Raw genomic sequence first — 144,179 nt, 5'->3', positions numbered from 1 at the left:
ATGTCAGAAGTGTTTAGGGGCCCTGTCATCTTTTTCTGCCCTTTTACAGCTGCCTGGGAGCCAGTCCAGACACCTGGGATCTACAGGCATTAGGACTCCTTCTGGGGGGTCAACTGGAACCCCTCAGACCTCCACCTGCTAAGGTGGGCTCAGGCTACCGAAGCTTCGAAGCTGCGTAACCTACGGCCTGTGTCCCTGGTAACACTAGAAACATACACATAAGTTTGGGGATTTCTTGGGGCATAAATTAGCATATGAAATGTTAAAGCTGTCCAGATTTTTTTTCTGAGTTCCAGCTCTATGCCTGGGTAGAGAGCTGGTGATCTAAGCTGTCTAAAAGGAGCTGGGAGGAATAATTATCTCCTTAATGAGACAATGCAGTTGCTTCTCAGAAACCACTTTTTGGGGCGCTCCGGGAATCTCTGCCACAGGTGCCCAGTTATTCAGAAAGTCTTAATTGTGGGCCACTCGATGGATGCTGGGAATTGAACCCTGGGTCCCCTGCAGGGGCAACAATTGCTCTTAACTACTAAGCCAATTCTTCACTCCCCCAATTTTTTCTTTTTTTGTGTGTGTGTGTTTTTGTTTTTTTTGTTTTGTTTTGTGTTCTAGACAGGGTTTCTGATAGGTAATAAACAGTGCTGGTTGCGGTGCTGGTTACTGCGTGGAAAGGTCTCGGTCACGACAGAACCCAATGCTAGTTTTTAGAGCTTTATTAGGAGGGAAAAGGGGTGGGGGGAAGGGAACCAGGCCTGGTGAGAGAGAAAGATGGGGGAGGAGGAGGGAGCAGAGCAGGGAACAGAGAGAGAGAGAGAGAGGGTGGGGTCTTCATCTAGCTTCTTTTATTTATCTATCTATTTATTTATATTTTTGCAACTATTTATTTATTTATTTATTTTGAGTAGAACCAAAACTTATCCTAAGCCACAATCATCCTAGGGTCCCCCTCTGCTATGTATCCTCACTCAGGATGATATTTTCTAGTTCCATCCATTTGCCTGCAAATCCCATGCTGTCATTGTTTTTCTCTGCTGAGTAGTACTCCATTGTGTACATGTACCACATTTTCTTAATCCATTCTTCAGTTGACAGGGTGCAGATTGTGTGACCACACTGTGAGTACGTAATCTTCAACTCTCAATGATGACGTAAGATGCAAGTCCCGAGGAGTGAGGGCAGGATCCTAACAACTTCTCTGTGTAGTTTTGATGCCTGTCCTGGATCTTGCTCTGTAGAGCCTCGAATTCACAGAGATCCGCCTGGCTCTGCCTCCTGAGTGTTGAGATTAAAGGTGTGTGCCACCACCTCCCAGCCAATCCTTTTTCTTATTGAAGATTTCTAGGCTGCCAAAAGCCAATATCCCATAAACCCTGTAAAACTTGTATGAAATCTGTTAATTTCCCACACCCTTTGTTTTTGCAAAGGCTCCAGCTGCATGTCTGTAACTTGATGGCCTGAAGGGGATTGAGTTGGTCCCCTCCCACTCTCCTTCATGTTTTGTGCTGACTCCTTTAAAGCGAGCCAGTCCTGAAAGACTGTGATGTCAGACAATAGTTACTGGGGGAAAAGACACAGTGGCCACCGGCGGTAGAATAAAAACCAAGTGGACTTCCTGTCCAGGTGTGCAACGACCTTGCTAGCCTGTCTCTTGGAGTGACGTCGAGAATATTTGTAACAGCTGCAAATACTTATCCAATAGCAGCTCCCGAGATTCACAGCTTGCCTGCTTTGTTGTTTTTTTCTTAGACTCTAATAATATTGTCCTCAATATTTCCTCTGGAGTCCATTTCTAAATTCTTATATCAAGAACCCAAAATGAAACCCCAGTTTCTCTGTTAACCCAGAAAAGCCTTGGAAACCCCTAAACAATGACCCTGGTGGTCACTCATTTCTTGGAATCCGCTCCAGCCATACATAATAGGAAAAACATCCCTTGGTAGTAACTCTGCCTGCGCAGTAAATCAGATCAGGCCGAATTAATAAATCCGGGTTTAATCTGAGACTCCCAGGTGACTCTCGGGAAGGCAGGAAAGAGGAGAGCGAGGAGAGGGAGAGAACAGAGAGGGGAGAGAGAGGGAAAAAGAAAGGGGGAGGGGCTGGTGACCATGTCTTAAATAGCCTGTAGGCATGGTCTTGAGCAGCCCTGGGGGAAGGGCCGACCCTTGGTGGGCTTTCTGAGGGGCAGGGTCTGGAATGGAAGGAGTGAGCGCCCCCTCTCCCGAGCTAGAGATCCCCAACAATACAGGAGCTCTGTGTCATCATTCAAGGTCTCACCTATGAACACATAATAACCTCCTTTCTACAGACCCACTTTCTCTGTGGGCTACGAAAACCATTGAGTTTGAGAGACAAAGGGCCTAGAACCTTGGGTGCCTCTGGTGGTTGATTTTGCAGCCCCCAACTCTCCACACCACCCCACTTTGGCTACTGCTCACCTGAGTCAAGAAAGCCATGCCAGCTGCCCAGTGCCCCCAGCCTCTACCCTAAACCACTACAAATGCAAAAGCAAGGGAGAACAGTCCTACAGGTGGAACCCGCTTCTAATCTCAGCAGCCTGGCCTTGCGGGCTGGAGGATCAGAAGTTCCAGGTCATCCTGGGCTATTCTAGCAAGTTCTGGGCCAGTCTGGGCTACTGAAATTAAAAACAGCAACAAAAACAACAAAAAAACCTCCACCACAACACCCCTCCCCGCAAACAACAATAACAAACAGAGAAATTGTTTCTATCAGATACTATAAAACTTGTGTTTAGCACAGGAGTTTAAATCTTTCATTCCCCCCACCCCGCCACATACCACCTTGGATGCAAATGTTTTAAACCCACCAACAAACCTTTGTTCACACAAAGACCCCCTGCTGCGTTCCAGGTCTTGGATGGCCAGCAACAGTGACCACTTTCCATTCTCTCCTTCCTTTCCTGTGCACCCACTCTTTTCAGATAACCAACTGAACAAGACTCTCAGGTCAGACCCCAGCCACTGGGGAAAAGATCACAGCCACCACTTGAGCTAGAATAAAATCCAAGTGCACTTCCTGTCTGTGTGTCTGCTCTTTGGAGCACGCACTCTTTGTTTTGTTTTGTTTTTTCAAGACAGGGTTTCTCTGTGTAGTTTTGGTGCCTGTCCTGGAACTCACTCTGTAGCCCAGGCTGGCCTCGAACTCACAGAGACCCGCCTGGCTCTGCCTCCCGAGTGCTGGGATTAAAGGCGTGCGCCACCACTGCCTGGCGGAGCACACACTCTTGATGGAGAGTAAGTTTACCTTGTTCAGACACGTCAGTTAGAGTAATATAGCTCTTTGAGACCCCGAACTTACTTCTAACACACATGAAAACAGGAACAAAACAAAGCCTTAACCCTTTCAGGGGCTCTCCAGAAGATTCCTTAGAACTGTGTTCAAGGCTAACGCTTTGCAATCTGTCCAGAACTTCTTTTGTCCTGATCATACGCACAAATGTTTTAACCCAAATCTGCTGGCATGGGCTTTCTTGGTCCTGGTACATTTCCCCCACCTAGCCTGCACCCCAGCTTCTCCACCACTGAACCTCTGAGCCTAGACACTAACATCATTACTTAACTCCCTCAGAACACCAGTTATCTGGGTTGGTCTCTCCACTGTGCCAGTGGGCACGTGTGTACATGAGATGGAATCAAAACACTGACGCTTTGTTTTGTCATCATGGTCTTCTAAAGTTTCTTTCCCTTTCTTTTCTCTTTTCTTTCTTTCTTTCTTTTTTTTTTTTTTTTTTTTTTTTTTTTGAGACAGGGTTTCTCTGTGTAACAGCTCTGGTTGTCTTGGAACTCGCTCTGTAGACCAGGCTGGCCTCGAACTCACCAAGATCCGCCTGCCTCTGCCTCCCGAGTGCTGGGACTAAAGGCGTGCGCCACCACCTCTCAGCTAGCTGTTTCTTTCTTTTCCTCCTTCTCCTTCTTCTTTCCTTCCTTTTTCTTTTTATTTTTTCTTTTCTTTTGAGACAAGATGTCTCTGTGTATCTCTGGCTGGCTTGGAACTCACAGAGATTCACCTGCCTCTGCTTCCCTGGGAATTTTTCAGTTTTTTAAATTTCATTTTATGTGTAGGAGTATTTGTCTACATGTATGTATGTGTACCACGTGCATGCGTTGGTACCCTCTGAGGTCAGCAGATGGTGTCAGATCCCCTGGTGCTGGAGTTACAGGTGGTTCTCTGTGGGTGCTGGGAACTGAGCCCAGGACCTCTGTAATCTCTCCAGGCCTCTGTTGTCTCTTCTAAAATCTATTCATTTTTAATTTAAAGTCACGTATTCATTCATTCATTGGTGTGAGACAGGGTCTTGCTGTTGAATGAGACAAACGAAATAAAAGAATGAGGACATGGCTACTCCTGAAGTACAGAGATTTTTGTTGTAGATATAAGGGAGAAAGCAGGAAGAGGGAAGAGTCCGGGCTGAACAAGGCTGCCAGACTAAACCAGACGGTGAGAGGAGAGGGGAGGAGAGAGCAAAAGAGGAGCCTTTGACCAAGAGAGGCCAAGAGACCTGGGTAGCCAAAATGGCTAGATTATATAGGGATCAGACTGGGGGAAGGGAAGGGGAAGCCCTGCCCCTGGGAGGGAGGGGTTTAGGGTAGGGGTGGGGTGAGAAGTTCTGGGAGGAGTCACAGGTACTGAGTGAGGCTTGTGCTGCGTTTGAGACCTAATAGCTGTGTAGACTGCCTCTCCTCACCCTGTTGTGGAATATTAGTTGAAGATGTGCTACATTCATTTATGCTGTAGAATATTTGTTTAATGATGCAAAGATGTGTTGCATTCTTTCATGTTGCATTTGTTTAACTCTGTAAAGCTGTGTTAACTTTGCCTGTCTAAAATACCTGACTGGTCCAATAAAGAGCTGAGTGGCCAATAGCTAGGCAGGAGAGAGGGATAGGTGGGGCTGCCAGGCAGGGAGAATAAGTAAGAGAAATCTAGGCTCTAGAGAAGAGGGAGGAGTGAGAAAAGGAGAGGAGGACACCAGGATCCAGTCACCCAGCCACACAGCCAGCCATGGAGTAAGAAGGAAAGAAAGATATATAGAACAAGGGTAAAAAGTCCAGAGGCAAAACATAGTTAAAGAGAAATGCGATCATTTAAGTTAGAAAAGCTGGCTAGAAACAAGCCAAGCTAAGGCTGGACATTCCTAAGTAAAACTAAGTCTCTGTGTATTTACTTGGGGAGCTGAGTGGCTGGCCCCCAAAGAGTTAAACAAAAAACAAAAACAAAAAAAAAAAACCCAACAATTCGTCTTGTTTCTTTTTTCAGATGCTGACCAGAGCCTAAGCATGTTTTTTTTCTCTGATAATTCGGCTTTTCTTCCTCTCTAATTGCTCTTGAGCTTCTGTCTGAGTGCATTCTCAGTTCTTCTGTCACGGAGACTAAGATCACCAGGGGGGGACCCCGATTTCCCTTGTATCACCTCCCCCAGAAGATCCAGGATCAAACTCAAGTCACGAGGCCTGTGTGGCTAGTGAATTCACTCACTGGGCCATCTCAAAGGCCTGGTAACGTTTTTTACGGGTATGTAATAACGGCTTCATGATGACATTTTCATACACGTTTAAAGTACTTGGGTTATAGTCACCCCTATTACTCTCTCTTCCCATACAATCTCAAAGATCACCTTCCTCCCATTTCTACTTCCATGTTTTTGTTTTTATAAACCAACGAGTTTAATTAGGGTTACTAGGGGCTATTTACCCGATGGCTACATACATCACTGAAGAAAACATCTCTTCTTCCTCCAGCAACCATTAACCACCCACAGATCCTCAGGGAGGGGAGGAGACTTGAAAGCCCCTCTTTCTTACTTGAATCTTTTTTTTTTTCTTGTTTGAGGCAGGGTCTCGTGTATCCCAGGCAGGCCTCGAACTTACTATATATGACCTCCACACCTGGGCTATGCCATGCTGGGGTGGGTCAAATCCAGGTTTTTGCGCATGCTAGGCAAGCATTCTACCATTCTATATCCCCAGCCCCCAACTTCTTGTTTTTGTTTGTTTTGTTTTTGAGGCAAGGTGGTCTCATGTAGCCTAGGCTGGCTTCCATATGTAGGTGTAGATGGCCTTGAAAGTCTGGATCCTGCTGTTTCCGTGCCCTAGGTGACAGCCAGGGCCACAAGCACTTCCCCTTCCTTGTGATGCTAGTTCGAAGCACACTGATTTTCACTTCTAGAAATAAAGGAACTGGTTTTCCTGGATCCTTGCCCTCCTACATCCTTTTGGTCCCAGTCTTGGAGGACACAAGGGATGCCAGAGGATTACATGACTTTTTTTTTTTTTCCTTTTTCAAGACAGGGTTTCTTTGTGCAGCCCTGGCTGTCCTGGAACTCACTCTGTAGACCAAGCTGGCCTCGAACTCACAGAGATCCTCCTGCCTCTGCCTCCCAAGTCCTAGGATTAAAGGTGTGCGTCACCGCCACCCGGCATGCATTTTTAACTCACCGCTCTTAGATCAATCTGGGCCAATAAACAAACCAAACAAATAAATAAGATGACATTTTTAGACCCCCCTTCCTCTTTCCCCTCTACAATTATCCTCGTCTGTAAACTACAGTGACCTCCCTGGTCTCTGAAACTAGAGATCTTCCTTCCACAGATTTTTTTTTCTTGGCTTAAGCCTGTCCTGTTGCACAGTCTGCCTGTCCTCCTATCTGTCTGTCCTCTGGTTTTCCAGGGATGAAATGCCTGGCTTTTATTGCTTTTTCCTTGTTTGTTTTGTTAGGATCTCAGCCCCACCCGAGAGGCACAAAGGCCACTGCACTGAAGGAACTTCTCTCCTTCCTTCTCTTTTGGGAGGCTGCTGGGCTACAGAGGGCCTGGCCTGGAGGCTTTTCTTTTAAACTCTAATGAAATTGTCCTTGAGCTTCAGAATGAATCCATCCAATCCTTTTATTATGACTAAGGACCTCAAGAGGGACCCCAATATTTCTCATATGTGGAGATACCATCAGGGTCTGTCTTAGGGTTTCTATTGCTGTGAAGGGACACCATGACCACAGTACCTCTCATAAAGGAAAACATTTAATTGGGTGGCTTACATTCAGAGGTTTAGTCCATTATTGTCATGGAGGGGGCAAGGCACCATGCAGGCAGACACAGTGCTGGAGAGGAAGCTGAGAGTTCTTACATTTTGACTCACAGGCAACAGGAAGTGGTCCGACTCATTGGGCATGGCTTGAGCATATACGAGACCTCAAAGCCTGCCTCCACAGTGACACACTTCCTCCAACAAAACCACACCTCCTCCAACAAGGCCACACCTCCTAATAGTGCCACTCCCTTTGGGGGCCATTTTCTTTCACACCACCACAGGGTCCATCACAGATTCCATCCACTTGGTTGTTTGATGGAATTTGCAACAGTCTAAGGAATAAAACTAAGAGTGAAGGGCATGTGTAGCTAGAGTTTTCCTGCCTGGCCCACAGTCAGGACAAATCTCTCTCACCTGCCAGTCCCACAGCCGCTCAAACCTGACCAAGTAAACAGAGACTTATATTGGTTACAAACTGTATGGCCGTGGCAGGCTTCTTGCTAACTGTTCTTACAGCTTAAATTAATCCATTTCTATAAATCTATACCTTGCCACGTGGGTCGTGGCTTACTGGCATCTTCACATGCTGTTTGTCATCGTGGCGGCTGGCAGTGTCTCTCTGACTCAGCCTTCCACTTCCCAGCTTTATTCTCCTCCTTGTCCCGCCTACACTTCCTGCCTAGCCAATGTCCAATCAGTGTTTTATTTATTAACTAATCAGCAACACATTTGCCATACAGAACATCCCACAGCAGGCAAGCTTAGTTTTGTCTTGTTTTTGAAAACTGGGTCTTTGTTGCGGTAGCGCCCACGCAACCACTACCCGTTCACCATGTCCGAGCAAGGGGCTGTGGATTAAAAAATAAGGGACAAGAGACAGCGAGTCATTTGCCACAGCTGAATGCCAAATGTTTATTGAAAGAGGGAGGAAACTTTAAATACAGGCTTACAGCACAATGGTGGATCCCCGGAGGGCAGAAGTTTGCTACATTCTTGCATCTAAGCTGTTTACACCAAATGCAGGATACAGGAACAAAGAACCTCCGGTTGATCAGTTAGGTGAGAAGGAAACCAGCAGGGAATCTGAATAGGGAGGACATCTGGTCAAGGTCAGCAAGCAAGGCGGCAGCCACTCACAGTGGGGGGCCAGGGCCCCCAGGTCTGGTCTTATGTGGTGGCCCTGGATGGTCATGGAGTAGGATGGCCTTGAATTCACAAAGATCCACTTGCCTCTGCCTCCTGAGTATTAGAATTAAAGGTATGTTCCACTACAGCCAGCCCAATTGTTTTATTGGTTTTTTTTGTTTGTTTGTTTGTGAGATAGGTCTCCTGTAGCTGAGGCTGACCTGCTGAGGATGATTATGAACTTTTGATCCTCTTAATTCTGCCTCCTATGTACTGTGATCACAAATGTGCACCAGCATGATGGTTTATTCAATTTATTGGGTGCTGGAGGTAGGACTGAGGGCTTTGTGGATGCTAGGCCAGCATCTACTGTGGTGATTTTGTTTGTACTAGTTAACAAATAAAATTTGCCTGAAGAGCAGAGGACAGAGCCAGCCACTAGATTAAACATAGAGGCCAGACAGTGGTGGCACACAGCTTTAATCCTAGCAATCGGGAGGCAGAGAATCTCTGCGATTTCAAGACCATCCTGGACTATATGAGATTAATCCAGTCTAAAAGAGAAACAGAGTCAGGCAGTGGTGGCACACACCTTTAATCCTAGCAATCGGGAGGCAGAGAATCTCTGCGATTTCAAGACCATCCTGGACTATATGAGATTAATCCAGTCTAAAAGAGAAACAGAGTCAGGCAGTGGTGGCACACACCTTTAATTCCAGTACTTGGGAATCACACACACCTTTAATCCCAGCACTAGGAAGGTTGAGACAGGAAGTGATATGGTTGGGCAGAGAAAGGAATATAAGGCAGGAGGAGACAGGAGTTTGGGGCCCTTTTGGCTGAGGACTCAGGGGCATTCAATGTGAAGATTCGTGGGGGGAGGATCTCGCCTCCCCTTTCGGCCTAAGGTGAGAAGTTTCCCTAGTAACTTGTTCCTTTGTCTCTCTGATCTTTCAGCATTTACCACAATATCTGGCTCCAGGTTTTTATTATAAAACCAATTAGGATTTGTGCAACACTCTACCATTTGAGCTACATCACACCTCCAACCCGGTGCTGTTTGGTTTTACTGAGAAAGAAGCTAACTAATGTGGTCTGAATAAGAATGGCCCCCATTAGCTCATATATTTGAATGCCCAGTCACCAGAGAGTGGTACTATTTGAAAGGATTAGAAGGATTAGGAGGTGTGGCCTTGTTGGAGGAAGTGTGTCACTGGGGGTGGGCTTTGAGGTTTCAAAAGCCTATGCCAAGCCCAGTGTCTGTCTGTCTGTCTGTCTGTCTGTCTCTCTCTCTCTCTCTCTCTCTCTCTCTGCCTGAAGACAGGACATAACTACTTCTCTAGTACCATGCCTGCTCTACCTGCCACCTTGCCATGATGATAACGGACTGAGCCTCTGAAACTGTTAATCAAGCCCCCACTTAAAGGCTTTCTCTTTTAGAGTTGCCTTGGTCATGGTGTCTCTTCGCAGCAATGGAACGGTCACCAAGACAACCAACATCTGGTTTCAAGTGGGATGGCAGGGGACAGTCATCCCAGCTTTGCTTATAGACAGGTCCAGGGAAGAGCAGGGTTCCCAAGCCATGTAGGCCAGAGGATGGCATCCTAATTCTAGTCCCCAAACTGCCTGCACCCCCTAAGCGAGTTCTCACCCAGTGAGGGGCCTGGCTATCCCCTGGGCTAATTTCCCCTGTGACCTTCCTGTGACACAGCTACCCCATTAGCATGTGATAATGGAGAAATCCAAGGTGCCCTCCTTGTTTGCCACATACAGTTTAAGAGCCTGCATTCACGGGGTGCCTCTATTCTTGCTATTAGCGGCAGTTAATGGTTTCTATTAGAACTCCAAGGCCTCTTTTCCCTCCTGGCTACCAGGTTATCTATAGCGTGGATTCAGGAGTCGCTCGGGGACGCTTCTTTCAGTCTCATTGAGATTAGTGTGAGTGTGAACCCTGTAATTTCCTAGCATCTTTCTGAGAGGACAAATTCAAATACTGGTCTTAAAAAGGAATCCTAGAACCTGGGTTTAATGGTACCCATCTGAGAGGTGGAGGCCTTACATGATCACAAATGTGAAGCCAATCTGAGCTATCTTCAGGAGAGAGGGTGAAGAAGAGAACTCCTAGGTGGGAGTGGTGAAGCCTACCTGTAACTCTAGTGCTCAAGAGAAAACTGCAAGGTCAAGGGCAGCTTGGACTACAGTGGGAAATCCCATCTCCATTTTTTTTTTTTTTTTTTTTTTTTGGTTTTTCGAGACAGGGTTTCTCTGTGTAGCTTTGCGCCTTTCCTGGAACTCGCTTTGGAGACCAGGCTGGCCTCGAACTCACAGAGATCCGCCTGGCTCTGCCTCCCGAGTGCTGGGATTAAAGGCGTGCACCACCACCGCCCGGCCCCATCTCCATTTTTAAAATTTATTTTTATGTGCATTGGTGTTTTACCTGCATGCATCTCTGTGTGAGGCTGTTGGATCTCCTGGAACTGGAGTTACAAACAGTTGTGAGTGGCCATGGGTGCAGCAAGCTTTCTTGTTGGACTATCTTTGGATCGCCATCCCCTAGATATAGACATGGAGACTTCTTACTAATTATGAAAGCTTGGCCACTAGCTTAGGCTTGCCCCACTAGCTCTTATAACTTAACCTGTGTTTATTAATCTATGTTCTGCCACGTGGCCAGTTACCTCTACTCTGTACCAGATATCTGACCTCTTCAGTGTCTCCATGTGCCTAGATTTCTCTTCTTCTTCCTCTGTCTCTCCCCAGAAATCCCGCCTATCCTCTCCTGTCTAGCTACTGGCCATTCAGCTCTTTATTACACCAACCACAGCAATATATCCTCACACAGTGTACAAATCCCACAACACATGTGGGTGCTGGGAATTGAATGTGGGTCCTCTGGAAGAGCAGCCAGTGCTCTTAACTGCTGAGCCATCTCTCCAGCCCCTCAAAAAAAAAAATTTTTTTTTAAGTGGTGGTGAGGTGTAGCTGAGTGTCAGAGTGTTGCCTACTGTTAGAAATAAGTTTGGAGTCACAAAGAAAAAGACCACCACTCCTATTAAACTTGTGCCCTTGACTGGGCACAACTTTACTTCTGCTCAGCAGAGTACACTTCTCATAGAAGGGGAAGAGTCAGTACAGGGGGGGGCCGGAAGTGCACGTGGTTTTTATTTTAACTGTGTCTTCTCCCTATTGGCTGTGGTCCATCCTCACAGTCTTTTGTGATTAGATAGGTTTGAAAAAAAATATGCACAGAGGAAATGAAAGAAAGCTGAGATACCGGGGTTGGCCACTTGAGGCACTTAAGTTCAGGTGATGCAGCAGGGCCTTCGTGGAACCCGGAGTTTTACAGGGTCGGGGTGATTCAAGCCTTCACACAAAGGCTTTTTCCCAGCTGAGGGGTCGGGAATATAAGATTTGAATTCCTTGTCATAAACCAAAGTTTTACAGTGTTTGGCAGAGAAGACCAATATTTAATGTTTCTTACCCTGCCATGCACAGAACCAATTACAGCAATGTAAAAAGTAAGTAAGTTAAAAGATCAGAGGCAGCAAGGTCGCTCAGCAGATCGGGGTGCTTGACAGTGGCAACCTGAATTCACTCTCTAGAACTCATGTAAAGGTGGAAGGAGAGAACCAACTTTACACGGTTGTCCTCTGACCTCCACATGGATGCCACGACACGGGTGCTCACATGGATACACACACACACACACACACACACACACACACACACACACACACCCCTTTTTAAAAATAAATTCAAGGGCCTGGCATTGTAGTTCGATGGTAGAGCTCTTGTTTGCTCGCTCAGGGCATACAAGGACATGTTTCAGTTTTCAGTCCCTAAACAATAATTTGATTTATAATCAAATCTTGCCAAGGTCAAGATGTGCCCTAATCTATCAGGATGAATTGAGACTGTAGGGGCATATGTATTAAAATCGTATCGGACACACCAGACCAAAGAAGGTATATATATAACTCCCTTACCTGGCCCCCACAAAGTGTTAGACACGTAACACTTCAATGGCACGATTCCACCAACCTGTCATCTGATACCGAGTGTGTATGTGTATGCACGTGCATGGGCCTGCGTGTGTGTGTGTGTGTGTGTGTGTGTGTGTGTGTGTGTGTGTGTATGACCCATAGGCAGAGAACTCTTGATTGTCTTTGAGGCTTCAGCTCAGTTTAGTTCCCTGCTTTTTTTTTTTATTTTAAAGATTTATTTATTTATTTATTGTGTATACAGTGTTCTGCCTGCCAGAAGAGGGTGCCAGATCTTATTACAAATGGTTGTGAGTCACTGTGTGGTTGCTGGGAATTGAACTCAGGACCTTAACCGCTGAGCCATCTCTCCAGCCCTAGTTCCCTGCTTCTGATGCAGCCTACCAGATTGCCATCTACCCACATTGGACCTGGATCTGCCATTCCTTTTCCAAGCTTCTCACCTTGCAGCTGGAACTCAACTCCGAAGCTTAGTTCTCAGCCCTGACTCTCCTGCGACCCCAGCAGCTGGTTCCCTGTGGCTGGCCCTGGGTTCCTGACTCCACTCACACCTTTATCAGCCTACTTTGGAACCTCTCGAACGCTGATGTAACTTGTATTCATTCTGTAAACAACAAATAAACACATAAAGTGATACATGTGCTCTGATATGAGTTAATATATGAGACTAAAATTTGAATAACAGAACTCACATCTGCCTCAGCCAGATTACCAAGGTAGGTGAGATGATCTGGCAAATTGGTCGTCAAAACTAATGACAGTCAATGTTGGAGAGGATGTGGAGCAAAGGGAACACTCCTCCACTGTTGGTGGGAGTACAAACTTGTACAATCACTGTGGAGATCAGTATGGCAGTTTCTCAGAAAATTGGGAATCGATCTATCTCAAGACCCAGCCATACCACTCTTGGGCATATACCTAAGGAATGCTCAATCATAGCACAAAGATACACACTCAACTATGTTCATAGCAGCACTATTCATAATAGCCAGAACCTGGAAGCAACCTAGAGGCCCGTCAACTGAAGAATGGATTAAGAAAATGTGGTACATGTACACAATGGAGTACTACTCAGCAGAGAAAAACAATGACAGCATGAAATTTGCAGGCAAATGGATGGAACTAGAAAATATCATGTTGAGTGAGGTAACCAAACCCAGAAAGACAAACACGGTATGTACTCACTCATAAATGGATTCTAGATATAAAGCAAAGAACAAATCAGACTGCAACCCACAGAACCAGGGAGGCTACATAGCAGGGGGGACCCTAGGATGACTATGGCTTATAATGTTTTGGTTTTACTCAATTACTGGGCAAGCCTCAATGAAACATTTCACAATTAGGATAAGAATTTATACTGTATCAAGCTGATAATAGAAAAATAAATAAATAAATAAATAAATAAATAAATAAAATGGGGAAAAAAAAAAAACAACCTGCCACACCTGCTGAGTGGTGGTGGCGCACGCCTTTAATCCCAGCACTCGGGAGGCAGAGCCAGGTGGATCTCTGTGAATTCCAGGCTAGCCTGGTCTACAGAGAGTTCCAGGACAGCCAGGATTGTTATATAGAGAAACCTTGTCTCAGAAAACCAAACAACAACAAAAAACAAACAAACAAAAAACCAGCTATACCTTATAGATTTATTGTTATTCAATAAATTCTGACAGTGTGGAAAGACATGACCTTGTTCATCTATGTTTCTGGCATAGCACACTCAAAACAATTACTCAACTGCCAGGGACGAGGGGCAGTAATAATTGGAATAGAGCACATGTTTGGCATATCCAAGGCCTGGGTTCACCTGCCAGCAAATCCTATCCCCCACTGCTAGCCTGAAGCGCCCCCCCCTCCCCCGCCATCAGTAAATTCAAGAACCAGAACATGTAGCTGACGTTTCTTCAGCATGGTGCTTTGGAAGGATAAAGGTCTCAGGTGAGAAGGTGTGGTTGGACTTTCAACCCAAATCTCGGTCTAAGGCACCTTGGCCTCCATGGTCATGTGTGTAAGCTATCTGCTACCTTTCCCCTCTGCTTCCTTGAATCTTGCCATGATTGCCCAGCCTGCAGCCTGGCCTTGAACTCCCAGGCACAATTCTCCCAAATAGCTGGAACCCCTGTGAGCTGTCTGTCCTTCCAGTCCCAATAGCTTAGCAATAGGTCATGCAATCTGTTGGAAATGATGTGCCAACTTTAAATCCGCCATGTACTACACACTGGAGGGAAACTCCTTGTTATAACCCAGACCAGATGGCTGGGCCATTCACACCCCTCTGCAGCAGCTGTGTCTTTCCACATCTTCATACCTGATTCTGCACACAAGCTCCAAGCTATCGGGGCTATGAGCCGCATACGGCTCATGATGAATACACATTAACTAAGTGGGTTCCCCCAACTTCTCCTATGACCTCAAGGTCATACATTTCTTCCCTACTTCCCCCCAACATACTTTGGACTACTCACCAACCACATGACATGGAACCTCCTCCTTCCTCTGAAACCTGTAAGAATGAATGCTCTACCCTACCATGTGGGCCAGGATTCTCCTCTGAGCCCCTACCATGCTAGTTTTTTTTATTAATAATTATTCTGGGACTGGAGAAGCGGTTTGCTGCTCTTGCAGAGAACCAGAGTTAGGTTCCTAGTACCCGTGTTGAATGTGATAGAGCACCTCAGTCGTAAAACAGGATTCCTGTGAGATTCCTGATGACCTTGCTCGGTCAGGATTTATTATCCAGTTATTGGTCAGCCCAGAAAGGAATGTCTATTGGGACAGCCCGTCTCCCAAGATCGTCTGTGTCACCTTGGGTAAACCATCTCATGAAGGAGACACTGCAGAAGAGATCCACAGGTCCCTTTGGCCACAACAATTTTTTTCTTTCCCAAGCCGCTCACCTCACCCTATAAAAGATCGCAGCCAGCTTTCTCCCTTGGTGGACCCCTCAATCTCCCAAGGGAGAGAGGAGGCCCTTCAGTGGGTGTGCTAACAAACACAATCCTGTCCGTCGAAAGTCAGCTTTGGTCTCTTTTTGCTGGCTCAGAAATCTAACGGAATGGCTCACTATCACCAATGATTCCATTTACCGAGGATCTGATTCCTTCTCACCTCGGAGAGTCTCTCTCTCTCTCTGCCAGTCAGTGGCGGTACACGCCTTTAATCCCAGCATTCAGGAGGCAGAGGCAGATGGAACTCAGAGTTCAAGGCCAGCTTGGTCTGAAGAGAGAGTTCCAGGACAGTCAGGACTATACAGTGAAACTCTGTCTCGAAACCTGCCCCACCTCTAAAAAAAATGAAATTTTTGTTTTGTTTTGTTTTTGTTTTTCAAGACAGGGTTTCTCTGTGTAGCTTTGCGCCTTTCCTGGAACTCGCTTTGGAGACCAGGCTGGCCTCGAACTCACAGAGATCCACCTGCCTCTGCCTCCTGAGTGCTGGGATTAAAGGCGTGCGCCACCACCGCCCGGCATGAAAATATTTTTAAAAGAGGCAATTCTAATAAATCTCTTACCCTACAAGACCTTCCACCTCAGTGTCCTTGAACCTCAAATTTGAGATCTTTCACTACCCATTTAATTTAACAACGTAGGCATTTACATGGAAGAAACAGGGCTCTTCATCAATACACCTTCACTCTGGCATGTGCATGCACACACACACACACACACACACACACACACACACACACACGTGCTCGACTTTTTACTAACTGTAACTCTCTGGTTCTGTCCAGGAACCTCCGCCTTCACCTTTCATCCTGGCATGGCTCCAGCTCTGACTCAGTCTTTCTCTCCCAAGCCCTCCATCTCCTTGGTTCTTGACGCACACCTAAGGGATCTCAACATCCCGCCATCCTTTAAGGCCACTCATCTAGTTGACATTGTTTTGCTTTGTCTCCATAGCTGAGGGCTGAGCCAAGGGCCTTGTACTTGTGAGGTAACAGCTCTACCACCGAGCTAAATCTCTCTGATTTGCTCTGCTGCCTCTATAGTTCCTCTAGGTGGAAGGGCTGCTTGCCCCCAGCCTCCTTCACCTCCCTCATCATGCCATGCTCAGCTAAACTTCACTACAGTGTCAAACACACTGAAAGCTGCACTAGAGCTTCCTCAGTTTCCCCAAACGGTACCCGCCACTCTTCTCCCTATACCCCACCTGGCAATTTCTAGTTTGAGATTAGAGGCACTGCTACCTAAGAGTTCAAGCCAAAGGTACCCCTCCTCTGGGCTCCACAGCACTTCTACAGACCTTCATTAAGGCATCTTCCATGGAACACAAATTCTGGCATCTAAGTAGGAGCATACTTAAGAAGTTGACATTAATAGGGTGTAAGGAAAAGGTGAGGTGCACACCACAGGAGACAAAGCCAGACAAGCAAACACTGAAAATCTGAAGAGCCTTAATTGCTGCAAGGCTTTCGGTTTTACTCTGTAGGTGACAAGGTGAATTTTAAACAGGGCCAGTACTGAACTTCTTTTTGTTCATTTTGCCTGAGATGGGGGTAGGGAACTGGGTTGGGTCTTATTATGCAGCCCACACTGGCCTCAAACTCTCATCTTCTTGCCTCAGCATCTCAAGTTCTGGGATGACAGATATATGTAGCCGGAGGTTTCTCCGGTCCTGCCCAGCCCGAGGTCAGGACAAATCTCTCCCACCCGGATCCCGCAGCTGCTTGGTCCCAAGTAAACACACAGAGGCTTATATTATTTACAAACTGTATGGCCTATGGATCAGCTTATATTAGCTGGCTCTTTCCACTCAATTCAATCCATTCCTATTAATCTATATGTTTACCGGTCTGCTGGCATCTTGTTGTTCCTTCGGTGGAGGGCTGCTGGTGTCTCCCCTGACTCCACCCTTCATCAGCTCATCTTCAGTTTGAATGAACCGCCTAACCTTATCCTGCCCTGCCATAGGCCAATGCAGCTTTATTTATCAACCAATCAGAGCAACACATATTTACAGTGTACAGAAAGACATCCCACAGCAGGTGTGTGCCACCCTGTCTGGTTTAACCTCCCAGCTTCTGTTGTTTTGGTTTTGTTTTGAGATAGTATTTCTGACTCTGGAGCCCAGGCTGGTCTCAAACTGTTGGCAAACCTCTTGCCTCATCCTCCCAAATGCTGGGATTATATTTATAAGGCACCATATCTTGTCTTCTGCTTTTACTTTTTTAAGAAATTAAGTTTAGGGACTGGAGAGATGTGTCAGTGGTTAAGAGCACTGGCTGCTCTCGCAGAGGTCATGAGTTCAATTCCCAGCAACCACATGGTGGCTCACAACCATCTCTTGTGGGATCTGTTGCCCTCTTCTGGCATAAAGGCGCACATGCCGACAGAACACTCATATACATAAAGTAAATAAGTAAGTCTTAAAATGAAAAAAAGAAATTGTTTACTTATTCAAGTGTGTGTGTGTGTGTGTGTGTGTGTGTGTGTGGCAGGAGGGAGGGTGGGGGTGGGGAGAGAGAGCACTATGGTGCACATGTAGAAGTTAGAGAAAAACTTTCAGGAGTTGGTTCTCTTCTTTTACCAATGTGGGTTCTGGGAATTGAACTCAGGTCATCAGCCTTGGTGACAAGCCCCTTTTCCCCAGTGAGCCATCTCATTAGTTCCATATTTTTAATTTTTTTAGAAAATACTTTATTTGTGTGTTTCTGTGCAAGTATATTCAAATGTGTGCAAGGGCCCATGTCCCTGTGAGGAGGCGCTGACTCCTTGGAGCCAGGAGTCACAGGTGTTTGCTGGATGTCTGGCTTGTCACATGGGAGCTGGAATCTTTTTTTTTTTTTTTTTTTTTTTGGTTTTTCGAGATAGGGTTTCTCTGTGTAGCTTTGCGCCTTTCCTGGAACTCACTTGGTAGCCCAGGCTGGCCTCGAACTCACAGAGATCCGCCTGGCTCTGCCTCCCGAGTGCTGGGGTTAAAGGCATGCGCCACCACCGCCCGGCGGGAGCTGGAATCTTAACTCTGGCCCTCGTGATTCCTCAGCAAGTGTCATCCACAGCTACACAGTAAGTTTAAGGCCATACTGGGCTAGAGACCCTATCTCAAAAAAAAAAAAAAAAAAAATACTAATAACAGGCAATATTTTTTCTAAGTATGTCTTGATCACACCTCTAAGGCATCCATTTGGGCTGTAATGCACATTATTTTATCCATCCCAATGAGGCCTCTTCTCCCCTTCTCAGTCCCTGGTATTTTGACTAAGCATGTGATGACTGATCAGAGCCATTTCCTGGTATTTTAAGCTTTCCAGTGGAGGTGGGTGAAAGGCTCAGCAATGGTCTGATCTGGCAGAGGAGCTTGCAGCAGAGCAAGAAAGAACAGACACTCAGCCAGAAGGAGACAGATCTCTGTGTGTTCAATGCCAGCCTGGTCTACAGAGTGAGTTCTAGAACAGCCAGAGCTACATAATAGAGAAAGTCTGTCTCCAAAGAAAGAGAGAAAGAAAGAAAATAAGAAAGTAAGTCTAATCAAGAGGCTGAGGCAGGAGAATAGTCAGGTATGTTGGAGAACTCCTGAAATCCCAGTACTGGGAGGTAGGTACAGAGGGTCAGGAGTAAAAGATTATCCTTGGCCATATAGTGAGGCCAGCCTGGGCTATATGAGGCCAACCTGGGCTATATGAGGCCCCATTTCAATTTCATCTCCCCTATCCCCTCCAACTTTATCCCTCCTCCCACTGCTCCCCAAAAGACTGGGGAGGTGAGTAGAGCCGCTGCCTAAAATGTGAGGCCTTGGGTTTAACTCCCAGCATTGAAAAAAAAAGAAGAAAAGAAAGAAAGTACGATGAAATGGTGAGCGAGGTGCATTGTTTTGAGGAAAGAACTTGGCCCAGCAATTCATTCATAAACAGCTATGCCCACGACGTCAGCCCCTGAGGTGTGTTCTGGAAAACGTCAGGATGCTTCCTCCTGGCATTCAGAGTCTGGTTTATGAAGGGCTTGATTTATTTTTAATGTCTGGTGCTAGGAATCTAATCCAGGACCTCTCTACGACGGATCTCAGGCCCATCTCTTTCTCCCTTTCTTTCTGAGACAGGTTGTCACTCTAACGTCTAGGCTGTCCTAGAACTCACTCGGTAGTGCAGGCTCACCTCAAAACCATCGTGATCCTCCTGCATCAGCCTCTCAAGTGGCATTGCTGGTGTGAATAGCCACACTCGGCTAGCCCCAGCTCCCTATCAGGGACTTTCAAAATGTTGCTTTTCCTCTGTAGGTTGCTGTATTGCTGTCGAGACATGCCCCAACCCCCCTCCCCCCCGGAGACACACACACACACACACAAACAAGATGTCTTCTAGTTCAGAACACATCTCACTTACTCTCACACAAACCTTCCAGATGTTCAGACCACCAAGGAAATACTTCCCCACTTCCTGTGACTTTAATTACCTTGTTCCACACAGAGCATTACCAGGTTGCCAAAGTGCGTGCCCGGGCCCTTCCCTGAGTCGCTCAGAACCTTTCTATACTAGGATCTCTACCCAACTAAGTGATGACGATGATCTGAGACCCTGGAGTATACCTCAACAGGGCTGTGGGATGCATCTTCCCAAGGGAGGGGATCTGAATGCTTCTCCAGATGGATCTCAAATCTAGGATGATCCTCAAATTAGTGGCAAAGAATATTCCAGCTGTCTCACCAAGAGATATAAGAACAAAGTGAAAGTACCTCAGCAAAGCAATTTACTTCAGCAAAAGGGCACTCAACACCCCACACCGACCAGCAAGCCCACTGAGGTGAGAGTTCATTTAGTTTTTGTTTTAACATACCAAAATGTCTGCATGTCTGCCCACATCTGCTTCTGTCCCTATGGGTGTGCATGTGAGTGTGTGGAGGCCAAAGCTCAATAAAAGGCATCTTACTCTACCACTCTTTATCATTTATTTATTTATTTATTTTTGAGTGTTTTGAGACAGGGTTTCTCTGTATAGCCCTGGCTATCCCAGAACTCACTCTGTAGACGAGGCTGGCCTCAAACTCAGAGATCCACCTGCCTCTGCCTCCTGAGTTCTGGGATTAAAGGTGTGCACCACCACCATTGTGGCTTTATATTTTTAAATTTATACTTTGAAAACATTCGTTTTATTTATTTTGTGTATGTGGAGGTCTGTCTTAGTCACTGTTTCTATTGCTGTGAAAAGACACCATGGCAAATGCAACTTTTTTTTTTTTTTTTTAAAGACAGGATCTTATTATGTAGCTCACTATGTAGGTTCAGTTCTGAGCTTGCTTTGTAGACCAGGCTGGCCTCAGACTCACAGAGATCCACCTGTCTCTGCCTCCCAAGTGCTGGAAATAAAGGTGTAAGCCACTATGTCCAGCATCAAGGAAACTGTTATAAAGAAAAGCTTTTAATTTACTTACAGTTTCAGAGGGTTAGTCCATGATCATCATGGTGAGAAGCAGACAGGCATGGTGCTGGAGCAGTAGCTTTATATCCTGGTCTTTTTTTGTTTTGTTTTGTTTTTTTGAGACAGGGTTTCTCTGTGTAGCTTTGCATCTTTCCTGGAACTCACTCTGTAGACCAGGCTGGCCTTGAACTCCCAGAGATCTGCCTGCCTTTGCCTTAAAAATTTCAAGTTATATTTTAATTAATTTATTTGTGTGTATTAGGGGTGCATGCGTCATGGCATGGACACAGAGATTAGAGGACACTTTTCAGGAGTTAGTTCTCTTATTCCACCATTGGGGTCCAGGGATTGAACTTGGGTCCTTAGATTTGACAGCAAGAATATCAGAGACATCTTAATGACCCTGGAATTATCATTATTTTGATTATGTGTCTGTGTGTACATATGCTGTGTGTGCATGCTACCTCTGTGAAGGTGCCCATGAAGGCCAGAAAAATGGCATCAGATCCCCTGAAGCCGGAGTTACACACAGCTGTGAGCTGCCAGACATGGAAAATGTATACCACCTCAGCAATAAGTTTTATATTGATTATGTTTCATCTTATATAATTATAACTTCATATAGTGATTAGATCAAATTGAAATGATAGTATTTAATATATGCTGGGGAAAAAAGTCCAGGTCAGGGAGCTGAGGGAGTAACTCAGTGATAGGACACATGCAGAGTCTGCAAAGGCTCTTGGGGGTCAAAGCTGTACTACCCAAATCCCGAACGAAGCACAGCTCACCTCACCAGTTCCTTTTTACTGTTTGCACAGTGGCTCCTGGAAATGTTATCATTTCATTGTTTCCGGAAAATTCATCTAACTGATTTAAAATTTGTCTTTCTCTTCGGTGCCATGACTCTGCTAGGGTGGGAAGTTTCAAATTGCATATGTGATACTGGGCATGGTGGCCTAGGCTGTCGGTCGGTCCTCTTGTCTCCTGCAGCAGAAAAACAAGGGGAGACCTGGTGTATGGATCCTGTCACCTTGCCGCCAAAGGGAGCTGGCTTCAATGCACTCCCCTCAGCTTTCAGTCTCTCAGAAATGGCTTAGCCGTCTGCACATGGAGCCCGTCCATGTGCTAGGAAACTCCTGAAGGTCATGGCAGACCACCATGGGTCCTTCAGTAGCGTCCTTCAGCACAGAGCAATTCTTTCTGTGTGGCCAAGGAGCATTTGCCACCAGAGTGCTGAAATAACGTGGTGGTGGTGGGGGCAGCACTGTGGCATGGCCGGTGCTATGGCCTGTGCTGTCAACCTTCAGTCCCTTCGATGCCACTGGTCACCTTCCCTGCTTGCTGAGATCCCTGGGAAGAGTCTCTGGCCCTTTTGGAGTGTCTGTCTTCGGATAGAGAAGGGAGCTTCAGAGGGGAAACGAGGCCAAGCCACGGAGGTTAGAGAAACCTCAAGTCAAAGCAGTGTCACATTTTGGGGTATCATTTCCCAAGACACAAGGCTTAGGAAGTAAAGGAGAATGGGCTGGGGAGACACCTAGTTCTCCAACCTCACTATGACGCTAAAGTCAACCCACAGTCAGAACTTGGAGCCAAGTTCAAGGAATACAGACTGAACTGCAAGCCCCTTTAGGATACAAGTTTATTTAAAATTCATCCTTGGGCTGGAGAGATGGCTCAGAGGTTAAGAGCACTGGCTGCTGTTCCAGAGGTCCTGAGTTCAATTCCCAGCAACCACATGGTGGCTCACAACCATCTACAATAAGATCTGGTGCCCTCTTCTGGCATACATGCACACAGAACACTATATGTAAATAAATAAATAAATTTTTAAAAAAATTTCATCCTTGACTCTGTAGCACACACCTGTTGCCTCACCACTTAAAAGATAGAAGCAGGAGGGTCAGGGGTTCAAGGCCAGCCTCTGCTACATAAAAAGTTTGAGGTCAGCCTGGGCTATTTGAGATTCTGCCTCAAAGCAAACAAATAAGCAAACGAACACATAAATAAATTAAAGGACACTCTGATCGATTTATTAGTGAGCTCTGTTTCAAATTAAAGCAAAAAGGGATGGGGATATTAGCCTAGTCATTCTTACCCAGCATCCACAACATTCCTGAGTCCCTATTTCTACCATCCCACAACCAAAATAACTCCAACACCAAAATCCTACACCCTATAAATCATCGGTGCATTCTCAAATCCCCAAAACCTAGCACAATATACATAGAAAAGGTGGCCAATAAATATACCATGAAGTTTATGTTAATTTTCTTTTGGCTGCAAAAAAAAAAAAATATTGTGAGTTTAAGAGAAAGAGGACCCAGGTTCAATTCCCAGTACCCACACAGGGGCTCACAGCTCCCTGGTAACTCCTGCACCAGGGGATCTGATACCCTCTTCTGATCTCCACAGAGACCAGGCATGCATGTGGCAAGCAAACATACATGCAAGACAAAATATTCATACAATAAAAGTAAATAATAGAAAAATAAAAACTATATTTACAAAATAAAAGAATTGAACAAAGTCATCAATCTAGGAAAAAACAGGAGCTGTACAGTTTCAGGCCCTCAGCTGTGGGAGTTCCTGGACACAGTCTCCGGGGCAACGCTCCGGCTTCTGCTACCCAAGTTCTCCTGCTCTTTATTGATTCATTGAATGCTCCTGATTTATAGGCAGGAGAGATACCTACACTGGGCCAGCCGCCAGCCCCCAGCAGTCAGCCCGAGCCAGGATTGAGGACCCCAGGTGCTACCCTCGAGTATGGAGCCTGTTTCCAAAGCAGGGAAGGGGGGTCCTGTAAATTATCACCAAACCTCAGATCACACCCTGGGGCTGGGAACCTTACAAGCTTGAGTTTGTTGGCTGAAGGCCAAGATAGGAACAGGGTACTAGGAATAATTGTTTTACCTGGTGGAACAGCACACACACATAATCCCAGCACCAGGAGTTCGAGGCCAGCCTGGGCTACACAGTGAGATTGTTTTAAATCATCCTACACACACCTTTCTACACTGGATTCTTTGGGAGGAAGTCACTGTGAGCGGCCTCAACTCGAGAGGACTAGGGAGTTATTATCCACCTCACTGAGGTCAGAGTATCTATATACATAAACTGTTATTATCTTTTGAGATAAGGCCTCTCTATGTAGACCAGACTGGCTTCAAACTTGCCACGTAGCCCAATCTGGCTTTGAACTTGCCACAGCTTCTAGAATGCTGAGATTGTAGATATAAATTACCATGCCCAGCTACATAAATTATTATAATTATCTTACAGCAGAGATGTATCTTTTCTCTAGATGTATTTAATCATTTCTTTATATAAGTATAGATTTATGGATTATTTTTCTTATACTTTAGTCCAATGCAATATTGCTTTGTTATTCAAACTGTCTAGCTTTGGCCATTAGAAGAGACTTTTCAGTTGACTCATCTATGGCACAGTTATATTTCAATCAAATTACTTACTTTTTAAGCACTTTTTTTTTTGAGACAGGGTCTCATACAGCCTAGGCTGGCCTTGAATTTGCCACATAACCAAGGATGACCTTGAATCTCTGATCTTCCTGCCTCTACCTACCCAGTGCTGGAATTACAGACATTTACCGCTGTTATCCAGGGCTGTGGATTGAGCCCAGGACTTGGTGGGTTCCAGGCAAGAGCTACAGCCTCAGCCCTCAAGCATTTCTTTACCTCCTGCCATTGTAAACCACTCCGGGTTCAGCCTGTATATTTGCTACTCCAGTCCCAGGATTAGTTATTTTCTTAAAGAGCCCTGGCTCTTTTTATTGGAGAATAGTATTAAAATCAAGATCTAAAACAATTGCAGAAAAGGGATCAGAAAGACTGTAAAAGCTAGAGGACCCAAAAGTCAGCTGTGAGATTGTGTCTCCTAAAAATGATAGGGACTTGCTGGGCCGTGGTGCGCGCCTTTAATCCCAGCACTCGGGAGGCAGAGCCAGGCGGATCTCTGTGAGTTTGAGGCCAGCCTGGGCTACAGAGTGAGTTCCAGGACAGCCAGGGCTACACAGAGAAACCCTGTCCTGAAAAAGAAAGAGAGAGAGAGAGAGAGAGAGAGAGAGAGAGAGAGAGAGAGAGAGAGAGAGAGAAAGAAAGAAAAAGAAAGAAAGGAAGGAAGGAAGGAAGGAAGGAAGGAAGGAAGGAAGGAAGGAAGGAAGGAAGGAAGGAAAGAAATGATAGGGACACTTCACCCGTGATACCACAACAATATGGCTGCCTAAACAAGACTTGAACAAGCATAACACCAGTAGTTTAGACATGCTAAGTGGAAGTGGGGGGAATCATCTGGGGCCCCACTCCTAGACAAAAGTAAACCAGGGCATGGCCCCTGCCTTTAATCCCAGCAACTGAGAGACAGAGGCAGACAGATCTCTAGAAGTCTATCCTAGCTTACATAGCAAGTTCCAGGCTAGCCAGAGCTACGTAGTGAGACCCTGTCTCAAAGCAAAGCAAAACAAAACAAACACCCCACATCCCCCCAAGATCTAGACACTAGGTATCATCTACTCAACTGTGTTTCCATGTCATTTCCTGGCCTAGGGTAAGCTAGTTCAATCTTGCATGGGTGTATTTTCCTTTCTATCTAGTCTTCCTGGTGTCTTCCCCTACGTTAATAATCATTCTCCTCTTTGCTTTTGCTCTGTATTTAAAACTACTTGCTGGGTGTGGTAGCTCACATCTGTAATCCTAAAGTTTGGAAGGCTGGGGCAGGAGGATTGCTACAAGTTCAGTGTCAGCCTGGGCAGCACAGCGAGTCTCTGGCCCTCTTGGCTTCATGAGCTTGCTCTATGTCAGAAACACGGTGGGGGGGGGGGGGGGCTGTTCGTGTCTTTCCATGTCAGAATTGATCGTGTGATAACTATTTCACAAGCTATGACAATTTCATTGGCTGTAACTTATCACATAGTGCCAAGCCAATTTGTTTTACAGCTGACTGCTGGCAATTCCAGCTTCTTTTTTTCCAACCTGGTGTGTGTGTGTGTGTGTGTGTGTGTGTGTGTGTGTGTGTGTGTGTGTGTGTGTGTGGTAAATGTATGCATATGTATGAGTGATACATGCACATGAGTGTACAGTACTTAGGTAGAAGCCAGAGTGGGGTGTCATGTCACGTGTCTTATGTTGCCTTGGCCTGATTGCCTTGAAACAGGGTCTCTCAGTGGTCTTTTGGCTTCCTGGCTGGCCAGTGAGCTCCCAGGATCCATCCCCAAGGCTGAGGCTACACCCATCTTCCAGGCTGTAGTGGTTCCTTGTAAATGCAGTATGCAAAGGAAAGTCACTCACAGGAGATGCTGGATATGGCCACACCCCTGCAATCTCAGCACTTGGGAAGTGGAGGCAATATGAGTTCCAGGCTTACCTGGGCCACATGAGACCCTGTGTCAAAGAAGAAAGCAGGGACAGCAAGATGGCTTTAGTAAGTCACAGTGCTTCTTGCCAAACCTGATGACCCGAGTTCAATCCCCAGACCGATTCATATGATAATAGGAGAGAACCAACTCCTGAACATTGTTCTCTTAGGTCTGTCCATGCATCATGCCACTTGTGTGGCTATGCACACACACACACACACACACACACACACACACACACACACACGTGCAAGCACACACAAAACAATGGGCTGTAGTTTAGTTTGTAGAGCGTTTGTCTAGGCATGCATCTCTCCCTAGGTTCAACTGTCCAGTACCACATAAAGCCAGCCTGGTTAAACATGCCTGTAATGCTAGCACTGAAGAGGTAGAGGCAGGAAGATGAGTAGGTCTAGGTCATCTTCAACTACTTATCAGAACCAAGGCCAGCTTGGGCTACAGGAGACCCTTGTCTCAAACGAACTACAACAGCAAAAAAATCACACACTATGGAGTAACTTGCGCCACGGCACAGCCTAGTCTTTACACTTGGGCTGTGGAGTGAGACTCTCTCAAACATAGAACAAATGAAATAAAGCTGCTCAAGCAGGCTGTGGGGGAACTGGCTGAGACCAGGAAATGGTGCAACTGTCCTTACTGTCTCCAGACTCAGCCTCTGCAGCCAGTTCCCGTCCCCTCATACAAGAAGGGCAAGGGCATTTCCAAAAATGAAGCCTGACATTTACTTTGAGTTTACATGCCTGTAAACATCTTAATTCTACAAAAACCATTGTCGAGGAAGGAGAGAGTGTCGCTTGGGGACACCTCGGTGACAGAGTTGGGCTGGAATCCCAAACCAGAAAAAACTCTGAGTTCCAAAAAAAGCATGTCCATCTTCTACACTTTTGAAAACATTGGGATCCTAAGAAGGAGTCGGATTTCTGGTGTGTTTATGACTCCCTCCTCCGGCTCCCATCCCGAAGCCCAGGTGTGGCCCCCCAGTCCCTCCCCCGATAGTGTAACAAGTGCACACTGAGTTTTCGCAGGAGTTTTAAAAGGGAACACGGGGGTTCTGGGATGCCGCGCCATGGGAGAGCACTGGCCTAGCCTGTGCAAGCCTAGGTTGGCCTCATAGCATTGGCAAAAAGAAGCGAAACCACCACACACAGGCAGGCAGGCATATACAAAGCAAAATGTGAAAGTGGAGCTGTTTAAAAGAACACAGGGACTTGAATCTGCGTAACTGTCTCGGCTGCTCAGCCTACCCTTGTAGTGTGCGCCACAGATGAGAAGCAGGAGGCCAGGCACAACTTCCATGTGCAAAGAGAACCGTGGTTGGCCTGTTTCAGGTTGCAAACCTGGGTCTTAGCGCTCTCAGTTCTGATGTGGAAGCGTGGCGGCATTGGTGGGTGTCACCGGGATCTGGGGCCCTTCAAGGCCCTTCCCAGGGCCCCTGGCCGACCTGGAATGGAGGTGCTGGCAGGCCCTGTTAGGACTTTCTTGATCTTTCTCAGAGACTCCAGCCCTCGCCTCTGGGCTTCCTGTCACCTGGGCCTCATTTCCCGAAGGCGCTCCCTGATGTCCCTGGTGTTCTGCCCTGCGGTTCGACCTTGGTTTTTGTCCTGTTCAGAGATGATTTCTGAGCGCCCTGATGAGCCTGGTTGCACTCTTCCTCAGGGCGATGTATCTTGCTAGGACCGTTTCTACCAGGGGCCAGGAGAGCGCTGGGGGCCATCTCTTAACTTCCTGTTATGACTACTGTTCTTCTCATGCCTCCTAGTGGCCCTTCCGGGAAGGTTTTCTTTTTTCATGACGTGCAGTGTGGGTGCGTGCGTGCGTGCGTGCGTGCGTGCGGTGTTCCCTCATTTTCTTCTGGAGATGGGATTGATAGAGAGCTGTTTGTACAAAGGGCAGAGAGTAGGTGCTTTAGGCCTTGAAGACTGTATAGTCAACTATTCAGGTCCTACCCTTGGAGTATGCATCATTATAAACACTTCTAAAAGAATGAGTGACAGGTGTAGTCACGTGTCAAATAAACTTTATTTAGAGAGACAGGTCATTTAGGAGCTGACAGGATGGTTCAGTGTATAAAAGGCACTTGCTCTCCGAGTCTAGTAACCTGAGTTTGATCCTCAGAACCCACAAAGGTAAGAAAAAAACTGACTCAAAAACTCTGCTCCCTAATCCCACACATGTGCCACACACATCATCTCTTTCACCTCCCTTTACACACACATATATACACACAAACACACTACTACTAATAATAATAATAAAACGAGCCCTAAAAATTATGCCTTTGGAAACAGGCCTGTAATCCCAGGTTGAAGCAAGAGTATTGCTTTGAGTTCAAGGCTAATAATGGATGCATAGTGAAGAAAAAAAACCACCAACCAAGCTAACTAAAGAACTAAGTATAGCTGCAATTAACAAGGCAATTCCACGCAGTTTATTGGGTAATTAAAAGAGGTTTATTTCAGGGGTAACTTACAGCCAATAGGGGGTTTGGTTACAGGATCTGAGAGAGATGAGGTACAGTCCAGCGTGATTCTCTGGAGAACTCTAACTTGGTCTGCAATCCAGCATCCAGGATCACGAGGAACCAAGAGAGTGAACACATCTCGGGTCTTAAGGGGTCTCGTCTTAGCCACGCCCCAGGGGCAGGTCATAGGCAGGTGTGGCAGTTACCTGCTGCCACACTAGGGGCAGTGCTTCAAGGTCAAAGCTGGAGCAGCTACCCACTACAACTAAGCAACTAAACAAAATAACAGAGGGAACGTGGCTGAACTTAGTATATGTGAGGCCCCGGGTTTTACCTCTACCATTGCCAAAGAAACAAACAAAAAAAAGCAGGCCCTAGTTTACCAATCTCCGTTCTAGGGTATCTGCTGTTCTCTGTCACCCCTGCTGAGCGTTCAGAGCATTCATCTGTTTAGAACGGTGTATTCACAGGAAAGGCTTGTGTCTGACTGAAGAGAGAGCCAGTATCAAGTGATGTCCAGCTCTCAGGACATTTGTTTAGCCCAGCTTGGTGGTGCAAATATGTCATCCCAGTTTCTCAGGAGGTTGAGGCAGGAGGATCAAGAATTTCAGGTCAGCCTGGGCTACAGGCTAATAAGACACCATCTCAACCTCAGTCCTGTACTGAAAGAGAGGTGGGGGGGGAGAGAAAGAAAGAAAGAGGGAGGGAGGGAGGGAGGGAAGGAGGAAGAAAGGAAGAGAGAAAGAAAGAAAGAAAGAAAGAAAGAAAGAAAGAAAGAAAGAAAGAAAGAAAGAAAGAAAGAAAGAAAAGAAAAGAAAAGAAGGACAGATGGATATTTGTTCAACTGAGATTGACTGACTGACCCACACTCAGTGCCTGCCTACCTCTTTATGAAATTCTGAACAAAGGTCAGGTATTCTAAATCACTTTCAATATGTAACAAGGGCCTCTCCAGGGCCAAGATGAGCTGAGACGTTCCCTGGAGGAGCAGCTGGAAATGGCAGCCTCTCCGATGCTTTAGCAAGTCAGTAAAGTTGAGGGCAGCCTGGAACATTCCTCTATGGGCGCCCAAAAGGCCCGATTCGAATGCCATGGCAATATTCCTGTACACTTCGCATTTTCACAGCCTGAGAAAATTCAGTTTTCCTGGCACCATGAAAACTGGAGTTTCCTTCGGGGTATTGTAAGTCAGGATGTCTCGGTAATGTCTAATCTATACAGAAAATAAATCTCACTCCTGAGCTGGAGACTGGGGTGAAAGTACAGTGAACTGTAAATTCCAAGTCTTGAGTAAGCACTGACTCAACAGACGTCACACACAATTTGTCTTTCTACAAGGATCCACTGCTATTGGAACAGACCCCTGGAACAGCTATCGAGCGCTCACTAATCCCTCTACAACTGTCCAAGTTAAACACACTCTGTACCTGGAGGCGGGGATGCCTGGGCATCCTCGGAGGACTTGGCAAGCCGATTCCCTTCTCTTTCCTGAGATTTACGCTGACATCTGCTCTGATTGTTCCTGCAGTTTCATCCATCACAAGAGAAGCCTGTGAAAGGGTACAAAAAGCTCCTCGGCTACAGAGATTCCTGTTTGTGATTACTTCTCTCTGGAAAGGAAAAATCCTACTGGGAAGACAAGAAGTCCTAGCAAACATTAAGCAGCGGGCATGGCTCCTTCGGCCAGCAAAGACGCCTTTTCCAGACTGCCTCTTAAGTCACCCAGGAGGCTGCCTGGGAGAATCCTGCAAAGCAGACTGAGCTACAGCAGGTCCTTGTCTCGCCTTTTGCTGGGGCACAGACTCTGCTCCCTGACTCAGGCCCGATTCAGGCTTATCCTAACCAAAATACATCTTCTCAAAACCACCTTTAAAATCTAACCTGCAAGTTAGATGGGCACAGTGGCTCACATCATTTTTTGTTTTGTTTTATCTTTTTCTCGACACAGGGTTTCTCTGTGTAGCTTTGGTTGTCCTGGAACTCACTCAGTAGACCAGGCTGGCCTCGAACTCAGAGATCTGCCTGCCTCTGCCTTTGAGTGCTGGGATTAAAGGTGTGCGCTACCACCATCCAGCCTCATTATTGTTTGGTTGGTTCTTTTGTGGCTCACATCTTTAATCCCAGCATTCAGAAGGCAGAGGCAGTAGGATTTCTGTGAGTTTGAAGCTAGTCTGTTCTACATAGGGAGCTCCAGGCTAGCCAGGGCTGCATAGTGAGAATTCATCTCAATAAAGGAGTGAAAAAATAAAATAAAGACTGCAAGTTAGGGATGGGGAGATGGCTTAGGTGGTAAAGGTACCCACTGGAAGCCTGGTGACCTGATTTCCATCCCCAGAACCCACATACTGGGAGAAAATGGCTCCTACCAATTATCCTCTGGCCTATACACAAATGCCCTGTCCTCACACAAGCGTAACAGTAACAACACATGTGCAAACCTGTCTAGAGCAGTATCTGCTCCTGGTTAGTCCCAGATGCTGACACACCCATTATTCAGCAGGTTGGGAATCCACTGAATCTATACCTTTGAGGCTAGTCTGAGAAACAGTGTGAGACCCCACCCCACCCCCATCCCTGCCTTCTCAAAACCAAACAGAAACCATCTTGCAAACCTTCTAGATTTGCAGGCACTTTTCCACTGAGCTATTTTTTTTTTTCTCCTAATCTGTCAGAATGTCGCCTTGAACTGAGGCAAATCCTTGTGGTTTCTTTTCACAGAAAGGCAATGGGATCACACACATCAGAACTGAACGATCTTTATCTCCCACAAAACTCTGAAATCTCAACACTCAGGAAGTGAAAGCTGGAAGATTAGGAGTTCAAGGTCATTCTCAACTAAATAGGGAACTCAAGGCCAGCCTGAGACCCTACTGGTAAGCACTTTTTAAAAATATATCCCCCCCAAGAAGTGGGTAACTCGGCCGACGAAATAGCCCAATCAAAATGAATTAACAGTCCAGGTTTAATGAGCAAAGCATCCCTGGATGGTCTCTGGGGAAAAGGAGAAACCACATGGAAGGTCTATGACTGAACCTTAAAAACCCTGTAGGCGTGGTCTTGAGGAGCTCAGGGCAGGAGCAGTTGCTTGGCTGTGGTTTCTTTAGGCGGGGTTTGGAATGGGAGGAGTCCGGCCACATTCCCAGCTGAACGTCTGGGCGGGGTTTGGAATGGGGCTGGAGCTGGAGATTCCCAACACCTACCTCAACAAACAGAGAAGTCTGAAACCAGGAACCATAGAATTTGAGGCCAGCTAGAACTACAGAGTGAGATCTTGTCTCAAAAAACAAAGAACAAGCAAACAAACAACTCCCCTCCCCCCAAGCAAACCAAACAAAAACAAAACAAAAAATCCTCTTTCTGGAGCCAGACAAACCGGAACTGAAATTCTGAAATCGAACACAATCAAAACTTCATTTTAAATCCGGTACTTGGAAGGGGAAATGTAGTTGCTGTTGAAAAGTGTATCCATTGTTACTCGAGGGGCTGATGCTAATTTGGTTGCGTCTACAATGGGAAGATCTTTTCTGGAAACGCCACAAGCTTGGCTACAGCCAAGCCCTGGCTCAGTCATTCCTGAGGCAGAACTGATAGCTCTGGGCTCGGGGGAGGAGGACTGGGATTGTGGGCTGGAAGTAGCCGGCTAGGAGGACAGAAGGTAAGAACAGCAGGGGTTTTGAAAGCTACCTCCTAAACGAGTTAATCTTGGTTCATCAGTGTTGAGAAAGGCGCTTGTACTTTTCACAGAATGAATAGAACACAGTGGGAAACTCCATTCATTGTGAAAACGTCTCTGATTTTCTTCTGCATGGAATCCTCCCTTGGGCTGTCTGAATGTGGCATCGTGTGGAAAAGGGCAGGATGAGGGATTCCCATTTCCTGCCAGGGTTTCCCACTTCCTTCCTGTCTGGGCTCAAGGTTGCCTTTGCTGGAAGCTGTCTCCCCTTGAAGACCCAGTCAAGTGGTTGAGTTGGGTCTCTTGAGATGTCAGTCTACCACGCAGGAACACTTGCTTAGTTCCTAAGCCAAGACACAGAACCTCCAGAATCCAGCCCAATTCTCTTCAGTTTATTTTTTAAAAAATATTCATTTTTGGCTTATGTTCATTTCTGTTTTAGCTGTATGCACGCGTGTGCACTGCATGCCTAAGGAGCCAGAAGAGGGCATCAGCTCATCTGCATCAGGTGACTGTGAGCTGCCAGATGAGTGCTGGAACCAAGCCAGATCCTCTGCAAGAGCATCAAGTGCTCCTAGCTTCGGGAGCCATCTCCCTTTTTTACTTTTTTGAGACTGAATATTGGCATGTAGCTCGTGTTGGCTTTGAACTCTAGATCCTCCTGCCTCAGTCTCTCAAGTGTTGAGATTGTAGGAATAATACCATCACACCCAGCTCATTCATATATATCACACACACACACACACACACACACACACACACACACACACACACACACACACACACCCCTATATTAGTGTAATGGCTTTGAGCTGTACTCTATAACGTGCCTATTTGAATCGGTGAACTCCACAGTGGATGGCTCTTCTTTCCTTGCACTGGTCGACTCCCACATCAGTTCCTCTCCAGGAGCAGCACTGGAGGTGAGGGGACCCAGAACTGACTGGAACTGAGTCCAGGAACTTTTCTGATTGGAACATTTGCTGGGTAGGGAGTGAAACCAGGACTAGGTGACACAGGGTGGGAGCCTGTCAAACCTGTGTGTGCTTAAAGCTGCAGCCACCACAGGCTCAGGGGAAAAGCAGCGCCACCATCTCCACCCATACGCCAAAACTGAATTGGCTTTCAGAAAAAGCCCAGGTTTTCCCAGATGTCTAATTCCAGCCTCGTTTCCTGTACTAGGGCAGCACTCAGAGAGCAGTATTTAAGCAAACAGCCATCGTCATGTATGCCTTCACTCGGCAGTTACTGCACTTTGGAAAGAAGAAAGGCACTAGCCTAGAAGCCGCTATGGACGAGAACTGGTCCCCGAGTCCCTGCTTTCAAAGGAAGAGAGAGAAGTCTGTTGGGAAGGCAGATGCTCAGCAAGGAACAGGTGAATGAGCAAGATGATTTTTCAAAGTTTACATTTTGAATAGTTTTAGATTTGCTACAAAATTGAGGATGTACAGACATGTCACCCCCCCCCATCCCCACAAAACAGCCTCCCCCCCCATAACCAACATCTCACACCGGGGTTTTTCACAGTTGAGGGCTCTGCATGGACACACCGTAATCGTTAGCTTATACTAAAGTTTATTCTTGATGTCGGACCTTCTACAGGTTTAGACAAATTAAATTGTTTTGGTATGTGGTGTGTGTAGGCTTGTATGCATATTCTCATGTGTGAGTGTACATGTGTGCATGCACAGAGGCCAGAAGTTGATGCCCAGTGTCTCCCTCGATTACTTTCCATCTTATTTACTGAGGCAGGGTCTCTCCCTGAACCTGGAGCCTGCCAATTCCCCTGGTCTAGCCAATCAGAGCTTGCCTCAAGGATCCCTTGTCTCCACCCACCTCTTGGGGGATAGGATCGTGAGCCACTGTTCCTGCCCGGTTTTCATGTGGATCCTGGGGATCTTAATTCTAACCCTCTTGCTTTTATAACAAGCAATGTATCCACTAAGCTAGCTCCCTAGCCCTAGGGGTGTGTGTGTGTGTGTGTGTGTGTGTGTGTGTGTGTGTGTTTTAAATAAGGTTAAGGAAATGAAAAAACAGATGACTATCTAATGGCCAGGGAATGGCTAAGGAAGTGACATCTGCATCCAAACTTCAATGAGGAGCCAATAACAGATGCTCTGGGACAGTATGCTAAGCAAAGGGAGCCGCAGGTGTCAAGGATTACTGACATGGAGGACACAACAAGAATGGGCTTGTCTTGGGGTTTCCATAGCTGTGAAGAGACACCATGACCACGGCAACTCTTATAAAATATTGAATTGAGGTGGCTCACTTACAGTTCAGAGGTTTAGTCCAGTATTGTTACGGCACCACACAGGCAGACATGGTGCTGGAGAGGTAGCTGAGAGTCCTTGTATCTTGACTCACAAGCAACAGGAAGTGGTCTGACTCACTGGAAGTGGCTTGAGCATGTATCAGACCTCAAAGCCCGCCTCCACAGCGACACACTTCCTCCAATAAGACCACACCTACTCCAACAAGGCCACTACCTTTGGGGGCCATGTTCTTTTAAACTACCACAGGGCTGGAGGAGTCTGGGGGTGCAGATTGGTGGCCCAGCACTTGCCTAGCATATGCGAGACCCCTGGTTCAATGCCCAGGACTGAAATGCAACAAGGAAGCCCTAAACAGAAGGTAACCTTGTAGGAAGATGTGTCCTGACATTTTTCAACTAGCTTTTTACTTTGTTGTATTTACTATTACTCTGTGTGTGTGTGTGTACATATGCACACGTGCATACACAAGCACCACGGGCACACTTTCAGGAGCTGGTATTTTCCTTCTACCATGGGTACCAGAGATCAAACTCAGGCTGTCGGGCTTGTGTGACAAGTGATTTTCATCTGCTGAGTCATGTCACCAGCTCCAGTTTTTAATCTCTTAAAATTAAAAACGTAACCACTGCACAGTTAGAAAAGGCAAGTGCTCACAATGATCAATTAAGTACACTTGATGTTTTCTCCTTCTCCCGTTTCTTGGCTGAGAAACAACTGCCTGTACATCCACCTTACAAATCTTTTAAGAAATACCATCCATCAATGTCTTCTTCACTTGTGAGAGAGGGTCCTTGGATACTGCTCATGCTGGCCTCAAACTTCCGATCCTCCTGCCTCAGCCTCCAGAGTAGTTGAGATTGTTAATGTTCTGCATCTTGTCCAGCTGTTTTTCTTTTTTAAATGAAACAATCAAATGATTACCCAGTGTGTGATACTGATATATATGTATACATACAAATACATATATATACACATATATGTATATATATTTGATTTGTTTTTATGTGTATGGGTGTTTTGCCTGAATATTACATCTGTACCACATTTGCAGTGCCCTGGGAGGACAGAAGGCGGCACTGGATCTTCTGGAACTGGAGTAACACTGTCAGCTGCCATGTGGGTGCTGGGAATCAAACTTTTTTTTTTTTAAAGATTTATTTATTATGTATACAGTGTTCTGCCTGCATGCATGCCTACACGCTAGAAGAGGGCACCAGATCTCATTACAGATGGTTGTGAGCCACATGTGGTTGCTGGGAATTGAACTCGGGACCTCTGGAAGAGCAGCCAGTACTCTTCACCACTGAACCATCTCTTTAGTCCCCAAGCCTAGAATTCTTTAGAGGAGGGTACTGTGTGGAGTCTAGCATAAACCACTGTTGCCAAAAGTTACAGCATTTATTTATACAGGGGCAACTGTGTATATTGGGTAAGCCATTAGTCTTTCATTACATAAAAACAGGGAAGTTAGAAGGCTCTGTCTTCATTTAAAGAAGTGCTTTTTAACTTTTGTTTTTTATTTTATAGTACAGTACCCAGGAATAGGAATTAACAGCAGAGCAGGGGCCTTTAAAAGCGAACAGAATTGCTATCCACGCCACATAGAATAGTAGCGTCCAGGGCTTTTTCCCTTTTCTAAGCTCTGGGCGAGCAGGGCGTTCAGAGTGCTTGAGTACAGTCGGTCACACCGGGCCCGGTCGTCATGAGCACACTATGTCAGAAATACAAAGGAGCACACTCCTATCTTTCCACAGTATCAAAGCTCACTGAAAAACAATAAAATCACAAGGTGCATCTGTTTTACTGGTAGCAATTTTGCCAGGGACTCCCAAGTCCCTCCACTGCCGGCTGAAACGAACACGGGTTCTTTTGTTCAAATTTTTTTTTTTTTTTTTTTTTTTTTTTTTTTTTGGTTTTTCGAGACAGGGTTTCTCTGTGTAGCTTTGCGCCTTTCCTGGAACTCACTTGGTAGTCCAGGCTGGCCTCGAACTCACAGAGATCCGCCTGCCTCTGCCTCCCGAGTGCTGGGATTAAAGGCGTGCGCCACCACCACCCGGCCTTTTGTTCAAATTTTAATTACAGATATTAAGTCTCAGACCACATATTCCATAGCCTGTTGTGCCCAGTAAGTCCTTGGACCCGTTTTCATCTTTTGGTGTGTATGTATGTAAGAGGTGTGTGTGTGTATGTAAATATGCTCATTCATGTGTGTGAGTACAGGTGTGTGCCTGCCACAGTAAATTCATTGAGGTCAGAGAACTTCCGGTATGGGTCCTCACCTCCACCTTGTTTGAGACAACTTTCTCATTTGCTGCTGTATATCCCAGGCTAGCTGGCCTGTGAGCTTCCAACGATTCCGGTCTTGCCTCCCATCTTACCATAGGAACATTGGGAGACCACGCAAACGCTCCTGTGTCTGGCTTTATGTGGGCTCTAGGGATCCTGACTCTGCCTCCCACGTTCCCACACGAAGCACGTTAACCAGCGAGCTACCTTCCCCGTCCCCGGTATGATCTGACTACGGTCATAGGTCCCTGCAGCTCCAGGTTCGTAGATAAATTTGGAGGGTGGCACCTGTTCTGTGTTTAGGAACAAGTTGTTCCTCAGGAGATGCCTCATAGTGATGCAGGACTGGACAGATGGTGCTGATGTGTCTACCAAGATACAGAATCTGCCTGCTTTTGTATCTACACCCAAGATGGACTCAACAGCTACTTGTAAAATGGAGTCTCTCAGGGCAAGGCACAGCATGAAAAACCTCTGTTTTGCATAACACGGAGTAATTTAGGGCAGGGCACAGCCCCTCTCCACACCAGTGGTGTAAGAATTCACATTGAACCCAGAGCTAGCAGTATAAAGAACAGAACTTTTCAATGAATGTTTGATGTTTCATGTTACTTTACTTGTGGAGGGGTCTGTCTTTATATGAATCATTCACTTTACAATGACATGGCTTATTTGGATTAGTGGAAACATACATGAAATGTAATTTCTCCAGTACCATGCACTGAGCTATCTAATGTCCTGACATTATCTATCTCATATAACACTCATATCGCCCTTTTAATATAAGTATCCTTATCTTCATTTTATGCATGAAAAACTGAGGTTCAAAGGTTAAGGGACTTGTTACATATCACTTGGCAAATAAACTGTGCCGCCAGCTTCGCATGGAGGATGATGATCCCAACAGCCATTTTGGACAATCTGAACTTCTTTTTTTTTTTCGAGACAGGGTTTCTCCCTGTAGCTTTGGTGCCTGTCCTGGAACTTGCGCTGTAGACCAGGCTGGCCTCAAACTCATAGAGATCCACCTGGCTCTGCCTCCCGAGTGCTGGGATTAAAGGCATGCGCCACCCCCCCCCCCCAACCAATCTGAACTTCTGAATGCTGGGATTACAGGAATGTACCACTAAGCCCACTTTATGTGATTTGGGCTTCGTGCATGCAAACATGTTAGCAACTAAGCTGTATTTCCAGGGAGATGGTGTGTGTGTGTGCACATGCTCTCAAAGAATGGCTTCCTGTAGCCCAGGCTGGCCCCAAACCCTAACTCAGCATGTAGCTGAGGCTATCCTCGAACTTCCAATCCTTCTGCCTATACCTCTGAGTGCTGGGATCAGAGGCACATGCCACCACTCCCTGGTTTCCTTTTACAGGGATGCCCTGGGGGAAATGGACAGAATGTCTGGTGGCATCGGACGGGATAACCATGACAGGGAAGAATGGTAGAGATGGGTAGAAGGCTGTGATGACAGTCTCGATGCTGGAGATGGCAGTGGCTTAAGCCTTCTTCCTGTCCTGCTTCTGTGGCTAGAGGATCGCCAGCAAGTTCCAGCCACATCTGCCTGGGTTGGTAAACTGAGAGTGAAAAACCTCTAGATTCTTTCAAACTCAAACCCTGCCTGATGCTTTTAAATTTGAATGCATGCCAGGGATTTACATATGAGGGCCCTAGATCCCATCCTGAACCCCGACAAGAGCTCAGGTGTAATAATTCTCAGCATAATCCTCTTCTCAGAGTATAATGAAAGAGGAATGTTCTCAAGAATGTTTTTTAAACCAGATTATACTGAGACAAACCCATCATTTCTGCATCTTTCTGTGCATGTTGTTTAAGAAAAGGATTTGGGTATAGCTGTTGCCATAGTGGCTAATGATATTACAATCAACTAAGAATATTGCATTCAAAACAAATGAAATGATTTAAACCTATCCTCGCCAAGAGGTGTTGTGAAAAACGTACTAATGAAACATAAACTGCATTGTCACCAAATTAATTTGTTTCCTAGGCTCAAATTTAATTTAAAAAGAGGTATTTCTCTGACTGCTTCCAACAGCAGACTGCAAAGGGACTCGGAATAGAGAGCACAGGAAATAAATTTAGTAATGTTCAAGCAAGTAACCAACACAATAGCTATTCTGTTGCTTAGGATGCTTTTAGAAAGTATTTTTTAACAACTTCCTGATGAATTTGCTCTTTCTGGTGTGAAGCCAGGCTCTTGGCTGGCTCTCACCTGCTAATTTTTGGTTTCTCTCTCTCATCGCTGTCCTGTGATATATCTATCCATTACTAAGACCTGCTAGATACTGGCCTGGGTTTCTCCTATCTGGCCTTCATTTTTACCGACAGGAGGTTGGGGTTTCTATTCCTGGCTCGCTGAAAGGGTCTTTTCCTTAGTAGAACTCACAGAGCGGGGCATCTTCCTGAACTAAGGCTTTCATGTGGCCACATTTTCGGTCATTAAAGCTTCAGGGATCCCACTGCTGATAGCCCAGGCGTGGGCACAGGTCTCGGAACTCCCATTGTTTCGGCCAGACAAATGCACCAGCTTCCTTTACAGTCGCTCCTGGGAATCCTTCGCCCTTTCTGCCAACTCACCGCCAACACCTCCTTTCCATTCTGTATTGAATTCACTTCCTTCAGGATGTTTTCCTCGCTTAGTAGCTACTTAGCAGATAAACAACTCTGGCTTCTGAGCTTTTAATCACATTAAGTGCTTTAAAAAAAAAAAAAAAAAAAAACTCGTCCGAGTCTAGGGATAAACAGCTTACAGAGATTTTCATTCTCTTAAGAACCACCGAGGCTGACTTTGTCAAGAGGCAGAACTCAAATTTGCAAAAGCGGCTGTGTTTTCCTAAGTATCTACCCGAGAACCAGAGCAAATGGCTCTTTATGGTGACCTCTAGCGGGCGCGGGGCAGTCCTACAAAATTACGAAAAGTGGAGAGGAAAGTAAAACCCTTCCTTCCTCAGGTACTCCGTGGTCGCAGGACTGCATCCCACCCCTCCACCCTCCTTATTTATTTTCTTCTTCCAAGTGTTTGTTTTGCATCCGAATATCGTCTCCCTTACATACAACTCACCTGTCTCTTGCCTTTGACGGGCTGGGCTGCGGGTGTCGGATGTGTGAACTGCTGTTTAAAATAATGCCTGCCAAGTCGAACCCCCGCTCCCCGTGGCTTTGCACAGTGCAGTTGGCTTCACCAAGCTTTAAGACGGTCTCCGCCTTTGGGGGGGCCGGTGCCGCAGCCGCATGGGGGTGCAACGGGGGAGGGGAGGAGTGGACATCGGAGAGAGCATGAAAAGGAGAACGCAAGACCGAGGAGGCAATGAGACATTCTGGTTTTGCCAGTGAAAAGATTCTCTCCAGACTGCCACCCCACTCCACGGGAGGCATCGTGAGAGCGGTGTCGGCGCCCTCTCTGGACCCGAGGCTGGGAAAGAGGGGGAGCGGGTGGGGCGGGTCGGCAGGCCCAGGGAATCGCGCGCGGAGCGGGTGGGGGGGGGGTTGCGGGGTGCGCGGCCGCCTTCGGAGCGCACCGCACGTGGGGCGCCCCACGCGCGGAGAGGGAAGCGCAAAGTCGGCAGGCCAAGCCGCGACTCGGTTGCTTGCTTTAAGAAATCCTTTGGGGCGGCCTTAGGAGCCGACCCCGCTTCCGAACAGTCTCTGGCAATGGCTCATCCAGACGCCGTCTGCTCCCTACTTCAAACCCCGCACCTTGGTCCTCACCTCTGCCCCCCTCCCTCCCGCCCCTCCCTTCGGGGACGGTTTAAAGGAGCCGGGGTGGAGGGAGGAAGTGTGCGGGTCATCCCGATGGCCCCGGGGGCTTCCCGCAGCTAGCATCAACGCCCCGCGCAGCCCTCCCGGCCACTGCGGGCGGGGGCGCACGGCGTCACGAGGCGGGGAGCCCGAGGTCCGGGGCGGGGCGCCGGGGAATCCCAGCCCGAGCGAGCCGGGAGGTGCGGGCGGGCGCGGGCGGGCAGGAGGTGCGCGCGGAGGGAGCGGAGCGCGCCGAGCCGGCGGGCGAGGAGGAGGACGGCGAGGGAGGACGGCGAGGGAGGCCCCGCCCCCGCCTCCCGGAGCCCGCTCCCCGCCGCTGCCGCCGAGCCCGCTCACTTTGCCTCTGGCTTCTGGACGGCGGCCGGGCTGCGTGCACCGGGGACCGGTGGAGCCCTGCCCACGGCGCCTCGGCTAACGCGCGCCCTCCGGGAGGCCGGCACCACCTGGAGCCGCGGACACCCACCCGGACTCCGAAGGGCGAACCCGGGAGCGCGGGGCGGCAGCGGCACTGACACCGCGGAGGGGAACCCAGGCGGCGCGGGGCGCGAGCCCCCGGGGGAGCGCGGGCCCCGACGGCGCGGCCACCCCGTGCGCGCGGTGGCCAGGCCCCCCCGGGGCGGCCAGCCATGACCTTCGTGCGCGGCGGGGCGGCCTCGGTGGTGCTGAACGTGGGCGGCGCCCGGTACTCGCTGTCCCGGGAGCTGCTCAAGGACTTCCCGCTGCGCCGCGTGAGCCGGCTGCACGGCTGCCGCTCGGAGCGCGACGTGCTCGAGGTGTGCGACGACTACGACCGGGAGCGCAACGAGTACTTCTTCGACCGGCACTCGGAGGCCTTCGGCTTCATCCTGCTGTACGTGCGCGGCCACGGCAAGCTGCGCTTCGCGCCGCGGATGTGCGAGCTCTCCTTTTACAACGAGATGATCTACTGGGGCCTGGAGGGCGCGCACCTGGAGTACTGCTGCCAGCGCCGCCTAGACGACCGCATGTCCGACACCCACACCTTCCACGCGGCAGACGAGCTGGGCCGCGAGCAGGCTCGCCCTGCCGGGCCCGAGGCGGCTCCCTCCCGGCGCTGGCTGGAGCGCATGAGGCGGACCTTCGAGGAGCCCACGTCGTCGCTGGCCGCGCAGATCCTGGCCAGCGTGTCCGTGGTGTTCGTGATCGTGTCCATGGTGGTGCTGTGCGCCAGCACGCTGCCCGACTGGCGCGCGGCGGCCGCCGACAATCGCAGCCTGGATGACCGGAGCAGGTACTCCGCCGTCCCTGGGAGGGAGCCCTCCGGGTAGGACGCACTGCTTCTCTGCCCGTCCAGTCCGTCCGTCCCGTCCCGTTCCGTCCGTCCGTCCATCCGTCCATCCGTGGCGTCCGTCCGTCCAGTCTCCGTCCTGTCTGCCTGGTGGCCCTGCCAGGCTTGTTCCTGTCCCACGAGGCCCCTGGCGCGCCAACCCAGGGATGTGTGGGTCCCCAACCCCGCCCCTCTTTCCCAGGCACAGCCAGCCAGTGTGCGTGGGCCTCACCTTTTAGGATAAAACCCCCAGGCTTTGTAGTTTAATTCTAAGCAAATAGCAATCTTCTAACTAGATTTCTCTAAACTTTTATTGCTAATATACAATAATTTACACGACAATTCAATTTGAGCTAAGAGCACTTTGAAATGTGTGCCAATACGGGTGGTGTTTGAAAAGATGATGATGTCTCGTTCCGTAGAAATGTGGTCTGCTGCACACTGCCCACACATTCTGCACACCCTGCCCCTGGCATAATGTGTGCTGGGATGGAATTGCCGTATTATAAAGGAGGCTAATTTAGCGTTAGACTCTGAATAATGGATGTCGGTGCCCTTTTCTTCTCTCTTTTCCGACCAAGTACGGGCCTAGCACATTCCTGTCCACTGTGTGGTATTAAAGATTTACGGTTTCGTGCAGAGGGTCTTCAGTGTGGGGAAGAAAACACCAACAACTATTACCATGGGAGAGAAGAAAAATTGAAACTTCTCCAAACCCAGGAACAAGATTCGGTAGTTAAAGTGTTCCCCCCCCACCCCCTCCCCCACCCCCACCCTCCTTTACTAGGATGAAAGGAAAACACTTGAATCTTTCCTGGGTTCCTACTTACCTCTTAATGGCGATAACACTTTTCTGTTTTTAGAACAAGTGAGTTTATTTTGCATATTTGGTGGGAGGAATAAGCAGAACTAAAGTTGGACTTTGAGAGGAGACAGCCATTTTGGGCATAAAACCCAAACTGTGTAATCTCTTTTACCCTTTGTTGGGTAGCTCTTTGGAGAGTTCCCTCTCTCCAGTCACTTTCTGTTTTAATTCTTCTTCTCGCCATTCACTTTCAAGTCAAGATTGCACCCTGTAATCTTTTCCTGATGGGCTTGGGTACGCTTCGGGATGGCGGTGTTTGTTGGTACGACAGTGGATTGCTCCCACAGAATATTTATTCTTCCTCTAGGGAGTAAAGATTTCTGTATCAATCTTAGGAGTAAATACAGTGGACTAGTAGCAGCCCCCATGACCAGTATGCCACCTTGGTGTGAAATCCAAGATCTGTGCTTGGAAAAGAAATACATCAGGGAACTCATTGTAATGTTTTGGTGTGTTCGGTTATGGTGCTCTCGTGAGGCAACACGGTTTTACGTTTTCACTTCACAGATGGGAACTACTTCCCTGGTGCCCCAATCATGCAATGAAATTAACTTCTATATATAAATAAAGGGACCTTGATTTTTCTTGGGGCGGGGGAGAGAGGATCACAGAAAAATGAGCCACGAGTGGACCGGCTTTGAAATGGTTCATCAGTAGATGTCGAATTCGAAGGCTAGTGATGGACCGAGCTCATTAGCAAAGGAAACGGGAGGGTTTGTCTGAGAAGTACAGATTCTGAGGAAGATGACCACAGGGAGAGGAGTCAGCAAGAACAGGGAACTGAGTGAGTGATACTTTTGTTTTGAAGGACGGAAGGCGTTTGGGGAGAAAGATCATTCATGTAAAGCATTAGGATGAATACTGATTTTAGATAAAAAGAGAAACCAGAAAGAGAAGAGGCAGAGATGAGAGAGAGAGAGAGAGAGAGAGAGAGAGAGAGAGAGAGAGAGAGAGGAGCTGCCAAGGAGGGGAAGAAAATGGAGTAAGGCTTCGTTTGTGTATACGTATCTTAAAAGTATGTATGTAATTATTCAAGTCAAACTGTTTCCTAGATACACAGATATTTCAGGCAAATGCATGTTTTTCTTGGCTTAATGGCCCAGTTTGAAGCTTCTCTCTCTGAGTGTAGGTATAAGAAAGCCAGTGTCTGTAATCCCAGACATGCTGGAGGACAGCCAAATGAGGATGTTGTCCATTGCCCAGGAAGCCCCTCACTGACGTCTCCTCAGCTGGCATGTTAGAGTCCCTCGGTCCCTGCCAGCCTGTGGCAGCTAAAATGAGTCCTTTGACCAGGAATCCGCTGAATAAAGCCAAAGTCCCCTCCGTCTATCCTCTCGGACACTTGACACTAACTGTCACCTGCTAAGCAAGTGTCCAGCCACTTAGTTATGTCCCAGCCTCACAACTCACCAGTCTTGTTTCATCTCAACACACATTTGTGTCCTTCCTGAGTGTGCCCTTCTTCTACTCACTGAAGCTGTTCCAAATGCTGTTAACTTTTCTTGTAAAGAGAAGTTGATGTAGGACTCAGAGGCACAGTGGGTTTCTAAGAGTCGAGGTCTTCCGAGAAAGCCTTCAAGGTCACGGAGGGTGGAAACAGACTATCCTCGAAAGGTTGTGCACTGTCCAACACTGGCAGGGGGGGGGGGGGCGTCACTTACATAAACTGGTTTATGCAACCTGCACCATCCTGGGTCTTGCTTAAGAACAAAATAGAGTTTTCCAGCAAAAGGAACAGCGTGGGCATAGGCATGAAACTTGTATGTTATGTTTAGGGAGTGCGAATCCGGTGATAGAGTGTGAGGTGGCTGGAGAGCATATACGAATAATGGGAAGAACCCTTTAGTTTGCAGCCATGGCTACCTATTGGCTGGTTTGTATCATTTGTGCTGAGGAACTTGTTCATAGAAAGCAGAGAATGTGTTAGGTGCGGACCATGCTCGGAGAGGGAGGAGATTGGACACAGGAAAGATGACTGGGCACGGAGGCACACAGCTCTTACTGTCCCACTCATGTTCAGTGCAGGAGGGTCAAGAGTTGGAGCCTGTGCCCCAACGAAGCGAGACCCTGTCCCCCAAAAGAAGCAAGGGCTGGGGATGTTAGCTCAGTACTAAACTACCTGCGCAAAAGCCCCTGGGTTTGAGTCCCAGCCCTGCAAAAAACAGAGAAGAGTTGGGAGGTCTTTGCGTGGGGTCTGAGAGCTCATATTGCTTTGGGCTTGTGAGAATAGAGTCTACATGACAACTCTGGTCTGTGCTAGGAAGAGCTGAAATTCCTCCAGAGCCTTGCGAAGATGAGAGCTGTAGGGTCTGACCAGGCCGACTTCCAGGAGCTGGGAACACTCAGTACCACTCACAGGCTCCGTCGGTCTGGCCAGCCCTGCCTATTTGTCCCCAGGCCACCTCTGTGCCCCCTCACCGTGCAGCTCCTAACCTAGTGAAACGATCATTCAAGCCCAGCTCAGGTTCTCCTCGAAGCCTTCATGGGCCGCCCTCGTAAATGCGGTATTTCCTCCCCACCTTGAGGGGTTGCTGGTTTGTGCTCTTCCTGTGTCATTTGTCATGGCCTTCCTAGATGGCGTTTCCTCATAAACACACCGTAGCTCCTGTACTGGGTTTGAAGAAAAGCCCTTAAAGGCAGATCAACTCATTCACACCCCGCCTCACATACATGCCGCCATTTTATTTTTTGAGTCCATCTTATGGGACTCGACCTGACGGTTTTCCTGCCTCGGCCTTCTTAGTACTGAGATCACAGGTGTGTACTACTACATGTCAGCTTGAAACATACTTCCCCTCCCTTTGGGCGCTTGGGGGTAGGTGGGTGTTGAGACAGCATCTCATACGGCCCAGGGTGGCTTGAGATTCAGTTGTGTCCAAGGATAACCTTGAGTGGTGCATTCTCCTGCTTAACGTTACCTCCCACATGCTAGGATTACAGGAGCGGGGTGTGTGGAATGTGCACACACACAGAGGTGTGTGTGTGTGTGTGTGTGTGTGTGTGTGTACAGGTACATGCACATACAGAGACCATAAGTTGGTATCAGATGCCTTCTTAGGTCACTTTCTACCTTATTATTTGAGACGGGGTCTCTCTCACTGAACCTAGAGCTGATGGATTCCACTAGGCTGCCTGACTGGCCAGCAAGCTTCAGGGACCTCCCTGTCCAGTGTTGGGATTACAGACGTGGCCTGCCATGTCCTGCTTTTATGTGGATGCTGGGGATCTGAAGTCAGGTACCTTAACTGAGCCATCTCTCCAGATTGGCATACATCTTTTGTTACAGTCTGTCTGAGTTAGGGTTTCTGTTGCTGCGAAAAGACACCGTGACCACGGCAACTCTTATAACATTTAGTTGGGGTGACTTACATTTTCAGAGGTTCAGTCCATTATCATCATGGTGCAACGTGGTGGTGTGCAGACAGACCTGGTGCTGGAGCTGAGAGTCCCACATCTTGATATGCAGGCAACAGGAAGTGGTCTGAGACACTGGGCGTGGCTTGAGCATATACAAGACCTTAAAACCCACCTTCATAGTGAAACACTTCTTCCAACAAGGCCATACCTACCCCAACAAAGCCACACCTCCTAAGAGTGCCACTCCCCTTGGGGGCCATTTTCTTTCAAACCACCACACAGTTTAAAGAGCCGTTAGGGGTAAAGTTCTGGATTTTGCTCTTTAGGAATTGAAATACTTTATTCTCTAAGACCCTCGTTAAAAGACAACCACCATTGCCTAATGTTCTAACAGAACACTGCCTGGTGTTCTAGCAGATTTTTGCTGCTTATTGAGGAAAAAATAGATCATAGTTGAAAAATTATCATGAGGCCGGGTGTGGACCAGCCTGAGCTACATAGTGCAACCTCTTCTGAGGGTGTGTGTGTGGGGGGATTCTGAACATTCATCACCTGGTAAGTTTCTGTGACTGTGGTAGTCTGTGTGGGTGCACAAGCTTATCAGGTGGGGTTCCTGCTCTTTTGGAGTGTTCTAACTTGATGATAGTGGGGTGGGGAGACAGAAAACACAGTCAACAAATACATAAGAATTTCAGATTGCGCTGGGTCGTGGTGGCACACGCCTTTAATCCCAGCACTCGGGAAGCAGAGGCAGGCAGATCTCTGTGAGTTCGAGGCCAGCCTGGTCTACAGAGCAAGATCCAGGACAGGCTCCAAAGCTATACAGAGAAACCCTGTCTCAAAAAGCCCAAAAAAAAAAAAAAAAGAATTTCAGATTGCAAAGGGGACATTGGATATGAGAGAGCTAGCTGTGGGAAACTCAAGGGAAGGGTGTTCAGGGGAGGAAGAACAGTAAATGCAGAAGTTTTGAGAAGGCAGTGGGTCCAGCTTAAGAAGCCCATCTGGTGGGCTAGAATTTATTCCCAAGACAATTATGTGGAAGACGTTGACAAGAGAGCTGAGGAACCCACCCCCCCATGGGAGGAGTTTGCATTTTCTTTCAAGCATGACACAAGCTTTGGAAGGTTTTTTTTTTTAATGATTTATTTATTTTTATTTTATGTACATTGATGTTTTACCTGCACGTATGTCTGTGTGAGGGTGTCAGATCCCCTGGAACTGGAATTACAGACAGATGTGAGCCGCCATGTGGGTGCTGGGAATTGAACCCAGATCCTCTGGAAGAGCAGCCAGTGCTCTTAATTGCTAAGCCATATCTCCAGACACAATTCTGTGTTTTGCTGTTGTTTAGATTTATTTTTATTTTTATTTATTTTTTTATATATGTTTTGCCTTCATATATATCTGTGTACCACATGCATGCCTGGTGTCTGTGGAAGTCAGAAGAGGACCTGAGATCCCCTAGAACTGGAACTATGGATGGTTGTGAACTACCAGGTGGGTTCTGGGAATCGAAGCCAGGTCCTCTTTTAAGACCAAGTGTTCTTAACCACTAAGTCATCTCTCCAGCCCCCTGGAGGTTTTTAAAGAAATTATATATATTCTGATGTCACACACACACACACACACACACACACACACACACACACACACACACACTGTGATTAAGCCAAGGCCTCGTGCATGTTGGCAGGCACCTGCTAAGCCATGTTCCCAGCCCCTTGGGGATCAGTGACAGTCAGGTAGGAAGGTGAGCCTCGGCCTAGGGGCACAGCTGTGGAGAAGGGGAAAAGAGATTGGACTTAGGCCAGTGATGGGTTCCATTTTACAGCATCTCCTAGAACAGGTGTGTTGGCTTCCCATCACTGAGAAAATCCCCGAGAGCAGTAACTTGAAAGGAAGCATGGTTTAGCTTGACTTATGGCTTCCAGGATTCAAGCCGTGGACTTTTGGTCCTGTGGCTTTGGGACTGTTGTGCAGCCCTCATGGCTGAAGCCCAAGGCATGGGACAGTGCTCATCTCACGTCCGGGAAGCAAAGGGAATCGGAAGCTGTAGGTTTTTGTTTTTTGGTTTTTTTAAATTTTCGTTTTGTTTTGTTTTTAACTCCTTACTCTTTGGGGGCCCGCCACCCAGCTCCCAGATAAATACACGGAGACTTATTCTTTCTTTGAATGCCTGGCCTTAGCTTGGCTTGTTTCTTGCCAGCTTTTCTAACTTAAATTATTCAGTTTCTCTTTAACTGTGTTTTACCTCTGGGCTTCTTACCTTTCTTTATTCTATATATCTTTCTTTCCTTCTTACTCCATGACTGGTTGTGTGGCTGGTCCCTGGCGTCCTCTCTTTCTCCTTTTCTAGCTCCTCTCTTCTCGAGATTTCCCCTCCTACTGATTCTCTCTGCCTGCCAGCCCCTCCTGTTTCTTCTGCCTGGCTGTCGGCCATTCCATCTCTTTATTTGAACCATCAGGTGTTTTAGACAGGCACAGTAACACAGCTTCACAGAGTTAAACAAATGCAGCATAAAAAGAATGCAACACATCTTTGCATCACTAAACAAATATCCCAAGAGCATAAACAAATGTAGCACATCTTCAACTAATATTCCACAACAGGGAGGGGTCAGGGTCCCAATATCCCATCTAGGATACCATCCCAGTGGCCTGATTCCTTTCTACTGTTAGGCCCCCACCTCCTAACAGTTACCAAGAGTCCTTCAGGACCTGGCCTGGGGGACCTTCATTATGTAAGGGTTCACTGGACTAGGAGGGTGTGAGACATAACCGAGTGAGTTGTCCTCAGACCTGCAGGCATCACGATGCCCCTGGCTCGACCACTTCAGCCCACACATACTGAGCACTGAATACAGTTCTTTTCTATGGGGCCTGCTTCCTCTTTGGGGGTGTTGTGAGGAGGACCCCAGAGGGTTGATGAGAAAGGAGTCAGAGAACATTCCCCATGCCGTATGACTGAAGCCATCTCGGTGAGAGGACTGTGACGTCATCTTAGTTAAAATCTGTAGTGAATGTACTTACAGACCCCCAGATAAACAAATGTGACTAATTAATCTTTGGGCGAGCGTGTTCTTGCTTTATCTGAGTGATGAGATAAAGTAGATTCTCCAGGCAGTTTTGCCTTTTAGCTATGGTTGAGTCTCATCCTGCCAGAAGAGATTCCTGGTTCTTTTTGGCACTGTAGCATATAGACAAGTTACCTCGTAAGATTACTAAGCATCAGCCTGGTGTGGCGGCACATGTCCACAATCCCAACACTTAAGTGAGCTGAAGTCTGGAGACTGCAAATTTGAGACCACCCTGAGCTACGTAGTGAGACCCTGTGCTGGAGAGATGGCTCGGTGGTTAAGAGCACTTGGTACTCTTGAAGAGGACCTGGTTCTGTTCCCAGCACCCACATGGCAGCTTGCAGACATCTGCAACTCCAGTTCCGGGGGGGTGGGGGTGGGGCCTCTGATGCCCTCTTTTGGCCCCTGAGGGTACTGCATGTATGTAGAACACAGGCATACATGTAGGCAAAAACACTCATAGACATAAAAGTAAATAAATCGCTGGGCGGTGGTGGCACAGGCCTTTAATCCCAGCACTCGGGAGGCAGAGGCAGGCGGATCTCTGTGAGTTCGAGGCCAGCCTGGTCTACAGAGTCAGTTCCAGGACAGGCACCAAAACTACACAGAGAAACCCTGTCTCGAAAGAAAAAAAAAAAAAGTAAATAAATCCCTTTTAAGAAATAAAAAAAAAAAAACTAAACATGGGAGCCTGTTTTATAAAAATGTACCCTCTGATAGCTGCCTGTGTGAAGGTCTGACTTCTGGCAGGCAGGTCCGGTATAATAGCTCTGTCTGATCGTTTTATCTGTGGACTTGGGTCCTCTCTCTCCATCAGTCTCCCTCCGTAGACGAGTTCTGAGTTTTTAATCAGTCCGGCATGCAAAGCCTTTTGGTAATTTTGATCTGTTCTTCCTTTGCTTCTTTGTTACGGTTGGTTCATGTGGGGATTTTGATCTTTAATTTGTATCACTTTGTCGTGGGGCTAAGAATTTGAGGAGATTGTAAAATGTTTTAACTTTTCTTGTGTTACTTTAAGCCCCTGTTAAGAGAATTTCGGAAGTCAGAACGCAGCACCAAGGTGATGGAAATTTAAAAATCAATTGTGTTATTTCCACTGCCTTTGTGTTCGATATTACATAAACCCAATGGGCTTTGGAGTGTGTTAAAAATAAGAGCACTGTTTGAAATTGCAGAGGAAAGGTCCACGGGCTTTCACTCGGTAGATAAGGTGGTGATTTGCACAAGTTGGTAATTAATAGATCGCTGATAAGATTGGACGTAACCCAGGACCTCAGTTAAACCCTGTTCTTTCACCCTGAACTTTTAAGTGTGGGGAGGGTTTTTATGTCTGCTACCAGTTTTCTGGTTCTGTGAAAGGTTTATTTTGTCAATGCCTTTTTTTTTTTCTAATATAGGGCTTTTTTTTCTCATTTTGATGAGCAAGTCATTTTAAATGCTCTTCTTATTTATCTATTCTTAATGAAAACCTCACCGAGTGTCTTTGCGGGGGTGGGGGGGGGTTGCTGGGGGGGGGGTAGAGTGTCAAGCACTAGCATGCCCCGCTCTCCTCACGCCCTGTGCAGTTCCTGGGTCCCTTTCTTGGCCTTTCATGTAGGCCAGGCTGGCTTTCAGCTTGCTCTGTAGCTGAGGATGACCTTGAACTCCTGATCCTCCTGCTCCATTTCCAGTAGCTGCGTATTCTTTCAGGAATGTTCCGTGCACTATCCACGTAGACATGCACACATACATGCAAACACATGTGTAGATAAGAGTGTACATTATACAATATGTTAAAAATATGTATAACTGGGGTTACTCTATAAGCTTGTTCAGTAGTTTACCTTAAAGTTTTTTTTTAAGTGTGTGTGTGTGTGTGTGTGTGTGTGTGTGTGTGTGTCTGTGTGTGTGTGTGTCTGTGTATAGGTATGGGTATGCACATGCATCTGCAGAGGCCAGAAACACCAGATCCCCGGAACTAGAGTTACAGGTGGTTGTGAGCTGACTAACATGGGTTTAGGGAATAAGCACGGGGCCTTTGCAGGAGCAGTACACACCCGTAATTGCTGAGCCATCTCTTTGCCTCCCAGGAATTTGCTCTTGTCACTTAACAGTGCATCTTGGGACTCTTTCCATGTCAGTTCATTTTTGCCTCTTCTTCCCTTTCTTTCTTAAGAGAATCTGGCAGTCAAGCCTAGATTTCAGTTGGCCCTGAAATCCTGATCACCTGCCTGTCTAGTACTGGGGTTATAGGTGTACAACACCGTGCCTGGTACTCTTGTTCTTTTTGATACCTGTCTAGTATTCCAGTGTATGAGTAAGCCATGATTCATTTAGCGAGCATATGTCTGGGACTGTTTTCGACACGATGATTTCAGTCACATGGTGTGGAAAATGGCCTCTGACTCTCCACTCACCAACCGCTGCCTGGGGTTCACCCTGCTAGACACTTCTCATGACACCTTAACATGGGAGGCAGTGGTCGTAGGAGAGAATTGTATTCACTGTTCGATGAGTGCACAAGTCAGAAGGACCCCTGATACTCATGGGCCTGAAGACAACTTCACCAGGTAATGGGAAGTAATAGCTATAATAGCGTGTGTGTGTGTGTGTGTGTGTGTGTGTGTGTGTGTGTGTGTGTACCAAAGCCTTAAGTAGATTTTAAACTTTCTTGACTTTATTATTCCAATTCTTTTGGTTTTTTGTTTGTTTGTTTGTTTGTGTTTTGTTTTCCAAGACAGGGTTTCTCTGTGTAGTCCTGGAAGTGCTGGAGCTAGCTCGGTAGATCAGGCTGGCCTCAAACTCACTATTTTTCCAATTCTTAGGCCATGTCTTATTGTCTTACCTCTCTCTGTCTCTCTCTGACACACAGGAATGGATGACTGAATGATCATTGTTTTCTACTGTATGGATTGAACCCATGCATAGGCAAGTGGCAGTCCATACTATTTTAATCCTATGGTTTGGTTGTGAGCTTATAGAAGTAAAAAATATGCTGGAATTTTCTGTGCATCCCACCACTCACTGGTTGGATTTTTAAATAGCAAAAGATAAAGAAAAACTAGGTCTCTTGATATATAGACTTGTAAGGCTCAGGCAGGAGTACTGCCTCAAATAAAAGCCTCAAACATTTTTTTTTTTTTTGGTTTTTCGAGACAGGGTTTCTCTGTGTAGCTTTGCGCCTTTCCTGGAACTCACTTGGTAGCCCAGGCTGGCCTCGAACTCACAGAGATCCGCTTGGCTCTGCCTCCCGAGTGCTGGGATTAAAGGCGTGCGCCACCACCGCCCGGCAACCTCAAACATTTTTAAAAACCAAAACCCTGAAGGATTTTGTGACTCGACATTCTGTCTTAGTTCAGGTTTCTATTGCTGTGAAGAGACATGATGACCACGACAACTCTTTTTTTTTTTTTTTTTTTTTTTTGGACAGGGTTTTTTTTTGTGTGTGTAGCTTTGGAGCCTGTCTTGGAACTTGCTCTGTAGACCAGGCTGACCTCGAACTCACAGAGATCCACCTGCCTCTGCCTCCCAAGTGCTGGGATTAAAGGTGTGCACCACCATCACCCGGCAACTCTTACAAGGAAAACATTTAGTTGGGGTGGGTCGCTTATGGTTTCAGAGGTTCAGTCCATTATCATCATTATGGGGAGCATGGCAGATGTGATGCTGGAGTAGTAGCAGAGAGTCCTACATCTTGCAGGCAACAGGAAGTTGACTGAGACAATGAGCAGTATTTTGAGCATAGGAAACCTCAAAACCCACCCACCCCCACAGTGCCACACTTCCTCCAACAAGGCCATGCCCACTCCAACAAAGCCACACCTCCTAATAGCACTTCCTATGAGATTATAGGGACCAATTACATTCAAACTACCACATATTGTATGGTATTCAGATTTCAGTGTCTGTGTCTAAGGTTTTATTGAAAAGCAGCTGTGATGATTCTTTTACTCATTGTCTGGCAGAATCGAGCAGTTGTGGTCATATGGCCTTCAGCAAGGACATGATGGTGCATGCCTATAATAAGCCCAGCACTTGGAGACAAAGGCAAGAGGATCAAGAGTTCAAGTTCGAGGCTAACCTGGGCTCCATGCAACTCTGTCTCAGAAAGCAAGCCCCCAAAGAGGCATTATGTACCTCAAAGCCTGGCTGCCTACAGAGGAAGTTTGCCAGCCCCGGGCCTTCTGAAATGATGGCCTCACTCAGATCTGATGAGTTCACACATTTTGGTAGTTCAGCAGTCTTGACCCCAGGGGCTCACACATGTTAGGCACGGGTTCTACCTTTGAGTTGTATGCCTAAATCTTTTATTTAATTTTTTTTTTTTTTTTAAATTTTGACACAAAATCTTAGTAGGTTACGTCAGCTGGTCTTGGGCTCTGTAAGCCCGCTCAGGACTTGTGAGCATCCAGCCAGCCTCAGCTGGGATGACAGACTTTTGTGACCAGGCCTGACTCAAGCTTGTGTTTTGTCCTCTGTGTCCATCTGAGACTCCTCTGGCTCACTGCTTCCCTGGGCCTGAGTTTCCTAGTTCATAGAAATCCGCATAGCAATGGTACTACCTTTTCGGGTGTCTGAGAGGATGAATGACTTACGGTTGTTTCTAGAGATTCTGGTGTCAGATGTTGCCCTCGGATCCTGCTGAGGCATCCTGACCCACAGATGGTTCTGCTTTCTCCTTACCGGAACTTTTTATACAGTCACAGTTGGGGTGGACTGAGGACTGAGTCTGCGACACACACGTAAATAAGTAGATAAAATTTAAGTTTATGATTTTTTTTTTTGTTTTTTTTGTTTGTTTGTTTGTTTTTGAGACAGGGTTTCTCTGTGTAGCTTTGCGCCTTTCCTGGGACTCACTCTGTAGCCCAGGCTGGCCTCGAACTCACAGAGATCCGCCTGGCTCTGCCTCCCGAGTGCTGGGATTAAAGGCGTGCGCCACCACCGCCCGTAAGTTTATGATTTTTATATGAATGTTAAGTACATATAAGAACAGGAAATTGGGGGCTGGATGGATGGCTCAGAGGTTAAGAGCACCAACTGCTCTTCCAGAGGTCCTGAGTTCAATTCCCAGCACCCACATGGTGGCTCACAACTATCTGTAATGAGATCTGGCACCCGCTTCTGTATACATAATAAATAAATAAATCTTAAAAAAAAAAAAAAGAACAGGAAATTGAACCTGCTGTGGTGATCCACTCCTATACTCTCAAAACTCGGGAGGCTGAGGCAGGAGGATCATGAGTTTGTGGCCAGCCTGGGTAAATAGCAAGACCCTGTTTCAGAAAACAATAAAAGGGGCAGTGGTTTGTATGTATGGTACTCCAGCACTTCCAGAACTACAGTGTTTACTATCTCTGCTTGGTAAGGGAAATCAAGTTCTCATATGCTAACAACCATCCTGTTTATTTTAGGTTTGCCTAATTCATGTGTATGTATTTATTAGTTTGTTTTTTTGTTTTTTGTTTGAGACAGGGTCCCTCTCAGTATGTAGCTCTGGTTGTCCTAGAACTCGCTGTATAAACCAGGCTGATACTGAACTCACAGAGATCCACCTGCCTCCACCTCCCAAGTACTGGGATTAAAGGGTGCACCACTGTGCTTAGCTTCATGCGAGTTGTTTTGTTTTGTTTTTATTTTGAGACAAGGTCTTGCTAAGTTGCCTAGGCTGGCGTGGGAGTTTCTGTGTAGCCCAGGCAGACCATAAAACTTCTCTCTCTCTCCTCTCTGTCTCAAAAATTTTTATTCAGATGTTGAGAATTTCATACACATATACAAGGCATTTTGATCACATTCATCCACCCCTCCCCTCTCCTCATTTATCACATTCCTCTGTCAGGATATTCATGTCTGGGTTCCGTCTCAGAAACCTCAGAGGTTCACCGCGTGGGAGTTGATTGTGAGACGGCAGGGTACAGTACGTGCAGTGAGAGGCTTCACCCTGACTTCAGCTGTCACGTGCCCTGTGCTGGCAAATGGAGAGGGGATGGGGGACCAGAACCTGGATTCATGAACTAGGTCCTGTTAAAACAGGGACAGGCACTTCAGCAACATCTTAGAAGTTGATTTTAGGGCCGTTAAGATGGCTTAGAGCAGTGGTTCTCAACCTTCATAAATGCGATCCTTTAATACAGTTCCTCAGGTGGTGGTGACCCCCGACCATAAAATTATTTTCGTTGCTACCTCATGACTGTAATTTTGCTACTGCTACGAATCATAATGCAAATCTCTGTGTTTTCTGATGGTCTTAGGTGACCCCTGTCAAAGGGCCCTTCATCCCCAAAGGGGATGTCCCGGGCTCTGCCGCTGTGCAATGACACCAGCCCTGGTGTATGTCTTTAAATAATCTGTGCGATGATCCGGGAGGTTGCAGAAGGCACCTCTGTGTGGGGTGACACATTGTGACTGTCTCAAAAGGAGAGTACTTTGCAGGGGGCTGAAGTGGGAGCTGAACTAGCAGCCCCCCCCCCCCCCCACGCTGCTGATATTCTGATATTTTCCATCGATTCAGAGTTGAAGGCATCTCTGAAATGAATCCGGTAAGTCTTGGAGGAGATCAGTGGGCAGTATTTGTTGCTGTTGATAAAATTCAGTCTTGAAGGTCCAGATTAGTAGCTGTAAACTTCCTGGGTGTGGTGATGTGAACCTGTGGTCGGAGGGTTGAGGATTCCAGGCCAGCCTTGGCTACATGGTGTGAGCACATACAGCTCTGTCAGCTTTTTGTAGTCTGCATCACTCAAGCACGTCGGTCCATCCTAAATGACCGATCCCAGATGTCACAAAATTGTGCTGCAAGAGAACCCATCGGGGGTGTCAGAGACACTGGTGCGCTCTCACAACCTCGTCTCAGACAGTTCAGAGGTCGGTGCTGTCTAACCTATGAGAAGACGTCCCCTTTGGAGTTTTGGTATAGTGGCGCCGAAGCCAATGTCTGCAGTTATGTATATGAGAGGGCTAGTAAAATTTCTTCTCCTAAAAAAAAAAAAATTATTAAAGATTTTTTTAAAAATTGGGACCTGGAAAGATGGCTCATTGGTTAAGAGCCCACACTGCTCTTTTAAAGGACCAGAGTTGACTCACGACCACCTGTAACTACAGTTCTGGGGGGCGGGGCGGGGAATGTTCCTAACCTCCATGGGCACCTGCACGCACAGACGTACAAATATACATACAGTTAAAAATAAAATTCAAAAGATGATGTGCGTGTGGATGTGTGTGTATGGGTATGTGCATGTGAGTGCAGGTGCCCATGGGGGCCAGGAGAGGGCGCCAGATGCCCTGGAAACTGGAATTACAGGTAATTGTGAGCTGACGCGTGTGGGTTCTAGGAACTGAACTTGGGTCCCCTGGGAAAGCAGTAAACATGTTAACTGGTGAGCCATCTCTCTATCCCTGTTTTTGTTTACTTCTTGAGGCAAGATCTTCTGGGGTAGCCATGGCTGGTCTGGAACTCAGAGATATTCCTGCCTCTGCCACCTCAGCTCTGGCAAGCACCCCCCTGTCCAGTTGATGTCATGCAGTGTTAGGCAAGTGCTCTACCAACTAAACTACGCTCTCAGACCCTACTTATTACCATTTTAAATGAGCCAACAAATAACTCAAAAATCCCTAACTTATGTCTAACGCAAGTATTGATAGATCAAACCTGTGTGAAACAAAAATGTCCCAAACCCAGCTAAGTCAGTCTCAGTTTTAGTGTGGACATCCAATCCCCTCTTCTGGAAGCTTCGGGAAGTTCCTGCTGTTGCGCTTTTCCTAACAAGCTCTCTGTTCACCCTTCCCAAGATAAAACTATTCGTTCATGGGACCGGAGAGATGGCTCAGAAGCTAAGAGCACTGGCTGCTCTTGCAGAGGACCCAGGTTCGATGCCCAGCACTCACGTGGAGGCTCACAATCATCTGTAACTGTCTTCTGACCTCTGCAGGAAGCAGGCGTGCACAGGGTACACATACATTCATGTAGGCGAAACAACGCATACACGTAAAATAAAATAAACATATTAGAAAAATTAAAAATTAATTTGTGCTAGATGTCGTGATGAGCGCCTTTAGTCCTGTCACTCCAGGCAGGGGCAGTCAGATCTCTGTGAGTTCAAGACCAGCCTACTCTGCATAGGTGAATTCCAGGCCAACCAGGGCCATTCATACAGTGAGACTGTTCGTCAAAAGTCTGTGTGTGTATGTGTTGTGTGTGTGTGTGTGTGTGTGTGTAGGTTAGAGATCAATGTCTCTCTCCACATTATTATTATTACTACTACTATTTATTATTATTATTATTATTATTATTATTATTATTATTATTATTATTAGAGACAGAGCTTCTCACTAATCCTGGAGCTTACCAACTGCCTGGCCTGGCTTCTTCTGTGGGTGTTGGAGACCCAAACTCAGTCCCTCCTTCTTGGGTAGTAAGTTCTTTACCTAATGAACCTTCTCAGTATCTGCTGCCTGGGACTTGGAATGTAGACCAGGCTGGCCTTGAAGTCATAGTGATCCCCCTGCCTCTGCCTCCCAAGGACTGAGATTACAGACGTGTGCCACCATGTCCCCTCCAAACTGGTGCCTTTAAGTAGAAAAGCAAAGTGTGTATATAGCTGAGTAATTTCCTACGTAGTAATTCCTACAGAATGAGAAAATGCATGGTTCTAAAGATGGGCAATAAATCCTCCTGCGAATTAGTTGATTCTCAATCCTTTCTTTGATTTCAACACAAAGAATGGAATAGATTTGACAGAAGATATCATTAGAGTCCATTGTTTTCTTTTCTTTCTTTTTTTTTTTTTTTTCAAATGTAACACCAGGGCAGATGCTCAGTGAGAACATTTGCCTGGCCCCCGGCTTGATTCTCAGCCCTGCAAAACGTGTGCTAAAGTACAAATAATAATTGTGTTTAGAAGGTACCATTGACCTTGTATGTGTTCACCTTATGGAATCATTCTGTTTTTGAGGCAGGGTCTCCCTGTGTACCCCTGGCTGGCCTAGAACTCTTGTGTAGACCAGGCTGCCTTCCAGCTTGCAGAGATCCGCCAGCCCCTTCCTCTAGAGTGCCGGAGACCCCGGCTACCTTGTGGAATCATTCTATCAGGCTAACTAACGTGTCTGTCACCCCATACGCTGGATGTACTTGTCCTTGGTGGTGGGTGAGAACTTTGATGCTCCATTCAATCTCTGTCCGCTAATAAGCAAGCATTTTATTATCTTACTTTTTGAAGTTCGGTTTTAATTTGTCTCACACTGGCCTTGAACTTGCTATGTAACCTGTGATGTCCTTGAACTCCTGATCCTCCTTCCTTAGTCTCTTGGGTGCCTGGGGATGGCAGGCCCTGCTTCGAGCACGCAAGGCGGGCACCCGGCCAATTGAGCTACACCCCCTGCTTTCATTTATCAGTTTAGATAGAAAGGTTTTGTGTTTACAATATGCTATAATTTACATACTTTGTAATTATTTTAACTAAAAAAAAAGTGTCAGGCTAGGGAGATGGCTGAATCTGTAATGCATTTGCTATGTAAGTATGAGGATCTGAGTTTGGATCCCCTGCACCCAGGTAAAACCAGGGTGGGTGGCTGTGAACACCAGTAACTCTAGTGTGCTGGGGTGGGGGGGGCAGAGACAGGAGACTCTGCTGGCTGGTTAGCCCAGTGAAAGACCCTGTCTTAAGGGTGTAAAGCAGGGAGAAATAGAACATGACCTCAGCATCCTCCTGGCCGACACACATGTGTGTACACACACACACACACACACACACACACACACACACACACACACACACTTGTATCAAAATAAAAATTCTAAGTTCTTTCAAGGATGCCCCCATCTTGAGAGCACCATGCCTTAGCTCACTTAGCCAGGCAAGAACTGCGGGATGGTTTAGGGACCATGTTGTTACAGGTCAGGAAGTTGCCATAATATCACGAGGGTCAGGGGATGCGGTTGGCCAGCGAGGGCATCAGGTCAGACAGAATTCAGCAAGGGCATTAAGTAACTGTAGCGTTACAGGTAGGGATACTGTGTCAAGGAAGAAGGGACCCCTAGATAGTACTGAGAAGTCCAGGGACTTCAGGCATTTGCCTTTCATCGACATCCCGTCCTTTGTCCACGTGGTTACAGTGTGTGGCCATAGGTGATTGCTAGGGACCCGGTTGTGACTTTGTATGGGATTCACTGGAGTCAAACGTTTCTGTTTTTGACTCGTCACCATGTGAACACCTCTGCTCCGTGCACACTGTGTGTGTGTGTGACCTAGAACAGGTGAAGGAGATATGGTACACCTTACTCTACATACCCAGCGATGGCATGACATGAACTGTCTTAGGGCTTTTTGTTTGTTTGTTTCAAAATATGCTGAGGTAGCCAGCATCTTCAGTTCAGGGGAGATGATGGGGAATCAGTGGTGTTGGTGACGTGATGGGGGAGGGTTGGGGATAGCAGCCCCTGGTCCCAGAGGGTGCTCAGCTGAGCTCCAGTTCTTCCTGCTCAGCACATTCTCTCTTTGGGTGTATAAATGATGCATGGGGAATTTCGACTCACATTACAAAAGCCAAATTAAAGACCAAATTAAACCTAATTGATAGTTATTGTTATATATGTCACTTAAGAACTAAGTTCAATGAAAAAGATTTTTTTTTCAGTCCCTAGAAAGATACAAATTAAATCTCACCAGTTAACAGCATAGTATACAATGAGTTTTTAAAACAAATTGTTCCAATGTCTCAATTAACCTGTATAATTTATTTAAATGTTCGTAGTAAGGTATTCCGGTAAATCTTCTGAAGGATTTTTCTTAAATATGACAGGCTTGAAAGCAAAACAAAATTCAGGCATTTTTTAAAAAATAACTTTCTTGTGCCAATCAAAATGTGTTTTCTTTGAATAACGTTTACCAAAACTTAAGCAGAATAAATCGGGCGTGTGAAATAAAAAGAAACGTGCTTTATGAAGGGTAGGTCAGTGCTGGTCTGTAATGCTAGTACTCTGAAGGTGGAGACCAGAGGATTGGGAGTTCAAGGTCATCCTTGACCATCTGTCCACATGGAGTCTGAGGCTAGCTTGTGCCGCCTGGTTACTTTCTCAAATGGAGTGGAGTTGGGGGAGGAAGGGATACGATTTTTTAAAAAGTTGGAGGAGGAAATTATGCATAAGAGAGTCTCTGGGGCATATAAAAACATACAGATTACAGAGCTGGTGTGGCTGCGCAAGCATGTTGTCCTAGCATGTCCGAGGCTGAGGCAGGAGAATTGCCTCAAGTTCAAAGCTAGCCTGACCTACTTACTGAGTTCCAGGACAGCCTGGAATGCGTAGAAAGATTCCCTGGCTCACACAAAAGTGTCCCACCGGCATCTCCCTCTCCCCGGAAGTCCCGTCTGCCCTCTCCTGCCTAGCTATTGGCCATTCAGCTCTTTAGTAAACCAATCACAACAACACGTCTTCACACAGTGTAAACAAATATCCTGAAACAACGCTGTCTTCTCGCTTGTATACATTAAAAATACAGTTAAGGACTGGGGAGGTGGCTCGGTTGGGCAAAGGCACTTGTGCTGAGTCCCATCCCTGGAACCCACATGGTGGAAAGAGAGAACTGACTCCCACAAGTGGGCTTCTGACCTCCACACCGGGTTCAGGACATGTGCGTGTCCCTTCATACATACAGATAAGTAAATTATATGTATATATGTGCTTATAAGCTGAGTGTGATGATACATGCCTGTCATTCCAGCACTTGGTAGGCTGAGGCAGGAGGATTGCCATAAATTCAAGCATTGTCTGGGTTACACAGCATGACTGAGGCAAGCCTGGTCTACCATAGGGAGACCAGAATAATTGTATGTATGCACAGACGTGTATGTTCCTGCCTGTTAGCTTTTCATGACTATGATAAATACCTGAGACAATCAGCTTACAGAGAGAAAAGACTCATAGTTTGGGAGGTTTTGGGGGGCCATGCCTGGTTGGCCCTGTCGTTCCTTCTGTGTCTGTGATGAGACAGTAAACCACAGTAGACGCTTACGATGGAGCGGAATCGCTCACCTCAAAGCTAGGAAACACAAAGGAAGAGGAAGAGACTAGTCCTGCTTTTCACTTCTATGTCATGCCCTCAATGACCTAAAGACCTCCCACTGGACTCCACCTTGTAAAATTCCCACTACCTCCCAGTAACAGTACCAGGTGGGAAGCCAAGCCTTGAACATGGGTGTCTGGGAGACATCCTGCACTCGGACCGTAGTGGCGTTTCTAGAGCTGTTAGGAATGGCATCACAGCCCAGCCTGCCGCGTGCCCTTTCTGTTTGTGATGCAGATTTCCATAGCCACAGTCCTTGCACATTAACTTCAGTAGGCAGAGATATAGCTGTACTTCTGCCTGTAGAAACCTTCCATTACTGCGGTGCAGCCGTGAGGAGCTCTGTTCACGTCTCAGCGCGCAGATAGGAAAATGTCTTTAATTTATCTACCTAGGACTGATTTGTAGGTGGGAAGGTATGTGCATCTCTCCCAGCAGCTGCTGGAGTTGGCGCATGGATTTATGCTCTTTCCATCCAGGAATAATAGCCTCGGTGCTCAGTGTCCTAGCTGGCTCCTGTTATCAGATTCACGCTGCTGATTTGGTATACAGGAAATACCTTTTAAAGTCAAATTTATTGAGATATCATTCATGTAATATACAACATTCTCAAGTATTCAGTTTGTTGACATCAGACAAATGGATGTATCTGCTTGGAGATTCCCCCGGAGGCAGAGGGGATACCTAGATAGAACTCAGCTCACACAGTGCCTCTGTCATCAGAGGGCATGTCTCCCACCCTTACGCTGGAGATCCCAGCACTCAGAGGCGGAGGCAGGAGGATCAGTAGTTTAAGGTTATTCACTATTCGGTGAGTTGCACTCCAGCCTGGCAGACGTGAAATCCTGTCTCAGAAAACCAAATGAGATACTTTTTGTTTTCTGCTGTGCCCGCCAGTAAATGCGGCAAGCTCTGCCCGCACACACCTTCCCTGCTTCTCTCCCTCAGGGTGTGCAGTTTCCTGCCTCCACCCTCCGTATGCATGCTGGGATTACAGATGTGCCCAACTGTGTTGATCACTCACTATATGTGGTGATATTGTGTTCCCCAAAATATTGTGCACCCTAATAAACTTATCTGGAGTCAGAGACAGAACAGCCACTAGATACAAAGGCTAGAAAATGGTGACACTCACACCTTTAATGCTAGCATTCCAGAGGCCGAAATCCATCTGTTCAAGGATACAGCCAAGCATGGTGACTCACGCCTTTAATCCCAGAAAGCGAGCCTTTAATCCCAGGGAGGGGTGGTAGAAAGCAGAAAGGTATATAAGGCGTGAAGACCAGAAACTAAAAGCATTTGACTGGTTAAGCTTTTAGGTTTTGAGCAGTACAGTTCAAAGCTGAGAGCCATTTGAATATGAGGACACAGAGGCTTCCAGTCTGAGGAAACAAGATCAGCTGAGAAGTTGGCCAGGTGAGGTTAGCTGTGGCTTGTTCTGTCTCTCTGATCTTCCAGCATTTCACCCCAATAACTGGCCTCAGGTTTGATTTTATTAATAGGACTCTTTAAGATTCCTGCTACAACTGTATATTTATTACTTTATTTCTTCCTCTGTCCTGTCTTCCCTTCAGTGTTTTTGGCTTCTAAGTTGTGCACAGTGCCCTTGAACAGAGACACACTTCCAGGACTGAGATTTTGGAATGTGTTTTTCCTTTCCTACGCTCTGGCACAGCAGAAGCCCCTAGAGGCATCAGTTGGCAGAACATTAGTTTGAGTTTGATCTTTGGTCCTGTAAAAAACAATGCCATATTGGACATTGAGGCCACGGCCTATATGTTGCTGGCAGAGTGAGAGCCTGGTGAACACCACAGAGTGGTTGTACACTTAGAGTCTGGGGAGTTTCAGTGGCTTCCCATCCTTGTCAGTACTGGCTTGGATAGTTTTAGGTTTTCTGTTGGGTAGGTGGTAGTATCTCACAGTGCTTTTCATTTCTCTTTTCCTTTTCCTTCCTTTTTAGATTTTTATTTATTTGATTTAGTTTTTTTTTGTTGTTGTTTTTGTTTTTGTTTTGAGATAGGGTTTCTCTGTATAGCCCTGGCTGTCCTGGAACTCCTTCTGTAGACCAGGCTGGCCTCGAACTCAGCAATCCATCTGCCTCTGCTTCCTGAGTGCTGGGATTAATGGTGTGCCCACCACATTTAGCTCGTTCCTTCCTTCCTCCTCCCCTCCCTCCTTCTCTCTCTCCTTTTTGCAGACAGGGTCTTACTCAATAGCCCAGGTTTGCCTGGAACACGTGATGTAACCTAGGCTGTTCTCAAATTGAAGACCATCCTCCTGCCTCAGCTTCCTGAGTGCTGACATTTCAGATGACCACCATACTGAAGTCATTTTAATTTTCTTGATAATAAAGAGTGCTGATCATTTTTTTTTTTTTTTTTTTTTTTTTTTTTTTGGTTTTTCGAGACAGGGTCTCTCTGTGTAGCTTTGCGCCTTTCCTGGAACTCACTTGGTAGTCCAGGCTGGCCTCGAACTCACAGAGATCCGCCTGTGCTGTGGGATGGTCTGTATGTCAAATGTGGTGCTGATTGGTCAATAAATAAATCACTGATTGGCCCGTGGCCAGGCAGGAAGTATAGGCGGGACAAGGAGGAGAATAGAGCTGGAAGTGGAAGGCTGAGTCAGAGAGACACTGCCAGCCGCCATGATGAGAAACAGCATGTAAAGATGCTGGTAAGCCACGAGCCATGTGGCAAGGTATAGATTAATAGAAATGGATTAATTTAAGCTGTAAGAACAGTTAGCAAGAAGCCTGCCACGGCCATACAGTTTGTAACCAATATAAGTCTCTGTGTTTACTTGGTCGGGTTTGAGTGGCTGTGGGACTGGCGGGTGTCAGAGATTTGTCCTGACTGTGGGCCAGTCAGGAAAACTAAAGCTACACGCCTGGCTCTGCCTGTTGATCATTTTTTAATGTGCATGTTGGCATTTTACATATCTCACTATGTGGAATGTTTATCCAAATATGTACCCTGCTTTTTAAAAAAAATATTTATTTAGCTGGGTATGGTGGCACACACCTTTAATCCCAGCACTCAGCAGGCAGAGACAAGCAGATCTCTGTAAATTCGAGGCCAGCCTGGTCTACATTTCTAGTTTCTGGCCATCCAGAGCTGTTTTACACAGAGAAACCCTATCTCGAAAACCAAACAAACAAAAAATGTATTTATTTCTGTTTTATGTGTATGGTTATTTGGCTATGTATGTCTCTATACTAATGTGTGCAGTTCCTGCAGGTGCCAGAAGAGGGCAGCAGCTCTCCTGGAACTGGAGGTACAGACAGTTGTGAGCTGCCATGTGGGTGCTGGGAATTGAACCCGGGTCCTCAAGATGAGCAGCCAGTGCTCTTAACCACTGAGCCATCTCTGCAGCCCCTGTAACCTATTTTAAAATTGGTATATTTGCATTTATTATTGAGTCTTAGGAGTTTTTCATACATTCTGGATGCTAATACTTGGCCAAATGTCTTGTAAATTTCTTTTCTCCAATCTCTGCAGGAGACTTAGCTAGTCATTCTCATGGGTGCACATGTGCACACAAATACGTACGAGCCTGTTTACACACGTGCAGGTGGATGTGTATGCAAGTGTGTGGAGGTAAAAGGCTAACCTTGGGTGTCTTCTGGAGCGGTCCACCTTGCTTTGTTTTGAGGGGAAGAGTTGAAACCGTCTTGCTCTTTGGAGACAGAGTCTGTCACTGGCTCACTGACAAGGCTAGGATGGCCATTGAGCGAGCTCCTGGGACCCTCTCGGTCCCCCAGTGCCTGGCTTTGTAGTGAGAACTGAGGGTCAAACTCAGGTCCTTGTGTGTGTACAGCAGGTACCGTCCTCACCAATTTCCTTAGCCATATGGTTTACTCATTTCCTAAAATGGTTCTTGTTTTGAGACAGTCTTGCTACGGAGCCCTGCATAGCCTGTGACTTGCTGTGTAGCTCAGGCTAGCCTCCAACTCAATATACTTCTGCTTCTTGTGTATGCATAGCTTTTCTTTCTTTTTAAAGATTTACTTATCTATTTTATATGTATGTTTTCCCTGCATGTATGGACGTGTACTACATGCATGCCTGGTGTTCATGGAGTTTAGAAAAGGGCACCAGATCCCAGGAATTGGAGCTGTGGGTGAGCCACCATTGTGAGCTCCCATGTGGGCTCTGGGAGTAGAGCCTGGGTCCTGTGCAGAGGAAGCACATGCGCTAACTGCTGAGCCATCTCTCCAGCCCCCCCATTGTCTTCTTAATTAACACCCAAACCCGTTTTATTTTGTCCGAAGTGTTTCACTAGACTGATAAAACAACTAGATTCGCAAGTGGTAAAATTTATTACAGCATTAATGCACTAAACATGTCACCTAATGCCATTATAAGAAAATGTAGTGCTGGATGTGATGGTACACTTTTTTTTTTTCTCGAGACAGGGTTTCTCTGTGTAGCCCTCCCTGGCTGCTCTGGAGACCAGGCTGGCCTCGAACTCAGAGATCTACCTGCCTCTGCCTTCTGAGTGCTGGGATTAAAGGCATGTGCCACCACTGCCCACCAATTTTTTTTCTTTTTTTTTGGTGGTGGTGATGGTACATACTTTTTAATCCCAGCACTTGGGAGACAGAGACAGGCAGATCTCTGTGAGTTCAACTCAAGACTAACCTGGTCTATGGAGCAAGTTTTAGGACAGCCAGGGCTACACGGAGAACCCTTGCCTTAAAAACAAACACCCCAAAAAGGAGAGTGAATTTCTTTCAAAAAGAGGCAGTTGGGGTATTAGTGGCTAAGGACACATGCTGCTCTTGCCGAGCTCCTGGGTTTGCTTCCCGACATCTGCACCATTGGGCACCCACGCCATCAGGCAGCTCACATCTGTCTACCTTTCAACCCCAGCTCCGTGGGATCTCAAACTCTTCTGGCCTCCTCCGGTACCTGCATTCCCAAACACATGCCCACAGACAGACAGACAGACACACACACACACTCTAAAGGAAGCAGTTGCTGTCTACAACTGGGACAAAACAATCACAGACCGCCATGACACACACGAAACACGCTTCGGGTCAACCGTAAGACTTTCAAGGGTGTGTGGGTCGGTCATGTTTAAGACCAGACCCGAAAACCTTATGGATACCAAGGAAGGTATGTGTGTGAAGACAGGGGCCTTGCGGTGACGAAGACTGCCCTGTTTCCTGTTTGCTGGGAGAATCAGAGAGTGACCCAGGTGTTTTGTGACATAATGGTCATGTTATACATAATGTCATCTGGTGATGGTTGGGCGTCTTCCTCAGTCCTCAGAGCAGATCTGGCTCCTCCTGAGTGCTGTGGTTTTGTCTGGTGGTTTTGAAAGACCCATCCTTGGTTGCTTTAGTCTCGCTGCTCAGGGCCTGTGGTGGGGCAGAACCTCGGGTAGGGAGCACATCCCTGTTCCTGTCTGAAATGACCCCTCCGAGGGAGGCTCGTGTGTTTGCATATTTGGTCCCCAGGTGATGGTGCTCATTTTGATGGAGCCTCTCTGGAGGAAGTGGATCACTGGGGGTGGGCCCTTGGGGGAGTGTTAGCCCTGCTCCTGTCTCTCATGAGCTCCGATTCCTGGTCCGCCAAATGACTGAGGACCCACCTGCTTCTGACCCTGCTGCCATGAGCTGCGTGTGGCTTCCGCACACGGAGTATGACTTTCCTCCGAAACTGAGCCAGCGTGAGCTCTCTCCCCTGTTTCTGTCTCCGTGTCCTGTTTCATCTCAGTGGTGAAAAAAAAAATAACCAGTGCAGAGCTTGATGGATAGAATGTTTTTTTAAGGGCCTCACTTCCTAGCCCAGGCTATACCGGAACTCACTACATAGACCAGGCTAGCCTGAAGCTTACAATCTTCTGTCTCTACCTCTGAAGTGCTGGAAGGGTCACCGCCTGTAATTATCCTGCCCTACTTAAACTCTGTTTTTATATGTATGTTGGAAACTGCGTTTGCAGAAGTATTTCCCCCACCCCTGATTATTGATGTCTTAATGTTTGCAGTGAGTACCTAGTATACAGAAATTAAATGGAAAAATCTCGATTTATAATAATTCAATTATATATAATTGAATAATTACAATTATTCAAAATAATCCTGAACCTGGATGTATTATTTATCTGTAGTTAGAAAATGGCAAGTAATACCAGCCCAGTGACTTCACTTAAAAAATTACTCACAAGAGTAATTTTTAAAAAATGAACTTTTGAAGTTTTCTCCATTTATACATACAGTATTTATATCTACATATACATTCTATAGTTGATCGGTAGATACAAAGCTATAGTTGAAGTCAAAATGCTAGAGCCTTATTAAGGAAAAGAATTGGTATCAGTTTTTGCAAGGTCTTGTTTGAAGAGGGGACTGGTTTGATGTCCCTTTGTCTTAGGATTCTTTTAGGAGCGAATTGCCATTTGAATGCGAAGGGCAGAGAACCACACGGCTCAGTACTGTGTGGAAGGGGGGGCAGGCTCACGTTGAAGGGGGTCCTTATAGCATCCTTTCGGTTAATGCCTGTACATGGAGCAGTGTGGAAGGAGCCTTGAAGTTGCTCTATGGAGCTGAGAGAGGAGCGGGATGGAATGGGGAATGGGGCCTGGTGGGTGGGTGGGGGCCGGTGCTGGTGTGGGGTTTTGTGGGCCTCTAGCAATTCTTTTAGAGCCATAGACTTTGGGTTGTGTTCTCTGAGTGCTTTCCTGGAACATGATAGTTTTCTGAAACTCGGGCTATGGCTTTGGTGAAAGATCGCCCCCTGATTCCTGGTCCGTCGAGAGACTCCTTGTTTCTGATTCTCAGGCGCCACTTCAGAGCTAAGGACAGGACAGCCCACCAAAGGACGGGGTTGATGACATTCCTAAGTTAGTTCAGCTCCTGAAAGATGATGACTGCTTTTCCAGCTCTTAAGAAAGCCAAGGGAGGGCTGGTAAGATGACTTAACAGCAGAAGGTGTGCTTTATGAGCCAGACAGCCTGGGTTTGATTCCCGGGACCCACATGAAGGTCGAAGGAGGGAAACAACTCCAAAGTCTAGAGAATGATCAAAGTGACCGTGTCGTGAGGTAAGATTCTAAGTGGTTTTTCTTTTCCTCACTTGCCTTTTGGTTTAGAGAAAGGCTCAGGGGCTCTGCCCGGCTCCTTTTCACCCTCACCACTCACAGGCCTTCCATGGAAGACAGCAAACAAATGTCCATTTTGTGCCTGTGGGTGCGATGCTAGCTGGCCCACATCCTTGCTGCCATGACAACTCTGTGCATGGCCAGCCAGGGGCAGGGTCTTCTTGTCAAAGGCTCCTGGATGCGTCCCTTTTGTTTTATTTAGTTCTGTGTCTGGCATCTGCCAGTTTGGCCTTGCGCTTCCCCGGTGAGCATTGGTGCCTCCTGACAGACCATACCTCCAGCCCTGAGTATTCCCACACCCACTGGCATCCCACCTCACAGGCCTGGCACCGGAGGAGCCGGCACATAGTAACACCGAAGAAACAAGAATGAATGAATGAGCCGGGCGGTGGGGGCGCACTCCTTTAATCCCAGCACTCGGGAGGCAGAGCCAGGTGGATTTCGCTGAGTTCGAGGCCAGCCTGATCTACAAAGTGAGTTCCAGGACAGGCTCTAAAGCTACACAGAGAAACCCTGTCTCAAAAAACCAAAAAAAAAAAAAAAAAAAAAGAATGAATGAATGAATGGCCCCACCTACTGTCATCTTCAATGAATTTCTTGTGCCTTTAAGGCTACAACTTACTTTTAGATCCCTTTGCCTGTCAGTGTCTCCCACCTAACTTGGCCACCAAGGACTCTAGGGTACCTTGAGATATGTTTTTCTCTTCCTAGCCCACCCCTTCTCATTTTCCCACACATGCTTTGGAGTCTTTTTCTTTTCTTTTTTAATTTTGTGCTGGTCCCCAACTAGCTTCTCCCCAAGCAGAAGTGTCCGTGACCCAGCACCCCAGCTATGCCTGGGGGCCGTGTCCTCATCTGGAAAATAGGTATGATACCATGGTAACATGAAACCAATGGACCCTGAAGGGTGCTAATAATTTATACCTAAAGGAGGCGTGGTTTGTTTGCTTTTTTTAAAAATTTAGTGTGTGGTGGTGTGGTGGGTGGTGTGTGTGTGTGTGTTCATGCATGCACATGCTCACAGGTGCACATATGTAGAGGTCAGAGAACTGTTTGTTGTTGGTTCTCTCCTTCCGTGATGTGGTTCTAGGGAATAAACTCAGGTTATCATTCTTGGCAGCAAATGCCTTTACCTAATGAGCCCTCTTGCCAGCCCTAAACATTCTTTTAAAAAATGAAATAGTCCTGGCTGGCCCAGTAGGTAAAAATACTTGCTGTGCATTCCTCATGGCTGACTCTGAACTCAACCATGGAAGGAGAGAACTGACTCCCAGAAATTGCCTTCTGACCTCCATACACACACACACACACACACACACACACACACACACACACACACACACGCAATAAAATTTAAAATTACAGTTAATACTGTATGTTCCAATTATGAAAACTCACAAATACAGTCCTTTACTTTACAATCCTTCTACCAGCCCCATATCTGGTAACCCCGCTGTCTTAGTCTTCTGTTGCTGTGAAAAGACACCCATGACCAAGATAGGTCTTATAAAGGAAAGCATTTAACAGGGGCTGGCTTACAGCTTCAGAGGGTCAGTCCATTGTCATCAAGACAGTAAGCATGGCAGCATGCAGGCAGACATGGTGCTGGAGAAGGAGCTGAGATTTCTACATCCGGATCTGCAGGCAGCAGCAAGAGAACCACTGGGCCTGGCTTGGGCTTCTGAAACCTCAAAGCCCACCCCCAGTGACACACTTCCTCCAGCAGGGCCACACCTCCTAATCCTTTCAAGTAGTGCCACTCCCTAGTGACCAAGTCTTCAAATCAGTGAGCCTCTGGGAGCCATTTTTATTCAAACTGCCACACCCTGTTAGCCACTTGATAATCTAGCTAGGTACTTACCTGTAGCTACGACATGATGTTCTTCAGGGACCAATTCAGCTGCCATTTCAGAGTGGTCCCCTTTATTGCCACTAGGTAAGCGTCAGCTTTCCCTTTCCATCTTTATTACCCGTTACCTCCCCGAGGGATTTTGTTATTGTTCTTTTATTTTCTTGCTTTAAAAGTGTTATCGCTTACCCAGCTCTTCCCTGATTTCCCTTGTGCTGGTCTCTCCATGCCAGATTAAATCACATCGTTTTCAAAGACGCGTCTGTGACTGCCCAAGTGAAGGAAAACTGAACTTTTTTTTCTGAACTTAAGTATAATGATGACTACGTTTATCACTTTCATATCTGTTATATACCTTTTTTTTATTTTATTGGCATTTTTATCTCTTAGCGTGATACATAGTTAAAGAATTCTAAGAGGGGACTGGAGAGATGGCTCAGTAGTTAGAGCACTGGCTGCTCTTCCAGAGAACCCAGGTTCATTTTCCCAGCACCCACATGGCAGCTCACGACTGACTTCTGTTCCAGGGGATCTGACACCTTCACTCAGACATACATGCAGGCAAAATACCAATAAAATAGAACTAAGAAGAATTCTAAGGGAATGAAGTTAACCAGGTGAGAACGTGTTTGGTTTGGATCCTGAGTCTGCTGCCCCCACTGTGACAGCCAAATCCATCCCCAATGGCCTTACCTTGGCACCCCTGGACACGTGTCCAGAAGTCACCAGGCTCTCTTGGAGCAAGCACAGTTCGTATTTAGACCACGAGTAGAGGATCCAAGACAGAGGAGAGTCTCCAGATGGCCAACTACCAAACTACTACACCCCTGAACCCTTTTGATGTGTTCTTCAGGAAGAGCCTGGGTCGCTCAGTACAGACTTCGTGCTGTCTGTTTTTTCTTGAGTTCATGTACCTGGACTTGCTCACTGTTCTGCAGATTCTCTCTCTCTCTTTTTTTTTTTTTTTTTTGGTTTTTCGAGACAGGGTTTCTCTGTGTAGCTTTGCGCCTTTCCTGGAACTCACTTGGTAGTCCAGGCTGACCTTGAACTCACAGAGATCTGCCTGGCTCTGCCTCCCGAGTGCTGGGATTAAAGGCGTGCGCCACCACACTCGGTTTATTTAGCAGATTTCTTTCAGGCTGAGTTTTCTCTTTATTTTTAAGGATGTGTTTGTTTTTTATCTTATGTATATGCGTGTTTGCCTACATGTATCTGTATGCACCGAGTGCATGCCTGGTGCTGCCAACCCCACATTAAGGTGTTGGATTTCCTGAAACTGTGAGCTGCCACGTGAGTCCGGGAACTGAACCCCGGTCCTCTACAAGAGCAGCTAGTGCTCATGAATACTGAGCCATTTCTCCAGCCCCTCTTCTTTGTTTTTAAAAAAATCCTTTTAGGGCAAGTGAGCTAGGTAGAGGCACTCATCAAGCCTGACCTTCTGGGTTCATTCCCGGGCACCTACATGATAGAAAGAGAGAATTGACTCCTGCAAGATGTCCTCTGACTTCATTAATGTGTGCACACACCTACACTCCAATTAATAAATAAATGTAATAAACATTAAAATACCAGGCTAGAGAGATGGTTCAGTGGTGAAGAGCACTTGTTGTTCTTCCTGAGGACCTGAGTTCCATTCCCAACACCCATATCCAGTGACACACAGCTACCTGTGATTCCACTGCCAGAGGATCCAGCGCCCTCTTCTGGCATCATCGGGCACCTGCACACATGTGCAATACACATACACACATAAATAAAGCTAAAATAAATCTTTTTTAATGTTAAATAAAACTTTTATTTAGGGATAATTTTATACTCACAAGAAGTTGCAAAAATAGTGCGGAGTTCTGGGGTGTCCTTCCCCCAACTCCCCGCTTCCGTGTTTGCATTTTATGTGACTATAATTCTATCTCTAGTGAATTCCCGCCACCTCTCTGCTGCTCTGTAGAGCTTAGCACACAGTAGATACTCATTAAACTTACTGCATGATGACAGAATTAATGTGTCCTGTGGGGTTGAAACCACATCCAGGTTAAGAGATTTCCATCCCAGCCTTACTCTTGGACATTACATCATCCCGAATGCACCTGGAGACTAAACCAATAAACATTTCCTTCATGAATGCTTGGTTAACCTGCCGGGGCAGGAGAGTGAGAAGAGATGCCTGGGTGATTGCCCACTGTTGGAGTTTGAGTCTTGACTGCCCATCCTCCAAAGACTTGCATGCTGAAGGTGTGGCTGTTTAGCCTCCGATGCTATTAGAAGTTAGTAGAAGCGAGTCATTGGCCTGGTGGGAGGAGGGAGATCCTTGGACCATGATCTTGAAGCAAATGCTAAACTCTGGCCTCTTCCTTTTGTGTGTGTGTGTGTGTGTGTGTGTGTGTGTGTGTGTGTGCGCGCGCGCGCGCTTTCCACCTGTGGTGAGGTAGAAAGGCTTCCACATCTTCACGTCACACTCCATGGAATAATATTCTCACAGGCTTAGGTGATCTCAAAATAATAATATGAAAAGAAAAATGGATGGAGATGTATGGGGCACAATTGGATATCAGCTGGGACTTGGTATTTGGAGGGTCACGATACCATTCTTCCTATTTGTTGTATGTTGAGCGATTCATTTCTCCACTTCAGAAGCCTGAGAAAGACCTGTTACATGGGAGAACCAAAAAACACTTCTTTCTGAAGCGTTGGGAGTCCATCGCTTTAGCAGGATAGCGTTCCTAGCAGGAGACTACCTCGGGTACCCTCGCTGTGCACCCCAGTCATATCCTTGGGTTGACCATGGAGTCAGAGGAGGTGAGGGTTGTTTGTAGCAATCTCCTGAAGTTTTTCCACAGAAACACTCTTCTTGGATGGAACGTGGTGTTGGGTGTGTGGCCCCACTCTGGCGGGGCTAGAATTGGAGTCTTTGGATATGCAGGCGGGAGCTCGGTTGTTCATTTGCAGAGGGCCGTCAGTCCCTGTTTGCCCGCAGAGAGTGTGAGTTCAGTGTCCATATTGTCAAAGCAGGAGACAGAGGAACCATAGGGGAGGTGGAGCCAGTGGCACATTTCCAAGGAAATAAGGCAGGGGTTGGTGGTGGATATGGACAGAAGAGTGCACCTGATTAGTATCAGCTCCTTCCTTCACTCTGCACAAGGAGCCCCGTCTCCACAGGCAGTCCCCCTGGCTTTGGAAATGTAGCTTTAAATTCACTGCTACCCTAACCCTGCCAAGTATTTCCAGCAGCAGCAGGTGCTATAGTGTAGTGTTAGAGTTTTGGTCCCCAGCTGGGGAGGTGGGTGGAACTTTAAGAGATTGGCCCTAGCTGGGGAGGTCTTCAGGGCCTTTGAAGGCATAGCCTTGAATGGGATGGCAGGGTCTCTTTTTAAATCCCCAGCCATGAAGTGAGCAGCTTTGCTCTCCCGTAAGCTCCTTTGCCATGAGGATGTACTGTCACATCTCAGGTTCAGAAACAGTACAGCTGTACAACCAGGAACCAAAGCCTCCAAATGCTGAGACAAAGATGAGCCTTTTCTCTTTGTAGATTGATTGGAATTTGTTATAGTAGCCAGTGGCTGACTAACAGAAGTCATAGTAAGCAAATAATCTCAAGCAGTGACCATAAAGTGACAAGTATCCATGAACTATAACTATAAGAAAATGCACAGGGGTTGGAGAGATGGCTCCGTAGTTCACTGGCTGCTTAACAGAGGACCTGGGTTGGCTTTTCAGCACTCACACGGCAGCTTAGAAGCAGTTACTAGGGATCCAGCATCCTCTTCTGAACTCAGAGGGTACGAGTGGCACAGACAAACAGGCAAAGGAAACACTCATCCACATATAATAAATAGATATATCTAAAAATTAACAACAATAACAACACCCCACAAATCCCCGATAGGGTGTAGTGTATGACAGACTTGACGTCATGGTGATCTCTTCTGTGGCAGGAATCAATGGTTTCCCTGTGCTTTAGTTTTCTCATTTCCGGGGGGGATAAGAACAAAACCTGCCATGTACATTTGCTGTCAGAATTAAATGAACCAATATAGATGCATTTAGAGAAAAGTAGTTTGCCTTTGGGAAAGTGCTCAACATCTATTTATCCATATTCCCATCAGTGTGGATCCAAAGATAAATGACACAGTATTTGATGTGATTTTCTTTTCCTTTAAGGTAAAGTTGAGTGTGAAAAAAGAGCCCACCTTTCCCCCATTTAACTGATTGTAACAGAGAAAACATGTACAAGGACATAAGAAAGACCCTAGGTAATATGGTGGGTACCGGTGAGATGCTGTGCTGGTGGCCATATCGGAGGAGCAGCAGGTGGCAGTTGACTTCAGGGTGTCCGCCCACCAGGAGGAAACTCCCTGATGGGTGACTCTTGGACAGGCAAGACCCCGAGACCACAGACTCCAGAATGTCTTTTGCTTCTGCTGTACCTTCACATGTTTGCCGCTGCCATCTCCCTCTGGTATCTGGCATAGTGTGAATGAGTGTGGGGAGATCCCCACTGCCTGTAATGTAGTGTGTTTATCTCATGGAAACATCCCTTGTCCTACTGTGCATTTTTACCTGTGGATTAATCTGAAGATAATTCCTTCCTAGGTTCTACTCTCTAAATGATAATAATGTTAGTTTAAATAAGTGTTGATTAAAAATATAAACAAGGAGCCAGGCGGTGGTAGTGCACACCTTTAATCCCAGCACTCGGGAGGCAGAGGCAGGCGGATCTCTGTGAGTTCAAGGCCAGCCTGGTCTCCAAAGCGAGTTCCAGGAAAGGCACAAAGCTACACAGAGACACCCTGTCTTGAAAAAACCATATATATATATATATATATATATATATATATATATATATATATATATATATATACACAAACAAGGAACTATCACACTGCTACAACACATGAGTTTCTATTGAGGAGCCATACAGACTGTGGCTTAGGTTAATGATTAAGAAAAACAACTGAGTCCCAATTAGCCCAGGTAGCTTAAATTCTTTTAACCTTAATGTTGGGAGATGTCTTCACAGGTTTCGGGGTGCATTACCGCTGAAACTAAGCTTTGAAAATAAATTAAAGTTAGACTAAGATGTTTTTGTCAAATAGCTTTGAGGTGAAAAAAAAAAACCCCAACAAGATCTAAAGTGTTAGAAAGGCACATAGTTGAATGAGGAACTCGATAAGGTCAAGGAACAAGAACAAAGCAGCCCAATTATCATTAGCTGATGTACTTTCCTTGCTAGGGTTGGTTGGTGATCAAAGGTGATGATTAATTCCTTGTGCCCATTTTTGCCCTCGATCTCCTGACATAAGAAACTATTGATGGGTGGGTATGCACCCTAAAGATTTATATATGGTTTTTCCATATATAAAAGGTTAGGTTAGTGATTCCTTTAAGATTCCTTATAAGATTACCTTTCAAGATAAGTAATAAAATAATTGGCCCTTTCTTTGTAACTGCGAAACTGCAGCTTGCCAGTAAAAGATCTGCCTGAGAAGAATACCTTGCTTGCCCACATGGTTAATCTATAACAAGTTGCTTGGGGTATGAATGTACATGGGTTCTTGGGATAATTTGTTTTTCACCTGTAATTCGTAAAATATTTAATCACATAAGGGATATGGAAAACATTCTGTTTTTTACTTGTATTCATTCACTAGAAAAACAGAATGCAGCCACAATGTGATTTTTATATTGCCTGAAAGATTTTGCTGGGGTATATCAGCAGTAAGAGAAAGAACAGAGGGAGTTAAAATGGTCTAAAAGGAAAACTTCAAAAATGAGAGTTAGAAGGAACACATCAAGAGTAAGAGAGTTAAAATGAGTTAGAAGGAAAACATCAGGAATGAGAGAAGGAAATCACCAGAAAAATAAAGACTAGAGAATGCAAAAGAAAGATAAAGAAAAGGTCTGAAGGAAGCCATCAGAGTGTGTGAGTGTCTTTTTCCCCTAACCCCCTCAGATAGGAAAGTCTAGTACATGCCGACTCTATGGATTCCCTTTGAGCAGCCCTGTGGTCCTTGGAGGCTGGTCCCCAAGGCAGCGATCCTGTTGGTTGGAAATTTTTATTACACAACATCTGCCTGTTAAAAATGGGAGACAGGGGCAGATGAACCTCCGAGTTCAAGGCCAGTCTGGTCTACAGAGCAAGTTTCAGGACAGCCAGGGCTACACAGAGAAACACTGTCTCGAAAAACCAAAACAAACCAAGTGGTTGGAAATTGGAACTGCCTCGCGCATTATTCAAGTCTGAAAGCTTGGGATGGTGGGTCTAACTTCTCCTTTTGTGGCTTCTCCTAGGGTTGTCTGGGTTGATTCAACCCGCTGACAACCCGATCATGATGATTGCCTTTCTGTTTGGCCATGCCTTTTACTTTTAAAAGTGTTTTTAAATTGGAAAAATAATGTGTGCACCTGGTAAGGCATTTAGTAATACAAAGGGGAATAGAGTGAAAAGTGAGTTTCCATCCTGCATCAGGTCTGAGGGGTGCCCTGCGGGGGAGGGAGGGGGGACACTTCTCCCGCCCTCTCCCCTTCCCCTGTCCCCTCCCTCTCTCCCTTTGTTGTGGAAGCTGGGTTTCACTATATAGTCTAGGCTGCTCTCAAACTCACTACCATTGCCTTGCTTCAGCCTTCCAGAGTGCTTGGATTACACAGGGATGTGCCACCACTCCTGGCTGGAGTCTCAAGTATATTTCCAGTGCACACATATGCACACTATCCCCACACAACTGTAGTGTGTTATTTGTGCACTTCCGTCCCTCGCGTAACTCTGTGTCTTGAGGAATATCCTACATCAGCTTACAGTGATACATCTTTCTCTTTCTTGTGACCACATGGCACAAGGCACAGTGCCTTCTTACGGCTGCATGATATAAAACTGGGTATTTGTTTGATAATTTCACACAGTTTGAACCAATAATAACTTTTAGAAACATACTTACATAATCCATCTCCTGCGGGTAGACATTTATATATTCTTTATCCTTGGGTATTGTAAGTAATGGCTCTCATCATACATGTTCTTGGAAGTGTGTGGGTGCCTGTGTGGGATAAATCCCTGCGTGGGTGGCTGGTACTCCTGTGCAGTGCTCAGCTTGATAGATCTTGCCAATTGCTCTGGTGAGGCATTTGAACACTTTATATGCTGCAACTGTCAGTGTGTCAGAATATATGCAAAAGCCTTCAAAGAATTCTGTCTTCATCCGCCTTGCGCTGCTGTTGCAGGAGACCACGGACTCGGTAATTAATAATCAGCCAAAAAAAAAAAAAAAAGCATTAGCTTTCACCTCTGGAGCCGGGGAAGTCGAGACTGAGGGGTCCGAGTGTGGTCAGAGCATTTGCTCACGCGGCCTCCTCCCACCAGACATTGCGAGCAAAAGAGAAAAAGAGAGGGTGTGCTTCCAACGAGCTGAACCCACTCTCGTGATGGGCGCTGTTGAGCTTTGGGTGTGCATGTGAGTGCGCGCGTTTGTGTGGGTGTGGGTGTGTGTAGGGGGGGTGGGGGGGGGTGTACACCCTCTGCATGCATGTGGAGACCGGAAGCTAACATCCGGTTTTCCTCCATCATTCTCCACCTTCTCCTGCTACTGTTGACATTAGTCCATTTACAAAGGACCCATCTCCTGAGACTGTTGGAGTGGCAGCTCAATTTCAGATGAGTTTCGGGCAGTGAAGCCATGGCTCCTTCTCTTTGCACTCGGTAAAACATTAAAACAATCTTGTGTGTGTGAAGAGAAGACTGTGGCCAAGGGACGGCAATAGTAGGAGTCATAAGTCTGTGATAGTCACAGTTTATTGAGCATTTGTTGTGTACCAAAGCATGTTCTAGCTCTTATTTTATTTCATTTATTTATTTTTGGTTTTTCAAGACAGGGTTGCTCTGTGTAGCTTTGCGCCTTTCCTGGAACTCACTTGGTAGCCCAGGCTGGCCTCGAACTCACAGAGATCCGTCTGGCTCTGCCTCCCGAGTGCTGGGATTAAAGGCGTGCGCCACCACCGCCCGGCTTATTATTTTATTTTGCAGGCTTATTGTCTTGGGTGTTTTAGGAGGTACCACTGAGCCACGTCATCAGAATATGAACTAACTACTGGCAAGCTGGACACCCTTTTTTTTTTTGTCATTGCCTGCGGGGTGATGTGGCTCTGCAGTAAGACATGCCAGGTTGAGGCTCCAGGTTAAGTGTTGAGGGTGTGGCGTTGAATACCATCACTGCCCATATATTTTTTTTTAATTGTGGCTTTTAAAAGCCCACATATCAAATGTTACTTTTTAAAAGACATTTTAAGTGTACAGTTCAGTGGTGCTAAGGAGTCTCGTGGTTGTAAAACAGACTTTCGACGCTTTATCAACCTATAAATCTGAAACTGTGTACCTCTCAAACAGTTCCCAGCCCCTGCTACCCACAATTCCACCTTCTGTTCCAGATTAACTATTGGGATTCCTCACATCGACAGAGTGCCGTAGCATTTGTCTCTGTGGGGTCGGCTTGTTTTCACTTAGCTTAACGTGCCAAAGGTTTGGGCGTGGTATAGCTTCCACGCAATGATTTTCTTTCCCTTTAAACGTTGGGCAAGGCTGGAGAGAGGGCTCAGCAGGGGAGACGCTTGCCCTGTGAGCCTGAGAATTTGAATTCAGATCTCCAGCACTGTGTTAGAGCTGAGCCTGGTGGAGTGATCTCTAACCCCGGCACAGGCTGTGGGCCTGGGACAGGCAGATCCCGGGCTTTCTGGTCAGTTGGAGTAGATGAAATGGCAAGCTCTAGGTTCAGTGAGAGACCCTGCCTCAAAAAACAAAAAAAGATGGAGAGTGATGTAGGGACACCCGATATTGGTCCCTGGCGTCTACATGCGTGTGTACAGGGCTGAGTACACCTGCGTACATAAAGCTGAACAATATTCCTGTGCATCTCTGCACGTCACCCTTTCTTTATCCTTTTAAAGATGTGAACCTGATGATACTTTTTTGTGTTTGTTTGTTTGTTTTGTTTTTCGAGACAGGGTTTCTCTGTGTAGCTTTGTGCCTTTCCTGGATCTCGCTCTGTAGACCAGGCTGGCCTCGAACTCACAGAGACCCGCCTGCCTCCTCTGCTTCCCCAATGCTGGGATTAAAGGCGCGCGCCACCACCGCCTGGCCTGATGATACTTCTCTCTCTCAGGGAGGAAGCGCTGTTTCACCTGGTAGACGCCCCTTTTAACAATCCCACCGACGGCTGTGGAGTAGCCATGGCAGGCCTTCCATGTCCGTAAAAGTCACTTACCTTGTGCTGGACAAGCACCTGCCTGTCATATGCTCACTCTGTGACTGAGGGGTGGGGGGGTGGGGGGGGGCTGAGGGCGGGAGACAGAAGGAAGAGTCAAGCAGAGAGCTCTGGGCGATGGGAGAGCTTTGACTTGGTAGTGGTTTAGGTTCAATGTGTTGTCCACACGCAGTGAATGGGACTGGGGAGATGGCTCAGCGGTTAAGAGCACTGGCTGCTCTTCCGAAGGATCCGGGTTCAATTCCCAGCACCCACATGGCAACTCACAACTGTCTGTAAACTCCTGTTCCAGGGGATCTGACACCTTCACACATGACATGCATGCAGGCAATACACCTCTGTACCTAAAATAGGAATAAATTATTTAAAAAACAAAACTACAATGAATGTAGCTTAAGGTTTGAACATTTCATCACATAAAGTTTGTATCAAAAGAAAAACATTAAATAAATACTAACTGCAGTACACTCCAGGTTTTTTAGGGGGAAGTGAGTTGATGTCTGTAATTGAGCTGCATTAGAAGCAAGATTAAAGGATAGTTAAAGAGAAGAATTGGCGATAAGCAACCACAACATACTTAAGGTAGTGACTGAACCTTGAACTTAGCATTAGAAGTCTTGCCTAGCATGTGCCAGGCCTAACACCGCCAAAAAAAAAAAAATACACAAACGTGTAAGGAAAACATTGATGCATCTGCTTGAATTTTGTATGCTTAAAAGTTTGGGTAATAAAATGTCATGGGGAACAAAGAGACCACCCATTGGCCTTGACCTTCCTGCTCACCAGCATAGTCTTTGTGCCCTGTCCCATGGGATGGAGGCAGATGCTAGTTAATGCTATGAAGCATTTTCTGCCCTTAAGAGAGCCTCAGAGTCATTCCCAGAAGTGCCCTTCTGTCGTGACGGATCGGCCAGCAACTAGTACTGGCTGATGTTTGCAGGCCGTGGTTAAGGTCCTCCAGGACCAGAGAGAGGAGGCCTTTGTGCGGTGTAACTTTTCCCGAGTTTCACGCAGACCTTCACTTGGCTCATGGTTTTTCTGCAGGGAAGTCCGAAACACATAGCACGGGTGCGTCAAAGGTCTTCAAGCTTCCTCGGTACGTGGCAGAAGCCAAGACAGAAAAATGAACCATTCTTATCCTCCGGGGCCCCACTCCTGAGGTAATAAACTACAAATGAGTTTAGAAGCTGTGGACATGAAGATACGGAGACGAACCATTTCGTATGAACAGTGGACACTCATGGGAATCATCAGTGTTACTAGATGTTCACACAGCTCTAAAGGCCTGTAGGTCTGGGCTTTGTTCCCTGTACCTCTGTGGTCCCTGTTAGTGTGACCTTGGAAAAGATGGTAAACCACCAGCGTCGGGCTTTGTCATCTATAACAGAGATGTCAGGGCACATACACACTTCCTAGAATTCTGGGAAGAGTACTCGAGATGTTGTCTGTATGGTACTTAGCACAGTACCCAACTGAAGGGCCTCAGTAACTTGGAAATGGTTAGTTTGTTTTTGTTTGTTTGTTTTAAGCAGGGCAATTAGAATAGGCTTCCGATTTGTGCTCTTCCACACCGTCATCTCAGTCTTCCCGTTTGCATTTGGTGGAAATAGCCTTCAGAAGCACACCATTAGTGCAGACTTTCCCCACGGTTGCTGGTGCTTTGGTGAGAGCCGTTTGGAAACCTTGGGAAGCTGGGGGATTTGGGCAGGCTTCAGGTGTTTGTTGAGGGAGGTTGCCTTGGCATGAGCCAAGGTAGAAAGCAGTGCCTGGGGTGCCCGGCTGATCCATCCCTTCAGTGGGAATCCGGAGAGAATTCATCCGACTTAGGGGGGCAGGCAGTGAAGCCCCCAGGACCTCATTACAGACAAGCTTTCAATTCCCTTACTGAAAGATTATTCCACATCGTTTGAATTTCCTCCTTTTTAATCTAAGCAACTTGGGCTGCTGGTGGAAATAATTAGTCAGAAAATGTTCTGGTATTTTGGGCACAATTAAGAATTTTGCTCTTCAGAAAGGAATAGATCTTAGGATTTTACAAAGAGCTGACGGGGCCCCGGGAACTTGCTGGCTGGGGCTCCCCCATCAAAGGAGGAGAATGCGTGCTTCTTGCTGTCAGGTACAGTGCCCTGCTGGCTAGAAAAGACACATCATCCAGTAGTTAGAAAGCAGACGCATCTTATCCAAAAGCAAGTGTCAGAGCTGAGATTGTTACAGGTTGTTGATCCTTTACCTGAAATGCTCGAGACCAGAAGTGGTTCGGTTTTCAGGCGTTCCCTCCACATTTCCATACATGTAATAGATTATCCAAGGGTGACCCTGAAATTCACTTATGTTTTCTATATATCTTATACAGGTGGCCTGGAGGTGATCTTTTACTATACTTTTAGTGATCTTCTGGATTTTGTTTTGTTTTTTTCGAGACATGGTTTCTCTGTGTAGTTTTGGTGCCTGTCCTGGATCTCACTCTGTAGACCAGGCTGGCCTTGAACTCACAGAGATTCGCCTGGCTCTGCCTTCCAAGTGCTGGGATTAAAGGTGTGTGCCACCACCGCCCGGCATATTCTTCTGTTTTAATTGTGACCCATCTCATGAGTTCAGGTGTGGAATTTTCCATGTGTCATAGCTTTAAAAAAAAACAAAAAACAAAAATCCAGATTCTTCTTGAGTATTTCTCGTTTCTAGTCTTCACATTTAGATGGTCATCTGGTACTACAGTGTCTTCCTGGAGTTCCTTTTGAGTGCACAGTTTACTGCTTGCTGGATTCACTGGTTTATTACCGACCCAGGAAGGCAAGCAAGGTAGATGTCGCAGGGCTCAACACAACAAAGATTTAATTATTGATCGTGTACCGTGTCCAGTCTGGGTCAGGGTAGAAAGTGCCTATGCTCTGTGCGCAGTGAGTCAGGGAATGGAGCTGGTAGAGGTCCTCCATCCTGTGGTGGCGGACCAGAGTATGTGGCTCCCAGGCTACCACAGCAGGGCAAAAGTGCACACCCACTCCTCTCTACCCCTGTCCTCATCGCCCATTGGTTAGAACAGGTCACACGACCCTTCCCACCCTCAAGGAGTCTAGAAATATGGGAAATGTAACCGGGTAGAAGTGATATTATTGTTATGCTTGTTCAAGCAGTGTATTTGAAAACTGTGTGGGGCTGGAGAGATGGCTCAGCAGTTAAGAAGAGCCCTGACTGCTCTTCCAGAGGTCCTGAGTTCAATTCCCAGCAACCCCATGGTGGCTAACAGCCATCGTAGTGAGATCCGGCACCCTCTTCTGGTCTGCAGGCATACACGCAGGCAGAACACTGTATGCATAATAAATAATAAATCTTAAAAACAAAAACAAAACTGTCCTTTGGTGTTCATCTCTTCCAAGATTTATGACCCACCAATAGTCTGGCGAGGACAGGAATGCTTCTGACAATCAAAAAGTCCACAGTAGAGAAATGGCTGGCCCAGCTGTGACGTCATCTGCTCATTTTCCTCACCAGGACATTAGGTGACTGTGTGGTGGGCTGGCCCAGCTGTGACGTCATCTGCTCATCTCCCTCACCAGGGCATTAGGTTACTTCTGGTGACTGGGCTGAAAACACCGCCATTCACTCCAGAAGAGACAGCCAAGGTCCTGATGCCCCGGATGGGGCCATGTTAGGTCCATCATGACCACTCACTCAACTTGTCCATTGTAGCATGAAAACAGCCAAAAGCAGACTAGTTTGGCTGCCTTCCCGTAAGACCGTATATGGCCGCAGAAATTCTAGTTTCATAGAGTTGCTACATGTCATGGAATCTAATTTTTTTCTTTCATTTTTTTTCTCCCTTCAACCATTAAAATGACATACCAAAAAAAAAAAAAAAAAAGAACTGCCGGATGAATTCAGACCGCAGGTCATAGCTTGTTCTCTCCTACGACGAACATGTTTATAGGCAAAGCTGGTGGATAGTTTTCCAAGACTGAGAAGTAGACAGACTTGATCTGATACTTTGCATGCCCTGCGGTATCTCCATCATGTGTGCGAGGAGATTAAAGGCCTGGAGCAAGTGGCATAGGTCATGGAACAGAAAATAGCATATGAAAATATTCTCAGCTTCCTTTCACACGGGACTGCGGCTCCCATCTGTCAAAGTGGCTGAGAGCTCTGTGTTCCATGCGGCTTTACTTTGGGGTGCTGTGGGCATTGCCTGGGTTGCTAGTGGGAATAGTTAGGCAAGATCTAGCAAAAAATTTCTTCCAAGTCTAGGATTTATCCTACAGTTATATTTGCAAAAATGTGAACTGATGTAGAACTACGCCTAGTAGCCTGTTCTTGTAATCCCAGCACTCAAGAAGCTGAGACAGGAGGATTGCTGTGAGCTTGAAGCCAGCCTGAGCTACCCAGTGAGTTCTAGACCAGCCTGGGCTATAGTGTGAGAGCCTGTCTCAAAAAAATAAAACACATGGGGCTGGAGAGATGACTCAGCAGTTAAGAGCACTGGCTGCTCCTCCAGAGGTCCTGAGTTCAATTCCCAGCACCCACATGGTGGCTCACAACTATCTACAGTGGGATCTGATGCCCTCTTCTGGCAGAAAGGCGTCCATTCAGCCAGAGCACTCACATACATTAAATAAATAAATGTCTTTAAAAAAATGAAGCACATAACACAGGTACAATATAATTTGCACCCTAGTTTGGGGAGCCGGGGATTAGAAACTGCCTAATGTCCAAGTGGACTGCCTGAGCCGGTCATATACACACATTCAGGCATTCTGTGGAACCATGTTTAAGAAGTGAGGAAAAGCTTTAACAATTTTTAAAATTTGAGTTGCTTTGAAGATCGGTTGACCTTGAACCCCCTTCCTGGTCCTTCTGCTTCTACCCCCCCCCAATTGCTGATATTAGTATGCCCAGCTTGCACATCCCCAAGTGTGTGTGCGTGTGCGTGTGCGTGCGCGCGTGCGCGCGCGCTCCCAACCTTCTCTATTTCTTTTTTTTTTTTTTTTTTTGAGACAAGGTCTCAACATGTAACCCATGCTGGCCTAGAACTCACAATTCTCCTGCCTCACTTTTCCTGCAGCTGCCATTGTAACGAGTCTTTCTCTGTCCTGCCAGCCAGCTCCCAAATAATGACAGAGACTTCTTATTAATTATGAAAACTTGACCTTAGCTTAGGCTTGTTTCTTTTTTTTTCCTTTTTGGTTTTTTTCGAGACAGAGTTCCTCTGTGTAGCTTTGGAGCCTGTCCTGGAACTTGCTCTGTAGACCAGGCTGGCCTCGAACTCACAGAGATCCGCCTGCCTCTTCCTCCCGAGTGCTGGGATTAAAGGTGTGCGCCACCATTACCCGGCAAGGCTTGTTTCTAACTAGCTCTTATAACTTAAATTAGCCCATTTTTATTTATCTACATGCTGCCACATGGCTCGTGGCTTTTACCTCTCCTCCTGTATGTCCTGCCTCCTCTGCATCTGGCTGGTGACTTGCCCATTTCTTCTCCCAGAGAGCTCTCTGTCTGAATATCTGATATGTGACCCCTGTGGGGTCGTGACTCATAGGTTAAGAACCACTGGTATAGTGGGTAAAAGCATTTGCTGCAAAGGCCTGGGAACCTGAGTTCAAATCCTCAACACCTATGTAAAAAGCTGGTCATAGCTATGCACACACATGTAATTCTAGTGCTGGTGGGTGGGGTGGGCAGAAACCGGAGGAGTGAGGAGCCTTGCTGGCCTCTGGCCTGGCTCTAGGTTCAGTGACAGACGGTGTCTCGAGAATAAGGTAGAGAGTAATATATAGGCACATGAATGCACGCACGTGCCCCCCCCCCAACCCTCCATGTACCCTTCCCATCTCCCCACCGAGAAAACTTTTTATTCACTGACTTGAAAGAAATGATTTCCCCAAGAGATGCTGAGGACACACACTACGAATATTCCTTGTTTATAGCATACATAAAATAAACTCTGTAGGGATTCGTAAGAAACTATTTCTTGCTTCTGGGGAGGATAACTGGGTGGCTTGGAAACAGGATTAGAGTGAGACCATCTGACTCTTCGAGTCTCCCTGTGGCTGGTCCTTAACTTAGGAGCTACAGTGATGCTCCTTCCTAAGCATCCAAGCTTCGGGGTGTACAGGCACACGTCACCGTGCCTGGCTGAGATTTTTCTGGGGTGTACAGACACACATCACTGTGCCTGGCTGAGAGAGATTTCCCTTTCTGTATTCTTGTTTAGTTTTGTTTTGTTGTTGTTGTTTTTTTTGGGGGGGGTAGAGGTGGTATGTTCTATGAAGCCCAGGATGGTCTCTCATTTGCTATGTGGCAGAGGCTAGCCATGAATTCTGATCCTCTTGCCTCCACAAGTTCTGAGACTACAGGCGTGTGCCCAAAGGCCTGGCCAGCTTTGTAGTTTTGAGCCATGTGAAGATGAGTATTTACTCAAAAAATAAGTACAAATTTATAAAGTTCATCTTCGTGGCCCTGGAAAGCTGCATAATAAGGAAACCCGGTTAATTGTATTTACTCATTTTCAAGTGGCGTTCAGGGCAGCTTGGGTTCTGTGGTGTGAACTTAGAGTAATTCTTTTTCATAATACTGTCTACCTGCTTCCATCCACCTCCTTGGTTAGGTGTGGAAAGTGAATAATGTAATACCAACAATAACTTTAATTTGGAATTAAAATGTTTAAGTCAGTTTGCAATTACCTCTGGATTAGCTGCTCTTCCAGGCCAGAGCTTCCCAACCAGTAGGCTAAAAATGGATTTCTTCAGCCTTAGAGTGCAGATGGGGATGAGGGTGGGGGGTGGGGTGGCCGGAGCCTTTCAGCGGCTGCTTCTTTCTAAGAAGCCTGCCCCTTATCTCTAAGATGCTCTGCAAATATCAGTTTCAACATGGGCAGCGGTATAGGAAGTTTGAGAAATAATGGCACTTGTTGCTCTTCCAGAGGACTTGGGTTGGATTCCTGTCACCCACATGATGGCTATAAGTCCAGGTGCCTATAACTCCAGGTATTTCTGACTCCACTTCAGGGGATCTGATGACCTCTTCTGGACAATGTGGGTACTGCACACATACGGTGCACATACATACATGCAGGCAAACACCCATATACAAAAAATAAAAATAAAGAAATCTATATACTGCATAAAAATCATTATGAAAGTAACAAACCAAGTAGTTGTGGTCTTTGGGGAGCTCTTAGTAATGGTTTGGCCCAGCCCAGGGGTCCTTAGTCTCTTTTCCAGACTGAGGGAAGTGGACCTGGAACTTCTCTACAGTGTTCTTTCATGAAATCCGTAAAAGCTACCCCAGCCTCAATGTCTCCCGCACAAGGCTATTGGGGGAGGGACGTAAAAGAAGAGTCACATTTTAGGACATTTTTCACTTTCTAGGAACAAAACCTTCCTGTCCCATCCTCCATCGCTGAACCCATAGTTGGGAACCATTGTCCTCAAAGAATATGTGAGATCTCACATGGTTATATCAGTTTAAGCTAAGTTCACACCACCAAATAGGAGAGAGATTTTTTTTTCAAGTGCTAATGATGGGCTAAAAAAAAAAAAGAAAGAAAAAAACCAACCAACCTACTTCTTCTAAATGGTGTTTCCTGTAGGCTAAGGCATCAGAACTTTTTGAAATTTCAGTTATCATTGTAGTACTATTGTCATGTTGCGTCCTGGTGGGTCTGGTGATGTGAACACTGTCTGTTCTTCATGTTTTCTGGAAAAGTGACTGAATTAATATATCAGTGTAGTACTATCTGAAGAATCAGAGAGCTATTAAAATGCTTAAAAATTAAATGATCAATTCTCCCTTTGTATCCTTTGACAGGATAATTGAAGCTATCTGCATAGGCTGGTTCACCGCAGAGTGCATCGTGAGGTTCATCGTCTCCAAGAACAAGTGTGAGTTTGTCAAGAGACCCCTGAACATCATTGACTTACTGGCAATCACGCCCTATTACATCTCTGTGCTCATGACCGTGTTTACAGGCGAGAACTCGCAACTCCAGAGGGCTGGAGTCACCTTGAGGGTACTCCGGATGATGAGGATCTTCTGGGTGATTAAGCTTGCCCGGCACTTCATTGGTCTACAGACACTGGGTTTGACTCTCAAGCGATGCTACCCGGGAGATGGTTATGTTACTTGTCTTCATCTGTGTTGCCATGGCAATCTTTAGTGCACTTTCTCAGCTTCTTGAACATGGGTTGGACCTGGAAACATCCAACAAGGACTTCGCCAGCATCCCTGCTGCCTGCTGGTGGGTGATTATCTCCATGACGACAGTTGGCTATGGAGATATGTATCCTATCACAGTGCCTGGAAGAATCCTTGGAGGAGTTTGTGTTGTCAGTGGGATTGTTCTGTTGGCATTACCGATCACTTTCATCTACCATAGCTTTGTGCAGTGTTATCACGAGCTCAAGTTTAGATCGGCTAGATATAGTAGGAGCCTCTCGGCTGAGTTTCTGAATTAATGCGTTGCAGATCAGTCCTTGCTCACACTTCATTTGGTTGAGACTTGACGCTGCTTCTTATCCATGTGTTTCTCCCGGGGTGAGCCCAGTAGGGGCATTGTCATCGTGCTGGTGGGGCGGGCGATATATCCTGCCCAGCTGAAGGGGTAAAGGGACCTACGTACAGAGTAGACAGGACAGGGACTTCACACACCAAGAGGAAGCTTTAGGACCTGGCGCTCTTTGGTCTTGGCTCTCGCAGTTCCGTGGTGGGATGTTGTTAGGCACATTATTTGAACACTTGAAAGCAGAAAGACACCATTCTCCAAATGCTTTCCCGTCTTAACGAATTCAGAAGAGGCTTGGAACTTACAGTGTTATTTTTGAGACTAACATTTTCGTTTCTAAATGTTTTATAATTTCTCATATCAATGTCAGAAGTATCCTGGAAACATATGTCACATGTGGGAACTGTTTAACAAATACTTTAAAAAGTTGGCCCAAATTTAAACTGTATCGTGGAGCTAGAGACAAGCAAAAATATTATTTGAAAAACTTTGCACACTTCTCGATCTGCAGTTTAGTTTTTGTGCCCGGCACTTCCCTTATCTTAACAACTTCATGGAACCTTACCTGTGTTTCCTCTTCCTAGTTAGGTTCCCCACTTTCCTGAAATAACTTCCAAAGACTATGTGATAACAGAGAGAGCTTGTGTTGTTTTGTGGTTTGTTGGGTGATATTAGAATCCATTGCCGTGACTAGGCCACAAGAGTCCTAACATTCAGATAGCCAAGAATTTCTAACATAAAATGATAATAGAAATAGTTTGATATTCTGATATTCTCAGCGTTAGAACCCATAGTTCTCTTCTGCAGCTCTTCACTCTCCCTCAGTACCATGAGTTTAAAAGATGAAAAGATAATTTATTTAGCCTTTGACACAACAATCATACTTATGTGTTGTTTAGGTTGCCATAAAAGGAGAAATGTTACTATCTTAGTTCAGTGTCACTGAGTCAACTCTAAGCCAGCTGTAAGCAGTGCAGACACAATTATTTGTCCTGATTCCCCATCACCATGAATCACAGTTAGACTAAAATTCTTGCAAGGGTACCAGGCAATCATGAACTCTGTCTGGATTGCTAGTGTTAGACTGCGCAGAAGTGATGGCCGTTGAGTGCTAAATTTTCACACTATGAATTAGACTGTTGAGTTTTCAATAAATCTTAATAAAGAAATCATGTGAACGCACACAAAAATCAAAGTCACTGACTCACCAATAATTTAGTTTGCATACTGTGATTATCAGGGGTGAAGGAAGTGGGTTGGGGCCTGGATGTGCGTTTCAAAGAAAGAATTGCCGGAAGTGTCCACTAAAGGAATATTAGCCATCAGTCAGCTTTTACCATTACGGGTAGAAAAGCCAAGGCGAGAGAGAGAGAGTGCACTAATTAAGGAGTGAGGGATGAAATCTTTGTCTCCTGTAAGCAGGCCCAGCGGTTTCTTCTGCCCACACCTCTAGGTTTGGCAGGAACTGTCATGGGCCACACTTCTTTCTTGTTGCCATGATCAGGTAATAATAGCAAAACCATTTCCTGTTCCCTAATTCCCTTTTCTGAATTCATGTGCTACTGGCCATTAAAAAAAAAAAAAATCTCGCCACTTCTTTCCCATTGCCTTCATTGGTGTGCTAAAACTTCACACACTCGATTGTTATTTATGTATTTTTGTTGCATTTTAACTGAACATATGGCATAGTTTTATTTATTTTTAAGCTTTGTGATTTATGCAAATCGTATGCAGATGATAGCTCATCTATATTATTAGTAAGAATATGGTAACCTTTCATTTTACTGGCACTGGGATACTTCATGTGAATATGTATTACCTCTCTAAGCAACTTAGTTAGTACTCTCGTGAGCTGGGGCTCTGGCGGGCACACACACACATTGCCATATCCTCACAGTGTGTATTACAGGCGGAACAATGTGTGCCAGAACCTGATAGGAAGAGACAAAGATGGACATGCCTGGACATGCACATGGTTAGCCACACATGAGATTCCACCCACGAACTCTGAGTTGCTTGTAGGTAGCAAGTGATGATGCTTGGCTTTTCACAGGGGCTGGCTTTCATCAGTTCAGCTACCTGTTTATAAACAAGGAGATGAGACATGATAAACTGATTCACTCATAAATGAGAAAATACAACAGAGTTGGTTTGTCCTGTAAGGATGTTGTAGCTTGTTGGGGACAGGCATTTTGCAGTTTTCTCTGAGTATTGCTGAATTTTTTGTTTGTTTTATTTATTTTTTATTTGTTTATTTTGGGTTTTTTTTTTTTTGGAGATAGGGCCTCTTGCTGTGTACATAAGGCTGACCGTAAACTTGTGATAATACTCCTGCCTCTGCCTCCCAAGTGCTAAAATTACAGGTGCATGCCACAGTATCCAGCTGCTTTAAAAAACAAACATGGAGAAGATGGTTCAGTATTTAAGAGCGCTTACTGCTCTTACAGGACACTGGATGGAGTTCAGTTCCTAGCACCCACATGGTCGCTCACAGCTGTCTGAAACTCCAGTTCCAGGGGGATCTGGCGCCCTCTTCTGGTCTCTGTAAGCTTCTGCACACATAATGAACATATACTCACACAGGTGCACACACACATGCACATAAATTTTAAAATAAATAAATCATTTTAAAAAATTGCAGGTGGGTATCTTCTCCTTAGATGTATTTCAGCATTCTTCACAGTTCGGTCTTCATGGCAGAAATGCTTTCATGAGGATCCACAACACTGAGGAGGGAAAGATGCCCAAGTCTTTATTGTGAGTTTGAACATATGTGATTGATCACTCTTACACGTCACTTAATTTGTATTCCCTGAAACAAGGGGGTAGGAAGACTGGAAAAATAAAATTAGGGAGTATATGTGAAAGTGAGCATATAACTCAATAAATTCCCTTTCTTGTTGTTTTTGTTTGTTTGATTCTTTTTTGAGACAGGGTTTCTCTGTGTAACAGTCCTGGCTGTCCTGGAACTCACTCTGTATACCAGGCTGGCCTCGAACTCAAGAGATCCACCTGCCACGTGAGTGCTCAGATTAAAAGCGGGTACCATCACACCCAGGTCTGTTTTTGTTTTTGTTTTGTTTTGTTTTAATTATTATTATTTTTGTTGAGTTACTTATTCAAACACTGCCATTTGTTTTTGAAGTTAGTAGTTACATGTGATTGCACATTTGTAAATTCTTATTTAAAAATGTTAAAATCTATTCATTCCTAGTGGCTGTTAGTATATCAAAGTAATGCTTTTTTTTTTTTTTTTTTTTTGGTTTTTCGAGACAGGGTTTCTCTGTGTAGCTTTGCGCCTTTCCTGGGACTCACTTGGTAGCCCAGGCTGGCCTCGAACTCACAGAGATCCGCCTGGCTCTGCCTCCCGAGTGCTGGGATTAAAGGCGTGCGCCACCACCGCCCGGCTAATACTTTTTTTTAAAAAAGTACATTTATTTATTCTACTGTGTGTGTAGTATGTGCGCGCGCACAGGTGTGTGTGTGTGTGTGTGTGTGTGTGTGTGTGTGTGTGTGTGTGTGTGTGTGAAAGAGAGAGGGAGAGGGAGAGGGAGGGAGAATTAGGTCAGAGAACAACTTACTTACAGGCTTCTCTTCTCTGTGTCCACCACGTGGTTTCTGGGGATTGAACTCAGTCTGTCTCGCTTGGCTGCAATCCCCTTTACGGCTGAGCCATCTCCTCAGCCCTTTTCAATCTTTGTGTGCAGATCTTGCCTGCATCTCTTGTGGTCCTGAAGAGTGGAGGTGGGCTGAAGTTGAATGTTGATATGTGGAGAATTTTCTTAGTCGGTTTGATATTTTCTAGAAGAAGCTTGTTTTCCATTTTTTGTAGAAACAGAAATAACTGAAAGCTTCTAGCTCTGCTATCAAGCTAAGCTTTGCAGCTTCAAACTGAACACCCAGGGGTAGATTATTCCCCCTGACATAGGTGTGTGTTCTTTGTGTAATAAAGCAGACCAACCATCCAGTCACATCTGCAGTTAGGACTAAACAGATGTGGAAGGCCTTCTGGTTTACCTTGCCCCAAGGTCTACACCCTTTACCCCACCCAGACTCTAGAGCTGAAGTCCACTGGGTTGTGAGTCGGGAAAGGTCATGCTCCGTCATTTCAGCCTAGGCAACAGGAAGTTGATTCTAGACTCCTTCCTTCCCACCCCACTTTGTTTTTAATTTTGCAGAGCTAAAGGTATGGAGGATTTCTTATAAAAATACTTTCTTCTTTAGGGGCTGGAGAGATGGCTCGGTGATTAAGAGCACTGGCTGCTCTTACCAGTGACCTGGATTCCGTTCCCTAGCATCTACTACTGGGTTGCCCACAACCCTTCCTAACTCTAGTTCCGGGGGATCCAGTGCCCTCTTGTGGCCTCCAAGGGCACCAGCCACACACATATGGTGTACAAGGGCGTGCGCGCACGCACGCACGCACGCACGCACGCACGCACACACACACACACACACGCACATGCATACACACATACACTACACATACATACATACACACATACATACATACATACATATTCTAAAATATATTTTTCTTTACTACTTTAGAGATTCTGTCCCACTATTATTCTAATTAAAAAGTCATTTTTTTTTTTTTTAGAGGCCTTACGCATCAGAAAGGAGGATTTGGGATTGTACAATGCCTTAGGAAACTTAGATTTTTATTTTAGTTTTGTATTTTTGATTTGTTTGGGTTTTATGAAATAGGATTCTGAGTATCTTAGACCTCTCTCTCTCTCTTCCTCTCTCCCTCAACAAGGTCTTTATATGATATAGCTCTGGCTATCCTGGAACTCACTGTGTAGACCAGGCTGGCCTCAAATTCACAGAGATCTGCCTCCCTCTGCCTTCCGGCCCCAGGCTGCTCTTGAACTAGTGACTCGATGGTGTCTGCCTCCCAGATGCTAAGATGACAGGCATGCACCACCATGTCCAGAAGGAACTCACACTTTGAAGAGATGTTTTGTCTTTGTTTTTCTTCTTTCTCGTGATCCCTCATCTCATTCCCACCCGCAGTGCTGGAAACTGACCTCGTACATGCTTGGCAAACACGCTTACTGCTGAGCTACCCTCCTAGCCCTTCAGTAGACTTTTAGAAAAACTTGAGTGTTTGTGTGTGTGTGTGTGTGTGTGTGTGTGTGTGTGTGTGTGTGTGTGTGTGCAGGCGGTTGGTTACTGTCATTGTTTTGTTGAGGACAGCCACAGCTGAGCAGGAAGCTTTCATGGAGAACTCTGGACAGGCTCCAGTTGGTCAGGGAAGGCTGCACACACTGCTCTGTTTGTTCAGTGAGCCTTCATATGGTGTTTGCTTCTCCTGCCTTTCTAGAGCCCATCTGCCCTGGGGAGAATGGGCATGGCAGTTCTGTTGTAGAAAGAAAAACGAATACTTTCCTGTTCCATTGGCAGTGGAACCTTCCATAGACTTGTGAAGTGTTGCCGAAGATGGTGAGGATGTGCCGCTAGGTGATAACTTACACATACACTTTTAGATTCCCCAATTCTCTCAGGCATTCCCAGGAAGCATGCTATCCTTTTTTCTCCTACCGGGCATTGAACCGAGGACCTCAAGCATGTTGGTCAAGCACACTACCACTGAGCTACACTTCCCAGGAGTGCACTTTAACTTTTGACCTTTCGTGTAGGCTTAATGGTCAGTTTAGGGAATGGAGTGTGATTCTCTGCTTCTACATTGCATTCTCATTTATTGGTTTTTGGTTTTTGAGACAGAGTCTTGCTGTGTGACCCAGGCTAGCCTCAACTCTGTAACTGAAGTTCTGCTTCAGTCTCCCAATGCTGGGACTTACAGACATGCTCGTCACCCAGTTCTTACACTCAAATTTAATTTAGTAGCTCTGGTGGGAATTAAAAAACATCGTCATGAATCCAATAATCCAAGTCAAAGCATAAGCGACATTTAGTGGGTAAAAGCCAGAGGGACTATTATTTGATGTTTACCTGCAAAAAATGATTGTCGTTACGTCTGAGGTGGGACTCTGGCGTCCTCACTTATGCCCAGTCCATTAAAACTAAAACTCCCCATCCTTTTGCCACAGAGAGAGATTCCTTCTCTTAGACTTCAATTATTGGTATTGCTGTCGATATCTACAATTCTGCCCAGGACAGAGTAGAGGCATTTGCACAGTGTGGATGTTAAAATGCTTTTGTTTTATAAGAAAGGCTGTGTCTTAGGGTTTCTGTTGCTGCAACACAACACCATGACCATGAAGTCAGCTGGGGAGGAAAGGGTGTATTCAGCTTACACTTCTACATTGCTGTTCAAGAAAGTCAGGACAGGAACGTAAGCAGGGCGGGGACCTGGAGGCAGGAGCTGACGCAGAGGCCCTAGAGGAGTGCTGCTTACTGGCGTGCTGCCCCTGGCTTGTTCAGCCTGCTTTCTTATAGAACCCTGGACCAGCAGTCCAGGGATGGCACCACCCACCACGGGCTGGGCCCTCCCCCCTTGATCACTAAATGAGAAATTGCCTTATGGCTGGATCTCATGGAGGCATTTCCTCAGCGGAGGCTCCTTCCTCTCTGCTGACTCTAGCTTGTGTCAAGTTGACACAAAACCAGCCAGGAACCATAGTGACATATTTGTTTTTGTTTTTTTCTTTTCGAGACAGGGTTTCTCTGTGTAGCTTTGGTGCCTGTCCTGGATCTCGTTCTGTAGACCAGGCTGGCCTCAAACTCACAGAGATCCGCCTGCCTCTGCCTCCCGAGTGCTGGGTTTAAAGGCGTGTGCCACCACCACCCAGCTGTTTTTTTGTTTTGTTTTGGTATACTAATATACAATGAGTTATTAAGTATACATTTTTGTGTCTCCTACATACTTGGAACTTGTCACTGTGATGAGAGTCTCTGCTCTCCTCTCTGAGCCAGTTGGCAAGAGAATTTTACTTCCGTAGGGAAAAGTCATCTTCCCAGTTTCAGATCCTGAGTTCTGACGCAAGCCAAGTGTTTATTTTGTGGTTGTTAAAGTACCTTCTTCCCAGTGTGATTCTTATGGCAGAACCATAGAGTAGGAACAGCTTTTAGCAAGTCTGGAAATTAGGAAACATGAATCTTTCTTTTCAAGACTTTTGGCTCTATATGAACTTTAGAGCTGTTCTGTCATTTTTTTTTCTTTTTAAGTTTAATTTATTAATATTTTGCATGGGGCAGGGGGAGGGGGGGATAACCCCCGGGAATCGGTTCTCTTCCTACTGTGGGATCTTGGTGTGGAACTCAGGTTGTCAAGCCCTGAAGACAAGCCCTTTTACACACGAAGCAGTCGCGTTGGCCCAATGTATCATTTTCTCTTCACGAAAGACAACTGAGATTTTTATTTGTTATTATTATTTTTTTTTACAGTGTCTAACTAGCCTAGGATGGACTTGAAGTCCAGGCTAGTGTTGAACTTAATCCTCACTCTTGACTCAGCCTCAGGCGTGTTGGGAACACAGGAATGCACTACCACATGCAGCAGCTGGTAGTTAAAAGTTTGGCGTGGTATGGATCTCATCAAATCTGTAAATCAATTAAAATAGTATCACTGTCTTAACAATACTAAGTGTTCCCATCCATGAACATGGGCTATCTTTCCGTTGGCTTAGGACAGAGATTCCTACCTTTCCATGCACACTTCCTTGATTTAATATATTCCCATGTTTTTGTTTCTTTCTTTGTTTTCTTGAGACAGGGTTTCTTTGTGTATCCCTGCTTTCCTAGAACTCACTCTGTAGACCAGGCTAGCCTCCAACTCAGAGATCCACCTGCCTCTGATGATGCTATTGTAAGTGGAATCCTCACCCCCCACTTTTTTTTTTTAAGATAAGGTCTCACTGTGTGTTCGTGGCTGGCCTGGAATTCACTGTTTTGACTAGGCTAGCCTTGAATTCATGGAGATCCACCTGCTTCTGCCTCTCAATTGCAGAGCTTAAAGGTGTGTACCATCACACCCAGCTGGTATTGTTCTCTTGATTTCGTCTTAAGAGTGTTCTTCATTGCTAGTGTATGGTAATCCTGATTGTTATATATTGATTTATATCTTCTGGCCTTGGTGAATTCACCTCCTCAGCTCTCACAGCTTTGAAAAGGTTCTTGGGGGTTTTCTGTTATTGTGGTCACAACATCTACAATGAGATGGTTTTACTTCTTTCTTTCCAATCTAGACACTTTCTAATTCTTTCTCTTGGCTAATTGCCCCTGTTGGGACTTGTCAAATGTACGTGGCTAGTATGACATCCTGTTCTTATTCCTGGTCCCAGAGGGAAGTTTCTACCTTCTACCATTAGTGTCGTTCTGGAAGTGGATCTCTCGGGCTGGGGGATTTTCCTCGTATTCCTAGATGGATGGTGTTTTTTATTGAGACAGGATATTAGTTCCTAACAATGTGTTTTCATGAACAGATGGGCAGGCTTTATGGTGAGTCGAGTTGTACTGCCTGTGTCAGGAAACATATTTTGCTGATGAGCGTCTCTAAGTCCCTTACAAGGTACTAATCAAGTCGCAGACATAGATGCGCTCACTAATGGCTTTTAAACAGCCCCTCAATTGATACACATTGAATGGTTTCTGAGTCTGTTAAACTGACTTCATTAACCCAAGTTAATTTGGGTTTGTGTTCACTTGCCTAAAGACACAGAGACAACTTGGACATAGAAGATACAAGTTGATTTGTTTTTAGTGGTTGGTTCCTTTGAACGCTTTTCTATTACCTAACCTTGGATTCTCAGAGTCAGACGAGCTGGGTGCAGCTGTCGTCACCCTGAAGGGTCAGTGGTAGTGAGTGCTCTCTCTCTCTCTCTCTCTCTCTCTCTCTCTCTCTCTCTCTCTCTCTCTCTCTCTCTCTCTTCTTTCTGTACATTTTAGGGATGCCTCCATAGGAAGGCTTAAGAATTGAGCTCCCTAGTAGAGCTGAAATCTGTATTTGTCTGTAGTAGATTTTTACAAAGGAAACATGTTGCTGAGTTCTAAGTGCTGGGGGAGGGACGTCTCAAAAATAAGACTTAATAGTTAACCTGCCTGGGGTGGGGAGGTCATTGCCTTAGGGGGAAAAAAATTAAGCTGAATGTGGGTACATTTACCCATACCTGGGTAATTTTTTCTTTAATTCTTTTCATTGTGTGCTAGTAGGAACATTTGCTTCGTGGGTGTTGTTTCCACGTGCAATTGTTATATGCTATAATCCCAACACTCAAAAGACCGAGACAGGAGGATTCCAAATTAGAGAACAACCTGGTCGACATAGACAGGCTTTGTCTCAAGCCATGAAAAGGGTAGCCACTGTTTCACCTGTGGGGTGCACAGAGGGGGCCTCTGCCTAGCAGATACGGTCTGAAGATCCTTTCTGGGGGTGGAGAGACGGCTCAGTGTTTAAGAGTGTCCTGCTCTTGCAGAGGACCCAAGTTGGGTTCCCAGCACCCACATCAGGTGGCTCGCAACCACCTGTAACTCCAGCTCCAGAGGATCCGACTCCCTCTTCTGGCTTCTGCAGGAACCTTTGCTCACCTACTCAACCCCACCACCGTAATTAATTTTTTTTTTTTAAAAATCTTTTTATTTTATTTTATTTTTTAGATTTATTTATTAAGATTTATTTATTATGCATACAGTGCTCTGCCTGCATGTATCCTTGCAGGCTGGAAGAGGGCACCAGATCTCATTACAGATGGTTGTGAGCCACCATGTGGTTGCTGGGAATTGAACTCAGGACCTCTGGAAGAACAGCCAGTGCTCTTAACCTCTGAGCCATCTCTCCAGCCCTAATTTTTTTTTTTTTTAAATTTAAACAGTTGATAAAGATCTTTGTTGGTTTGAGGCTCTTTTACATGAGCACCGAGTCCAGATTTTAAAAGGTCATTCGTCATCAAGAAGACAGTCATCCTGAAATCCCTTCAGGAAGGAAGTGTCGGAAGAGTTGGCCATTATCTGTAAATAACAGATTCAAATATTGAAGACCACTCGTAGGCATTCCAGTGTGACGGGCTTCTAATGGGTAGACCCCCCCCCCCCGCCCCCCGCCCCAGGCATTTTTCATGAGCAACACAGCTAATGCGGTATCTGACTGAACACTTAACATTTCTCTAATTTTATACATATGCCCCAAAGGCCTTTGGTTTTTTGGAGACAGGGTTTCTCTGTGTAGCCCTGGCTGTCCTGGAACTCGCTTTAATAGACCAGGCTTAATAAATTTTACGACTGTGCTGAACAAATGTTACCACTCTTCAGTGCAGGAGAGGAAACCCAATGGAATCTTGAACCTAGATTTGGGTCACATGGAAATACCTTTATAAAAAAAAATGTTTTGTGGAAAAAGCCCTCAAAGAGAGATAGACTTTGCCATCACTGTAGGATAAATGTATTCAGTGCAATGCATAACAATTGTTCGTGAAACCAGTAGGATCCCCAATTCTTAGTTACCAAATGCTTGAATAATGGTGAAAATTCCTAGCATTTAGAGAATAATGAAAATTATAGCAACTTTTTAGAATAAAAAATAAGGGACTGATGTTTTATTATTTTTGTTTGATATTTATAAGTAGTCTGAAAACAAATCTCTGGCCCTAGTTATTATTCTAATAAATCTGTTGAAAGAAAAGATGCTAGCCAAAAGTCTTGGGAATGTATCTTTCAGGGGCTGGAGAGATGGCTGCAGTTAAGAGCACCGGTTGCTTTTCCAGAGGATCAGGGTTTGAGTCTCAGCATCAGTGTGACCACTCACAGCTGTCTGTAACTCCAGTTCCAGGGGATTCCAGCACCCACATAGAACACAGACACACATACAGACAAAACACCCATATAAGAAACAAAAATAAATATTAGAAATGTGTCTTTTGGGTTATGGTTTAGCTCTGTGGTAGAGTAGAGCAGAATGCCTGCAGACTGTGCGCAAGCTCCTTGGTTAGATCTCTGCCTTCCTGGTTTGGTTGTGGGGACAGGGTCTCAAATCTGAGAATACACCCAGCCCAGTCTGCCCTGGTACTTGAAATCATCTTACTTCAGCCTTCTAAACGCTGAGATTTCAAGCAAGTGCTACTTACTCTGTGTGTGTGTGTGTGTGTGTGTGTGTGTGTGTGTGTGTGTGTGTGTAAAAATGACAATATCTATATCTCTATATTTATAAACTTGTTTGCTCCAGGGAAGCACAGAGGTTACCCAAGGTTAGAGATGTTACTCTAAATTTATAGATGTTACTTTAAGAACTTAGAGCAGCCCCTTGGCTGCGTGTGGTGATTCCAGGGTCTCCCCTCCCCTCCCTCAGGGTCTAGTATCAGGGCTGGTATGATCTTGGCCCACATGGCATCTTAGCTTCTCTCCCAGCATCTTTACCCTTTGGAATCTACTGGTTGAGTTTCTTTCCACTTTTCCAGTTCGTAGTCTGTATTGGCATCACCTTGGACTTAACCATTATCTAGGTTGGGGAAGAGGTTTTTTCCAAAGTGGCCCCTGGTTAGGGGAAGTAGGGGATGAGAAAGTCACTATGGATAGTTTCTTTATAAGGATGTGTTCGGAGCACCATAATATGGCCCCTGGAGACACTGAGCAGGACAGTACCCTGGCCACCGAACTGATGACATGATGGTTGGACACGATGAGCAGGAAGTAGCAAGTTACTTGGATGTCATAACAGTTGACCTGCCTGCATCAAGATTAGAAAGTGGGTTTATTCAAATCTCTTAATTGCTCTCCTTACACTGTTACAAGAAGAATGAATCATTCCGTGGGCAGAGGTGTGGCTGGTTGGTATCTGTGTCTAGAAGTGTGAGTATGCTTAGATTGAAGCTGGGGGCATGTTTAGTTAATTACTAAATAAGCAGACTTCAGATCTCTCCAACCAAAGGAACACACACTTTAATTGGCCTCACCCACCTTCACCCCAACTGTTAGCACATTTCAGCTTTGGAAAAGCTCTGTGGAATTGGTACTAGTGATACCCGAGGATGACTTTTATATTTGCCTACACCAGAAACAGCAGCGACCTCACAACCAGATGACTCCTGGCATCCTGGGCAAGGGGAATTTGGGTTGTGAATCTTTACAGTTACTCAGTGTACAGCTCTTTTAGAGTTTGCCAACACCATCATCACCATCATCACCATCATCACCATCATCATCATCATCATCTTTATATGTCCAGTTAGGTAGTCTAATTTTTTGAATCCTGTTTTCTTTTATTTTGCTCTAATTTGGAAACTTAATAAGCCATTCCTGACAAACCTGCCCTTAAAACACCATTTTTCTATGGTACTTGATTAAATTATTGGGCAAAAATAATTAGAATTTTCTCCTCTTAATGTCACAGAGAGTTTGGTAGAGGATATGAGTACAGTAACTGTCCAACTTTTTAAAAAAGATCTCCCTTGTCATTCATTTGTTATTTATTTATCAGTTTAATCTTTGTGTTTGGGGCAAGGTGGGACTGTTTCCATCTTAAGGAAAACATTTTGAATGTGACTCTAATTGGTAATCAAATTTGTTTTTGCTGAATAGCATTGTATCAACCTGTTCAGTAATTAAAAATACATAGACTCTCTAAGTCTTCGGGTTAGAGCAGAAATCTCATTTTGGTTTTTTCTCTCTGTGTCATGTAGTATCATTCTTTGCTTCTGAGGCACCGAATTGATGGTGTACGCGTTAATGCACCAAATGGCCTGTGACTGAGATTTGTGTTAGCCTTCATTTTAGAAAGCCATTGACTGGACATCCCCAAAGAAGCCGTTAGGCCTTTTCTAACTTGAAAGTAGACTAGATCTACCCTGTAAGGTTTGAATAATATGGATTTTTTTAAAAATTGTAATCTACATGTTATAGATTATGCTCTATTTGAATTATATATGTAAAGGTAAAGTGTGTGTCCATTTTGCACTATAGTGCTTTATATATTTTATCATTTGTATCATGACTGTTCTGTTTTATGCTTAAAAATACTAAGAAACATTTTGTTCTATGTACTTTAATTTCAATTTTGGATTAAGTATAATTTTGATTCATCAACAAATCACCCTGCCATCTGGAATAAGACCAACGCCTCTCTCTTTAGTTCAGAATAGCTTGAATGTTGGTGCCCATTTTTGTTATTTTTCAGAAATTGTGTCAAAGTAACCTTATCGTAAAGGTAGCCTTATGTGGAAAGCCTTATTACACAGATATTGGAGAACCTGATTTAAAGTATTTTTTTCTAGAATTCAGACTTGGGTATTTGGGGGCATATAAAAACATTTGGAAGAGTTCTTATATAGTTATGTGTGGGATATGGCCATGAACGTCTCTACAGTTTGATGATCTCTATTTATGTTGAGTACATTGTACCTCGGTTTCTTAGTTGGCACTGTTATATGATAAAGTCCATCAGTGGATGAATTGTTCTGTGTGTGTGTGCGTGTGCATGTGTGTGTGTGTGTGTATGTGTGAGAGGGAGGGAGGGAGGGGGAGAGAGAGAGAGAGAGAGAGAGAGAGAGAGAGAGAGAGAGAGAGAGAGAGACTAACTTGCCTTAAAATAGAGCCTCGTATGGTCAAATAGACTTTCCTGTGACTCATATTTCTGTGTGCCTCATGAGTCAGCCCTGGCAGAATCCATGCATGCAAGAAAGAAAAACTTGTCTTACTGTGGATAATCTAAACCTGGGTTAGAAAGTATTTCACCGTGTAAAGATGTTCTGGAAGAGGCTGCACGTGCGTGCTTTTGGCTCGTGTTGTTAAAAGACGACACGCGCTCCAGCAGATTGAAGGAGGTAATGGTTTTAACCATTCCTTTTATTGATCTTTTTCTCAGTGGCAGTAGTTATGCACAATGTACTTGCTGTTTCCCCGCTGACAGCCACCACGAATGGTCACTGCATCCATCACAGGGTTCAGATGCCCTGTGTCAACCGGTATAGAGGACAACATGGAGGTTGAGGGGTCTGTTCTCGTTTGGGATTTAAGGTCATTACAATGTATGGTTAAGTCTTAAGAGAAAGGATGGTTCATGGCCGTAGCTTTTATCATCTAATAAAAAAAGTCTTTCAACCAGCTCCGTCTATGTGATGTAATCTTGTTTTCTACCTTAATACAGACCTAGTAAAGTGTGTGATCATGTGGCTCACAGCTCTCCTTGACTGTGTTACATCTGTATTTATGGCAGACTTTTGGTAGTTCCTATAAATGTACATCACCTATTTGACTCATGGTTGAAGCTTTTCGACCTCTCCGGTCCTTCCTGAAGGAGATACTATTTTATTAAACGTTAACTTTGTTATGATGTAAACATGTTGTATGCACATCAGCCAAACAAAATTTGTACAGCTGGAACATCTGAAGAATTAATAAATCTTGGTTTTGAGACCGAGCTCTCATTTGATACGGCATGCACGTTACTCTGTGGGCTGACTTAATGACTCGCTGGGTCCTTTCTCAATTGACTTAATCTTCTGAGCCAGTGCTTAGGTTTGCACGAAAGGGCTGGTGGGTAAGCACACCCTCCCCCAGTACGAGGGGTGGACCCTCAGCCTTGCACAGGCAAGGTGGGCACCCTACAGCTACGTCTCCGAAAGTTGTCTCCTGGTAACGGTAGTGCCTTTGTTGCTGGGTGGCCATGGACCAATCATGTGGTTCCTCTGGCTCCTGGGTATTCTCTTTCTTTTAACTACTCCTCTGTGTTAAGAACATGATCAATGTTAGATTCCAGTTAATGGTGATGAATACGCACAGGCATGGATTGTGTGTGAACCTGAATCAGAAGTCTGGCTAATTATACTTCCCAGTGTTGCTGGTGTTCAGTCTGTTCTCAGTGGCAGAAAGAACTCTCAGTTCTAAGGAACACGTCATGTGACCCTCCTCCCTCTTCACCTCTCTTCCCTCTGCGCCATCGCTGCAGAACCCCCACCCTCCAACCTTTCGAAAGGTCCCACCATCATGGCACATACATCCACAAGAGCACAGGCTGGTGGCACCAGAAGCTCCACCTGCCTCCGCTGTCACAGCGGGTGCTGGCCGTGGGCTTCATTGTGACTTCAGAGGGCAGAGAAATCCCATCCCGCAACTCTCCGAGGCGACAGGGCCCAGCATCCATCTAGGGGCTCCCTGCCCGAGATGGAAAAGTCTGCTTGTGTGCCAGAAGAGGTTTCCTGTCATTTATTCCGTTAAAGTGGTTGCTTCAAGTGTTCGGCATAAATGCTAAGAACAGTGGGGAATCACAGGGAAATTGTGCTAATTGCATTTCAGACAGGAGCCCGTGCGGCAGGTAACACTCATGTGCTGTTAATCACAGTGATGAATTCTCAGCCACGAGGTTTGACTTTTTTTTTTTTTCCCTTTGGGCTTTATTTTTGGAACTAATCAGGTTTTTGTTTTTCCTTTAAGGAAAAAAATAATAGCAGATGTCAGACTGAACACTGTATGACTGGATGATTTTTCTCCAACTTAAAAGAAGTGTAAGCCCGATGTGCATGGTTGAGGATCATGACCACAGAAGATCATTAATGTGTATTTTTTTTTTTTGGCAAAGATGGGGGAAGGGAGAATTTCCAAGGATCACCCCTCCTCATCTTTTATTCCAAGTGTCAGGGAGACAAGGTGTTAGATGTACAGAGGTACCACCATCCTTATCCTCTATGAAACTTACTCAAGGTCTGTTGGAGTACATCTTCTCTTTTGTTCAGCCTGTGAACAGGGGAGTCCTGGTTAATATTTGTCCAGAAATGTGTTTTGGCACTGGACAAGGCCTTTCCAAAGCCAAGGAATGTGCACGTATGTGGATGGGCCTCCCATCTGCCGGAAATGTTGAAACATGCCTTTCTGCCTTGCCCAGTCTTGAATTTGTGGCATTCAAGGGTGGTCTTGAGGAGCCAGAGGGTTCCTGAGAGAGAAGAACTTGAGCTAGACCGGCTCTGGGCAGCAGGGTTCCTACTTAGGTGTTTTCTAGAAGAGCAAGTTGAGATTCCTTACAAACGAATGGATTTTCGAAACCTACAGAAACAGTATAGTCTGTATATTAGACAGGAAAACAGACGTATCCCCATCAATAGATATCCTCTCTGTTCTCACCTCATTTCTCTCTGTGCTAGGCTCTCGCCACACACATACTCCCTAGAGCTGGGGACAGAGACCAGTGAGATGACAGATACGAAGTTAAGTGGCTGTTAGGCGATCCCAGAAGACGTCTCTCTCGCTGGGAACCTGGAGAAGTGCTTCTCAGATTCACACAGAGGTACACACTTGAGGGTTGGTGGTACTTGTTGGGTTCTGTGGGCTAAAGCAAGAGAAAGGGGCTTATTTTGGGCACTTGGTTGAGTAAGTGCACGGGCAGAGAACCATCAAGGGACATCAGCCAGGGGACTGCCACAACATGTCAGGATCTGTGCCCAGGAGGCACACTGCCAGCTATATTCAGGATACAGAGAGACTGGGTACCAGGGGACCAACTGAGGCACTTGCGGCCATTTATCCAGCAATGAGAAGGTGGTGAGTGGATCCCCTAGAAGAGCGGCAGACACAGTGTGTGAACGAACAGCTTTTCTGTGGAAACCGATGGTGACCTGGACAGAATTCTAATCGAGACATCTCACAGGCTGGTGGCTCTACCTGAAGTCCCGAGAAGAAGCCTGTCCAAAGTCATCCAGATGTCAGAATGGGAAATCTTTGCCTTGGGTCAGAGAAAAAGAAACTAGTTTGGAAAAGAATATAGGGGGAAAAAAATCCCTCGTAGTACTGAGAGAAAAGAGGATGTTACCTACGCATGGTCCCTAAAAGCCACAAATTGGGACAGTGGGAGAAAAGGGGCCCAAGATGGGGTATTAATGTGGGTATTAACTGTCTCCCATGGTCAGATGAGCTGTAGGAATAAGACGTGTCCACTCAATTCAGTGACAAGGAGCCAATGAGGTTTTGGGGAATGCCGTTCCGGAGGCTTCCGGGCCAGAGGAAGATATGAGTGTTTTCATAAGCCAGGACAGGACGAGGGTGGGCCCGTACGGCAGCAGCAACATTGCCTCTGACTGTGGAAACTCCCCAGACATTGATTTATAGATTGATATGAGTGTGCATGCATGCAACGCTGAACATCTGGAGGTGAGAACATTCAGGAGTTGGTTGTCTTCTCCCACCATGGGTTTCAGGGATTGAACTTGAGCCGTCAGGCTTGGGTGACAAGTGTTTTAGCCACTTAACTGGCCCACCACTGATTTTGGGTATCTGTATTTGAGTGTCCTGGAAGTTATTCATTCGTTAAGATAGGACTCGTAGAAATGAACCAAAAGCCTTAGTAGGAACATGTGTATATGCAAACGTACATATGCAAATGTGTGTATGCAAATGCGCATATGCAAATGTGTGTGCAAATGTATATGTGTGCATATGCAAATGCTATGTGTGTATATGCAAATGTTATATATGTGCATGCTGAAAGCACAAGGTTAAGGTCAGACATCTTCCTTCTCTCACTGACTCCCAAGCTTGCCTTTCCTGTTAATCTGGCTAGCCAGCTTGCTCCAGGATTCCCTCTCTCCCGCTCCTGCTGCCCTGGGATTACAGGCAGTCTCTTCACCCACATGGTATTGATGTGGCTTCTGCGGATCTGCATGACAAGCCCTCCACCCACTGAGCCATCTCTCCAGCCCCCTCTCACTATTTCTATAACTTTGGCTGCCACACCAATTCTCAGGGGTGGCCGATGAGCTATGGCATCATGCCCTGTGGTCAGTTCCACCACACTCCAGTCAACACTAGATTTTGCCTCATTAAATTATTTTCCCTAATAACTAGTGAATGATGATTTCTTGTGAAGAATTATAAATCTTTGTTACCAATGGGCATGCCTTATTTTTAATTTCTAGTCACCCAGATCAAAGACTGTGTATTGGACTGAAGGTTTTAGAATTGAAAGAAAAATGGCTTGTCATACCTTCTGAGCATCGCTGTGGGGCTGACTGTTCCTGCACTTGCAAAAAATGCTTAATTAATCTCTCTGGGTCTGGTTTTTTTTTTTTTTTTTTTTGGTTTTTTTTCGAGACAGGGTTTCTCTGTGTAGCTTTGCGCCTTTCCTGGAACTCGCTTTGGAGACCAGGCTGGCCTCGAATTCACAGAGATCTGCCTGGCTCTGCCTCCCGAGTGCTGGGATTAAAGGCGTGGGCCACCACCGCCCGGCCTGTTTTTTAACTAAAAGAATTTGCTAAGGTTCTTTCCTATGTTGATTCTGGCCTCTGTTTGTATCTCCCAGCCTGCATCTGGCTCCAGGTAAATCCTGGAAGATTAGCTAAAACCTTTATTGGTGTTTGTTTCTGTGTTCCTTTTGAGATGGTGTCTCCATGTATCCCAGACTGGCATCAAGCTCACCATGTAGCTGAGGATGACCTTGAACTTCCATTCATCTTGCTCCCATCTCCAAAGTGCTGGGATTACAGACACAAGCCACCATGCTGAGCTTTTGTGGGGATTTTTCATTTATCTGTTTTTGTTTTATGTGTAGCCAGGCTGGCCTGGAACTCTACATTTTCTGCCTCAGGCTCATGTGTGTTGGGATTATAGGCATGAGCCTGTTTGCCCAGTTGTGGCTAAAACCTTTGCTGTGGTTACAAAGACATTGCCAACAGGACAATTAGGATGCCAGGCATTATGTTCATTAAGAAAATATAGCCAGGCGGTGGTGGCCCACACCTTTAATCCCAGCACTTGGGAGGCAGAGCCAGGCGGATCTCTGTGAGTTCGAGGCCAGCCTGGGCTACAGACTGAGTTCCAGGAAAGGCGCAAAGCTACACAGAGAAACCCTGTCTCGGAAAAAAAAAAAAAAGAAAATATAAAATCAGCTGGGTATTGGTGGCGCACATCTTTAATCCCAGCACTCGGGAGGCAGAGGCAGGTGAATCTCTGTGAGTTCGAGACCAGTCTGGCCAACGAGACCAGTCTGGCCTACAGAGTGAGTTCCAGGATAGCCAGTGCTACACAAAGAAACCCTGTCTTTAAAAACTGAAGGAAGGAAGGAAGGAAGGAAGGAAAGAAAGAAGGAAAGAAGAAAATATAAAACCAGGTGTCGTAGCACATGCCTGGAATCCCAGTGTGCAGGAAGCCCAGACAGGAGGATTGCCACAAATTTGAGGCTCTCCTAGGTCAGAGAGTCTTGCAGAAAGACACTGCAAGACTGTCTCAAAAAAAAAAAAAAAAAAAAGTCAAGGATTGTAGCACCCTCTTGGAACCCTAACATGTGGGAAAGCTGAGGCAGGAGGATCAGGAATTTGAGATAGGTTATACTAAGCTGTATAACCAGATTATATATATGAAAAAATCAAATATGAAGAGAGAGAAAAAGAGGAGCAGATTAAGGAAATAAAGAAGCTAGGTGTGGAGCACAAAGCTGTAATACCAGTACTCAGGAGGCAGAAGCAGGAGGATTATAAATTTCCAGCTAGCATCCCGATTTAAAAAAAAAAATTATTTTTAGTTCATATGCATTGGTGTTTTACCTACATGTATGCCTGTGTGAGGATGTCAGATTCCTGGAACTGGAGTTACAAACAGATGTGAGCTGCCGTGAGGGTGCTGGGAATTGAACCTGGGTTCTCTGGAAGAACAGCCAGTGCTCTTAACCGCTAAGCGGTCTCTCTGGCCCCTGGCTTTTTAAAAGCTAAAAGACATTGCAGATGGTCCCAAGGAAGAAAGTGAGCTTCATCCATAATGCTTCACCTCCACGCCTTTCCTGCAGTTCAGCTAATTCTTCCTTCAGACTTGAGTGCAAACATTTCTTCCCAGGGCACTCGTGGACGGCTGTAAAAATCATAACCATTAGATGCTCTCTCCTCCCTTACCTGTTACCACGTCAGAACAATGACCTCATGATCTGATTAATTACTGCATTCCTAACACATAACCCAGAGGCCAGCAGGTCATGAGACTCGATAAATGTTGACTATCATCTAACCCCACACAATTATTTTTAGCATTTTGGTCTGTTTCCTCCAGTGCCTTTTCTGGAGTTTATGTATCAAGGTGTTTTTCCTTCTCAAAATAAGGTCGGTTTTTCTGCTCTTGTTTATTTTTTATTCCTGATAAGTCACTTTGGGGTGGTAGCCAAGCATTTTACAGTGATCTATTTGCACTTGCGAATAGCTAGTGTGAACAATGGCGGGCCTAGGTTAAGAGAGCAGCGTGGGATATAGAAGACTGAAGGAAGCCCCCAAGTTAGTTTTTCAAAAATTGTCAGTGGCTGAGTGTTTCAGTCAGTGTTCTAGTGCTGTGAAGAGACGCCATGACCAGACAGGTCTTATAAAGGACAACATTTAATTGGGGCTGGCTCACAGTTTCAGAGGGTTAGTCCACTATCACGGCAGAAAACATGGATGCACTCAGGCAGACATGGTGCTGGAGAAGGAGCTGAGAGTTCTACATTCTGATCCATAGGCAGCGGGAAGACAGAAACTCTGGGTTTGGAATGGGCTTTGGAAAACTCAAATCCCGTTCTCAAGAGACATGCTTCCTCCAACAAGGCCACACTTCCTAATCCTTTGAAATAGGGCCACTCCCTAAGCGTTGGTTTTAATGCGGAGGCGCAATGTTACTTCTTAAGCGGCGCTGTTACTGTGCAAGAAAGGCCCCGAGGCACGACAAAACCCACTATCAGAGTTTTATTAGGAGAAGGGGGGGGACAGAAGAGAGCGTGACCAGGCCTGTGGAAGACACGTGCCCAGAGAGAGAAGTGGGGGAGGAGGAGAAGAGGGAGGAGTCTGTGATCCGCTTCTTATGGAGTCCCCTGCACATGCACATATGGGCTTACGGAACAACGCCATGCATGCGCATAGATTGCGTGATAACATTGCACGAAAACTACTCAGTCACGCAGCGCACGGCTTACCTAGGACGTAAGGTTCCTTGATTGGCTACTGAACTGCGCATGTGTGGTCATGTAGCTGGGGGAGTGGCCAGGAATCCCAACACTAAGCGTTTAACGAGATGAGCCTATGGGGGCCATTTCCATTCAAACCACCCCGACAAAGGGGATGGGTCAGTTGATACAGCACTTGCTTTGCTGACATGAGGACCTGGGTTTGATGATCATAACTCATGCAAAAAGTTGGGCATGTTTGTAATCCCAGCCGTGGGGAGGTGGAATGTGAAGGTGTGTAAATCCCCGGAGCTCTCTGACCAGACAGCCTAGACAGCAGCCTAGTCTACTTGGTGAAGTTCCAGGCCAGTGAGAGACTCTTGCCTCAAACAAAAGTGCAGGTCCTCCTGAGGAAAGGTTGTCCTCAGATAATGTGCAAGGGCACACACACACACACACACACACACACACACACACACACACACACACACACGAGAGACAGACAGACAGACTTAATACTGCAAGGGAAGTATTATTAACTCCCTTTGGGTTTTGTGTGTGTGTCTGTGTGTCTTTGTGTGTGTGTCTGTGTGCACGTGTGTGTGCTTTGTTCTGCTTGTTTGTGTGATGCTGGAAATGAAACCCAGAGCCTTGTGCACGCCAGACAGCTCAGCATCACTGGACTATGACCCCAAACTATCAGTCCTCTCTTTGAAAATAGCTCAGGGTAGTAAATCAACCTTCCCAAGGTCACTAACGCTTCCTGCCTTGGTTGAGATCAAGCCTAGGGCTTCAAACACCAAGTCCTCATTTGCAGAGAACAGCTCCTGGTATCGCAGGAATCCCTGGTCACTGGTAGACCAGAAGTCTTGGTTCTATGATGAGGATTGCTGGTTAAAAAAAAAAAAAAGCAGTTCTGGGGTTTAATCCCCATGCACACAGAGCATCATCCATTTCCTCTCTGCGCTTTGCCAACTTCATTCTGTTGAAGCTATAGTCTTTGGACATAAAATCGATGGGTGATCTTACTTTTCAATCAGAGGGGGTGAAAGTTCAAGTTGTATTGAGTACTGAGGGCAAAGGCAAGGTTTTCCACCCCTCACATGGTAAACCTCACATTCAAGTGTACATCACCATGGGTCTGGCCTTTTGCAAGGATATTAAGAAATCCTATTTGAATTCTTGTCTGACCTCCTGGGAAACAGCAACACATGAGAACTTCCAGGGGCCTATCGGGAACAATGAGACACAGTGTGAACAGCTAAAACCACCGTGGTATTTTCATTTGAAAACCAAGAGCAGTCACACAGAAGGGCATTCACTAAAAGTGGTGTAGCTATGGTTGAGTGTGTCCTCAATCCCATTTACACTGGGAGGATGGTCTTCTGTGTCAAGAGGACCGGCTGTTACTCCTAATAATCATTAGTCGTGATGAGCCATAACATCTGATCTGGATGACAGGGAGAATTGAGAAGGAACTAAAGTATTATGTGCAGGAGTCTCCTTTAGTCACACGCAGCTTCTTGTGGTGTGGTTTTAATTTTTTAATAACTGCTCTTCATTTATAGAGATTCTGTGGCTGGCTGATTACCAGTGGAACCACCCAAGGCTTTGTCTAATGATTTTCAAAGGCACATTTGCACATGTACTTACAAGTGGCTGAGAGGGTGGCATGTACAGTGTGTGTTTTAACTATAATTTTAAACCCCCACACATTTGCAGTGATTCATTATTGGGCCTCCCCAGATGAAAGGGAAGCATTTATTAAAACTCCCTTCATTAGATTTTAAAATGGAGTGAAATTGTTAACAGCAACTTAAGTCAGATGGGAATCTATAAAATTCAGAGTAAACATCTTCCAGGCTCAACCCAGTAGTCACCCAACAGTACTGTTTTGTTGTGTAATGTTTCTGGCCCTCTTAAAATTATTATTTTCTTTAAGACAAGGTCTTGTGTCACCCAGACTGACCTTGAACTTGCTGTGTAGCCAAAAATGACCTTGAATTTGTGATTCTTCTACTTCGACCTCCCAGGTGCTGGGATTACCGATGTGAGTTACCACACCTGGTTTATGCCATGCTGGGGATCAAACCCAGAGCTTCGGCATGCCAGGCACTCTACTGACTAAGCTACATCCCTAGACAACAGGCTTTTGTAAATAATGGCATATATGTGAGCACTTCTATGTTTAAAAATAAACGACAGTGGTGGTCGAAATGTCAAAGCAACCCAAGAGCCTGGATGGAACAATGCACACATAAACAATGGAATATTATTCGGCCTTGAAATAGAGTGCAATTCCAAGATATGCTACAAGGGAGATAAGCCTTCAGAACATGCTAAGGAAAATGAGCTGTGTGTAAATGGACAAAGGCTGTATGCTTCTACTTACATTGAGGAGTAGACTGAGTAGCGTTTCTGTTTGAAATGATGAAAACATTTTGGAAGTGATTTGTGCTACCCAACAATGAGAACGCACTTATTCATTTCTTCACCAAAAAAAAAAAAAAAAAAAAAAAAAGATTAAAATGGGGTCAGCAAGGTGGCTCGGTGTACGGGCACTTACCAGGCAAGCCTCACAATGTGAGTTCCATCTCCAGAACCCACGTACCAGTTCCACTAAATTGTCCTCTGACCTCACGTGCACACGTGGCATGCATGCCTCACAACACACACATACACACACACACACACACACACACACACACACACACACACACACTTACAATGGTTAAAATGGTACATTTGTGTTACGTAGACTTTCCCACAATAGTAAAAGCAGAGTGGGTCTGTAATGTTCTGTTTTACATGATCACTTAGAAATGGTAACTAATGGGCTCGGGCAGAGTGCTCGTTTAAGCATGTGTGAGGCCCCGCGTTTGATCGCCAGCATCACAAAGAGAGGAGAGGAGAGGGGGAGGGACAGCAGGAGATTGATAGATGCATATGATACAAAATATTTTTAAATGTAGTTCCATCTGACAGCTTGAAGTGTGCATTAGTCACTTTGGGCTAAGTTAAATAGCATAACCAGCGTTCTCCAACTCCCAAAGCATCATAGCCGCGAAGATCTATTTTTTACTGACACTGCCTGTGTTTGACGGGCTGGCGGTGACTGCCACAGCCTCTTCATTGGGGTTGCGGGATGAAGGCACCGCCCTTATCTGGAAAGTTGCCATGTTTTGTGTTGGAAGAAGCTGAAAAGGCACGGCAACATGAGCTTAAAACTTCTGCCTGGAAGCATCGGACATTTTTTTTTTTTTTAATTTAAAAGGTGAATGATCTAGCCTGAAAACAATTGGGGTGAGAAAATATAATCTTTCAGCAGAAAGGAGTGATGGCTACGGAGGGGAAATAATACGATTGCTGTGGTGCTGTAACCAGAGACACGACACCTGTCTGTGGTCATGGAGGAGGAAGAGAAGTATCTGCATGTCAGACCTCACTGCGAAGCCCGTGCAGGATCTGGATGGGGCAAGTCCCAAGCCCTGACGTGAGGCTAAATGTCAGGACCAGAGAAAGGTGCTTGAATGGAAAGGGCACAGGATAAAGCTACAATATGTGAATTAGAAAGCACTTCAGGGGTGGAGCCTCTAGCACCATCAACAAGAATTTAAGGATCTAACAAATACTTTTATTTATTTATTTATTTATTTATTTATTTATTTATTTATTTATTTATTTATTTATTTATTTATTTAGAGGCAGGGTCTCTTGTAGCCCAAGCTGGTCTTAAACTTGCTTTTTCAGCTAGGCTGCTCTTGAACTCCAGAGCTTCCTGCCTTTACTCCCCAAGTGCTGAGATTAACGATACGCAGCACCATACCCAGCTACAAGTAGAGAGTTTATATTAAAAATGAAACTATCGGGTTAATGCAAAAGATCTCAAGTGTATAAATGTTTAAAATGTATAAAGATATAAATAACAGAAGGGCCGGTACCTGTGAAATCAGATCAGGAGGCAATAGAATAAGAGCAGGTGAATGTGGAAAGGATCAAAACTTAAATTGAAAACCACTAGGTTGGACACAGGTAAAGAGAGAATTAGTGAATAGGAAGATAAAGCTGAGGGAAGTCAGTTGGTGACCCAGCTTACCATGACACTTGAGAAGCATTTCCAGAAAGAAGGAATAAAGAGGTCAATAACTGAAGATAATATAGTTAAGAGTGTCTCAAGAAGGATACCAATCATCAGGTTAAAAATACTGAATGTCAGGTAGATTATCACAAGAAACAGAAAAGAAAACTCTGTTTAGGACAGTGAGAGGACAAATTATTAGGGATAGAGGGGACTGTCTGAAAGGCTTTGTAAAACAGCACTATACTGCGAATTGAGCCTGATAAAGATCCAGATTCAGAGTGCAGTTTTTGCTGAACTCAGAGCCCTTAAACACTGTGGTAAAGCAGGGAAATTCCAAGCTGAGCTACCGTATAGTGAGAATGGTTTATACAAGAGAAGAGAACTTGAAACCCACTTTTGTATGCCTAACCTACCAAGACGGTGTGCAAGTCAGCCATGACAGCGCCTCGATCCCAGCACTCGGGAGGCTGAGGCAGGAGGATTGCTGTGGTTTTCCGGCCAGCCTGAGTTACATACTGACTATCAAGCTTGCCAGACCCTGTCACAAATCCCCTGCTATCCCACAAAAAAGAAATATGTGTACAGTAAAAACATTTTCAGACGTTTGAAGACTAAGTAGTGGCTGAGCAGCAGACCTTTACTGCAAGAACTTCTGAAAACTGCATAGAGGGGAGGGGAGGGGAGGGAGGGAGAGAGAGACAGAGACAGAGAGAGAGGAGAAAAGACAGTGGTAAATGGGTTTGATGTCTTTGAATGCAATCATTACAGTAACAGTGTATGTGTTTAAAGGTGACTTGACCGTTACAGTCTAAGCCACAAAAGGATGTGAGAGCAAGAAGGAGGCTACAATACTTTCTGGCTTTAGACTTTGCTAAGGGAACGTAAGAGTAAATGGTTTAAATTAAGTACTATCACTGGAAGACTAGACATAGAGAATAACTCCTAACTAGAGGAAAAACCGAATAAAAGCCTGCCTACCACCAGGGACTCTGGAGCCACTGTGGTAAGGACCCTTGTAGAACAAACAAAAGACAACATGGCTTAGTTAGGGACATTATGTGTGCATAGCCTTATCTCATTTCTGTGCCTCCAATGTCATGGCAACCTTATCACATCCTGTGCTAGCGTGGTGACCCTGTCTCTTCCTAGTAGACGTGGTGTCATGGTCTTATAGCCATACAATGTATGTTGCCATATCAGGGGTCAGAGCCTAGAACTATATATAAGGCGAGGCCCGCTGAGTACACAGCTAGACCTTTAGGTATTGATCCAATGAATCTCTGTCAGTACAGTTAAAGCTGCTTCCTGCCTGGCAATGCCCTCTGGTGTCCTGTTTCCCTGTCTGGGGAGCCCGCTACCCCACCACATGGGGCACAGACCCAGATAAGTGTACCTCTTGCCCTTCATCCTTCAAGAAGCTTCTCCCCGACACAGAGACCATTATCGAAAGCCATGGTCAAAATACAGAACAATTGGCTAGGAGTGCCAACCCCAGTGATTACATCTAAAACACAACCCCTACCTCTAAGGCTCGAGGAAGGTCCTGGAGAAGGGGGTGGAAGGATCCTAAGAGCCAGAGGACCAGTGTGTCTGTTTTGAGACTGTGTTTTGAAAAGGAGGCGGCACTCATGACATCTCAACAATATGGTCACCTAACAGGCTTGAACCATGATTCCACAGCAGGCCTGGGGGGACTCCCACAAGGCCCCTCCCCTAGATGAAGAGCTGCAGGCAATTCCTGACTGCTGAGTAGAGAGAATCAGTCTTCCCCAGGGATGAACTGTCCAACAGTTACCCATCATGCCAAGAGGGGAGCCCTCAACACGTACACATAGGAGCGACACAAAATGGACCCAGCCAGTTGTATATATACGCTTATAAATATGTATACGTGTTGTGCTGGCTAGTCATTCATCAACTTGACACGGGCTAGGGTTTCCTGAAAGGAGGGAACCTCCATTGAGAGAATGCCTCCGTAAGATCTGACTGTAGGACATTTTCTCAATTAATGATTGATGGGGGAGGGCCCGCCCCGCCACATGGCGGATGGCCCCTGAGCTGGCGGTCCTGGGTTCTATAAGAAAGCAGGCTGAGCAAGCCAGGGGGAGCAAGCCAGTCAACAGCACCCCTCCATGGCCTCTGTATCAGCTCCTGCCTCCAGGTTCCTGCCCTGTGTGAGTTCCTGTCCTGACTTCCTTCAGTGATGAGCAGTGATGTGGACGTGTAAGCCAAAGAAACCCTTTCCTCTCCAAGTTACTTTGGCCATGGTGTTTCATGGCAGCCATAGTAACCCTAACTAAGACACTTGTAAGAATAATAAAAAGAGGGGAAGGTAGATCTGGGAAGAGTGGGTAGGAGTGAATATGATCAAAACACATGGTATGAAACTCTTCAATTACTAGAAATATTACATTAAAAATAGAGTAAGGGGAATTTCATCAGGCTTACAGAAGAAGGCGAGAGTGAGGTTGGGTTGGACCTGCCTTTCCCTTTTCCTTCCCTACCGCCTTTCTTCCAGGTGCTGGGCGGTGTGTGCATTTTCTGGTACCCTGGGCGTCCTTTCTCTTCCTCTGAATCTCCCCCCACCCCCACCCATCGCCATTTTTGCCGTGTGGCAGCTGGTGGGCTGCCTAGCTGACCTCCACGCCCAATTTCATGGCATGGTTTTTTTCTCTCTTCCTCTTGATCCTCCTCCTCTGGGCAGGTGCCAAGATTTACAGCTTGCCTGCTTTCTCTTTTAAACTCTGATAAAATCGTCCTTGAGGAGAGGAAAGGGAAAAAAAAATAGGCAAGAGAGGCGAAAAGAAAAAGATGCAGTTCTGCAAATAGAAGGGTAGCGAGCAGCCGCTGAGCTTGCCTGAGTTCAAACCCAGAACCCATGCGAAACAAACCTGCCTGGGTGTGGTGCCGTAGCACTTGTAAACCCAGCACTGGAAAGGTGTGGGGAGACAGGTACCCGCTGGGGCTCACTAGCCAGTCATACTACGTGGAGAGCTCTAGTGTAGCCCCTGAGAGGCCCTGTGCCCCAAAACAAGGTTGATGTCTCAGGGAATGACACCGAAGGGTTATCTCTTTCATTTCTCTCTCTCTCTCTCTCTCTTTCTCTCTCTCTCTCTCTCTCTCTCTCTCTCTCTCTCTCTCTCTCTCTCTCTCTCTCTCTCTCTCTCTCTCTCTGTTTTTGAGACAGGGTCTTGCCATGTAGACCAGGCTGGCCTTAAACTTACAAGTCTTCTGCCTCCCAAGTGCTGGGATTAATTAAAGATGTGGGCCACTATGCCCTGCTTCAGTTTTTTTTTTTCTTTTTTCTTTTTAGATTTCTCTTAGGTCATGTGTATGTTCTGCCTGCCTGCATGTATGTGTGGGCACCGTATGTATGCCTGCTATCCTCCGAGGTCAGAAGAAGGTGTTAGCTCCCCTGGAACTGGCATTAGGAATAGTCATGAGCCACCACGTCGGTGCTGGGAATTGAACCTGGGTCCTCTGCAAGAACAGGAGTGCTCACAACAGCTGAGCCAATTCTCCAGCAGCCCGAGGATCTCTTGCCTCCACACACAGCTGCATATATGTATACACATACATGCATAGATGTATACACATGCATGCATATGTGTATACACATCCATGCACCCACATGAACGCACACACACACACACACACACACACACACACACACACACACACCTGTAAACATAAACAACAAGGTGGGTCTGGTGAGGTGGCCCAGCAGGTAGAAGTGGTTGCTGCCTTGGAACGAACAGTGGAAGGAGAGAGCTGACTGCAGAATATTGTCCTATTGTGTCCACGTGCACACTGTGACACACACACGTGTGCAGTCACAATACACCATATAAAAACACATACACAATAATAACTAAAGATTTGTTATAAAAAAAAAAACACCACAAGATAGCAATTTACATAATCGATTATCAGTTAGTCCGTGGAGATTAAATCTCTTTATTAGAAGTGAGCCTCTGGGAATAGGGTCCAGCATGACTGTATGTACTGCTGGGTGACTAGGTTCATAAACCTGCTGCCTTGGTTTTTCTGTATTTTAAAAGATATTAGGGAACAGTTATTGGTGAAAGAAAACGCATTGATTTAGCTCGTCAGCCCGCAGAGAAAGGCTCCTCCTTCCTTTCTGACTCTCCTGCAGCGTTGTGACGGTTTTACAGAAAAGCGACAGAAGCCAGGGGGTGAGCGTGTGTTCCTGTAACAGACAAGCCGTCAGGGCTCACATCTTCTCGTGTGAAGCACATCCTTCTCTGGCTGGCCTCTGGGACCAGGCTGCTTAGTCTCTTCCCCCAGCACAGGATTCCTGGAGAAGCATTGATTCTTTGGGATCCATTGTGTCTGTCCGGGTCTCTCTCTTAATATTCTGACTGTGAAAGGGAGAGACATAGTGTATCTCCTTAGAAGGTCTGGTCAGGGCTTCAGCAGAGGATCGTGGTTATGATAGAAAGCTTGCCCAGCAGAAGGGAGGCCTTGGGTTTGGTTCCCAGCACTGAAAAATAGTTGTTTTTTTTGTTTTGTTTTGTTTTGTTTTGTTTTTTGGTTTTTCGAGACAAGGTTTCTCTGTGTAGCTTTGTGCCTTTTCCTGGAACTCACTTGGTAGCCCAGACTGGCCTTGAACTCACAGAGATCCTCCTGGCTCTGCCTCCCGAGTGCTGGGATTAAAGGTTGTTTTGTTTTTTTAATCCAGCTAGTTACTGTTTATAAGAAACATCCTGGGGGCTGGATAAATGGCTCAGTGGTTAAGAGCTCTGGTTGTTCTTCAGAGGAGCTGAGTTCAATTCCCAGCAACCACATGGTGGCTCACAACCATCTGTAATGAGATCTGGCGCCCTCTTCTGGCCTGCAGGCAGACATGCAGACAGAACACTGTATACATAATAAATAAATAAATCTTTAAAAAAGAAAGAAAGAAAGAGAAAAGAAACATCCTGGGAGAAACTCCAGATAATACCAGCAAAGAGAATTATGGAACTGGAGTCAGATACGGGTGCAATTCACTGAACGCGTAGACTCTGAACCCTGTGGATGAGTCCTTTTCACAAGAGCCACACATACGTGGAGGAACCAAGTCTGGTGCTGGATGACACCTCAGGGTGAACAGCCACACCACACATAAGCCATACTCTAAAAACCGGTCCTTTCTGAGTCTCCACAGCCTCAAGAACGCCTTGAAGACAAGGTCATTTACACCTGCACCTTAGAAGTCTCGTCAGAAAAGAAAAAAGGGATGCCTTAACGCAGAGTTAAGTCCTGTCTGCAAACCCGTGGGTCGTTGTAACCCTGCTGTGTGTCTTATTTTCCCTTTGGCACAGGTGCTTTAACATGTACTCAGTGATTACAACCTCACACTGTTTTTCCTTTTAATCTCTTCCACTGCTGGAGCCCTGGGGGGTGTTTTTGCCACGTTCTTAGCATGTAATCATCAGAGTGTTTGTTTTCCAGCCTCTGAACTCCACGGATAAAATAGTGAGGTCGGCTGTGTACAGCAGGAATCATGGCCCAAGGGGGGACCTGCCTAATGACTGTCTTTGTGTCTTCTAGGATGGAGCACATCAGACCAAACTCCTTTGTGAGGAGAGATTCCAGCCGGTTCCTACACGGGAATCCAGCTCCTCCCCTCTGGCTGACGGGCACAGTTGTCAAGTCCATGTCCCCTATCAACAGGAAGTAGTTACAAGATAATAGAACAACGTTCTTCAGCTCCCCCTCCCCCTACTAAAAAAAAAAAAAGGTTTCTGGGACCAGAGATGGGTGTGGGGATTGAGGCAGGAGAGTATGGTAGAAATTGAGGTCTGAAATGCCATACTCAAGGGCTGCCATGAGAAAATTAGCATATGAGGAAAAACTTGGCAAAGAGAAAGGCTGGAACTACCCTCTCCTGCACCTGGCTGGAGCCCCTGGCACAGCCACAGCCTGCCAGTGACCTGCAACTCTGGAAACTAGATGGAGCAGCCCCCAGGAGAAAGGCCATGGTAGGCACATGACCTAAGAGGCTTCCCTTATGTGACATAAATGCCCCTGTCCTTTGCAGAGCACTGATGGCAAGCTTCTGAACAATTTGCTTGGACTGCGTCCTCCCTTAGGGCTATATTCTTTCTTAATATTTTCTCCGACTTTGTTTGCTCCTGGTCGCATGTCCAACTCCTTGTTCCAGATACAAGAACCCAGACACCACAGTGGGTCCCCACAGAAACCCAGCATCCACAGTATCAGCACCACTCACAACAGCTAAGGTATAGAATCAGCCTCGGTGCTCATCAACAGAGCAGTAGAGACGATGTGTATAGATAGTGGAGTTTTACTTAGCAATAAAGGATGAAATTAATGAACCAGGTGTGGTGGCGCACACCTTTAATCCCAGCACTCAGGAGGCAGAGGCAGGTGAATCTCTGAGACCAGCCTGGTCTACAGAGTGAGTTCTAGGACAGCCAGAGCTACATAGTGAGACCCTGTCTACAAACAAACAAACAAAGAAATTATGTCTTGTGCAGGGAAATGAGTGGAACTAGATATCGTGTTAACCAAAATAAGCTAAACTCTGGAAGACAGATCTGTTTTCTCTCATATGCAGTATCAGGGACAGGGGTGAATGTAGGAAGGATAATAATGTGTTTGGTTTTTACATTCAGTAAGAGAATATTAAGACATATAAAGCAAACCTGTTAGAATCTGACAAATATATAATCATGGGAGATTTTTAATGTCCTCTGAAGAACTGCTAGATCTTTGTTTTTATAAAACAACAGACGATGTAACAAAAGTCAGCCTTCTGGACAACACTCACATAGAAGAGTTTGAGCCAATCAGGGTTCAGCATAGAAAGCAAAAGCCATGCCAATCCAGTTCCTTCATCGCAGAAGATGGACTGCTTTCAACATCGTTGTCAGGCCAGGAAACACTGAGAGTCACAGACATAATTTTTAAGAAATTGCATTGAACAGCCTCTGGCAGATGATATGTATTGTAGGAGCCTTTATTAGATTTAAAAACTTGAAAGCGCTAAGTTGAAAGTATTAGGAGATTGAATGCTTCAATCAGATCCTCACGGCTGTAATTCAGGTGCCAGGAAGCTGTCGCTGCTGGAGCTAGAGCAATTTCCCCATGTTCACAGAGAGGGCCACGGACACACTAAGCAGGCCAGTCAGCCCAGCTCTGCTTGCTGGGTACAACAACGGTAGCAGGATGATGGTCTCTGGCTCACTTCCGTCTTCCCGCTCCTGTTTATAAGACTGCTTAGTCCTAGATGAGTCTGTGACAGTAGAGTACTAGTTGTCACACGTGCCGGGAGAGGTTAGAGTTTGCTTTCCAGCCCTTGGGACTCAAAGAGGAGCCGTGGAGCACGTGAGAATGAATGAATGCCAGACACCAATGAATGGGTTTGGGTAGAGATAGCTAAGAATCAGCCTGTGGTGGTTTGAATGAGAACGGGCCCCATAGGTTCATATATTTTGGAATGATTAGAAAGTTTAGAAGGTGTGGCCTTGTGGGAGGAAGTGTGTCACTGAGGTGGGCTTTGAGGTTTAAAAGCCCATGCCAGGCCTGGGCTCTCTCACTCTCTGACTACGGATCAGGATGTGGCTACTGTTCCAGCACCAAGCTGCATGCCACCATGATGATAATGGACGGAATCTCTGAAACTGTAAGCCAGCCCCCAGTTAAGTGCATTCTTTTACAAGAGCTGCCTTGGTCATGGCGTCTCTTCACAGCAATAGAACAGTGACTGAGAGATTACCTAATGTGGAATGTAGAACACTTTTATGAAGAAAACTTTAAAATACTTTCGAAGGACATCACAGGAGACCTGAGCAAATGGGGAAGCATTCCATATTCTTGGGTCATCTTTTTTTTTTTAAGATTTATTTATTTATTATGTATACAGTGTTCTGTATGCATGTATGGCTGCAGGCCAGAAGAGGGCACCAGATCTTGTTATAGATGGTTATGAGCCACCATGTGGTTGCTGGGAATTGAACTCAGGACCTCTGGAAGAACAATCAGTGCTTTTAACCTCTGAGCCATCTCTCCAGCCCCTTCTTGGGTCCTCTTGAGGAGAGCAATTACCTAAGCTAACCGCGCCCCCCTCCAAGAGACAAGTTTTCTCTGTGTCACAGTCCTGGCTGTCCTGGAACTCACTTTGTAGATCAGGTTGGCCTTGAACTCTCAGAGATCTGCCTGCCTCTGCCTCCCGAGTGCTGGGATTAAAGGTGTGCGGCCGTCACCACCCAGCTAATTCTTCATATAGTGTCACCTCTGTAGCCAAGGCTGGACTTGAACTCACGTATATAGCCCAATCTCCGGTCCTCACCCTTCTGAGTCCTGGTATTGCAAGCATGAACTAGCATGTTGGGCTTCTCAGCTAATTTATGAACAAAACACATAAGCAATAAAAATATCAGCTCATGGCATGCCAGATGGCCCAACAGGTCATGTGGTCACCATGCAGCCCTGAAGACCTGAATTCAGTCCCCGAAACCCACGGTGAAAGGAGAGAACTCATTTCCCAGAGTTGTCCCCTGACTTTCTCATGTGCACCGTGGCATGTGCACGCCTCTGCTCTCACATACCCGTGTCATATGCACACACACAATCAAAGTTTTTAAAAGATCAGTTCTTGGTTAGAGCGAGAGCTACTGATTCTAGTATATGTATGGGGAAACAAAGAAGAATGGTTAGCAAAAAAAAAATTGTAGATCAACTAGTGGGAACCAGCTGTACCAACCCTTACCCCCACAAACTCTCAGAAATGAAAACAGTGAGCGTGGAAAACGTAGAGACACAAACTGACAAAGACTAACGCCGTAAGAAATACACATACTCACTTTTTTCCTGGTAGTGTGGGAATCAGACCCAGGCTCTCACATGTGCCCTCTACTAGTGAGCTACATCTTTTTTAAGATTTATTTATTCATGTATATGGGTACTTTGTCTGCATGTATATCTGCACACCAGAAGAAGGCATCAGGCAGTTGGAAGCTCCCACGTGGGTGCTGGGAAATTGAACTCAGGACCTATCAGAAGAACAGTGAGTGCTCTTAAACACTGAGCTATCTCTCCAGCCTAAGAGCTACACCTTCTTCACCACACACACACACACACACACACACACACACACACACACACACACACACACACACACCTAACAGGACTGAACTCCATGGGGAAAAGACTATTCGGTGAGTTGTATTAAGACATCAGAACTCTGTCTGGGAGGAAGAACGACTCTACCACAAAGCACATACAAGAAAAACTCCAAATGGCTAAAGGTTGTAGATAAGGGTAAAACAAGGCCATAAAAGTCCTGAATGGAAACACAGGGGAGTTTCTTCATAACTGGAGTAAAGAGGCCCTTGCAACTCTACTACAAAGTTCCACTTAACAAAAAGAAAAAGGCCCCCACAGAGCAAAGTCAAAAGGAAAGTGAAAGCCAGGTGGTCGTGGCTCACACCTTTAATCCCAGCACTCGGGAGGCAGAGGCAGGCGGATCTCTGTGAGTTCGAGGCCAACCTGGTCTACAGAGTGAGTTCCAGGACAGTTAGGGCTACACAAAGAAACCCTGTCTTAAAAACAGAAAGAGAGAGAGAGAAGAAAAGAGAAAGAAAGAAAAGAAAGAAAGAAAGAAAGAAAGAAAGAAAGAAAGAAAGAAAGAAAGAAAGAAAGAAAGAAAAGGCAATATCTATGGGCTGGGAATGTGGCTCGGTTGGTAGAGTGCTTGTCCACCATGACTAAACTTAAGTCCGGTCCCCAGCACTTTACAGACTGGGCATGGTGATGCACCATGTGACCCCAAGTGAGGTGGCATCAGGAGGATCAGAAATACGAGGTCATACTCAGGTGCACAGCCAGTGTGAGATGAGCTTGGGCTTCATGAGACACCTCAAAAAAAAATGTTATAGGGGTGCAACGATGGCTCCGTGGGTCGCATTAGCTGCACAGGCATGAAGACCTGAGTTTGTATCGCAGGACCAGGTCACACCAAATGTGGTGGTATGCATCTGTGGAGGTAGAGACAGGCAGACTCCGGGGGCTTGCTGGCCAGCTAGTCTAGCAAAACAGTGGGATCTAGGTTCACTGAGAGGCCCTGTCACAAAAGAGAAGGTGGAGGGAGAGAATACCCAGTGTCAGCCTTTGACCTGTATACACACTGCACAAGAGCAAGGAAACATGTGGTGATATTGTGTTCCCCAAAATATTGTGCACCCTAATAAGCTTATCTGGGGTCAGAGAACAGAACAACCACTAGACATAGAGGCCAGAAAATGGTGGCACACACACCTTTAATTCTTGGGAGGCAGAGATCTATCCGGATCTCTGTGAGTTCAAAGCCACACTGAAAACAGCCAGGCATGGCGACTCATGCCTTTAATCCCAGGAAGTGATGGCAGAAAGCAGAAAAGTATATAAGGTGTGGGGACCAGGAACTAGAGCTGGTGAAGCTTTTAGGCTTTTGAGCAGCAGTTCGACTCATTTAGATGAGAACTCAGAGGCTTCCAGTCTGAGGAAACGAGATCAGCTGAGGAATTGGCAAGGTGAGGAAGCTGTGGCTGGTTCTGTTTCTCTGATCTTTCAGCGTTCACCCCAATACCTGGCTCCAGGTTTGTTTTTATTAATAAGACCTTTTAAGATTCGTGCTACAGAAACACTTGTGTATACACAATACACTAAGATGTTCAGGGTCATCCTCAACAACAGTTAGTTTGAGGCCAGTTTAGGCTACACAAGGCCCTGTCTCCAAAAGAAAAAGAGTCCCTCTCCTATATTTAAGAATTCATAATCAATAGAAAATAATTAACAAAACATTTAAAAAATGAGAAAAATGAACAAACAATTTGGACAGTTCACGTAAAAATATGAATTCACTTAAATACATGGACATATACTCAGTATCATTCAGAATAAAAGAAATGTAAATTTAATGTAGACAGATACTATTTTTCACCTGTCAAATTGTCAAAATTCATAAAGTTTAATAATAGACTCTGCAGGTGAAGCTGGGGGTGGGGATCAGTGGGTACAAGCACAAATTGGTTGAATGTCTCTCAAGTCCAGTTCGACAATTTTTGACAAAATTACTAATGCGTGTAACCTTTGACCAAGTGGTATCACTTCTGAGAATTTACTCTACCCACATGTGTGAACTGATGTGTGCTAAGGTTATCTTTTGTGACCGTGGACAATCCAATTGCCATCAAAATACAATCAGATAAGTTATTTGTGATACAACCAGCAATGAAATACCATTTCAATAACAAAAGAATTTGAAAGTTCTCTTCCAAGTAGAGCAAGATGAAGAAACATTCATTTAAAAAAGGTGGGTATACATCGGTATATATGGAATGTCACCTTTGGAATGGTAAGCTGGTTACAGATAAAGTGTAGTTTCATATACAATTGTATGATAAAGTCTACCAAAAGTTATGTGATATTGTATGACTTTTCCTGTGGAGACATGAACAAATACCTGTTCACCCTAGATTAGGACATTTACAACAGACCAAAGAAATGATTCCTCTCAGTTTTCACTTGGTGAACCAACTACCAATTGTTATGTTTGTATAACTTTGTGAATCTTGTAAGTTTCAGGAGCTCCCTTAGACTTGTGAGTTTTGTTTACTTCCAGAGCCTGGTAAATTGTGTTTGCTTCCTGATTCATGGGGAGCCTGCCTGCCAGAGGCCATCTTTCATTCAGAGAAAAATAGCTATAAAACAAATGAAATCCAAAAATTTAAAGATATAAATTATTGCAATAATAATTGTCTTGCTCCAAGTTTAATGAGATTATTGCAGTGAGTGCATGCAATAGCCATCCAGTAGACCTGGAGGTCCAGAAGCCAACTGCCAATCATTTGAGCTGTGGATGGTCAGATGGTTTCATAGTTCCCATCTCTTGCTCTCCAGCCCCAGCCAGTGTGGATTTGATGCTCGTGATAGCTGCAGCAAGTGAGGAGAAAGACAGGGAAGAGAGGGAACTGCTGTCCTGTGTGGTGGCATATGGCACAGGACAAACTAAATTCAGGTTAAGTTGGAATTCAGGTATAAAACTGATAACCACAGTTTTATCATCCCATCCTGTATTTAAGAATTTAGCAAAAACAGGTAGTTGTGATGGTCAATGTCTTTTTTTATATTTACTTATTTGCTTTTATGCTGTGTGTATGCACATGCACACATGTCACAGCACATATGTGGAGGCCGAAGGACAACTTGTGGGAGTTGGTTCTCTCTAGTCATAATACAGGATTCTGGAGATCAAAATCAGATCATCCGGCATGATGGCACTTGCCTTTACCCGCTAAGCCATCTCAACCAGCCAGTGATGGTTAACCTTGACTATCAACTTGATTGAATCTGAAACCAACTAAGAATTATGCCTCTGGGCAGGTGTGTGAAGCTGTTTCCAGGGAAGATTAACTAAGTAGTTAAGACCCAAACCCAGAGTGGGCAGCATCTTCCTGTGGTGGCCTAGCTTGAAAAAGATCTAAACAAGGCAGTGTTCCATGTTTGCCTGCCTTTGCTTCTTGCTAGTAAGTGCATCTATCCTGTGGTTGCTGCTGCTGCTTCTCCCCTCCTTTGCTACCCTCAGAACCCGGCCTTCCCATGTGTCCTGAAGACCAGTGGATCTCCAGGAGCCTTCAATTGGAACTATCAAGGCATCCAGCCTTGTGGATTGAGCAACTACGTACGGCATTCTCAGCCTCTGCAGTGTGAAGTTAACCATTGTTGGACTACTGGACACATTGGTAAGCCACTCTAATCAATTCCCTGATGTAATAGCTATTCATTCAGTTGATCCTGTTCCTTTAGCGAACCCTAAGGAATATGTGACCCAGCACAATGAGGGTGATAAAAGATATTGATGACCTAAACTTCTTGCTTGATGATGAGGCAACAGAAAAACCTCCATCCATATGCAGCAAGGTAGCCAGCAAGCTGGGGTATAGTTGGAGATTTGTTGAAGAAGTTTATGGACAATAAGACTAGACTAATAACGGTCAAATGAGTTGAACCAGTAGTCAACACTGTCCCCACCCCTCATATATAGACAGCTAGTCTTGGGCTGTGTTATGAGTCAATGGTCCAAGAAAATAACTTTCATAATGCAAATTGTTCCAGAGAAAAGGAAAAAACAGGAAGTTACTAAACTCACTTTGTGAGGATTATATAACCCCCCGCCCAAGACTGGACAAGGAGCAACCAAAGAAAAGCAATGTCCAGTCTTCAGTGCAGAAAAAATGAAAAATTATAATAAATTGTAACATTAGTACATTGACTCAACCATTGTATCAAAACAACCATCATGAGCATGGGGGCTTATTTTAGGATGACGTTAGAAAACAAATTGAATACAATACAGTAACACATTGAAGGAAGAACACAGTATGACTTAAATAGATCCAAAAAGATGCATTTAGCAAGATTCAGAATTCATTTCTGGTCTGAATTTCTTGGCAAACTAGAACTCAGAGATCTTCATAGTTGGATACTCCAGAGCCCTCGGCCAGCATTGTTCTCTGTGGTGAGACTTTGGGGCATCTCCACAGCAGTCAGGAGCCAGAGACACCTGTGATTGCTGTAGCCTGCCTCACTGTGCTGGGGTCATTTCACTGTGGAGTGGTAGAGGCGACAAGGGCGTTGGCAGGGTGGCTGGAATAAAGCTAAACATAAAAAAGTGGTGCTTCTTTATAGGAGGACTTACCAGTGAGGATCTAATCAAGGAGAGAAATGGAAACGAGTATCTGTGTTAGCGAGGCATGATACTTACAAGCGAGATTCAAGCTCATATTGAAAAACTGTCGAAATAGACTCAGCTGAACATGTGGCACACACCTTTAATCCCAGTACTCAGGAGATGGGGACATGCAGATCTCTGTAAGCTAGAGGCCAGCCTGGTCTACATTGTGAGTTCTAAGCCAGTGAGGGTTACACAGTAAGATCTTGTCTGGAAAAAAGGAAAGACTTAGATCTTGCCTGGCATACATAAAGCCCTTTTTTTCCCATCCCCTGGCAATCAAAATTAAGTATATTTTAAAAGAAACACATGAAGAACTTAATAAGTCATATAAATGAAGGGAAGGCTTAATTATCTCAAAATGGTGACCTTGCACAAATCGACCTGTAAGTTCAATATAACCTTAACAAAAAAATTCCCAACGAACTTTTAGCTGTCCCTGGACAAATATTTCTTATATTTATGTGGAATATAGTTGTATGTATCTATGACAATCCAAACCAGCACTGAGAAGGAAGAGTAAGTTTCATAGGCCAAGATATTATAAATCTGAAGTAACTGATATGGTAGACTTTGACACAGCATAAACAAGTGGAACAGAGCAAAGAGCCTAAAAACAGATCATTCAGGCATTAGGAGAGTGCCATAGATGACATGACATCTCAAATCAGTGGGGAAACTGCTTAATGAATGGTAACAGGAAAATCATTTAAAAAAAATTTGGAAAGCCCAAACCCCATACCATGTATGTGATGGTTTGAAAGAAAATGGCCTCTATAGGCCCATAGGGAGTGGCACTATTAGGAGGTGTGGCCTTGTTGGCGGAAGTGTGTCACCCAGGGTGGGCTTTGAGGTTTCAGATGCTCAAGCCAGGCCCAGTGTCACTTTCTCTTCCTGCTGCTGGCCGATCCAGATGTAGAATCTCAAATACCTCTCCAGCACCATGCTGTGGAATATTATTTTAACCGGGCAAAGATGTGTTACACTTGTTTATGCTGCACAATATCACTTTAACTGTGTAAAGGTGTGTTACTTTTGTTAGGCTGCATTTGTTTAATGATGTAAGGGTGTGTGTTTAATAATGTAAAGATGTGTTCCATCTGTTTCATCTTGTCTGCCCAAGGCACCTGATTGGTCTATTAAAGAGCTGAATGGCCAATAGCTAGGCAGAGAGAGGGCTAGGCGGGGCTGGCAGGCAGAGGGAATAAATAGGAGGAGAAATGTAGCCTCGAGAGGAGAAAGGAAAAGAAGGAACAAGAGAAGAAGGAAGAGAATGAGGGAGATGCCCAGGGCCAGAAGCCAGGCAGCCGCCAGCAGCCAGCCACAGAGAGGCAGTGAAAGTAAGATCTACAGAAGTAAGAAAGGTAACAAGCCCCGAGGCAAAAGGTAGATAAAGAGAAACAGGTTAATTTAAGTTAAAAGAGCTAGCCAGAAACTTGCCTAAGCTAGGCCAAGCATTCAAAACTAATAAGTCTCTCTGTGTCATGATTTGGGAGCTGGTTGAGTCGCCCAAAAGAAGAAGCCTGGTACACTCTCCACCATGCTGATAATGAACTGAACCTCTGAAGCTGTAAGCCAGCCCCAACTCAATGTTTTCCTTTGTAAGAGTTGCTGTGGTCATGATGTCTCTTCACAACAAATCTGCACGTGGGGCCGGAGAGATGGCTTAGTAGTTAAGAGCACTTGCTGCTCTTGCAGAGGACCCAAGGTTGGTTTTCAGCACCCACACAGCAACTCATCACTCCAGGGAATCTGACACCACCTTCTGGTCACTGTGGGCACTAGACCTGCATGTGGTACACATACATACACAAAAGCCTTCACTCATAGATATAAAATAAAGATGAGTAAATCTTTAAAGTATATCCACACGTGAAAAGCAACTTTAAAGTGTGTAAAAGGAAAGTCTTTGTAGTAGCATGCTACAGAGAAATAGAAGTGAATGCATTCATGCTTCCTTGTCTGTTACAGGAATTGGCTCACATGATTGTGAAGGCCGAGAAGTTGCAGATCTACTATCCACAGACAGGAGAACCGGGCAACTAAACTTTCAACTAAGTAAGCCACAATTCCCAAATTGAAACAATATAGTGCATATGTGTGTGTAAGAGCTTCCATCTCTTTCCATGTTGTGGTTTGAATGCAAAAAAACCATTCCCTATAGACGCCTGTGTTGGAGCACTTGGTCCCCAGGAGGTGGCGCTGTTTTGGAAGGTAGAGGAACCTTTAGGAGGCGGACCTTTGCTGGAGGAAGTGGGTCACTGACAGTCTCATACTTGTAAACAATGCTTCTTAGTCAGCTCCTCCCATCTAGTCCCCCCTAGAAACTCCCAACTCCTCCATCCACTTCCCCTAGGCACCCTCAAATATGCCCGCCCCCCTTTATGGTCTCCTCTTTTTTTTTTTTTGGTTTTTCGAGACAGGGTTTCTCTGTGTAGCTTTGCGACTTTCCTGGAACTCACTTGGTAGCCCAGGCTGGCCTCGAACTCACAGAGATCCGCCTGGCTATGCCTCCCGAGTGCTGGGATTAAAGGCGTGCGCCACCACCGCCCAGCGGTCTCCTCTTTTGATGCTAATAACTCACTGAGTCCAATTCATGCCGCTGTTGGAATGTTGGCTGCTCTCCTTGACTTGGTCTTGTACGAGTCACCATAGCTACAGTGAATTCCTGAGTGCGGTGGCCTTGGCACGACCCAAAGACATCACTTCACGGCTCTCCTCTCCAACCCTCCAGCTTTCATGTTCTTTCTGCTTCTCTTCCATGATGTTCCCTGAGGCTTGTGGGTGGGAGATTGAGAAAGAAGCCTCATTTAGGGCTAAGCACTTGATAGACACTTACTTAACTCTTAGCACTCTGACCGTTTTGTTTGTTTGTTTGTTTGTTTTTTGAGACAGAGTTTCTCTGTGTAGCTTTGCACCCACTCTGACCGTTTATGAATCTCTGTGACCACTGTAGAGAAAAGTGTCTCTGGCTGAGGTTGAAGGCAGCACTAAGCAATGGGGATGAGCATTGACATTTAGAAGGCAGCTTGACCACGTGTTCTTTAACAAAACAACAACAGTGGTTTCTCCCGAGGGCTTCCCAACCCATGGGCTTCTGACCAGGTTTACAGTACCAGGCACAAATTCCTTCCTCTTGAGCCGGCCTCAAATCCGGTCCGAAAACAGTTGGTTGCCCCCTAACCTTCATGCCACTTTGGCACCAGTGGGCACATCTTGCTTGGCAGGTTGGAATTGTAGATTACCATTGATGACTTTGTTGATGTTTGGTTTTTGAAACAGGGTCTCTCTCTATAATCTTGTTGTCCTAGAGCTTTCTGTGTAGACCAGGCTGGCCTTAAACTCACAGAGGTCTCCTTGCCTCTGCCTCCTGAGTGCTGGGAATAAAGATATGTGCCACCACATCTGGCAATGGTTTTTCTCTCCCGGTGGCCTACCTAGTGCCCGCTGGTACTACAAAAGTCAGTCGGCAGGGAGGGCGTTTTCAGGTCAGTGCCAGCCTGATTTCTCTATCCTGAAATCAGTGTGTTGTGTCTTCAGTGCCATCTAGTTTTGGTGGGCAACCAAGAGCAATGACAATGACCTGTTGTTTTTCTGGGGAGGGGGAGCCTCTGGGGCCTCTCCGATCAGTGACTCATAGGGAGACTGTGGGAGCCCGTTTTCAGGTTCCTCATGGCTTTACCCAGCAGGTCCGCATAGAGGATGATTAGGACCACGGGCCTGAGTGCAGGTGTCTGAGATGGTCTGCACTTGGCTGTGCTAGGGGCGGGGGTGGGGGGTGGGGGGTGGGGGTGGGGGTGTCTTTTGCTCCACCTCTTGGCGTCTCTATAAATACCCTGGGGCAGAGAGAGACAGTCAGGGCTCCTTGGAACAGGTTCCAGGCCCCCTCAAGGCTGTCCTTTATTTTCTATTTATCTCCACAATCTAAATCCTTCTATCTAATATTTCCTGCTGCTCACACTCAAGAAAACTCTGGGGAACTGCGGGGTTGGTGGGTAAACGCCCCGCAGGAGACATCCCACACCAGCCCTGCTTTTTTGTCTCCTCTCTTGGTTCTTGACTCAAGGCTGTGTGACCAACTAACTGTCTTGAATTCTTGCCACTATGCCTTCCTTGCCGTGAAGGACTGTGTCTCTTCTTAAATGATACCCTCCCAGCCAAATCTTCCCCTTTAAAGTGGTGTTTCTCAGGTAGTCTGTCAGAGCAATGAAAAAGTCATGAAGGGCTGGAGAGATTGCTCAGTGGTTAAAGACACTGGATGCTCTTCAAGAGGACCTGGGTTCAGTTCCCAGCACCCAACGCTGAGGTTTACAACTGTCTGTATCTCCATTTCTAGGGGATCTGGACTGGCTAGTTTTATGTCAGCTTGACAAGCTAGGCAATGGTTCTGAATGTGTGGTTAGAGACCCATTTGGATCACCTATCCGATATCCTGCGTATCAGATATTTACATTACAATTTGTAACCATAGCAAAATTTCAGTTATGAAGTAGCAACAAAATAACTTTATGATGGGGGGCGGTCACCACAACATGAGGAACTGTATTAAAGGGTCACAGCATTAAGAAGGTTGAGAACCACTGATCTAGCTAGACTCATTAGAGAGGCAGGGAGCCTCAATTAGAAAATGCCTCCATAAGACCTGGCTGCAGGCAAGCCTATATGGCATTTTCTTAATTAGTAATCGATGTAAGGGTCCAGACCATTGTGAGTCGGACTATTCCTGGGCTGGTGGTCCTGGGTTCTATAAGAAAGCAGGCTGAGGGTTGGGGATTTAACTCAGTGGTAGAGCGCTTGCTTAGCAAGCACAAGGCCCTGGGTTCCGGCCTCAGTCCAGGGCGGGTGGGGCTGAGCAAGCCACAGGGAGCAAGCCAGTAAGCAGCATCCCTCCATGTCCTCTGCATCAGCTCCTGCCTCCAGGTTCCTGTCCTGACTTCCTTCAGTGATGGACAGTTGATGTGGAAGTGTAAACCCAATAAATCCTTTCTTCTCCGAGATCCTTTGGTCATGGTGTTTCATCACAGCAATAGTAACCCTGACTTAGACAGGATCCAATGCAGCCTTCTGCCTCTGAAGCCACTAGGCATGTAGATAGTGCAGATGTACAGCAGAGAAAACATTCATACCCATAAATAAATAAATACATAAATATCCAAAGAAAAGTAATGAATATACTCCTAGTTCTATGTAACTATTTTTATTAGTTTATGATCTGTCTCTCTGATGCATATATATGTATATATCATGCATTTTCCCGTGTTTCCTACATAAAAATTAACAGACTATATCTTGCCTTTTCTTCCCCCAGTAACCAGTAATGCTTAGTTTGACTTTTTTTTTGTTTTTGTTTTTTTTGTTTTGTTTTTCAAGACAGGGTTTCTCTGTGTAGCTTTGCGTCTTTCCTGGGACTCACTTGGTAGCCCAGGCTGGCCTCGAACTCACAGAGATCCGCCTGGCTCTGCCTCCCGAGTGCTGGGATTAAAGGCGTGCGCCACCACCGCCCGGCTTAGTTTGACTTTTAACTTGAAAGATGCCTAGAAAATTGGTCAAGTATGTCTTTGTGTGTTCTTGAAAGGGTATTTCCAGAGATGACTAGCCTATAGATCAGCAAATAGGGATGACCTGCTCTAACTGTGCACACCCACTGCCTGATAGGCAGGGCTTGGATGAAGCAAAGCATGGACAAAGGGGAACCCTGGTATATGTGCAGACGAACTTTCTGAGTGGGTGTGGCTGTTCGTTTATTTTCTTTTGTCCTGCTGCCATTGTCCATAGACATCAGACTCCAGCTTCCTCAACCTTTGAATGTAGATCTGCACCAGCAACGCTTTAGGCAGCTCCTAGGCCACGTGGCATTAGTTCAGCCATGTGGCATTAGTCCCTCTTGTTCTGTAGCCACCAGCTTCTTGGACTGAGCATAGTGTCCCTGGTGCTTGTGGCTTGCCATTGTGGGACTATCCAGCCTCTGATCCTATTAGCCAACGAGAAGCCTGGTTGATCTACTATTCTATATTGGCGATTATAGCTCAGTGCTTTTGATGGTCACCTAGTAAAGCATTGTGTGGCTGTATTTTAGTCTATTCATTTTCCTAAACAATGGGACAAAATAGTGTGCCAGTTGAATAGCCCTGTGTAAACACTCTTTTTGAGTGTGTGTGTTGATAGGGAGCATGCCAGGCATGCTCTTTACCACTAAGGCACACTTCAGCCCTGGTCATTTTTGATCCATGTTCTTTCTATGTAGCTCAGAATGGCCTTGAATGCTCAGACTTGCATCAAATTTCTGGTTGTCCTATCTAAGTTTCTCAAGTGTTGTGATTGAGAACATAATTTTAATTTATTTTAATATTCTGTGCCTTGGTGTTTTGCCTGCATGTGTATCTATGTGAGGTTGTCAGGTCTTGGAGTTACAGACAGTTGTGAACTGCCATGTGAGTGCTGGGATTTGAACCCAGGTCCTCTGGAAGAGCAGTCAGTGCTCTTAACTGCTGAGCCATCTCTCCAGCCCTTTCACAGTTTTGTTTTTTGTTTGGTTGGTTTGTTTGTTTTGTTTTTGAGACAGGGTTTCTCTGTGTAGCCATGGCTATATAGTAACTAGCACTATAGAGCAGGCTGGCCTCGAACTCTGAAATCCACCTGCCTCTGCCTCCTCAGTGCTGGGATTAAAGGGGTGCTCCACCACTGCCCGGCAAAGTGAGAACATAATCTTTCAACCATTGTAGAATGGGCCTGACCTTGCCCACCTATCAGCTGTATTTTCAAAGAAGAAGTGAACATTTGTTACAGACAGGAAGCACAGCAGCCATGAGACACAGCTGGCTGCCCCGAACGGACAGACGGACGGACAGACAGAGTGCCCACAAATTTGCCTTTCACATCACAGGAAGGATTTGAATCTTCGGCACATGCACTCCTTTGTGCACGGCTTACCATGTGCCTGCACTCATGCTCCCCAGCTGGAATGCCCTTATGCTGATGCATTGCTGTGATGGCCTGGTGAGGACAGTCATTGGTCAGGTTTACCACCGCCTGGGTGATGGCTGGTCTTAGCCGGTTTGCCCACAGCTTTCCACTTTTGTCTGCTGGCTTGTAGGCAGCTGCTGCAGCCAGACTTACAGGCTCCTTGTCTCGTTCCCCACCCCAAGGATTTCCATTCCCCATAATCCTTTTTTCAGAACTTTAAAAAAAGAGAGAGAGATTTTATGTGGGCTTATGTGTCTCTCTATGTGTACCAGTGCCTACAGAGGTCAGAAAAGGGTGTCTGATGCCCTGGAGTTTACAGCCAGTTGTGAGACACTCAGGGTAGTCACTAGGAACCAAATTTGGATCTCTGGCAAGAGTAACAAGTACTCTTAACTGCTGTGCTGTCTCTCCAGCCTCCCCTTAATATTTATTTATTTATATTTTGGTTTTTTTTTTTTTGAGACAGGGTCTATCTATATAGCCCTGGCTATCCTGAAACTCACTCCGTGAACCAGGCTAGCCTCGACATAACATCAATCTGCCTGTCTCTTCCTTCTGAGTGCTGGGATTAAAGGTGTGTGCCTCCATGCCCAGCAGCTCCCTCGATGTTAAGGAGAAGGAAGGTCCATGCTTTAAAGTTGGCCTTGCCTAAGTCAGAGGAACTGGAGGCCTCTGCTACAGGTCTTGTTTTCTGGTGCCTGGTGGTAAAGACTGGAAGCTGTATGCTTGACTGTTGAATTTAGGTAGAAATACTCTAACCTAGAAGACTCAAAGTAGTGGAGGACCATTTGTATTCATAGCTGCTCTGGAGGCTGAGGTAGGAAGATCAAAAGGTCAAGTCCTTCCTGGACGACAGAGTGAGTTCAAGGCTAGCCCAGGCGACTTAATGAGAACCCGCTTCCAAATAATCCCCAGTGAAAGGTAAACGGCGCTGGTTACCAGCGGAAAAGTCATGAGCCACAGCCACACTACCAGAGTTACAGAGAGCTTTATTGGGAGGAAGGAGGGGATAGGAGACAGGAGAGCCAGGAGAGAGGAGAGCCAGGACTGGAGAGAGAGAAAGATGGGGGGGAGGGGGAGAACAGAGCAGAGCGGGGAACAGAGAGCAGGGAGCGTGGGGTCTGCATCCGGCTTTTAAGGCGCATAGGTAGTCCTCAGAAACCCTGACGACATAAGACGCAAGACCCCGAGCTGCGCATGTGCAAGAGTGAGGGCGGGATCCTAACACCCAGTACCAAAACAAATAAGCAAATCGAAGATTAATAATATTATGGGGTTATAAACTTGATGTCTGTAAACCTTGGGGTTGTTTTTTTTCATAAACTTCTTATAACTTTTGTCAATATTCTATTTATACTAGCACAGAAAAAAAAAGATGAATCAATATGACAAAACGTTAAGAATTTTTTAATCCAGACAAGGGAAGTATTGGGATCTTAATGACTGGGTTTCCATTTTTTTTTTTTTAAAATAATAAAAAGTAAAGCCACTTTACAGAGCAACAGGGAATGACAAAAGATGTGGAAGTGAGCTGGGGACACACACTTCAGTGGCGAAGCAGTTGCCAAGTATGTGAGAGGCCCAGCATCACAAAAACAATCAGCTAAAGCAAAAGTCCTCTATAACATAACCTCTTCAGAGTCTCCCAGGAGGAAGCTGGTTTGCTACGATCCGTGGCATATGGTTCCACAAAGAAAGAACCAATTCTCGAACCCTGGGAAAGCTGGGTTTCTGATTCCGGAGTCTCAGAATTTTGAGGTCCAGCCTTTTGATTTCCTTCCCAGGGGCCCAGGAGAGATGCTACCAGCGGCGGCGGGGAAATGAATCTACATACGCCAAGCTCTTTGTCTATTTACTTTATTCCTCTAAGACAAAATTCTATCCACACAGCTTCAGTTCCATCCTGACTCTCAGTTCCTCGCTGTACCTACTTTTTCTGTCCTGAGTAGCCCCAGTAATAATTAAGCCCTTATGCGTTTGACCTCATCTTTGTCCTTTGTTCCTTCGTCCTCCATCTCTCCTTCCTAGCTCCTTACTCCTGGCTCTCAGAAAACTCTACAAGAGATCTGCCTTACCCTCTACAGAATCTCTGTCTTCTCTTCTCTCTGGCCACCCAGTTCTCTGTCTCAGGAATCCCATTCCACCTTTCACACCACCTGGATATGCAAAGACGTCCTTTGTTCTCAGTCAGGTGCTCTGGAAAGCCACTAGGCCTGAAGGAAGGGGATGGTCTGAGCTTCATCTGCACAAAAAACAAAGCTGTGCATCTAGGAGCCGGGTTGCTGAAAGGATGTTTTACCTTAGTTCAAGGGCTTCAGGCACCTAGCAGGTGGTCTGGTAGCTATTCTGTTCCTTGCTTGTCCTTCAATGCTTTGTTTGGAGCTTGGCCCTATCTTTGGATGTAGCTAAAAGGGATATTTGCAAAAGGCGGATACCCCATTCAAATGCTAAAAAGGGAGCCTGGAGCTCAGAGGCAGAAGGCCCTGCCTGTGTGACTTTATCCAAGTATTGTCCCAAGCAGGATGCTCACAAATACATGTTCTATGGGAATTGTGAACACAGAGATTCATAACGAGGAGCAGCTAAATATTAAAGCTGAATAACTCCAAATATTCTGTGATAAATGACTTCCCACTAGAAAAATGCCTTGAAATTTCTAGGTATAGCTTTAATACACAGCTGAATCTCTATAATAAATTCTTGTGACCTGTAAGACCGGAGAGTCTATGCCCAAACCTCAAGTTCAAGGAAAGAGAGTCTGAGGCTGACATTAGGAAGCATGATGCCTGCCTGTTTTCAAACGTATCAGGTGATTGATGAATAATGGGCTACTGGTGGAGCTCCGTGGTAGACCAGGTACTTAGTGTGCACAAAGCTGAATGCGGTCAATCCCAGCACCAAACAAACACACAAAAATTGAAAACCTTACTCAGGGACTGGGCGTCTGGGTTCTTTTTAAGGTCATGTTGACCAGGGGCGAGAGCTGCCTTCCCGGTCTAACTTGGTCACCAGCCCTTAGGACCTCTGATGTCTCTGACGGTGTATGTTATTAGTCTTCGCTCCTTGACTTTTTTTTTTTCTTATATTGGGCACTGAATCCAAGACCTTTCATACTCTAGGCAAGTGCTCTATACCCAGACACCTCCCCCCCCTCCTCTTTTTTTTTTTTGCTACAGGGTTTCTCTGTGTAGTTTTGGTGCCTGTCCTGGATCTCACTCTGTAGACCAGGCTGGCCTCGAACTCACAGATCCGCCTGGCTCTGCCTCCCGAGTGCTGAGATTAAAGGCGTGCGCCACCACCGCCTGGCTCCCAGACCACTTCTTATTGAGACAAATTCTCAACAAGTTACCCAGGCTACCCTTGAGCTATTCATCAACCTCCCAAGTAACTGGGGCTCCAGGTGGTCCTTGTTACTTTATACGTAAATATTTGTGGGTATTGTTGGTTAAACGGCACACTGCTCATGGCTGGCCGCTGCCTGCCACGGCCATGCCAGAGGAAGAGAGTGCTGGTCGGAAGAGTCACAGCCATGGTTACCTTTTTAGAGCTTTATTGGGAGAAAAGGGGGGGGAGAGAGAGAGGGAGGGGGAGAGAGGGGGCAGATGGAAGGAAAGAGAAGAAGGGGGAGAGAGAGAGGGAGAGAGGACAGATGGAAGGAAGGAGCAGAAAGGAAAGAGAGGGACGCACAGAGGGCCCACCTGCTTTTTAGGCTGATGACGTAATTAAGGACCGAATCCTCACATCCCAGACTTTCGCTTGTTATAAAAAAGCAGGTAGATGGGAATAGGGGCATCGTTCCTCTCAAAAACTGCTTCCAGCTGACTTTTGGACGTCGGTTAGCTCTTGGGGGAATGGAGAAGGGGAGTTTTCCGAGGTAGACAGGCCTTGTGGAATGCTGTCTGTCATCCGTTTGCTCTGGAGACATGTATCCCTCTTGGCTGTGGCTGGGAACTTTTTGTTTGACAAGATGCTGGTGACACAGAAAAAAAACTTAGAGAGATAAAAGAATCATTATTATTTTATGTTGACATTTATCTGAGGTAGATCCGGCCTGTCCCTATGGATTTTGAAACATGTTAAGCTTTATCAGAGACAGATTATTTTAAAGCACCTGTTTCCTTTACTAGTTTGGCATCCAGGAGACAGGTGATCAATTGTTAAAAGCATCTCACAGTAATAGATGTTTACATTAAAGTCTTTTTTGTAGCGCCCAAACACTTTTGGGTCTGGGGGGTGTAAATACCTGTAGCTGTTACAGTTTCTTACTTGATGATTTCTGGACTCCAGCCAATGATACAGGACCACCACAGAACTGAACAGTGAGTTAGAACAGGGAACCAGGAAGAGAAAAGCTTGTGGTGCATGAGAATTTATTTTTTGGAATTAGGGACAAGGCAAAGGTCAGGGCCCTGTCTGTATGCACGTGAGAAACACAAGCAGTGGATCTGGAGTGAAGCAATGAGCTCTTATTTTAGGTGGAAATCTTTTCTCATTAAGTAACTCTGAAAGTGCAATTAAATCTGGTGAGGTGGTAAGGCTGTCCTCTGTACCCGACAATAAAGGAGAAGTGACATCCCAAAACTCCCAGGACTGAGTCAGTGGCTCTGGTGTCCAGAAGGAAAGAAACGGATCGCTTCCCTGCCGCATTCTGGGTTCCCTGCCATGTCTGTAGCCAAGCCTAGGTCTGCTGAAGGTCTTAGCTTGATGTACCCATGCATCTTGGTGCCTGGGGGCAGTCAGCTAACTCTTTGTCTTTCTAGGTGGCACTTTTAACAAGGCTGTCGATGGCCTGGCAGGGCATTTGCTAGCCTGTGGCCTTTTCCTCACTTAAAACAGGGACCCAACAGCTTTTGGGAGTGAGCGAGTGCCAGCACTTGGCAATTTTGTTTTTGGGCTTTTATCTCTTCCCTGGCACACCTTAAATGCCACAGATGACTCTTTTGCCTGTGGGGTCAGGAGCCTTGCTCTCCAGATGCTTAAGTTTTAGTCAGGGAGGTCTGGGGAACAAGAGACAGATTTTACTTCGTGTCCTAATTTTTTTTTCCCCCTGATACTTGGTGGCTTAAGGACAGCTTTTGGAAGATCTGCCCATAGGCAGACTATAAACCGATCCTTTTGGAAGACTTGTCTGAGGCTATAAGTTGATTTTTGGCTTAAGAGCCATCCTGACTACCGTAAACTTATTTGTATGGATCTTAGCCGCTTCCAGACCCGTCTGTGCTTCTCAAGGCAGTTTGAGAATGAGTGGGTGGAGTTAAGGTGAGTTAGGGCAAGTCATAGAAACCGCCCAAGCCGGCCCATTTGAGCCTGCCCACTGCCCACGGAAGTCAGACAGAAAAGGTTGCACATGGCCGATGCAGAAGTGGAGAAGGTTTAGAGCTTTAGCAGAAAGCTTGGGGATAAAGTAACTCTTATTTGCCCGTTTGCTGGCAAAGTTCCCGTGACTCTGTTATGTGGCTAGGTTTACGCTGTGCCCGCCCCTATCTGCCAATGTAGGTGGCAAATGTATCCGCCCCTTTGTCCCATGGCTGTAGCCGAGAGAAAAATAAAAAATTAAAATAACAAACCGGGATCAGACTACCGTCTTGGGCGTCCCCAAAGAGTGGAGAGAGAGATCTATGAATCAGCTCAAGCCACAATTCCTCTTCGTCAAGGGGAGGTGAGGGCTCGGCTGTACTGCAGTTGGTCCACCGTTGAACCCTAGACACCACTGACCCCCTCGTCAGGAGCGAAAATGTGCCTGCCATTGCCAGCACAGCCCGAGGACAACCCCCCCCCCCCCCGCCCCCGGGGTGTCCATCACAAAGAATATAGCTCAGACTACAGCCGTGAGAACGGCAGACTCACTGTGAAGAATCATGGTAGTAGCAGTAGTGGAGGCTGTGTAGGGGTCCAGCAGAGCTGAGGGACAAGCGCGCGCACGCGCTCTCACTGGATGGGGAGGAGGTGGCAGACGGCAGCGGTCACAGCAGGTCCTCTGTGCTCTGTGGTGTATCCCAGTCTGAACGGCACCAATGTTGGTTAAACAGCGCGCTGCTCGTGGCTGGCCTCCACCCGCGGCGGCCATGCCGGCAGAGGAGAGTGCTGGTCGGAAGAATCACAGCCATGGTTACCTTTTAGAGCTTTATTGGGAGGGAGAGGGAGAGAGAGAGAGAGAGGGAGAGGGAGAGACAGGACAGATGGAAGGAAGGAGCGGAAAGGAAAGAGAGGGATGCACAGAGGGCCCACCTGCTTTTTAGGCTGGGACGCTGTCGTAGGCTGATGATGTAATTAAGGACAGAATCCTTACAGGTATAATCTAAAAACTAAGGATATTGTCTGAAATACAATGATTGCATCTATCAAAATGAACAATAAGATGGTTAACAGTCATTTCTTAGTTTTCAATAGCCTATCTACATTAAAATATTCATGTTTATTTCAAGTTTTCATTTATGTTTTTATGACCTAGAACTAGTCAAGTGCCACACCCACATTTGATTGTGCGCGCGCGCTCTCTCTCTCTCTAATTTTTTTAAGATTTATTATGTATACAGTGTTCTGCCTGCATGCCAGAAGAGGGCGCCAGATCTCATTACAGATGGTTGTGAGCTACCATGTGGTTGCTGGGAATTGAACTCAGGACCTCTGGAAGAACAGCCAATGCTTTTAACCGCTGAGTCATCTCTCCAGTCCTCGAATTTATTTTAAATTATGTGTATATATGTATTGTATAGTGGGGGGGGTATGTGGGCCTGTAGTGAGTGCCCATGGGGTCCAGAAGAGGGTGTCATATTCCCCTGGACCTAGAGTTACAGGCAATTATGAGCTTCATGACATGGGTGGTGGCTTCAGAACTCTGGTCCTTTGCAGGAACAGCAAGCAAGTGTTCTTTACCCCCAAGCCCTCTCTTGCCCACCATGTCTCTTTTGGAGGGTGTTAAACTCCTCACATTTTCTTTTTTTTAACTTTTCATCAAATGGACCTGATGAAGAGTCCTGGTCCTGATCTTTTGGCACATCTTGTGTCTTGGACTTGCCTGTTTTCTCATGGTGTCGTTTCCTCATTGCTGTATCTACCACATTTCATTCCCCTTCTCTCAGCATGGCCGCGGGACATTGGCCTGGATGATGTGAGCCTCTGCTGATCACGGGGGTCCTGCCCCTCCTAGGTTCTGTCCTTAGAGTTCCCTTGATGTCAGTTATTGGTGAAATGATTAAGGCCACTCCACGTAGTTAAAAGGGAGGTTTATTTTGTGGGGTAACTTACAAATGAAGGGATAGGTAGGTTGCAGGGTCTGGGAAAGATGTAGCACAGTCTGGCGGTGATCTCTGGAGAACTCTGCTCGGTCTACCTCCAGCATCCAGGGTCCAGGAACCAAGAGAGGCGCATCTGGATCTTGGGTCTTCAGGCGCCTCCCTTGACCCCGCCTTGTAGGCGTGACAGTTACCGAAGCCTCAATGGGGGTTGGAACTTCCAGATCAAAGCTGGAATGGCTACCCACTACAGTCAGTAGGTTGATGTACCCAAGAAGATGCCTCCAGCTTCCTGCCCATCCAGAGATCAGAGAGGGAGATGGCTTGGAGGCTTCCACATCCAGTACATAAGCATCCTTCAGTGTCCTCTGGCTCTGAGACTAGAGGCCCCCTTCTCTCTGCAGGTGAACAAGCCTCTGATCTTTGGCTAGGAGAGAGGAAGGAATATTTACCCAGAAACAGAGGAGGGGTCCTAGAAGTCAAGCAGCTTTCTTTTTTTTTTTTTTTAGACAGAGTCTTACTGTATAGCTCTGGCTGGCCGCAAACTCACTATGTGGACTAGGCTGGCCTTGAACTCAGAGAGATCTGCCTGCCTCTGCCCCCTGAGTGCTGGGATTAAAAGGGTTAAGTAGCTTCCTTGGGGCGTTGCCCGGGGTGGGGGTAGGGGTTTTGGGACAGGATTTTTCTATGTAGCTCTGACTGTCCTGGAACTTGCTCTGTAGATCAGGCTAGCCTCAAACTCACAGAAATCCGCGGCTCTGGAGCCTATGGTGCTGTGGAAGGAAGCTGAATGTTCTCTCCGTGGTCACTTTGCCGTCTGCTTTCCAGCTCCAGGCTGTTACTGCTCTTGTCCCCCTTGTGTGCTCCTGGTCCTCGTGGTCTGGTATTCTCTGCAGATCTCTTTACTGGTGTTAAGCAGAATGCAGAGGGAGCAGGCTAAATTCATGCGTCTAATCCACCGGCTCTATCCACTCCTGGATTTAGAAAAATGCTTTGAATGGCCAGGTGAGTGTTTCCGTGAGAGAGGTTTGCTTCACCCGCAGCAACACCCCTGGGCTTTCGGATTAACCGAGAGGAAGTCGGATTGCTCAGCAGGATGCTGGGAGAATGTAAAATTATAGAGAAAGGCTTGTAGTCTGAGACCGGAGAGGAAGGGAAGGTGTAAAGATGGAGCAGGTGTGATAAGGATCCAGGGACAGTCAGAGCCACACAGTGATGCTGTAACTTAGGGCAAGAGGAGACCTTCCTGTCGGGAGGGGGCTGCCTGAGAGGCTTTGGGAAACAGATGTCTGCCTCCATCTTAAACTGGCTGTTGAAGCTGTGGCGCGGCAGGGTCTGCCGTCTTCCTGTGTCTACATTTCCTTTCCCTTTTAGTCGAACACATTCTCGTTTGGGGAAAAGAAGCCATTTCCTAGTTTCCTTTGCAGCAAATTAGGGTCACACGATTCCGTTCTTGTCAATAGGATGTGAGCACTAAGTGTGACTGAGTCCTGGGCGTACATGTCGTGTCAGAATCCCAGGAAGGCCAATTAAAGGGATTTCTTTGGTTGCAATACCTCTAGACTGGAATTTGGATGAAACGGCGGGAGTTGTAGCAGTTACAGTACGTTGTGAAGGATTCTTTTTTATTTTCTATTTATTTATCTTTTACATTTATTTATTTATTGGGGGTGGGGGGCGTTTGTGCCATGGCAGAAGACCGTCTGCAGAGCTGGTTTCCTCTTCTCACCACGGGGGAGTCCCAGGAATCAAACTCAGGATGTCAGTCTTGGCAGCGGGCATCTTACTCACAGTGCCCCCTTCAGGGGTCGCTATTGTTTTGAGGTGTTCTTGAAGAAAGAACAGGAATCTAGGACTAATAATATTACGAGGCGGCCAATACCGGGTCTGGTCTGCTTATGTCTGGCATTTAATAGATAAATGAAATTCTCTGTGGTGTCTGCTTTATTATAGTAATCACTTCTCATGGGCCAGGTGCCTTGGAAGTTCTCGGCTTCCGTATTAACTTATCTAATCCTCCTACCACCAGCACAGAGAAGTCGGCTCTCACTATTAGACCTCTGGTTTGCCGCTGAGGAATGAGGCCTAAAGAGATGAACTCACTTGTCTGATGATCACCTGGGTTTAGCAGTGATCACCTGACCCTGAAACACACTAGGATCTTCTACCTCGCGTCACAAAGGTGTCGTCAGCCAAGCCCATTCTAGCTGACACCACTGTGCCGTGCCACCCCGGCCAACTGCCTCCACAGTCTGGTATGGTGGAGCCAGAGTGGTCCCCTGGCCTGAGGCCCAAGGAATGAAAGAAGAAGACTTTAGGGTTCCGGGGTTGTAACCAGTATTGACATCAATAAAGGCTCCCAGAGAGGCAGAGGATAGAGGAAGCAGCCAGGTGTCCAGGAGGGCAGGGACCTGAGGGCTGCTGTGTAGATTAAGAGTTTAACATGCATGAAGCTCAACCCCCAGAGTACAGCAGGATCAAAAGTTCAAGGTCATCCTCAGCATAGCAAGTTGCAGACCAGCTGGGTTGTACCAGCTATCTGGCTCTAAAGCAAAAAAAAAAAAAAAAAAGGAGAAATATCCCCCTCCGCCCCGCAAAAATACTGTAGAGGTGGTGTTAAGTTTCAAACCTGGGACAAGTGGCTGAGGTACCTATGTAACATATCAAAGCGGACCTGGCCATGCCAGGTTCTCCCAGCATCCCTCAGTCCCTACTTGTTGCAGGGTATGGCTGGCATATCCCCACCCTCTACCCTGAGCTCTGTAGTTCAGGGGCTGGGCTGCCCTTCCTCCAGAAGCTCTTCCTTATATAATCCAGACATTTTGGTTACCCACCCCTATTTGTACCTTTGGCCTCCTGGCTGCTGCACCTGGTTCCCCTCTCTCCCCTCTCCTTTCTCCCCCTCTCCCCACGTGGCCCAGCTCAGCCTGGTCATCACTCTGATCTCTCCCAGATGTCCCTGCCTCGGGCTATGCTCTCCCACATAATCCATAATAAACTTACTCTTCCACCATACCTAAGAGTGGTCATGTCCTTTCCTTTCCTTTTTCTTTCTTTCTTTTCCATCAGACGCTACACAGAGCCTCTGGTTTTCATCTGTCACGCGTCTCCAGGGCTTTAGCGTCAACCTCTTAGGTGTGGTCTTCTATCCATCTTGGTTTCGTTTGAGCTGAACTAATGAAAGGATTCTTTGGGAAACCGAAGACATTGTACTTGTTGTGGGTAGGGATCCCTGTGAATTCTGCTGCGTGTGCGGTAGGGGAGGTTGGGAGCAAATTTGAAGATACTAATAAGAGCACTCGGTACCGTCAACTCAGCTTTACTGATTGAGTTAATCAAAGACAAGAGGTAGGAAGTGTTGAAAAGAGAGGGGGTGTGTGTGCTAGACACTGGGGCTCTTGATTAGTAAGGAGGCCCAGAAGGACAGCTTTCTCAGGGGGCCATAGGGAACGATCTGGGCTGTTCCTGTTGCCACCTTACCTCATAAATTTCAATCCCTGGTCCCCAAGCTGATTGTAAATAAGCCAATTTTAAGGGTACTGTTGCGTGCTAGACAAGCTGGAGTCGAAGTTTGAGGTCACACTAATGAGCTATGAGTTATGGGTGCTATCAGGTGACTTGGTTTTGCCCCGGATCCTTAGGCAGTCCTCTTGGGGTTGTGTCTTGGTTCTGAAGTGCTGGAAGTCTGTGGG

The 144,179-nt window shown here is 46.0% G+C and overlaps 1 protein-coding gene and 1 long non-coding RNA gene across 2 annotated transcripts; both read left to right on the top strand.

Annotated features, from left to right (window-relative positions):
• Positions 1 to 40,934: 40,934 nt before the first annotated feature.
• Kcng3 (potassium voltage-gated channel modifier subfamily G member 3) lies at positions 40,935 to 90,597 on the top strand. Its single transcript, XM_052746417.1, is given in 3 exon segments — positions 40,935 to 41,666; positions 87,001 to 87,295; positions 87,297 to 90,597. Coding segments are annotated over 3 exon segments (1,302 nt in total). The 5' UTR covers positions 40,935 to 41,010; the 3' UTR covers positions 87,648 to 90,597.
• A 343-nt stretch (positions 90,598 to 90,940) lies between these two features.
• LOC128115575 (uncharacterized) lies at positions 90,941 to 102,005 on the top strand. Its single transcript, XR_008220208.1, has 2 exons — positions 90,941 to 96,457; positions 101,131 to 102,005. It is a non-coding gene; the product is annotated as an uncharacterized LOC128115575 (long non-coding RNA).
• Positions 102,006 to 144,179: the final 42,174 nt, after the last annotated feature.

Source organism: Peromyscus californicus, unplaced genomic scaffold (genome assembly GCF_007827085.1).
Source record: "Peromyscus californicus insignis strain IS unplaced genomic scaffold, ASM782708v3 Scaffold_1__1_contigs__length_55948999, whole genome shotgun sequence".
Taxonomy (NCBI): domain Eukaryota; kingdom Metazoa; phylum Chordata; class Mammalia; order Rodentia; family Cricetidae; genus Peromyscus; species Peromyscus californicus.
The sequence above is the reverse complement of the archived record's forward strand: the minus strand, read 5'-3'. Positions and strand labels throughout refer to the sequence as shown.